Genomic DNA, 141,575 nt, shown 5'->3' with positions numbered 1-141,575 from the left:
TAGCAGTCAACTCTGTTCGGTCTGTCTCCCCGGAAGCTGCACCCCCCCCCCCCCCCGCAGCCGTCAGGTCCCCCTGTGCTGCGTGCATTCCTCAGGGTTTGCCCCGGCCGCCTCCGATGTCTTGCTCACACGGTCCCTTCTCCCCGCTGTGCCAGGAGTACACTCCTTTTTCTGGAACCCTCTAACGCTTCGTATTTCTTCCCCAGCATTTATCACTTTTTAAAAAAATATATATTTTATTGATTTTTTACAGAGAGGAAGGGAGAGAGAGAGTTAGAAACATCGATGAGAGAGAAACATCGATCAGCTGCCTCCTGCACATCTCCCACTGGGGATGTGCCCCTGACCGGAATCGAACCTGGGACCTTTCAGTCCGCAGGCCGACGCTCTATCCACTGAGCCAAACCGGTTTCGGCATTTATCACTTTTTAAAAATACATATTTTTATTGATCTCAGACAGGAAGGAGGAAACATCAATGAAGAGAGAGCATCACGGATCGGCCGCCTCCTGCACGCCCCCCACTGGGATGCAGCCCGCAGCCCGGGCACGTGCCAGGACCCGGATCCAACGGGACCTCCTGGTTCCTAAGCTGGCGAAGCTCAGCCGCCAGCCCCGCCAGCCGGGCACGGACCGCTTTCTGATTTGCTTCCCACCATGTGTTCATCTTCTCTGACCTCAGGCCCTGAGGTCAGGGTGTCGGTACCCTCTCCACCTGCTCGGCAACGGCCCCGTCACTCACCCCGGGGGACAACTGCTTGAATGAGTGATGCTCCATGCCCACCTCCCACCCTCCTGCCGTGCGAACGAGGACCATCATAAACACTCATCGAGCTCGTCTGGACAAGGAGGACGGAGATGGCACCGATTCCTCCTCCACCTCGAAAAGCAGCGTCCAGGGCTTCCCGGCTGTGAGATCCCGGCGCGGCTCCGAGCCACCCACCCTGTTCCCTCCTTTCCGCATTGGCTCCCACTGAGCGCACGGGAGCCGCACCCAAAGGGCCGGCTCCCAGCGGGGACGATGCCCTTCCTCCCGGGGGACGGCCGGGCGCCGCACTCCAGCTCCAGCCCCGGCCCTTCCCCCGGCGTGTGCCTGTGCACCGCGCCCGCACCTCCCCCCGAGCCGCCTGCAACCTCGGGGTCCGAAGCAGAGAGGAGGCGAGGCCACGAGCTGGGGGGGCAGCGGACGGGAGCCCGGGCCGAGCTGGATTCGTCCGGGCTCAGCCCTGACCCGGCCGGTTCCCTCACTCGCACCGGGGGCGCGGGCCCAGGCCTCCGCCCGCTCTCACTCCGCCGGATGCTGCGGGGCCCCGAGAGGCGCGGCCACGTGCAGCCCCAGGCGACCCCACGGCTTCCCGTGCGCCCCCAACGCCGCTCGGCCGGAAGTCCGGCCCCTCCTGCCCCGCCGCCCCCTATTGGGCCCGGCGCCAGGGTCTGGCCGCGGGTAGGCCGCTCTCCGGTCAGGCGACCCCTGCGAACCCCAAGACGGGGCCCGCTCCAGGGCCGCTGAGACCTATGGGCGGACTCGGGAGGCGGGGCCGGGGTGAGGGGCGGGGCGCGCCGGGGCGGCAGGCGGGACTTCCGCCTCGGGACCCGGAAGTTCCCGCGCTGCCGCTGGTGGGAGTTGTAGTCCGGCCGTGGTTAGGGGGGGCCCGCGGCTCATGCGCGGTGCATCGAGGCTTGTTTCACATCTGTAACAACAGGTGAATTGGGCTTTTTATTCTCCCCTTCGGTGCCCCCTGGAGGAGCTTACCGCGGCCGGGGATGATCGGCGCGAGGCGGGGTCCGAGTCCGACCGTCGGCTCGGCGGAGAGTGGGGCGGAGAGGCGGGCGGGCCCGGGGAGCAGGCCGGGCATCCTAGGCCTGCCCGGGAAGCCGGCTGGGCCGAGCCGTGGGCAGCCAGGCCTCGGCCTGCCGTTGCCATGGAGCCGGGGCGGGGGCGGGGGCCAGGCAGGTCCGCTGGGGCGGGCTTGGTAGCCAGGGGCTCTGCTGAGGCCGCGGGAGAGGCCGCTTCATTGGCGCATCGACGCCTCCGCCTCCGGGGATGCTCCGTTTCCCGAGGCCGGGCCTGGAGGGAGCCCCTGGAGTGCTCTGGGACCTTTGTTTGCCCCCCGCGCGGCCTGGGCCGCGCGCCCAAAGGGAGGCCTGGTGCAATCTGGCCCCTCCGGTTTGCCCCCTTTTGCACCCACCTTGTCACGGGGGGCGCCAAGGGGTGAGGTGTTCTTTGTTTGCTGGTGGTCATGCATTTGGGTTCTTTGTTTGCAGTGAGCTGGAGCCCAGGGGCCTCAGAGCCCCCACGCCAGGAGGATGGCGCTAGCACGCTGCCTCGCTAGTCTTCTTGTCGCAGCATCCGCCCCCTTCGTTGTGATTTTGCAAGGCAGGGGGGTCCCGCTTTGCACCCCCAGCCCACGGGGCTTGCGTGCCCTGTAGCAGGTGGACGCAGGTGGCCACTTGCAGACTCCCCACCGTTTTTGCTGGCGCCTTACTGGGCAGAATAAACGAGACACTGATGTTTCCTTTGGCAGTTTCTGTGGAAGAAGTAACCCACTGTCGTTGTGGGTGTTGACCACATGGTATAATTTACACTTACATCTCGGAGGTTTGGAGTTTCCAGGAGGCCGCTCCCCCCCCCCCCCCCCTAGTTCTTAGGGTTTAGGATGGTGCTATTTCTGTAGCTGTTTACGGTGCAGCAAATACATTCTTTGCTGCATTTTTTTTCAACCTGCACGGGGTATGCCTATATCTCCAAAAGGTATTCACTCTCCATGTGTTTTAACTTCCGTAGCTGTGGTTCAGAGTTTATCCCTGGACACTTCTGGCGCCTTTCAGCTTTTGAAGATGCTATTATCCAATGTTATTTCCAACACCCAGGGGCCAACGGGCGCAGCACGGAGGGGAATTAGTGTAGGATAAGCCGGGCCGGACGAGCGGAGCTCAGTCCCTAACTGCCTATTTGCATGCTGCCCGAGGCAGCTGCGGGGTCCTGGGCCAGTTGTGTAACCTCTGGGAGAGAATTCCTGCCTTGGTCAACGATGAAAATGGTGCTCAAGGCCTCCTTGTTGTTTCCCCAAACTCCACGAGCTGCTATACCTGCCTTGGGTGAGCCTTAGTCCTGATGGCAGCTGTGCTCTGGGCTTGGAGGAAGCCTTTCGGAACGCCCTGCCCCTCCGCCAGGAGGGCTCGCCCTTGGCCTCTTGGAGGTGATGACTTAGGGCAGCTCACGGTTTGGTGAGTCCCGAGTGGGTCGTGGCAGGTCCTGAAGCGAGGCCAGTGTCTCCATGTTTCATGCCGCTGACAAAACTTGTCCTTGTTGCCGGAGGTAGTAAGTGAATTTCAGCGGTGGAGCCACTCTCCTTCCCGGAGGGAGGGGCGCATCTCTCAGTGACGCTGCCTTGTACTTCCCAGGAGGAGGCCGAGCCTCGGGATGAGGAATAGCAAGGAGAGAGTTCAGCCGCAGTCCCGACGCCTGCAGAAGCTGAGGTCTTCGCTGCTCTCGTAAGGTGAGTTAGCCCCAGGCGCAAGGCAGTGGTGGGCCTCGGGCGCAGACGCTGTAAAGCAGCCGTTTGTGAATTACACTCGCCTGTGACTGTTGGGGACGAAGGGTGTCATTTAAAAATGTCTTTTATTGGTTTCAGAGAGGAAGGGAGAGGGAGAGAGAGAAACATCAACGATGAGAGAGAATCGTGGATCGGCTGCCTCCTGCACGCCCCCCACTGGGGATGGAGCCCGCAACCCTGGTATGTGCCTTGACCGGGAATCGAATCTGGGACCCTTCTGCCTGGAGGTCGACGCTCTATCCATTGAGCCAAAATGGCTAGGGCCAGGGTATCATTTTTAATTAGTCATTATGGAAGCTCTCTGTCCTTGAAGCATCCCATAGTGACTCTTCCTGGAGTTAAGTAGTGTTTCATTGTGCAAAACCTGGTATTCTATTATTTTACTTCTCTGTAAACTATTGAAGAGAAACTCTGAACCTTGAAGGTTTCCAACGAGGAAGGCAGCTTTCTTTCGATCTCTGTAAAATATCACCAATAAAAGATCTTTTTTTTTTTTTTCCCTTTAAGATCCTATCTTGGGTCCTGGCAGTTGGTTAGAGTGTCATCCCAATACGCGAAGGTTGCAGGTTCCATCCCTGGTCAGGGCACATACAAGAATCAACCAATGGCCCTGACCGGTTTGGCTCAGTGGATAGAGCGTCAGCCTGCAGACTGAAGGGTCCCAGGTTTGATTCGGCCAAGGGCATGTACCTGGGTTGCGGGCACATCCCCAGGAGGGGGTGTGCAAGAGGCAACTGATTGATGTTTCTCTCTCATCGATGTTTCTAACTCTCTATCCCTCTCCCTTCCTCTCTGTAAAAAATCAATTAAAAAAAAAAAGAATCAACCAATGAATACATAAATAAGTGGAACAACAAACTGATATTTCTCTCTTTCTCCCTTCCTCTTTATCCCTTTCCCCCTCTCTCTCTTTCTCTCTAAAATCAGTATTTTAAAAAGATCTTGACTATCATACTGTATTTTTTGATACAGGAAAAGATAGTGTTATATGAGTTAGTATTGGCATGGAGAGGATTGGGGACTTTTAAAAAGCAAAACCAGAAGTCTATTTACAAGCAAATTAACTTACAATTTTTTGGTGAGAAAGTATTGTTTCTTAAATAATCACTTAGATATTTTACATGTTATAATATTCAGGTTTTCTATGAAGTTAGAATCTCAAATTACACCTTTTTTTTTGTGGACAGAAGGAGTCTATGGAGTGTAATTTCTTAAAGTAAATTGAATCCTGTTGATATTGTATTGAAGTTTTCTCTCTGAGCTGCCATATCCTAGCGGCTGAAGTTCCCGGCATCTCTTGGGGGTGGGGGAGGGCACCAGGGCAGACCTGCCGTGGACCTGAGAGACTCGGCGGTCAGCCCTGCATCCCCACCACCCGTGACCCACAGGGAGAGGGAACAGTGGTCAGGGGCAGGCGCCCAGGCCCAGCAGACGCCTGGGAAGGCCGACCCTCTCCTGCTTTGCTGAGGCGTGTGTGATGTGTCCGACGAAGGCCACGAAATGTTACTGCACCAACCCCAGAAAACGCGTCATTGAAAACAGCGATCATCCTGAGTTTAACTGCGTTTTAAAACGAGATTGTTCAACCAGAGGTGTTACTTTCTTCTGAGTCGCTAGGTAGCTTCCTCAGTTCAGTGTACTAACCAGCAATAACTCCCCATCTGTTATCTCGGGCGGCTGTGCATTGGCGCACTGACCGCCCCGAGGGGCTGACCTGGCTTCTGCGAAAGCCCAGTCAACCGCTTGTCCGTAGGGCAGGCGGCAGCCCAGCCCCCGACGCGCAGGAGAGGGGTCCCGGGAAGGCGGGGCTCCTGGAGCGGGGCCTCCGGGTCCGCGAGGAAGCGATCGCCTCCGTGGCAAGGCCTCGGACTTCAGGATGGAGGAGAGCTCCCGGGGAGGAGGGAGCACAGCCTGCCGCCCTCCCCTCGGCCGCTCCCGGCCGGGCCCCTGGGCGCAGAGCCTCACTCCCTCGGGTCGGGTCCTCCCTGCTGCCGAGGTCTCCCCGGAGGGCGGACACTGACCCTGCCTCTGGCCGGCTTCTTTCTAGGGTTCCAGCGTCCCTCCTGCCAGAGATGTTCAGCCTGGACTCATTCAGAAAAGGTGAGAGCGGCCGGCGCTGTGGCCTGTGCCCGCCTCCCCGGGCCCAGCGGGGGACCCTGGGTGGAGGCCCCTCCTGGGCCTTGGGGGCTTCGTGCAGGGTCTGAAGGTGGCGTGGGACCCCACCGCGCTGTGTCCCTCCCGCTGGAGCTCATGTGCCTGGAAAGGGCCTGGTGTTGCCTTTGCCAGGATCTGGACAGGTTGCTTCTCTCGGCCGTGGTGCCGCCAGTCAGACCGCCAGGAGCGAGCTGGCCCTCTGCAGCAGCACAGGCGGGCGGGAGAGGGTGTGGTGGGGGCTGGGATTACAGCCGCTTTGCCCCGTGACTGGAAGTGCCTCTCGAGATCCTCAGGGTCCTCACACCCTTTCCTCTGTTAAACCCGCGGCCCTGGGCGTGAACGAGGGCCCTCTGGGAGCAGGAGCGGCGGGCTGAGTGGGCCCCGCGCGGGGATCGCCGAGGCACACCTGGCTCCTGGCGCTCTGCCCAGCACACGCCTGGCCGGAAGGGCCCGGGGACCCGGGCATCGTGGCAGCACAGCTAGCCATGCGCCTGGACCCGCGGCCGCAGCCCAGGACGAGCGTGGTCACGAGGACAGCGCTGGGGGGGGGGGGGCTGGGAGCCGGGGGAGGAGGCCCTGAGTGCAGATACGTGCTCTTTCCCCCCAGCATGTTGTTACGAAAATCTTCAAAAACACTGCACCGACCACCTTGATTCTCTAGGCCAGTGGTCGGCAAACTCTTTAGTCAACAGAGCCAAATAGCAACAGTACAACGACTGAAATTTCTTTTGGGAGCCAAGGTTTTTAAACTTAAAACTATATAGGTAGGTGCATTGTTATTAACTTAGTTAGGTTCCTCCTAAGGCTTAGGAAGAGCCACACTCAAGGGGCCAAAGAGCCGCATGTGGCTCGCGAGCTGCAGTTTGCCGACCACGGACCTAGGAAAACTCCCTTCTAATTTTGGGAAAACATGGCTGAAAGGGCTTTTGCTTTTCCTGCTCAAAATTATATTCTCCTCCTGCTCTCCCAGCTCTCATGCCTCAGAAACTGCACGGGAGCAAGGGCTCTTGCGTGTCGAGAAGTTACTTTACGTTGTAGAAACGGGCATCACTGCCCAGGCCACAGGCTCAGTGGGTGAGCATCAGCCTAGGAACCAGGAGGTCACGGTTTGATTCTGGTCAGGGCACAGGCCCGGGTTGCGGGCTCCATCCCCAGTGGGGGGCTGCAGGAGGCAGCCGGTCGATGACTTTCTCATTATTGATGTTTCTCTCTCTCCCCCTCTCCCTTCCTCTGAAATCAGTAAAAATAAATATATTTTAAAAAGAAGAGACGGGCATCGTTGTGCAGAGCAGGCTGTTCCCGGGGGCGGGGGAGGGGGTGGTGTCCCTGCTCCTCCCCAGGCCAGCACCGCTCCCCCTTGTCCCCATCCAGCGGGTCTTAGAGACCCCAACCCCCCTCCCCATGGAAGGCGGTGGGTCCTGACTAGCTCTCGTGTGGCACACGTTTGGGACTTCTTAGAATGTCCTGGAAAGGCTGCTGGAGAAGCAGGGTTTAGTCTCCGAGTGCAGACATTTGGGATGGCGACCCGCTAGCTTAGAGGGAGGGAGGGCTGCCAAGTGTGCGCCTGGCCCGGGCTCGCGGGGCGCCCAGCAGTCTGGGGCCCCTCTGCCCGTTCCCAGAGGAAAGAGCAGAGATCTGGTGCCCGCAGTGCCGTCCGGGAACCCACAGTGGCGCCGGGAGAACCTTCACGGGGAGACAGGCGGGGCCCGGCGGGCGACGTGGCCTTTTGGCTTTCAGCTGTTGTCCGGCTCGTCCGCACAGCTCAGCACGGGAGCCGTCCATGGCGGGCGTTGAACTCAGGGTGGCGAAGGCGCCGGGAGCAGAGAGGGCTCTGAGCGCCACGGGGGGTCCCTAGGAGGCGTCGGCCCTGCCCTGTGCAGCACGGGTGACACTTTCTCAGAACCCATGACCGGCTCCCGAGACCTCCCAGCAGCCCGGAGCCCCTCACGGATGCTCTGGGTGAGTCAGCTCGGGGTCGGTGCCACCCTGATGCCCTCTCTCTCTCCCCAGATCGGGCCCAGCACAGGCAACGTCAGTGCAAACTCCCCCCACCCCGCCTCCCACCCATGTGTGTCAACCCTGCCCCCGGAGGGACCACCTGTCGAGGTAAGGGAGGAGCCTGGCTCCAGCACCAGCTCCGGGCTCTGGGGCGGGGCTCTGGGGCCGGGCAGCCGGGCAGCCGGGGCCAGGGGCCTCTGGGAAGCGAGTGAGGAGAGCGGGGTTAGCAGAGCAGTCGGAGCCTGCGGTGAGGTCACGGGGAAGGCTTGGGTTGTCTCATGACCCTTGGCCACCTGGCTTAGACCCTCCGGTCTCTGGGCCTCCTGTGAGAGCCGGAGTGAAGCCCAGTCCAGTCCAGACGCTGGGCAGCAGCGTGGAGAACCCGGAGGCTCGCCTCTCCTGGCAGCCCTGGCTCAGGTGGCCCCCAAGTGCAGGGCGCTCGGGCGGGGCCGGAGCAGAGCATCCTGACTGGCCCAGTGCCCTCCCTCGAGGCGTGGGGGATCCCAGCGCATTGCTCCCGGCCCCTCCAAGCGCTTGACGGGCATGAACACCTGCCTCTCAGTCCCTTTTGGTGCAGGGGACTGTCAGAGCCCAGATAGGGGACGGCTCACCCCAGGCCCCGTGGTGCCAGGGCAGGCCCTGTGGGGGGGACCCTGGGAGCACCTCTGCCCGGAGCCTCAGGGCTCCCGGTGGCTGTCCCTGCTCTTAGCTGCCTGTCAGCCCTCCCAGGGGCCTCGGGAAGAACCTCTCAGTCCTGGGTCTGCCTCCTGGAGACAGCACGTCCCCCAGGCTCTGTCCGTCCCCAGGCTCTGTCCGTCCCCAGGCTCTGTCCGTCCCCAGGCTCTGTCCGTCCCCCAGGCTCTGTCCGTCCCCCAGGCTCTGTCCGTCCCCAGGCTCTCTCCGTCCCCCAGGCTCTGTCCGTCCCCAGGCTCTGTCCGTCCCCCAGGCTCTGTCCGTCCCCAGGCTCTGTCTGTCCCCCAGGCTCTGTCCGTCCCCCAGGCTCTGTCCGTCCCTCAGTGCTTTGAAGGCCAGGAGCGCAGACAGGGCGCAGGGAGCACCAGCAGGCACCCGTGTCCCAGCGGCTTCAGGCACTGCCCTCCGCCTGGGGCCCTGTGGACAGCGTCTAGATAAGCACTTCCGGCCCCTCTGACCATTGACTTGGGTTTTAGAGAAATGCCGCCCCTACCGTTGCCAAAGCAAGAGTTGATCGCCCTTTTTTTTTTCTTTCTTAAAATGCCCTGTAACTCGAAAAGGCTGAACGTTAACATTTCCAACATGGCAGGTGAGTGGCTCTGAGCGTCAGATGTGCTGTGGCCGCGCTCGCAGGTGGCTGTCTGGGGCTGAGCCCACCCAGAGGCCAAGGCCGCCGCCTGGGGGCCAGCAGGCCCCCCTTAGCCCCAGGGAGCACAGACCCCAGCCCAGGGTCTCCTCTCAGCACTCCCAGCTGGCGCCCATGGCTGAATGCGTCTTTGCCCGCCCCGCCCCCGCCAGGAAGGGCTCTTGTCTGGGTTCTTCATCAGAAGCAGGACCTCCTGGTCCCCCGTGCGGGCCTTTCTGCCCCCGCCCTCGAAGGAAGGGGCGGCCGGAGCAGCCTCGGCTCAGACAGCAGAGCCGCTCAGAATCGTGGTCACTTGGTCGGTCACGGTGCCCGGGATTGAAAACTCTCACCTTCTCCCCAGCCCGCCTCTGGCCAGGGCTGCGTCCCAGGTACCGGGATAAACCCACTCCCCTCTGAGCCGCCCTCCGCCTCCACCCACTGGCCTGGGAGGCAGCCTAGAAAGCCTCGGGGCTGGGCCTGGCCTCCCACCGTGTGCCTTCCACGGAGAGCAGGGAGGCCAGAGGACGGTGGGGTGTCAGGCGGCCGCCCCGCCCTGCCGGTCCCCTCACCTTCCTTGTTGCCGACCACGTGGCCATTTCTCGCCATTTTGACCATAAGGGTGGAGCTCGGGGGGTCAGACGGGAGACGCTGGCCGAGACCCTGTCCTCAGAAGCCCTGCGCCTGGGCCGTCGGCTCCCTCCTGGCCTTGTCCTGGGCCTCCCGCGGACGGGGCCCTCAGGACCCTCCGGTGCCCGCAGACCCTCCCCTGCTTCCTGCGCTGGCCGCTGGGCTTGATCCAGAGCGGCCGCCTCTCGGAGGCCCGTGCGGAGCGAGTGGCGAGGTCCCTGAGCCAGGACGTCCCTCCTCTCTCTCGGGCAGCGTGGGGCAGGGGACGCGGGGAGGGGAGGGGCCGGCCACAGCCTCTGGGTCCTTGGCCCCAAGTGGAGTCGGCAGTTTCTTTAAGGGTCAGAGTCGCTGTTCCAGGCTGCGTGGCCGTGGGGCCCTGACAGGTGGCGAGGCGAGGGGTGAGCTGGCTGTGCTGGGAGCTCGTGTCTGACAGCGGCCGGCACAGCCCAGGGCCCGGAGGGCAGCGGGTTTTAGGGAGATGTGTGCGCGGGTGAGAGAGGAGGGGCCGGCAGCTGCCCGGCCAGCCCGTGTGCTGGCATCCCGGCCGATGTCACGTCTGTTTGAAACGTGGTTCTGAAGGAGGGGCTGGTGTCAGGGCCCTCACACCGCTTCCCAGCGGACAACCAGCGGCTCCCGGCCAGGCCTCCCTGGAAGCAGAGCGGGCAGAGCAGGGCCGCGGGCGGAGGGGCTGCGCGTGCGGCCTTTCTGTCCAGGCCGGTTCCCTTCCGCCCTCAGACCCCGGTTTTCTGAACCTGGCGGCTCCGTGGAGGGAGCTGGGCAGCCCCAGGCCCTGGAAGCGCTGCTGGAGCCGGTGCCTCCGCTGGTGGCCAATCCAAGTGCCATGCGGAAGGTCCGGGGTGCAGAGGGTCAGGGGGTGCAGAGGGTCAGGGGGTGCAGAGGGTCCGGGTGCAGAGGGTCGGGGGGTGCAGAGGGTCCGGGTGCAGAGGGTCGGGGGGTGCAGAGGGTCCGGGTGCAGGGGGTTGGGGGGTGCAGAGGGTTGGGGGGTGCAGAGGGTCGGGGGGTGCAGAGGGTCGGGGTGCAGAGGGTCGGGGTGCAGAGGGTGGCGGCCCCTCTCGAGGCCAGGTCGTTGCTGCCAAGGCTGCCTGTCCTCCCGCCCCCCTTCCCCCGCCCTGCCCTGCTCCACGGGGTCGGCGTTGGGGCGGCGCTCTCGGGGCCACAGTGTCTGCGTCCGGACGAGAAGCCCCTCCCGCCGTCCCGTCCGCGGCTCGGGGTCCGCCCGCCCGGCGGGGGGCGCTGCCGCCCCGCCCGCTCCGCCGGGTCCTCAGCCGCTCGGGGCGCGGGGGCCGCCGGGAACGCGATGGCGGCCGCCGGGAGGCTCGTGGCCCTGGCCACCCGCGTCTCCCCGCGCCTGCGGCCCGCAGGTCCCCGCGCCCCGAGCGGCTGGAGGGCCGGGCGGCAGGGGCGCGCGCGCGGCTTCTCGTCGGGCCCCGACCCCGCGCAGGAGGCGGCCGAGGCCGAGGCAGGGGCGGCGCCCGGCGGGGACGGCATGGGCCACGGTGAGCGGCGCCCTTGGCGGGACGGACGGACGGACGGACGGACAGCCGGCTGCCCCCCGCCCCCCGGGGCCCTGCGCGCGTCCACACCGGGGCCGCCCCGCCGGTCCCTGCGCTGCGGGCGCGTGTCCGCGAGGCGGCGGGGCTCGTTGGGGGCCGGGTGCGCGAGGCCCCCGGATGCCCGGCCCCAGGGAGCCGCCGGGACCGCGGTCCCCCCTCGGCCTGGGGTCGGGGCGGGCGGTGCGCCCTGCGCGGTCCCTTCGGGGCGGGTCCGGGTCCGGGTCCGGGGCGGGCCGGAGGCGGGTGCAGGGCCTCCGTCTCCCCGATCGGACAGCGGCCTCGGGGCCCTCCCTCCTGGGCCGGCCGCTCCGCCCTCGGGGACCCCAGTAAGAAAGGGAGGCCCCCGAGTCTGATGCCCCAGTGAAGGGGGGTCCCCATAGCCCGACTCGGGGGTCCTGGCACCGCCTTGACCGCAGCGCGGGTTCTGCCCGGCGCTGTCCCTCAGGGGACGGGTCAGACCGGGAACGGGGGTGGGAAGGTGCCGGCGGCTCCCCTCGGTGTGCGGTCCCTGGCCCTTCTCCTCGGGGACGGGCCGTGCACGTGGCCGAGCCCCCCCTTCCTGCGCGGCTCCCGGGGGAGGGGTCAGCGCCAACATCCTCAGCCGCCAGCCCGGGCCCTGGCCGCACCCCGCGGGGCTCCGAGAACGAGAGCAGCGGTAACGCCGCCGCCTCCCCCTCCCGTAGCTTCCAGGGACCTGTTGAAAGAGTTCCCGCAGCCCAAGAACCTCCTCAACAGCGTGATCGGAAGAGCCCTGGGCATCTCCCACGCGAAAGACAAGCTCGTCTACGTGCACACGAACGGGCCCAAGAAAAAGGTGACTCACGAGCGGCTGCTCCGTCCCGGAGGCCGTTTCTGAATTGAAAACCGTCTGAGCAAAGGAGGCTGAGAAGGGCCTGGCCAGGGGCGCAGGGCCGTGGGCGAGGAGGCTCGTCTCCGAGGCCCTGGTCCCCGGCGGCCCACGGGGCTGCTGGGGGGGGGGGGGTCCTGGGCCCGGAGCGGGCGGGCGGACCTGCTGAAGGTTTTCGGCGTAAAGGTGGCCGCCTGCCCTCTGCCCCGAGCCATTCTCCCTGGGATCTGCCGCTCCGAGCACAACGGCCCTGACCCCCTCTTCCCTCCCCAGAAAGTCACCCTCCACATCAAGTGGCCCAAGAGCGTGGAGGTGGAAGGCTATGGCAGCAAGAAGATCGACGCCGAGCGGCAGGCTGCCGCCGCCGCCTGCCAGCTGTTCAAGGTGACCCCCGCCCCCGCCCGCCCGGCTCCCATGGCCCTTCAGGGAGAGGCTGGCTCCCTCCTGGCGCTTTAGCCTCAGGACAGAGAGGAGCCGGGGCCAGCACTCCCCGTGGGGTCTCCTTCCCACGAGTCCCTCACTCACAGTGGAGGCGTGGTGGCCGCTTCTCACTGCCCAGGGGTGGTTCCTGGTTCCCGTGGTGCTGAGCTTAGGAGTTAATTCTTCCTTCTGGGAGTTTGCAGGCACTTCGACCCCCACCGTGCCCTGCAAGTCCTGCCCACACTCCTCCCAGCGTTTCTCTGTCCCTGCCTGTGCTCACAGCCTGTCTGTGTGATTGATCTGGTGAAATGCAGTGTCAGTGTACAGGTTCGTGTGTCAGCACAGGCGCCTCCTGTGCAGCCACCCCCAGGGCTTCTCTGCAAAACTGAAACTGCCCCGGCCGCCGCCATCCTGCTTGTGTTTCTGGGCGTCTCCTTCCGTCACTGGCGCAGTGGGTCGCCCGGCCTTCGTCTTGTTGTGACGGGCCTCTCACTGAACGTAGCTTCCTCGCGGCGCGTCGCTGCTGGTGCGGGTCAGGGTTCCTTCCTCGGCCGCTGTGGTCGGACCACATTTGCTTCCCACCACCCGTCAGCGGCCATGGGGGTGCTTCCGCCTTTGGCGGTGAGTTCTGCTGGAGCACGACGCACACGTGTCTCTCTGAGACCTGGTTACCATCCCAGAATTGGAGTCCCTGGGTCACGTGGCAATTCTGTGCTTCAGTTCTTGAGACTCCGTGGGGGGTGTCCACCGTGGCTGCGCCGTTTCCCCTTCTCACCAGCCGCGCGCACTCCCGTCTCCCGCGTCCTTCCCGGCGGCTCTGCTTCTGCTCCTCAGTGTGAGCAGCCGCCCTGGGGGGCGCGTCCCTGTGAGCCTGAGCCTGCGCATCTCGGGGGCTTCCTGGCCGTTTGCTTTCTTCCTCAGAGAAGTGCCTGGTCTGTCTGTGCCCGTTGTTTAGTTGGGCTGTTGGGAGTTGGTTGCTGTTACAGTTCATGTGTCTGGACACCATGCCCTTTATTGCCTAGCATCTGTACCCCCAGTTCTTCGGGTCCCCCCCACCCACTCCCCCCGCAGCCAGGTGTGTTTAGTAAGCGGTGCCCTCGTGAGGGGGCTGGATTTGCTTTCTGTGGAACCCCGCACCCCCTGGGCGACTGTGGGTGCCCTGCTCCCTCCCTCTTGCTGAAGGCCCTGCTGTTCTGCATCCGTTCGTCTGCAAACTGTAGAAACAGCTCGTCAAGCCCAGAAGGTACCAGACTCTGTTTGGAATCTCGCCACTTTCATGGATTTAGGCTTCTGTGTTCTCGTATGTAAGAGCAGGCCATCCAGGAACACGTGTCTCCCTGTACGAGGCCCATTTGCCAAGTTTTGTGCTTAAAGTCTGGACCTTTCTTAAGTTCATCTTCGGTAGGTTCTGGCTTTTATTGCCGTGAATAGAACTTTAAGTTTACAGTTGGTTATTCCAGAAGCCTGAGGAGTTTAGGAAGGGGGGTGGCCCCTCGGCTTGTCCTGAGCCTCCCTGTGGCCGCCAGGGCCCTGGCATCAGACGCTGCTGGCCCCTTGGCCGCTCCCGACTTGATTTCCCGGAAGTAAGCTCTCGTCACAGGCTGCTCCTTGTTCTGGCTTCTCGCTCGCTTCTGTCCCTTACACCTGGTCGCCTGCATTTCTCTTCTGCCTCCTGGGTGCTGAGCTGCTTGGGGCCGGGACCAGGTCTCGCCTCCACCGATGCCCAGCGGCCAGCAGGCTCGCAGGCGTGTGCGGTGCTTTCTCTAGAAGCAGCGGCGCTCGAATACGTTACAAGAAATAACGGTTTCGTGTCCGTGGCTCGAGTAGTTCCCAGCACAGGCGGCTTGGCTGCTGCCCTGAGCGGGGACCGGAAGCCTGTTCCCACCGTCCATGACGCCGCCCGCACGTCCATCGCTCCCGGGGCCCCTGGTGGCAGGCGTGTGCGGCGGGGCTCGGAGTCCTCGTCGCCGTGCTCACGTGCCTGTTGCCCTGTGGGGTGGGGCCTGTTTGCTTTTGTCTTTGTCCACAGGCGTGAGGATTCCCCGGCCGCTCGTCTGTCGGAGCCAGGCGTTCCCGTGGCTCTGTGCTCGGACCTGAGGCGGGACGGGTGGGAAGGCGTGGCTCCCGCACGGAGGACGTGGGCAGGTCCCAGGCAGGCGAGGAGTGAAGGTGCCGCGGACCTCATGCTGCCCCTCCCCCCCCAGGGCTGGGGCCTGCTGGGCCCCCGGAACGAGCTGTTTGATGCCGCCAAGTACCGTGTGCTGGCCGACCGCTTCGGCTCCCCGGCCGACAGCTGGTGGCGCCCAGAGCCCGCCGTGCCGCCCACTTCCTGGCGGCAGCTGAATCCCGAGAGCATCCGGCCAGGGGGGCCTGGCGGCCTGTCCCGCTCCTTGGGCCGAGAGGAAGAGGAGGAGGAGGAGGAAGAGCTAGAAGAGGGGACCATCGACGTCACTGACTTTCTGTCCCTGACCCAGCAGGACACCCCACTCAGGTGCAGCTGGCGGCGGGCGCGGGGAGCTGGGGCCTTGCCTGGGAACGCGGGGCTCCGGGCCCTTTCTGAGCTGGAAGCCCCGCCTGGCCCGGGAGCCGTTGGTGTGCCTGCCCTGCGGGCTGGGCTTGTGCTGGGCTTTTGCGCCAGCAGCACGGCTCATCCTGCAGAGGCCCAGCAACCACCCTGCCCGCCCCCTCCCTCTGACGTGGGGGGGACTGAGGGAGCATCAGCCACGCCGAGCCGGGGGAGGGGGCATGGGGGGGGGGCTGGCCCTGGGAAGAGAGACTTATTCCCCTAAACTTTTGGTCCTCTCAGGGGGGGTTCCCTTGAAATGACAGACGATGACAGTGCTATCAGGGCTCTGACCCAGTTTCCGCTTCCCAAGAACCTTCTGGCCAAGGTGATCCAGATCGCGACCTCGTCCTCCACGGCTAAGGTGAGCTGGGTCTCCTAGGAGCGGGGAGGGGGAGCAGCAGGTGCGGAGTGGGAGTCGGGCTCGGAGTGGGCTGGGGACTGGGAGGGGGAGACCGTATCTGCTGGAGCGGGGCGGGTGGGGGGCGCGTGGGGGGCGCGTGAGGGGCGGGCGGCTGACTTGCCCAGGGCGGATCTTCTTGCTCCCGGGACGCACCTGGTGTAGCCACGACAGCTCAGCCCACAGCGCCGTCACACCTGCTGCCTGGAAGGTGCTCACTCTGCCTGTCCCCCCGTCTCCTTCCCCGTAGAACCTCATGCAGTTTCACACCGTGGGCACCAAGACCAAGCTGGCCACCCTCACGCTGCTCTGGCCCTGCCCCATGACCTTCGTGGCCAAAGGCCGCCGCAAGGCGGAGGCTGAGAACAAGGCGGCGGCCTTGGCCTGCAAGAAGCTGAAGGTGAGCCCGGCCGGTGCACACGAGCCGTCCTGGGCCCCTGCGGCCCGGCAGACGGTCCCCTTTTCCGGGAAGTGAGTCGGGCACAGCAGCCCTGGCCTGGGCCCCGCGGTCAGTCCCTGGTCCAGCCCTTGCTTGTCAGGCTGAGGCTGCTGCAGGGCTCCCCACGGTCCCTGGGAGCTCAGCCTGTCGCACTGAGGCCGGAACCGGGGAACGCCGGCAGGCGACAGCCCCTCGTTCCGAAGAGCATGGACCTGGAGACATGCTGCCTGTCGCTTGGCAGGCTTGGCGACCCTGGGCTTGTGGCCACAAGGAAGGACCAGACGGTCATCTGGGATGAGGACAGCAGGCACCCTCAGGGCACGGGCAGTTCCTCACGAGGCTTGGGGCCGGCAGGGCCCAGCAGTGGGGTGAGGTCGTGGTGCCTGGGAAGTTAGTGCTCTGAGCCCAGGGTTTGCAGAGCAAGACAGGGAGCGGGCCTGCTTTACGTGAAGGCCTGCTAAGCCTCGGAGCTGCACGCAGAGAGCCGGTGGGGTGCGGAGCGTGGAGACAGGAAGGGCACGGGGGGTACAGGGAACACGGGGGGAGGGAGGCGTGACCGGGCTCAGGAGCAGGACGCTCACTGAGGGAACGTGCAGGGTCTGAGCTCTGGCTCGACAGGCACCCCTGGTGACCAGAGGCCTCCAGCTGGTGGAGTCCTGTCCCGAGAAGAGCAGCTCCAGCCACCGCTGTGCTCATGGGGCAGAGGGCCGGCCCTGGGCAAGGGCGGGGGTGAGATGCAGCCCCGAGAGGACAGCCTCCTCCCGGGATGCTGTGGTGGCACCTCCCGTGGCCCAGGGACCAGGTCCCTGCCCGTGAGGTCTGCCCGGCGCCAGGAGGGGCTGGCCCCGAGGGATGAGCTTGGAGGGACTGTTGGGCCTGGGCTTTGGAGGGAGAGCAGAGTCTAGACATCACGGGGTGGGGACACGACCAGGGAGGGGACTGGCGTGCGCACTTGCCTGGGGTGAGGTGCGGGTCGTACCTGTCACTGGTCGGCTGGCGTGGGGCGTGTAGGGAGCGAGGGCCCAGTGTTTCCCCTCCAGTGGCTTGTTGTGTCAAGTCGCATAAATAGAAATCCCACGCTCCCTTGTAGGATGGGGCCCATGGAGCTGGTGCCGTGCGGGCGTGAGGTGGGTGGGCTTTGGCGAGGCCACAGAGGGAGCCTGGGCGGGTAGGGGCCGGGCGCATCTACTGGGTCGATGGTGGGTATTCGTGGAGGTGAGACTGGGCTCCAGCTGTTCAGGGGGTTCGCAGGTCTTGATTTTCTTGAGTTTTAACTAATTTGGGGGGTAATTTGCTTTCCCTGGTTCCTAACTTCTCCCTCCGGGATCACGTCAGCCGAGAAGCCAGGTCTCTCAGGAAAGGGTGGCTCTGCACAGCCCCCTGGAGCTCCTGAGTCCGCCTGGGCCAGCGCCAGGCGGGCGGGGCCTGACGAGGTGCCTGTCCCCTCTGCAGAGCCTGGGCCTGGTGGACCGGAACAACGAGCCCCTCACCCACGCCATGTACAACCTGGCCTCCTTGCGTGAGTTGGGCGAGACCCAGCGCCGGCCGTGTACCATCCAGGTGCCTGAGCCCATTCTCCGCAAGATCGAGGCCTTTCTGAACCAGGTGAGAGAACCTCGTCCCCCTGCCCCGCCACCTCGCCCTCCAGACGGCGCTTCCCCCTCCCACTGGGCGGGGCCTGGAGCACTCTGCCCCACGGGCGCCCAGGAAGCCCCTGGAGGGCTGGGTGCGGGCGAGGAGGAAGGCGTCGCTCACCGTTTGGCTCGCCTCCTGTCCCCAGTGCCCTGTGGACCACGCGTGGGTCTCCCCGGAGCTGCGGCTGCAGAGCGATGACATCCTGCCCTTGGGCAAGGACGCGGGGCCCCTGAGTGACCCCATCACCGGCAAGCCCTACCTGCCCCTGTCCGAGGCGGAGGAGGCGCGGCTGAGCCAGAGCCTGCTGGAGCTGTGGCGGCGGCGAGGGCCCGTCTGGCAGGAGGCCCCGCAGCTGCCCGTGGACCCGCATCGGGACACCATCCTCGGCGCCATCGAGCAGCACCCGGTGGTCGTCATCTCGGGGGACACGGGCTGCGGGAAGACCACGCGCATCCCCCAGCTGCTGCTGGAGCGCTACGTGACGGAGGGCCGCGGCGCCCGCTGCAACGTCATCGTCACCCAGCCGCGCCGCATCTCGGCCGTGTCGGTGGCGCAGCGCGTCGGCCACGAGCTGGGCCCCGCCCTGCGCCGGAGCGTGGGCTTCCAGGTGCGGCTGGAGAGCAAGCCGCCGGCGCGGGGCGGGGCCCTGCTCTTCTGCACCGTGGGCATCCTGCTGCGCAAGCTGCAGAGCAACCCCAGCCTGGAGGGCGTGAGCCACGTCATCGTGGACGAGGTGCACGAGCGAGACGTGAACACGGACTTCCTGCTGATCCTGCTCAAGGGCCTGCGGCGCCTCAACCCGGGGCTGCGGCTGGTGCTCATGAGCGCCACCGGCGACAACGAGCGCTTCTCCCGCTACTTCGGGGGCTGCCCCGTCGTCAAGGTGCCCGGCTTCATGTTCCCCGTCCAGGAGCACTACCTGGAGGACATCCTGGCCCGGCTGGGGAAGCAGCCGCCCCCGCACCGGCGGCACCACGAGGTGAGGCGCCGCCCCCTGCCCGCGGCCTGGGGGGGCGGGGCACGTTGCCTTCCAGGCCTTGGTCTCCTCTGCGGGGGCGGTGAGGGCGGCAGGTGCAGCGTCAGCCGCCTCAGCCCCACTGAGCCCTGGGCCCGGGCTGACTGCGGCCTCTCCTCCCCTCAGTCTGAGGATGAATGTGCGCTCGACTTGGACCTCGTGACCGACCTGGTTCTGCACATCGATGCCCGTGGGGAGCCAGGTGGGTGCTCCCGCTCTGCCCTGTGCCCCCGTGCGCGTGTGTGAGGAGCAGCAGCTCATGCCTGCAGGGCCCTTTACAGGTGGGATCCTCTGCTTCCTGCCGGGCTGGCAGGAGATCAAAGGGGTGCAGCAGCGCCTGCAGGAGGCCCTGGGCCTGCACGAGAGCAAGTACCTCATCCTGCCAGGTGAGAGCCACGCGCGGCACGGCCCGGGCGCCCCTCGCCCGTCCTGGGGGTGCCTGACCCAGCTGGGACTCGAGGGCCAGGGTCTCCGCAGACCGCACCCTTCCTGCTGGCTGTGCAGCCTCCCCTGAGCTCGCTGTGGGGAACGGGGGGTCCCGTGGAGCGGCGCCGTAAGCGGTGTGCTTGCTGCCCGCAGTGCACTCCAACATCCCCATGATGGACCAGAAGGCCATCTTCCAGCAGCCGCCCGCCGGGGTGCGCAAGATCGTCCTGGCCACCAACATCGCCGAGACCTCCATCACCATCAACGACATTGTGCACGTGGTGGACAGCGGTCTGCACAAGGAGGAGCGCTACGACCTGAAGACCAAGGTGCACCCATCTCCGGGCCCGGCCAGCCCGGGGGCTCCCAAGGCTGCGGTGGCCCTGCCCCTGAGCCCCGGGCCTGCTGTGCCTGAACAAGGCCACACTTTCTGGGTCTCGGTGTTTCTGTGGGGGAGGGGGGTTGTTGAGGGTTGGTGCAGTGACGGCCAGGCACGGGGGGCCCCTGAGGCAGTTCTGTGGCATCTGTGTTGCTGCTCACCTGCCCCCTCCCCCAGGTGTCCTGCCTGGAGACGGTGTGGGTGTCACGAGCCAATGTGATCCAGCGCCGGGGCCGGGCCGGCCGCTGCCAGTCCGGCTTCGCTTACCACCTGTTCCCGCGGAGCCGGCTGGAGAAGATGGTCCCGTTCCAAGTGCCGGAGATCCTGCGCACGCCCCTCGAGAACCTGGTGCTGCAGGCCAAGATCCACATGCCCGAGAAGACGGTGCGCCGGGCGCCGGGCGGGCGGGGTGGGGCACGCGCCGGGCGGGCGGGCCATCGGGTGTCAGCCGGGCGCAGGCTCACGGCTCTGCTGGCTCCTGCCACAGGCGGTGGAGTTCCTCTCCAAGGCCGTGGACAGCCCCAACATCAAGGCGGTGGACGAGGCTGTGATCTTGCTCCAGGAGATCGGTGAGTGGGCGGGGCCGCTGGGCTGCGGAGAGGCTGCCAGGGGCGGGTCTGACCGCGGAGCTCTCGCAGGGGTGCTGGACCAGCGGGAGTACCTGACCACCCTGGGGCAGCGCCTGGCCCACATCTCCACGGACCCCCGGCTGGCCAAGGCCATCGTGCTGGCCGCCATCTTCCGGTGCCTGCACCCGCTGCTCGTGGTGGTTTCCTGCCTCACCCGGGACCCCTTCAGCAGCAGCCTGCAGAACCGCGCCGAGGTGGACAAGGTCAGGCCAGCCCCTCCCCCGGCCTCTGGCTCTCCCTCGCGGCCCTCGCCTCCTCCTGCAGCCCCTCCCCTGTGCCCTGCCCCTCCCAGGTGAAGGCCCTGCTGAGCCACGACAGCGGCAGCGACCACCTGGCCTTCGTGCGGGCGGTGGCCGGCTGGGAGGAGGTGTTGCGCTGGCAGGACCGCAGCTCCCGCGAGAACTACCTGGAGGAGAACCTGCTCTACGCGCCCAGCCTGCGCTTCATCCACGGTCAGCGGCTGCCCGTAGCCCCCAGCTCCCCCCACCCCCGCGCTGGGCTTCTGTCCGGCCCCCGGAGGCTCGGGGCCCCAGTCACCCGGCGTTGCCTCCCCAGGACTCATCAAGCAGTTCTCCGAGAACATTTACGAGGCTTTCCTGGTGGGGAAACCCTCGGACTGCACCCTGGCCTCCGCCCAGTGCAACGAGTACAGCGAGGAGGAGGAGCTGGTGAAGGGCGTGCTGATGGCGGGCCTCTACCCCAACCTCATCCAGGTGCTGCCCTGGGGAGGCGCTGCCCACGCCCCGCCTCCATCCCGTCCCCGCTCCTGGCTTAGCCCGCCCTTTTCTGTCACCTGCAGGTGCGGCAGGGCAAGGTGACCCGGCAGGGCAAGTTCAAGCCCAACAGTGTCACGTACAGGACCAAATCCGGCAACATCTTGCTGCACAAGTCGACCATCAACAGGTGGGGCCGGGAAGGCTGGGGGGGGGGGGGCGCTCGGAGGGGCCAGGGGCGGGACTCACCAGCTCCTCCCTCCTCAGGGAGGCCACGCGGCTGCGGAGCCGATGGCTGACGTACTTCATGGCCGTCAAGTCCAACGGCAGCGTCTTTGTCCGGGACTCGTCCCAGGTGCACCCCCTCGCCGTGCTGCTCCTGACCGACGGGGACGTCCACATCCGCGGTGGGTGCCCGCGGGCCTCGCACCCCTCACTTGGGCGGGGCTGTTCTCGGGCCTGGCCTCACGTGACTCCCGGTCCCTTCCTCTCCAGATGACGGGCGCCGGGCCACCATCTCGCTCAGCGACAGCGACCTGCTGAGGCTGGAGGGCGACTCGCGCACGGTGCGGCTGCTGCGGGACCTGCGCCGGGCCCTGGGCCGCATGGTGGAGCGGAGCCTGCGCAGCGAGCTGGCCGCGCTGCCCCTCGAGGTGCAGCAGGAGCACGGGCAGCTGCTGGCCCTGCTGGTGGAGCTGCTGCGGGGGCCCTGCGGCAGCTTCGACGTGCGCAAGGCGGCCGACGACTGAGCCCCGCTGTGAGGGCTGTGTACAGAGTGCAGATGTTTATTTAAAATAAAGTTCTATTTATCCCTTGTGAGCATCGCTGTCCGCGGGGGCCCTCCTGTGGCCTCAGCCCCCGGGCGTGGGCACCGGCTGTGGCCCCAGGTCTTAGGAGGAAGGGGGCTGGAATCCACCCCAGAGCGTGGCTGCCCATTTAACCAGTTGGACCTCTGGGCCAGCTCAGCCTTTCGTCACAGCTGTCCCTGTCCTTGCAGGTGGGGCCAGCAGTCCTGGTCTCCCTCCCTGAGGCAGTGGTCCAGCCTGGCTGCCACCTCCAGGCCAGGCAGACGGGAAGCTCCGCGGGCAGCCGTGGCTCTGGGACCTGCATCCTCGGGGCCTCCGGTTGCGCGGCAGCCTGGCCACAGCTGGGCCTGCCCTGGGGCGTGGCCACAGCTCACGGAGGAGGCGCTCAGCCGTGAGACCACACAGTGCATGCCAGCCCTCGACGCAAGAGGACAAGCCGGGTGTCGTGATGCTGGAGGGGAGACACCAGGACACAGAAGACGGCTCAGATGGGACGTCATGAGCTTTATTTACTCTTGAGATGGTTACAGCAGTCACAGACACATCACGGCTGAGCCACCGCCGTTGGCGGTACAGGAACGCCCAGCCCCGGTGGCTGCAGCCAGTGCCCAGCGCAGCCCCCTCTGCCTCTGGCTCCTGGGACCCTTCAAGAGCTGTGGCCTGGCCACCAGCGGGCTCACCTCCCTGACCCACAACTAACGGAGTGGGAGGAGCCAGTCTTGTCAACCTGGCATCGTCCTGGCGGATCAACGGGCACAGGGACCCTCAGGCCCCATCACCCCTCCCATGTCTCCCGCCACCCCCCCCCCCCCCGGCTGACAATACATGTGCCCTGACCGCCGAGCGTCCAGACAGTCCGGCTCTTGCATTTTCTCTCCGAGACCTGCAGCTTGTAGGCGCTTGGAAGCTGGGGGCGTGGGGACAAACGCCCCACGGGAGATGCTGCCGCAGAAATGGGGAGACACCCTGCCCCCCTTCACATCAGAGCCCCCACCACCCCAGCTCTGGGACAGGGCCGAGGACAGGAGGCCATGTCACTACAAACACGCAGGTTTAATCCTTTATTAGAAACCATGCAAACTTTAATACAAAAAATACAAGTGCAGTCAGAATCTTCGTGTCAGTGATTCCCAGGGTTCTCCTCGGCAGCCTTCGCGGCCCGGCTGGGACCCTCGCAGGCTGGCCTCGCCTCACCTCGCTCCCTCCTCGTCAGGCCTCAGGGACGTGGGGTGGCCTCAGTCTCATGCCTTTATTTTAAAATTCCTGGACCTAATTCCCCAAACACCCACACGGTTTTGGATCCCTCGGGCTCCCTGGGGGCCGAGGCTCGCGTGTCCTAGGCCTGCAGGGCCCTTCCCAGCACTGACCTGTCTCCCACCAGATCCCAGGAATGAGACCGACGTGCCAATACCAGCCTCGGTTAGAGAAGCAAAGCAGCATCCGTGCCGAACGCCAGAGCCCCCCGTCCACTCGCGGCCCCTCGGCTCTCCCTGCTCACCCCACGCCCCTGCCCTGCCCACACCGCCTCCGCCCGACCTCCTGGCTGTGGGGTCTCGGGATCTATCTCCCCTCCGTTTCCTTTAAAAACACCTGCTGAAGACTTTCCTTTAGACGTGACTTCAACCTGCACAACTACTCCACCAGTTTTTAGGTTTTTAAAAAAGGGATAAAACAAGGAAAAAAAAAAGTATGACAGCAGCTAGAGAGGCCCGGGAGGCAGCGGGACAGGCAGCCTGGCCCTCACTGAGGAGGGGCGGCAAGAGGGGTCTGGCACCCCCTGCGATGGCATCAGTGGGGGCAAAGGGAGGGGCAGTGGCTTAGCGAGCTCCAGGGGACACTCGGGGTTGGGCGTCCATCATGTGGACACCCCCTCTTCCCTCCAGGTGGACCCAGCAAGGAGGGAGGGTGTGTCCGTTTTTCTTGGGTTTGGTCCAAAAAACCCAAATGAGGAGGTTGGAATCTGGTTCCTTCCTCAGATCCCATGTGAGCCTCCCCTACCCGCTTTTCCCAGCTTCCCCCTTGGAGCAGTGATGCGAGGATGAGCCAGGAGCAGAGCAAGGAGCTGGGCCTGAGGCAGGGGCTGGGGTGGGTCGGGGGGCACTGCTGCTGCCCTAGGCAAGCGGGAGGTGGGGGGGCGCCAAGAGGGCTGCCCTGCACCCAGGAGTCAGGTCTAGTGGGCAGCCCAGGGGAGGGAGCCAAAGGCCCGGGTGCCTGAGTTGGGGCCACCCAGGAAGTGGGGGGGGCGAGAGACAATGCTGGCCCCGTGGTCGGTGCGGGCCCTGGCGTTTGCCCGGAACGTCAGCCTGTAGGTCTCAATCTGCAGTGACACGGGAGGCGGGACGGGAGAGGGGAACGAGGGAGACAAGAGGGCAACAAAGGGGACGGAGACGAGACCAGAATGTCAGCGTTAGATGCCTGGAAAATAAAAGGTCGCGTCGTTAAAATTCGGGTCACACTCCAGCCGGCACACAGAGAGCCACTCAGCCAGCCCGGGGGCCGAGCCCGCCACTTACTTGTCTCCGGGATCTGGCCGTCCAAGGTCTGGGCCTCCCTTTGGTCACCACCCCCCGCCAGGGCGGTGAGGCCACTGGGGACACTGGCTGACGTGGGGGCGCCAGCCTCGGGCGCGGCCTCGGGGACAGCCAGCTCCTCCCCAGCGGGGGGGCCCGGGCTCGGAGGGGCCTCGCTGCCGCCGCCCTCAGTCTACAATGAAACAGTGGACAGTGCAGGGTAGGTCCAAGAGGGAGTGGGATGGAGTGATGGTGGGTTTCACACACAGCACCCCCCGCCCCCCCGCCCCTGACCCCCTGATTAAGGTGCAGTCATCTGGAGACCCTAGGCCGGTCCCCCGACCCTTCCCACCCCTGAGGGGCTCCTGGCGGGCGGCCTGGCCCAGGCAGGGAAACGGGCTCTGAGGGCGCAGCCGGCCCAGCAGGGCACAGGGGCCTCTGCAAGCACAGCCGGGAGCTCTGCTCCCCAAGCCCGAGCCGGACAACGGCAGCCATGACAGCAGGTGGCAGCGGGGCCCCAGGCCGGGCAGTGTGAGGAACGATCTCACCAACAGAGAAAGGGAAACGTGACAAAGACCAGACGCAGGACGTGCGGTCAGAAAGGCCAGAGTGAACCCCGAGGCCTCAGGCCTGAGACCGACTGGAGAGCTGCGGGCGGAAGGAGGCTGGTGGGTCTAGATCGCCGAGGAGGCGGGACACAGGGGTGTGTGTGTGTGTGTGTGTGTGTGTGTGTGTGTGTGTGTGTGTTTGGGGGGTGGTCACAGCAGCTGCTGGTCCCTCTCCTCCCTCCTTTCCCTGCCACCACCCTCAAGCGCAGAAGTTGGAGGCGACGCCCTCTACCCCGATGACATGATACGAAGGAGACAGCCGCTGGCACAGGAGGGTCTTACAGGACTGTGGAGGGAGGTGGGGCGGGAGGACAGAGGAGGGGCAGGGAGGAGAGGCCCAGCCAGACCAATGGGGACGCTCTGCAGGGAACGAGGGTCACCAGGCCTGCTGTGGGGCGGGAGCTGCGTGCAGCCTGGCGGGGCACACGGATCCACAGCCCTGAGAGGCAGCGGGGACTGTGCCGTGCAGACCACTCGCCTGTGTGGCCTGTGCCCAGCCCACGTCCCTCTGAACGTGACTGAAAGGAGTCCAACAGGCAGGCAGGCCCTGGCCTGGGCCAGTGATGGCGAACCTTCTGAGCTCGGCCTGTCGGCATTTTGAAAAACCCTAACTTCACTCTGGTGCCGTGTCACATACAGAAATTTTTTGCTATTTGCAACCAGAGTAACACAAAGATTTACATTTTTGATATTTATTTTATATATTTAAATGCTATTTAACAAAGAAAAATCAACCAAAAAAATGAGTTCGCGTGTCACCTCTGACACGCGTGTCCTAGGTCCGCCATCACTGGCTTAGGACAAGTCTGTCCCCGCTGGGGTCTCACCTCCCTGCCTCGCCCAGGACTGATGGTGGACGATGGGAACAGCACCGGGTGGGGGAGACATGACTCCTGAAGAGACTGAGGGGCGGCGACAGGCCCGCCTGCTGGGACCCAGACCCCCCCGCACCCCACTCCTCCCGGCCTCGGCCTCCGCGGACCCACTTGCTACCTTCACGGCCCCGCCCGCGGGCAGGTGGCCCACGTTCTCCAGGGACCCCACCTTGGCCTGGGCCTTCTCCTTGAAGTTCAGCTTCTGACTTTCGATCTTGACATCCCCGCCACCTGGAACCGAGAGGGCACCGGTCACTGAGGGCCCAGATGCCTGCGGGCCGGGCCGGGCCGGGAGCCGTGCCCCCAGGGGCTGAGGGTAGACAAGGGGGCACCGAGAACAGGCTGTCAGGACAGGGCTGCGCGTCTCAGCCAGGCTGGGCCCACCCACACCCACCCGCAGAGCAGTCCGTCCCCCGCGCACAGCTGCTGGCCGGGCCGGAGCGTAGGCACAGCCTGAGGCGCCTCTAAGGGCGCCAGGTGGCACCTCCCTGACAGTGTGCAGGGTGCACTGGCCTCCTGTCTGCCCATGACACCCACCCACCAGGGGCAGGGCCCTTGTTCCACAGCTGCTGGCACTGAGCTGGGAAGCGACTTGTCCAAAGTCACCACCAACCAGTGAGGGACAGAGCCAGCGTCTCACCCAATCACGCTGTAGCGGCAAGAAAGGGGCCACCGGCCTAGGGTGTGTGAGTTGAGAAAAGGCGGGGCCAGCACCAGGATCCCGAGCCCTTAAGCGGGGGAGGGGCCCCAGGGGGTCGCAGGGTCAAGGGTCAGCCCACCCCACGGCCTGGAAGCCTAGGAAGGTGGCTTTCCTCTCAGCTCACGCCACACACTGACCCGGTGCTTCCCACACGGCCAGGGTCCTCCGTGCCCAGCCCCCGCCTCCCGCAAAGCTGACCTCCAGCCGCAGGGCCCTGGGGGGTCTCCCCGGGGGTTCCAGATGGAGGAGGGGAAGGAGAGTTGGTTGGGGCTGAGCCATCTCCATCGTTGTAAATGGAATTATTCTACCACGGACGAGAGGGAAGGGAGCTCCTGGCCGTCACCTAAGCCGGCCACGTGACTGGCCCAAGGCCGCAGCCGCCAGCCGGTGTGCCCACCGCTGCAGCGGGACCTCCCAGAGCGGGGCTGGCGCTGCACCGCTGGGGCCCCACCCCGGAGCCCGGGACGCCCTCCCCGGTCCCGGTCAGCGGCACCTCGCACACAGAGCGTCCTCCAGACGAGGCCCCTGCAAACGCAGCCTCTACTCGGCCGCTCCTCCCGCTCCCCGAGGGCCAGGACCCCTGTGCCACGGCCGACAGGGTGACCCCCCTGGCCGCGCACGCAGGGCCGGAGGGACTCACCCGGCTTGTGCTTGATGTTGGCCTTGGACCCACACTTGGAGGAGACCTTGGAGATATCCACCTTCTTGCTCTGAATCTGAACCTGAGAAGAAAACGACAAACACAAACATTGCCTCAGGGAGGACATGCCAGGCCAAGGCCACTCCCTTCAAAATCCTTGCATCCAAGTTCAAGTGTCTTCTCTCCCTCCTGAGCTCCTAGCTTAGTCTGTTCAAGGTCAGGGTCCCTTCCAAAAGCGCTCCCTGCGTGCAGCCAGACCGAACGCGTTTCCACGCGCATCTCCGCCCTCTCCAGGCAACCGCCAGACAGCTTTCCTCCCCTTTTTCTGGATCCCGCTCTCTTGAACCACCCCCCCGCCCCGCCCTACCTCGAACCCGGCCCATCTACTCCTTGCCCAGAGGTTCTGGCCTGTTTCCTTCCAGTTCTTTTCCATGCATCTCCCCCTGCGGGCTGACAGCACAGATTCTACATCGACACACATATGAGGTGAGGCCAACAGACTCTCCTGGGACCGGCCGCGCAGGAGTGCAGAAGCACCAGGGCAAGAACCTCCATGGACAGAGCCCCCCACGGGACCCCAGCTGCCCGCTTCTGCGGAAGAGCCCGGCTCTCCACACACCCACCGCCTCTGCACGGGGCCTCAGAGCCGCCAGCCGCGGCCTCCCGCCTCCTGGCCTTGTCTTCCTCGTGTCAGGAACCAGGGTCTCCCAGGGGAAGGTCCCCGCCCACAGCCGGGCCTGGCACCCAGTAACTCCCACACCAGCAGCCTGAGCCCCCCCACTTCCATTCACAGACCCTTTCACACACTTCCCTTTAGCGGAGAGGAGCGGCCTTTTTAAGCCCCGAGAACCTGTAGTGACTGTCCTCCCACAGACTGGATTTGGAAGCATCGAGGCTGCCTGCCTGAGCCCGCCCTCGCTTCTAGAGCCCCCTGCTGCCCCGAGCCCCAAGCCCCGCCCCCAGAGGCTGCCCTCTCCACGTGGCCTCCGGGCGGCACCTCCCGCCATCGCCACCACCGCCCACACGGCTCCCGGGACGGGACCAGCAGGAAGTGGACGCTCAGCGGAGGTGAGGCAGCTGCTTCAGACAAGCCCATCGTGAGTCCCCAGGCACTCGCCCGCCGGGCGCTCACCCAAGCGTGGAGCCCACAGGTTCCTCGACGGGTCTGCCCTCGAACCCTCCACTTCTTCACCGTGTGCCTTCACTTGACAGCTATACCCCAGCCAGTAACTATGCACCCAGGGGTTTAGTGTTGGGCATCAGTCGCTGACGTCACGAGAGAAAAGACCAGAAAAACGAGACACAATATGCTTCCTGAACCCACACGACCTGTGGAACGGTTACCGCAGGCGGCAGAGCCCTGGCTGGTGGCTCCGTGGCTACAGTGCCCGCCTGCGCACCAAAGGGTTTGACTCCCGGTCAAGGGCACAGACCTGGGTTCGTTCAATCCCCAGCCCGTCAGGGCATGTGTGGGAGGCAACCAATCAATGTGTCTCTCTCACATCAATGTCTCTCTCTCTCTTCCCTCCCTCCTTGCCACCCACTCTCTCTAAAACTCAATGGAAACATATCCTTGGGTGAGGATGAACAGCAACAGTAACAAAATGTAAACCTGAATCGACATCAAGAAAATGGGAGCCTAAAGGAGCGTGTTAACGGGGCCCCATCAGCGGGACCTGGACTCCAGGACGGCCGCTGGTGCGCTCACGAGCAGCAGGAACGCGGAACCAAGCCTGCGACACGGCGTCCGGATCGTCACAGCGGCGGCTGACCGTCCGATGCAGACGCAGACCCGCTCACGGGGGGGGGGGTGTTCCCTACACGGCACCTGGCAGTCTGCTTCTCTTCCAGTTACACACGGGAGGTTCGCACACGGGCGCCTCACCGAAGCCCGGCCCCAGAATAATGGAGACCGGCCACAAAGGAAGCTGGCACAGGCACGGCCAGTCCGGTTCACTTCCTATTCGGTGACTTTTGTGTGTATTAGGAAACGTCTACAGGGAGAGGTTAAAGCTCCGCTGCCTCCGAGACGTGGAGGACCCGCCAGCCCCTCCCTCCTGGCTCCTCTCCTCCCTCCACGGCAGCTTCCGCGGCCCAGAGGTCACCGTGAGCCCGACAGCCGCGTTCTCACACGGGACCTGGCCGTAGCTGTGCTGTCACCCTGGGGGGACGCCCGGGCCCAGCGCAGATGTCAGTGCTGCTACTGAAGTGACCCTGCGGCAGGTCTAGAAACAGACATCCCCTCCTCGGAGGGTGAAATGGGATTGAAACGGCTGCAAAGTTTAAAGCTGGAATCACCCACAAAAGTAGCTGCTAAGTTCCCGCCCCACGCCCCCCTGGCTCTGCCCCAGGGGGTGTGTGTGTGTGTGTGTGTCTGTGGGGGGTGGTAGTGGAGCTAGCCCCGCCCCTAGCCCCGCCCCGCGGGAACTCCCGCACCTCTACAGGGGCCTGCCCTTGGGGAGCCACATGCTGACCTGCTGGCTTCCCCGAGGGCGGGAGGAGGGGCGAGAGCACCTCAGCCCGATGCTCACCCTCAGGGTCCCCATGGAAACAGCTCTCGGGCAGGATCTGGGGGCCCTGAGGCTGACAGACGCTCCCCACATGGAGGTGCTTCACACAAGGACACCCCGGAAAGGCTGCTGAGGCCAGTGTCGGAGCGTGAAGAGCACAGCAGGTGACAGGTAAACAGCAATGATTTCCAGAGCTCGTACACACACCGCACAACATACACAGTGCATTTGTGTGACACACACACACACACACACACACACACACACACCCCAGTTCCCTCTGAAACCCTGCTCGCCCTGTTTTCATCAGGCCCAAGGCTGAGAGGAAAAGTGAGGGCCAGACCTTTGAGTGTCGCCCACGGCCCTAGATGGTATGGCTCAGTGGACAGAGCCTCAGCCTGTGGACTGGAGGATCCCTGGATTGATCCCAGGCAAGGGCACATGCCCGGGTTACAGGCTCGATCCCCAGCTGGGGGTGTGCAGGAGGCAGCTGATCACGATTCTCATCATTGATGTTTCTACCTCTCCCTTCCCTTCTGAAATCAATAAAATATATTTAAAAAGGAAAAAAAAGTAGGTGTCGCTCACTTCAGCTGATCCCACACCAGGTTGGCTAAGGTCTGGCCAACTACCCCCACCCCCACCTGAAGCAAAGCCATGGCTCCTGCCCACACGGCCAGGCCCCACGGGGGGGAGGGCGTGGAAGGAGGTACCACATGGGGCTGTGGGGCCAGAAGGGGCACAGTCGGCTGCCCTCCTCCCAACAGAGCTGCCCGCGAGGGTGCCGGCAGGTCCCGGGCAGGAGGGCAGGGCCCCCGGGGCAGGGCACGGAGCCTGGAAAGCAAAAGGGAGCAGGCAGACTCAGTCCGGTGGGACAGTGAGGAGCCAAGGGACGAGGCTGGACGGCTCTCTTGGGGGCGGGACTGAAGCTGGTGGAGGAGCAGGAAGGGCAGGGCTGCCCATGACCTCCCCCCAGTGCCCCCCCAGCTCAGAGTCCCGCTGCCTGCGCTGTCGCAGGGACACAGGGCAAACACAGGCGCTCTTCACACATGACCGACAGGCACTGCTCCCCGACTCCCCAGCACAGGCCCGGCTGAGCAGCGCGACAGAACGGATGTCTGGATGGAACAGGGAAAGGGACAGAAAGAGGAGGAAAAGGGACTGAAAAAGGAAAGAACTAGGAAAGGAATAAGCGGGGGAAGGAGTTGAAAGGAGAGAGAGGAGGTCAGAAGAGGAGAAGGAGCAGGAGAGGGAGGGCGGGGGAGCTGGCGGGCGGACGCCCTGCCCTACAGCAGGGACGCGCTGGGCCTGGAGGACCGGCACCTCCTCTGGCTCCGGGCAGGGCAGGCAGGTGGGTCCCCAGGACCGGCCCCTGCCCAGCCAGGCCTCTGGTGCAGCTGGAGGAGCAGCAAGGCGCCCACCCAGGGCTGAGGAGAGGCTGAGGGCGTGGCGCCAGGGGGGTTGGCCCCCGAGCCCCACTTGCTAGCTGCTTCCTTGAGGCGGCACTGGCCAGGCTGGGTGCCCATGGCACAGGTGGGGGGGGGGGCTCCTCCCGGTGTGCCCCCCGGCGGCCGAGGCCCGAGTGTCCAGGCTGATACTTACATTACCGCCTCCAGGGACATGCTTAATATTGTCCTTGGAACCACACTTGGACTGAACATGGCTGTAGTTCAATTTTTTGGAGACTATCTGGACCTGGAGTGTTAGAGACAGAGAAACAACACAGGGAGAGGGCTGGTTACTGACACAGGGCGGCAGGGAGTCCACACGCAGTCACATGGCCAACAGAGAGTGGGTTACAACTCCGCCCCCACGGGCGGCAGAACAGCTGTGGAAGCAGAGCCTGGAGGAGCAGGAAAAGGGGGAGGACGGACAGTCGACACTAGGACAGAGCGATGTCTGGTGAAGTGCGACCTGGCGCTACCACTGCTCGTGGGGGCTGGGCTGTGGTTCCCTGCACACGGCCGCCCCTCCTGCTCCCTCCCTGAGGTCTGGGGGGCATGTCCTGGGGCTCATCTGGGCCAGTCCCTCCCCAGGGAGAAGCACTGGGCAGTGGGCTCCGGGGCACGGATCTGAGACACCAGGGGGCGCGCGGCCCGCAGCCCAGCGGCTGACCCTGGAATGCAGCCACCCGATCCTGCAGCCTTCTCAAGGAGCAGCTGCCAGCTCCCTCCCTTCCTCCCTCCCTCCTTGCTTCCTTTCCCTTCCCTTCCCTTCGGAGCCCTTTGCAAATGATGCAGCTGCCGATGGAGTAGAGAAATCACGCTGACAAACACTAACCCAAATACCTCGCCATTTCTTGCTTCTTTACAAACATTTCCCAATAAACCCTGGTCTGCACCCGGGGCCCCAGGAGCCACCCAGGAGCCGGGTGCAGCCTTCCTCTCGCCTGATGCGCAGAGCCCTTGGGCTGAGGCTGCCCTGGTTCCTAGAGGCTGGAGCCCTCGGCCAGAGGCCACCCGTCCACAGCAGGAGGGGGAGGAGGAGGCGGAGGAGGAGAGGGAAAGAACCTGCAGGGCCAGCTGGCCTCTGCCCTCCAGCTGGTGCGCCACCGTGCTGGGTGGGCTTCCACTGTAACGAGCACCCTAACTTTCTGCTAAGACGTGACTTGGGGAGCCAGGACAAACCAAGCCATCCCCACACCCAGCAGTGTTATGAGAGGGGCCTTCTAGTTCAGCTTAAAGCACAGGGTCTCGGGGATTCCAGGTGCCAGAAGATACCAGTGCCATGTCTCACTGCGGAAGAACCCGGTGCTGAGTATGTGCGCGCGGGTAACAGCTGGACGTCAGGCCAAGGTCAGTGTGAAGGAAGTGGTTGAAAGTTGTAGATCCAGCTGAATAAATAGTCCCCAAAGCACTAATGAGTCCCAAGTGTTAACTCTCAGGGTTGATAAAAACTGTTTCTGATGCGAAACACGAAGGAGGCACAGGGAGAGGACGGAGCTGGTGGAGGGACAGGAGAGGCAGCAGGAGGGCGTGGCTGCGCGCTGACCGGCAAGAGGCAGGTCCCGGGACACTCACTTTCCCCGCAGGTGCCCTCTGTGCACTCACACCCGGCCCAGCAGGCTTAGTGGCCGCGGGAGGGGCAGGTTTTCGAGCTGCAGCTGCTGCCTCTGTTCTTTCCTCTACTTTGGCCTAGACGGGGATAAAGGAAGGGCAATTTCAAAACAAGAGGACAAGAGCCCAAATGCCAAGAGGGAAAGAAGGCTGGGACTCGAATCCAGGCCAGGGAGAAGCAGGTCCCCTTGCTCCTGGGAAAAAACACCCATTTCCCAGGTAGACCAGCCAGAGGGAGGAGCTGCAGATTAAAGCTGGAGCCACGAGCAGAGCAGCCAGCATCACGGAGACCGGCAGGCGGAGGCTCGGTGAGCTGCTCTGCTCTGAGCGTGGCCGAGGCTATGGCTTTCCAACCACAATGTCCTCCCACCCAAACGTTCTCTGCCCCACGCACGCGCCTGTGGTCACAGCGAGCCACTACCGGAGACGTGCGCGTCACGCCCTGCAGGTGTGTGGGAGAGAAAAAACGAACCGCCTCAGCGCCCCCCACGACGCTGCGCGGAGAGCCTAAGGGTGTGCAGGACGGAGGCCTGGTGGGGCTGCCAGAGCCCGGCCGAGGCCCTCGCCCCAGGCCAATCCTCTGCGGGAGGCTCTTCCCGCGGCAGCAGGTTCTGCCTCACTTCGGACCCGCCTCAATTTTCTAACAGCTCGGGACTGAAGCCAGGTCAGTGTCCTGCCCTCAGTGGTGGTGGCGGAGAAGGGCTGGAGGTGATGGAGGTGACAAGGCCGCACTCAGGGACCGGGTAGTGGACTCCTGCCACCACCTTTTTCACACACCAAGTCGCCCTGGTTGCTAACAGTTAACAAGTAAGGCCAGGACGGACGCAAACGGAAAGGCCCGCGGGCCTGCTCCATCACTCCACTCCACAGCAGTTCCTTCGTGGGGCAGCCACGGCCACCAGGGCCCCCACCCTCCACAGACACTCCTGCTGCTCACAGGGCAGGTGAGACCCACGACAAACCAGTCGCGTCCCGTCTTTCCCCTGCAGTCCCAGAGTCTCCTCTGCTCATGTTGTAAAGTAGAACCTTTTGTCTCCAAACGAAACTCTAAGTCTAAACCCACACACAGAACAGGAGCCCCTGATTCCAATCAGGGCGCAGCACTCGGCCCACCCCTCCCAGCTCCAAGCCCAGGCCCTGCCGGCCGCTCCCTGGTGCCCGGGCTGCGGTGAGGACATGCGTGGGGACCGGCGCGGGATGTGGCGGGCCGGCAGCCGGGCCAGCCTGTGGAGGACCCGCGTCCCGGGACCCACCCGGCCTCCTCCAGGCTGGTGCCTGATGTTCTCCGTGGAGCCGACCTTGGCGCGGACGTTCTTCAGGTCAGGCGTGGAAGCGCCGGTCGCCGGGCGGCTCAGTCTGGGGGCCAAGGAGCTGGGCCTGGCCGACGTGGGCTTCTTGTCCACGGCAAGAGTCCCAGAGGCCCGGGGAGACACGGGGGTGGGCTTGACGCGACTGGGAGCCGCACCGGCTGGCGAGCCCGGCGCGGGGCCAGCGGCGGTCTTCCTCGCGGTACTGCTGGAGGTGCTCTTTGCGCGACTCAAGTCGGCTGTGAAGGTAGGAGGGAGACCAGGGTTCAGGGGAGCGCCCACAGGAGCCTTAGAGCCGCGGCAGACGTGGGGCTGAAGTTCGGGCCCCTGAGGGGCGGGGCCTTACCTGGTGCAGACTTCGTAACTGTCTTCTTGGCGTCTGCAGGCTTTCCCTCCGGCTTGGTGCCTGCACAGACACACACCTCTCAGTACAACTTTAATAAACGGGCCTACTGAATGGCTCGTCCAATCCTGAGGTTCAGTCAGTCATTCATTCAACAGTGACTGAACGTCTGCTGAGCCAGGGGCCGAGATGGCCTCTGGGGAGGGCCGTGTATAGGCAACCAGGTGAAGCCACGCCCGCTGCAGGGCACAAGGGCCGGCATCTGGTCTCCTTCTTTCCTGGTCTTGACAACGCCTTCCACGCGCCTTAGAAACAGGCGACAGCATGCGCCTAATGGAGCGGAATGGCCCAATTCTTGCCATGGAGGCTGCACTGTGCTGGCGCCATGGAGACTCCGGGAAGGAACAGTGAAGTCTCCCGATAGTCCAGGACAGTCCTCTCCACTCACGGCTTTCCCCAGGGTGCCTGCCTGCGACCCTCCCATGGAGACCAAGGCTGCCACTTGCCAACACACCCGTCAGGCCTGACAGACCTGCACAGCTCACGTGGCGCTGGCCGAGCTATGGCTGGGGCCCAGTCACATCCCCACTCTCCGCCCCACGGGTCTCGCAGGGAGAGGGGGACCATACTCACCAGCAGGCCTCCTGGGCAGGGGCGTGGGGGCGCTCCTGCTGCTCGGCCCAGTCGAGGCAACAGCGGCGGCCGCGGGGGCCTTCGGGGCGGCCTGGGTGCTCCTGGAGCCGGGCCTGGGGGCCGGGGCAGAGGCTGGCTTGGACGGCGTGGCCTTCTTCTCGGGAACCTTTGTCTCTGCAACAGGCTGACGGCGGGAAAGTGGGAGCAAGAGCTGCACGTCAGCAACAGCCCCAGCAAGTCCTGCCAAAGGGGGCTCCACAGGTGCACAACCAGCACACAGGGCCTGTGGGCCTGGCAGCTACTGACCGGAAACACGTCTGGTGCCAGGACCCCAGTCCTCCAGGGAACGGACACACTGGCCCTTAGGGTGCTGGGTGATGGGGTCAAGGAACAGTGAGCGCACGACCTCCAGACACCCTGACCTGCTGAGAGTGAATGGCCCTGAGAGTACCCCTCACACACGTGCCTCAGGCTCGACCGCATTAAGTGTTGATGTAGTGAGTGGATTAAATGCTTGGCCAACGATGAACAAATACATAAACAGAACAAACATTTTAAATGATGTCCAGTCCAAAAGGAGGGCCTATGTAATACTGCCAACAATAAACATGAAAAAAAAGATGTCCAGGCAAAGTCACATTCTTTTGGCTTAGATGTGCCTGGTGGGTGCTGAACAGGCCAGGGCTGCAGAGGGGAGAACACTGGCCCCGTCTGCCCCCAGCTCAGCGTGTTCTTGGGCAGATCCCCGAGCCCCTCTGGGCTCGGCTCCTGTCTGCACACAGGAGGCTGGGACAGAGGATCCCAGGGCAGCTCAGAGAAAGGGGAGGGCGGGACCAGCGGGCGGGCGTCTGGGCCCGAGGTGACCAGCGGGGGATGAGCAGCACAGGTGTCCCAGCTGGACTGAAGGCAGAGTGGTCTCAGTGCACAGGCGCCCGGTCGCTGTTCCCTGGAGCCTGGGCACGGTGTCACTAGCAAGGAAGTGAAGGAGCCAGTGCAGCCTGGCCCCCCAGGATCAGGGCGAGTGCGCTGTGCACCATGTCACCCAGGAGAGGAAGCCAAGCCACAGGCCGGTGGGCCCAGACCTGTAGCTCCGAGAGAAACTCCCTCTTTCCTCTAATTAGTAGGAATTGTTTTCTAAAAATCAAGAAAAGCAGTCAACTGGGTAAGTGAGGACCAGAGAGCTTCACTGCGGAAACCTTATCATCCCTCGTCTCTGAGAGGATTTCTTGGTTTCTTGGCCAGGATTCCAACCTGGATCACAATTCTGAGGTTCCACCAGTTTTCTTTACAAGATTAGACTCAGGCACTTAGACACCAGCATGGATGCTATTTCCCAGGATGACTCGAAAGGACATCAAGCTGATCTCCAGGCCCTTCTCACGTAACATGAGCTGTGGAGGCGGACAGACCCCCACCCCTCCTCCTAGAGCAGCGGTTCTCAACCTGGGGGTCGAACGACCTTTTCACAGGGGTCGCCTAAGACCATCAGAAAACACATATGTAATTACATATTGTTTTTGTGATTAATCACTAGGCTGTAATTATGTTCAATCTGTAACAATGAAAATACATCCTGCATATCAGATATTTACGTTATGATTCATAACAGCAGCAAAATTACAGTTATGAGGTAGCAACGGAAATAACTTTATGGTTGGGGGTCACCACAGCATGAGGAGCTGTATGAAAGGGTCAAGGCGAGAGGGAGGTTGAGAACCGCTGTCCGAGAGGAACTCTGTGAAGCGAATGCTGTTCCAAACTGACCGTTTTCTGGGTGACCGTGTGTGGGCGACCTGGGAAACGGAAAAGCCTCGCACGCAGCCCGGTGAGAGGTGGCCTAATGCCCGAAGCGAGACAGTCACCCCGGGCAGCGGGGCCTGCTAGGGCGAGTGGCAAGGACTTACCACAGGGAGAGGGTCAGTTGGCTTCCGCAGGGGGCGGAAAGGGAAGGACAAAGGGAACCGGCTGGGACTTTGACGCGGGAATTACAGCAAAAATGGAAATCTGACAGGAGGTGGGAAGGAGAGGGGAACCTGGTTACGAGTGTGTGAACAGGGAAGAGTCAGGGAAGCTGGGCGAGAGGAGGAGAAACCAAAGCCGATGGAACACGGCCTCCACAGGCAGGGAAAGGCACCGAGCACGAGGCCTTCAGGCGGGGGAGCTGCCGCAGGGCCCCGGTCCCACCGGCTGACCCCCCGTGGGGCGGCGGAAGCCTGCCCTGCGCAGAGCTCAGGCGACACTTACCTTGGGCCTGGCGTCCTTGGCAGGGGAGGCGGCTGGCCTGGCGGTGGTGGCCGCGGGGCGTTTGGGGGCGGCCGCGGGCCCGGAGCCCGAGGCGGGGCTCATGGGCTTTTTAGACGGCCCACCGCAGTTGGGGGGCGCTGGTTGCTTAGGGAGAGAAGTGGACTGTGTTTTGGCTTTCGATGCGGAAGTCTTTGCAGGATGAGTTGTGGCCAAAGGCTTTAAGTTGATTTGTTGGTGTTTTGTTTTTTTTTAAACAGGCCAACATCAAACACACAGACAAGAATAAAAACAAAATGTAAAAAAAAAGTATAAATTGCACAATTCAAAGCAAAATGATAAGCAATGAGGAGCTGCAACTGAAAATCAGCATTCCTTTTTTCTGAGTTCAGTAAAGAGCAGAAAGGCACCAGGACAGAGAAGACACTGGGCACTGTTTCTTAGTGACCTGCCACAAACTCCAGCAGCTGGACAGCTGCGATGTAAATTCCGTGGCAGCTTTCAACAATGAACTAACTCCTGCTGGCCGTGACAACTCTACGGAAAAGTACCAGCAGGGACTACGTTACCATTACCTGCACCTCGATGAGGCAACGTCAGCCTCCTGCTTAGGATCACACGAAAGTGTGCATTTTGAACTTTGCGATTGGTACCAATTAGTTTCTGAAGCTATGATTCACCTTAAAAATTTGTGTTCCCTTTCATGAATGCAGATTTTAGGATCTATTTCCTTTCTTTTTTTGGTTAAGCCTCACCCGAGGATATTTTTCCATTGATTTTTAGAGAGGGTGAAAGGGAGGTGAGAGAGAGAGAAATATCAACGTGAGAGAGACACATCAATTGGTTGCCTCCTGCACGCACCCTGACCAGGGCCGGGGTCGAGCCTGCAACCAAGGTATGCCCTTGACCGGAATCAAACCTGGGACCCTACAGCCTGTGGGCCGACTTTCTATCCTCTGAGGCAAACCGGCTGGGGCTGGACTATTTAAAAAGAGTTCTGCAATTCCTTTTGCTGTTGTTGAGAAGCAGAAACAGCCTCTACAAAACATTTCCACAGATACTCAGGACAATAGGGTCAAAGGCAGCGATATTCAGGTCTGGGTTAGGCCATTATGGTAGAATGGGAATATTACCATAATCTTACCATAATATAAGCATATCCAAATTTGAGAAAAGACTAACAACAACTCAGAAAAAAAGAAATTTCACTCACGATTCAAGCAATAATAGCTGAAGGTACCGTCAACAAAATGACAGCAGTCAAAGATAACCCACCATTCCGGCAACTACCTTGGCTTTCTTCTCGGGGCTTGGTGGGAGCTCCTTGTTTGGAGGGGCAGTGATGTCATTTCCGGTCACGCTGGCAGCAGCTGGCCCTTCTGGCTTGGCTGTTCCTGAGGGGAGGAAGTCATGTTGAACAAATGGTTCTCACACCCATTTCAAAAATACGAGCCTTCGCAGAGACAGACAACGAACTAGCCCTTCGCTCTGAAGAAAGCCCGCAGGGCTGTGCCGCTGAAATGTGGACAAGACTCCCACGTTCCCCCCCTGGTGACGGAGGAGCTCAGATTCCAGCGATCCGGCCAGCCTGTCCCTGTGGGGAGGCAACCTGAGTGGGATTCGCACAAATGATCAAGGGAAGGAAATGGCCCTCAAACTTGGCTCCCTTCCCTGGAGACAGAGAGGCACAGGGTTCTGTCGCCCAGCCACCAACTCCCAGAGCGCACAGGACAAGCCCTCGGCTCCTCGTGTATCTGCCGGAATAAAGGCTGCACAGACGGGCTGCGTGCCAGGAGATCACGCGTGTCCTCCTCTGACTTCCTCTCCCTGGGAAGCACTGTGCAGAGGATGTGAGCTGACCGCGATCTGATTCCGGCAGTGACCCAGATTCCCAACGAGGCAGGAGACCCGGGAAACCGGACCCGGCCAGAAACAGTCTCCGGCCCTGGGCTCTGCCCGCAGCCCCGCTGCACTGCGGCGGCTCCTCCAGACTTCAACAGGCCCCCCGAAAGCACCAGCAGGCCCCTGCATTTCGCCTGGGCACAGGGAACACCGTTCTAATTGACACAGAATTCAGAAGCCACAAAAGTAACTTCGACCACAGAAAATAAAAAACCTTCCATGAGGCCAAAATAACAAAAAGTCAAAAGGCAAGTGGTAAGTAGGGAAAAACACCATGTGAACTTCACCTCAAAGACCAAGAAATTATTGTCAACTCCTCCTATAAAGACCAACAACCCAGCAGAAAGATGGCCAAAGAATATGAACACAGTTTATAGAAATACAAATCACGTTTGAAAGTAAGAAACTATGTCCAGTCTTTAAGAAAAATGAAAATGAAAATTACCCAGATATGCTACTTTTACTAACACATTATCAAAAGTGCTGAGATGGGAAAGTGACTGTTGGGGACAGTTTGAGGACATGCCCGCTGGGACGTGTACGAGATGGAACTCATCTGCAGGGCATTCCCGCCGTATCTCTGAAAATGACAAGTGCAGACACATTCTAACCCAGAAATCTAACTTCTAAAAATGTGCATCTTAGCGATGCAGCCATACGCCTGCAAAATAGCAAACATCATGGTCTTTTGTTTGTTCATCCTCACCCAAGCATATTTTTCCATTGATTTTTAGAGAGAGAGGAAGGGAGGAGAGACCGAGGGAGAGAGAAACATTGATGTGAGAGAGACACATCGATTGATTACCTCCGACCAGGGCCAGGGGTAGAGCCAGCAACCGAGGTACATGCCCTGGACAGGAACTGAACCCAGAATCCTTCAGTCCACAGGCTAACGCTCTATCCACTGAGCCAAACCGGCCAGGGCCAACACTGTGGTCTTTTACCAGAGCACTGTTGTGAAAAGCAAAGGCCTGAAACAATCCAGACATACATTCATAAGAAACTGATTATATCAATGCAAACTCAGAATCTGAAAAAGCACCAAAAAACTCTTTTGTGACTGATATAGAACCATCTCTAAGTGAAAAAAAGGAAAGAAAGAAAAAAGCCAGGCACAGAACAGTATGCATAACATAAAACCATTCGTCTAGAGAAGAATGGGAGAAAATACATTTCTATTACAAATGCACTTGTATGTGATTTTTAAAATCTTTGGGCCCAGCCAGTGAGGCTCAGTGTCAACCTAGGAACCAGGTCACGGTTTGATTCCCGGTCAGGGCACATGCCTGGGTTGTGGGCTCGATCCCCGGTGTGGGGCCTGCAGGGAACAGCCAGTCAATGATTCTCTCTCATGGATGTTTCTCTCTCTCTCTCCCTCTCCCTTCCTCTCTGAAATCAATGACAATCTATCGAAGAAAGAACAACAGCGTCATGCCAGGTGGGCAGCAATGCCTTGCGCAGAGCTGGAGCCTTACCCCACGTGTCCCTTCTGCCCCAGCCCTGACCACTGAGCGTCCTCAGGGGCCCAGGATCGTCCGTGAACACACAGCCTCGCTGCCCGTGACATGAACGTGCAGCACCTCAACCTGCACAGTGAGCGTCACCCGACGCAAGACACGTGAGCCACGCACAGCACAAGGTGTCTCCCTCCCAGTCGGTGCTTCTTGCCACGACCCGCGTCCTTTGCAGCTGTTAGCGACCACTCGCTCTACATCCCCAGTAAAAAAAAGTGTGACACAGAATCATCAACTGCTCCACAGAACTGCTCCTCTGCTGGATCTTCCCATTACCGCCTGCTGATGAACCCAGGGTTCGTTCTCTCTCTCTCTCTCTCTCTCTCTCACACTCACACACACACACACACACACACACACACACACGTCTTATACATCACCCAGTGTTCCAGTCCAGGTGACCCCACCTCTGCTGCCTTTCCTGTCGTGATGCTGGTATTGCACCTGCTACTACTCTCTGAATTTAATGGTCATAACAGGATTTTTTTTTTTGCCTCCAGTCCATCTTCTGTCTTAATTTATTGCCACAGGCAATCACCAGTGTTTTAAACACAAGAGAACCCAGAGCATCCAAGGAGGCATTTGAAACCTGGGTTCCAAACCGCTTTCCAGATTCCCTCCCTCACGACTTCTGCCTGGGTGCTCAGCCCGCACCTTTCTCCAGGAGCCTCCAGGTGAAGTGACAGGTCTGAATGGCGAAGGCTGCTGAATAAGCCTGTGGCATCTGGCCAACAGCTATGTGGACCAGGCTGAGCCAATAAGATACATGTATGCGCTCTTTCTCTAAAAGAAAGAAAACTTCAATTAAGTAACCTTGGGTCCCTGAGACTTAAGGTAGCATAGAGCGGGACCCAGAACCCAACTAGGCCGACCCAATGTCCTGTACAGACCGAGTCACAAAGAAAGCAAGAAGTAAGAGATGGCAGTTTCTAGAAGTGAAAGGAATGGAGACATATGAGGGGAATCGCAGGTCCGGAGACACGTGGCTGCAGCTGGCTACTCTTCCAGTCGGACTCTCCCGGCCTGTCCTGAACGTTCCGTACACGCGAGCTCCTCTGAGTGTGCAGCATCCTTTGCCATCGAGTGGTTCTCAGGAGACTGCCCCACAGACACTCGCCCTTGCCCTTCTCGCTGAAGTGTGCTGTCTGGGCCGCACGCCTCGTCTGCCTGGAAGCTTTCCTCCCCATTGTCAGATCCTCGGGTCCAAGGCCACCTTTTCCAAACTGTCCACGATTTACAGCCCTCTCACCAGCACGCCCATTGACACTAGGCCACCAGCTGCTGGTGGGTAGGACACCACCAGCCCCTGGACAGTGCGGATGCTGGCACATGGCAGGCACGCTGACTGCATTTGTCTTCACACCGCACCTGGCAGGGGCAGCAAACATCTATCAGGTGAATGGATCCGTGGGGTGTGCCAGCCATTTAACATTTTCTATCAGCATGAACCTCAGTGAGCGTGAACTCGGATGAACTTGTTCTGAAACAAACAAAAACCTTCATGCATCACTACCGACAAGGCCTCTGGCACCAAACTGGGCACTTGGGGATCAGTGAAAAGAGACAGAACCCAGGCCACGAGAGATGTTTCTGCCACAAGCAGAAGCCAGCCCCGGGCAGGACACCTGCAGACTGGCCAGCCTGGAGTCAGACCCCATCGGGGACACAGGGCGCTCCTTGTCTGTCTCCGTTAGAAAGAAGCCACCTGTCAGTCTTAAAGGTCCCGCTCCAATAACCCCTCCCTAGAAAACAACACATCTGCTTTTAAGAGAAAAAGAGTAAAATCTTTCATTAAAAACGTCCTGAGATAAATATTAGAGAAAACAGTTCCTAGGAAAAGAGGCAATTTCTACGAACAAAACCCATTAAATCCCCACCAGCCAACACGCTTGTCAAGGCGCAAACTGGACTCGGGAAACAGCTTTCTCAGACCCCCAAGGAGACGGGGGTGGGGGGGCGGGGGGGGACGGCGCAGGAAGAAAGACACAGGAGGCAGCCCCGAGACAGCAGACTCAGCGCGTATTAAGCGAAGTCTCCTCTCTTTTCCCCCCACAATCCTCCCAACCCGCACACGGAAAGAGAGAACCAGAAGCAAGATGGTCAACCGTGAGGAATAGGAAAGGACATGAAACAGCAGCTTTAAAAGGCTCCTCTTCAGCTGGAACAGAAGTCAAACGGGAAGCAGCCCCCCCAGGCCGTGCTGCTTAGTGAGGAGGCCGCGCTGACAGCCCCGGGGCACCCCCGGCACAGGCAGGGCTCAGCCAGGAAGCCGGTCAGCGGTGACTGCGTGGCCGGACGGGGAGCTGAGCGGGGTGGGCGGCGAGGGGACAGGAGGCCGAGGAAGGCTCTATTGCTTATGCCCACCGCCCTCTAACCCCCCCCCCCCCCCCGCCCACCTCCTCAGCCCCCATGATCTGTGCTGCCAGCAGACACACAGGCTGGCCCAGCCCCATCACTGCTCACTCCTCGGACCTCCCCGTGGCAGGGAACTCGCTTCCCAGGCTGACAGGCTGCCTCACGCTCCTGCCGCCTGTCACTGGGTCCTTCCTCGCTGCCTGCTTGTTCCCACGGAGGAGGGTTTAGAAACATACCGTCACGTGGGGTCTCCTCACACAGGAGCGATGGGGCGCTCTGGGGAGCGGTGGCCTCGGTTTCCTCCTCTCCTGCCAGAGCCCCCCGTCCTGGCTGCTGCTCCCCTGCCTGGCAGACGTGGGGGCCTGAGTCCGTGCCGGCTCCACTAACACCTTCTGGCCCCCCGTCCCGGCTGCTCAGTTCAGGAATCCGCTCCAGCTCCCGCTGGACACACAGCCCCGCGGCGCCCAGCTCCTTCCTCCCCGCGCTGCGGCTCCAGTGGGTCAAGTGGGCCGACTCTTCCTCCCTCGTGGCCGCTGCTTCCGCGCAGAGAGGAGGCGGGGGCTCCTCGGTGGGCAGGCCGGGCAGCTCCCCAGAGTTCCGTCTGCAGCCAGCTGTCTGCTCCTCGGCCACCGTCATGGAGCGCCTGACGGCAGGAGCCCCCCGTGTCCTGGGCGGGGGAACGGGCTCTTCTCGGGCAGGGAGCTCGGGGTACCTGTCTGCGAGGCTGGCAGCTGGGGGCACGGCGAGGTGGGCGCACTCAGACAGGGCCCGGCTCACGGCCTTCTTCTGCTGGGCTCGGGGGAACAGAGCGCCCTCCTCAGGAGAACGCCGCCGCTCCAGCTCCTTGTCCTCACGGTCCCGGGCCTGAGCGCGGGCACTCGAGCATGCCTGGGGGGCCCCCACCAGAGTGCCGGGCGGCGGGACAGTGGGTGGGTGCTCGGCAGTGGGGGCTGGGTGGGCCATGGCCACCGGTACTGCGGACCCACGTTCCAGCTGCTCCGAGGTCTCACTGCCCCCGCCCGCCCCCCGACGGCCAGGAGCGATGCCATTCTCCTTTCCCAGAGCTGCTGCCCTGGAGCCCGGCCAGCCTGCTGCCGCTGGGTGAGCGCTGGGGTTCCAAACACTGCTTTCCGGCTCCCTGCCAGCGGGGTCCGCAGCCCCAGGGAGATCCAGGTCTGGCTGGCGCTTGGTCTCTGGCCCATCCTTCCCGGCCACCAGCTCCTGAACTGTGGAGGCTTTGTTTCTGTCCGGCCCCTCCCTGGGCTCCAGCTGGAACCCGGCTGCCTTCTGGTGACCCGGGCTCCCCTCCGAGGCACAGCAGGAGCCTGACACCACGTACCTGCGGCCACAGTGGCCCGAGCTCGCTGGATGCTCCCTGCCCTGCGCGTCAGTGCCCAGCTCTTTGTCTAGCTTCCCCTCAAAGAAGCAGAGCTGCGTCGGCTGCAGGAAGCTGGCATTGTTCACAAGCCCGTCTTGCAGCTGCCCATCCATGCTGACATGGAGCCCGATTTCATTCAGTTTGCCCTCTGTCCTCTGCCACTCAAACCCAGCTTGGCTGATTTCTTTGGAGGCGTCCATCCGGCCCCCTGCAGGCTGGCCCCCACCGAGCTGGCTGTCCGAGGCCCAGTGCAGCGCGGTCTCTCCCACAGCCTCCCCCGCTACTGGTGCTCTGACACCGCCTGATCGCACGATCCACGGAGCTGGCAGTGACATCACAGCAAGTCCCCAGCATTCGTGACAAAATCCACCTCCCCCCCTGCTCCTCTCAACTCAAGTGGCTGGGCGCTGAATCAACTTACAAATTTTAAAGGAAGGAGGAAGATGAATGAGAGAGAGAGAAAGGAAGAGATGTGCTACTTCTCATGTTCACATGCCAGGGTAAAATTAAAAATGTAATTTCCTGCAAACCAGCACTCCGTTTAGCTCTGCAATTGGGAGCATGGCGTGGAGCCAGCGTGGGTGCTGAGGGAGTCGTTACTCCGCTTTCACTGATACGGATCTGCGTGTACCACACACTCACTTATCTGACACTTCACCCACTCAGAAAACTGTTTTAAAAATAAGCCAGACTCAGTTGCCAATCCCCAGCCATTACCCTTAAAGAACAATGATTCCAGAAAATCGCTCAAAATTTCACTTAATCCCCCGAATGTCATATGAAAATTGGAGGCACTCATTTCTCAGAGGAAGAGGGGGTTTGTTGTTGTCATAGCAACCTACCAAGCTCACTTGAGAACAGATTGGAATGGAGTCCCCAGAGCCCATGAGAGCTTCCTGGAGCTCTGCAAGTGGCAGCTCAATCCAGGGTCCGCGGGAAGACCACAGCCATCTCAGAGCTTTGGGGACAGGTACCCGGTTACAAGACGCTCATGTGACAACAGACCCCTCACATGCTCACTCCTGCCCCTGCTCCCCTGGGCTTCTGGGACAGGTGGTCTCCATCCTCAGCACCAGCCTGTCCCTCCAGCCCACAGGCACTCCGTTGCCACGTGAACACAGTGGGGCAGCTCAGCCTCCTCGGACCTCCGAAGGTAGGAACCCTGGCCATCTGCGGCTTGGGGTTTGCCCGCCCATCAGAGCCCAGTGCCCTCTTTAATGCAGCATGGTCCTTTGCTGCCCTGGCCTTTGAGCTTATAAATTGTACATTCAGGATGGAGGGATCCACAAAAGACAATTCTCAGCGGGGAGGGGGTTACACTTAAAGAGAGGGCAGAGCATAATCTACCTTGAACAAAAGTGATCTTTGTTGCCTTGCCTATGAGTCACACCATCTTGTACTAAAATAGGAACTACGAAATATTCATCAAGAATACATTAGATGGCTCTAGCTGGTTTGGCTCAGTGGATAGAGCGTCGGCCTGCGGACTGGAGGGTCCCGGGTTTGATCCCAGTCAGGGCACATGCTTGGGTTGTGGGCTCAATCCCCAGTAGGGGGCATGCAGAAGGCAGCCGATCAATGGTTCTCTCTCATCATTGATGTTTCTATCTCTCTCTCCCTCTCCCTTCCTCTCTGAAATCAGTAATATATATATATGTGTGTGTGTGTGTGTATACATATATATATATATATATATATATATATATATATATATGAATACACTAGGTGTCTTTTCCCAAGATGAGAAAACGTTAGCTTGATTTTTAAAAAGCCATCTGCAATCAGCTGCAATGATTTCATGAAGTTTTTAGCAGCGCTTTCAGAAAAACAAGGCCGGGTTGGATTACTCCTCGTGGGTCTTGACGATCCCCAAGGCCACCTCAGAGCGGTTCCCTCCCTGGGGCCTCTGTCCGAGCACCTACCTTCTCTGCTGCTCAGGCCACTCGCCACTTTACTCACGTCCCCAACAGTGCAGGGCCCCACCCAGCACGCCCTTCACAACGTCAGCACCCAGCACAGGGCTGTGGTCAGAGCGGCAGTGCTGCGACCGAGGAAAACATGAAACCCCGTCGAACCTGAGCCCCTCCACCCTCTCCTTCCTCCTGACCTCAGCCGTTCAGCAGCGAGACCTGTCAGCACAATCCAGGCTCCGGTCGCCGCTCTACACAGCACGCTCGCTCAGGCACGGGAAGCGCGGGCACCAGGGGATGAAGGCGGTGCCAGCAGCTCGGAGGCTCGTCATAATGGGAGACGAGGAGACCGGGGTGCAGACAGCCTCGGGGAGGGAGTCAGCAAAGCCCGATGGGCTCTCTTCTCTTTGTAAAGATCTACTTCCAGCTGAACCAGATTATGGACAATAAACGAGGAAAGGGACGACAGCTGGTGAGGAGGGCGCTGCTGCAATGCCGCCCAGACAGGCCAGAGGCAAAGCTTAGGAAAATCCCTTAGAGAAATCAGGTGTGCGCCCGAAACCCACCCGTCCCACTGGTCACTCCCCCAACACACACGCACATGTGTGCGCACACTCACTCACTCACTCAATTTACTGACACTTCCTAGCTCTGGTTTGGGGGGATGATTTGGCCTGGGGCCAGAAGACCATGTTTTGAGATCTCTGTGCCACGTAACAGCTCTGACTCTGAGCAGGGCATACAACTGCTCCTGGTCTCAGCTTCTTCCCCCACGAAGTGAGGGCGTCTGTGAGGCGCCTCGCAGGCTCACACTTCGAACGGCCACATCTCCGTCAAAAGGCTGCACCACATTCACACCACAGGTGTGCTGCACTGGCCACCCCACAGTGTGATTTTAACGTGGGCTCCAGAGCCCAGCTCCCCAATAAGCCTGCCCTCCCCTGCAAGGTGCCACCTGCTGGCAGAGGCTGGCCTGCGGGCGGAGCAGCCTGTCTGAAGACAATGGTGATCCGAGTTGGCTGCCATATTCCGAAGGGGCAGAGAGGAGCCCAGGCGAAGAAAAAGCCAGACCCAAACCCTCCCCACCAGGACCGAACAAGAAAATGCCCAGGCAACGCTGGAACTGCAACCCCTGCTACCTGCAGCCTCACCATCCTGCAGATGCTCTCCCCACTGAGCTGAACCGTAGGGCTTGTTTGAACTGCAGAGAATGAGGAAGGAAGGGTGACTTATCCCTTAGCAGTTCTCTGCCACTCTTCCATTCTCAAAAGCATTGGCATGTGTGCGAAGTAATGCCTGCACAGGGCTGCCTCCGAGCTCCCTGCAGGCTGCCTGAGTAAGCAGGTCCTCCTGCTTCACCGAGGAAAGTGCGAATGCAGGGGGGGGGGGTGTGCACACACAATACAACAGACAGATAATGCAGTACAGAGCTGTCCCCCAGGCCTATCTAACTATTCACCAACGTCACCCCAATAAATTCAATCAAACCCGAAAAAGAAAAGCGTGGACCCAGAGGCTGGTACAGAGGGGAGAGGCAGAGTGACTTAAAGTCTGACTCGACTGTTACTTTGGCAACACACACCAAGGAGGCGGCGAGGCGGCGAGGAGGAGGAGGAGGAGGAGGAGGAGGAGGAGGAGGAGGAGGAGGACGACGACGACGACGACGACGACGACGACGACGACGGGGGTCAGCAGCTCCCGGGACTGTTTCCTGGCCGTTTTCTTTCTCCTGAACTCCAGGGACCTTGGTTTCGCCTGTGACTTGTTTCCTGAGCCCATTTCTCCTACGCTCACTCCTTCCATCTCTACCTCTATGACTCCTAATAAACTTTGTCTTTTTTTTTTTTAAGTAGCTATTTTATTTTATTTTTTTAAAATATATTTTATTGATTTTTTACAGAGAGGAAGGGAGAGAGATAGAGAGTTAGAAACATCGATGAGAGAGAAACATCGATCAGCTGCCTCCTGCACATCTCCCACTGGGGATATGCCCGCAGCCCAGGTACATGCCCTTGACCGGAATCGAACCTGGGACCTTTCAGTCCGCAGGCCGACGCTCTATCCACTGAGCCAAACCGGTTTCGGCTCAACTTTGTCTTAAAAAACAAAAAAGGATGAAGGGTCTGTTCCTCTCCAAATGCGGCGAAAGCTCCCTGATGGCCAGCACAGAGGACCCAGCAGTCCGATGGCTCTCCAGCGCTCTAGTCCAGCTCAGAGCTGCAGACGTCATCGCGGCCACAGAGCACGGTCACACCTCCCAGCACCCCATGTGTCAGGCAGTGGGTGAGAGCTGCCGGCAGAGTTGCAAGGTTGAGCGCACCCGGGGAAAAGAAACGTGCTTATAAACCAGAAGACAGATTCTAGGCTCAGCTCCCACCAGCATTCCGCGCCTCTGGGTTTTACTCCTGCTCACTCACAACTCCCTTCAACGCCACCTCCTCTGTGAAGTCTCCTAGACTCTGACAGAAACACATTCCGAGGTGTTCTAAATGACATCACAGGCGGAGCAGTGAGCCAGTTCGTGGCTGCGGCCCACAATCCTGATGCAGGTCGGAGCTTTGCGTCCGCCTCCAGGCATGAGGGAGCCTTGTGCACTGCATGCCGCACGTGCAAGAACTGTCAGGACGACGACCTGCAACCAATCGGAGCCAGTAACCACTTTCTCCTTGAAGACTGCGCGCTGCCCAAGAGCTCCGCCCGCTTCGCCTTGCCACCCTCTATCTGTGGCCCATGGGAGTGCTTTCAAAGCAACGTTTCCCCAAACACAATGTACGGAAGTGCCTGTCAACCCCAGGACTGCGGCATGCTGCCTGCCCTGCCCTGCCCTGCCCCGCCCCGCCCCGCCCGCCCGCTGCAGCTGGCTTCGGCTTCGTGCCCCAGGGCCTGGTCCTTTATGGCTCACTAAATCCTTTCTGCCCTGGATGCTGGCTCCTTCCTGCTTTGGCAACACTTCACTTGCCCTGCCCTTTCCCGGGATTTGGAAGCTACAGCGTAACTGTATCCATGAGCCTCTCCTGGGAGCTTCTAAAGGGCGGGTCACACCTGTCCACTCTGCATTCGGCGTCCAGCACAGCGCCTGGCACACACTAAGCAGGTTCTTGGGCAGACGGGTAAACCCCTCTGCACTGGTGCTGAAGCACGTGCCCTCACCGTCCCATCACTCCCCTCGCCTAGGCAGGCGCTGATCTGAAATGTGCCTGGGGCTGACGATGTTTAGGCTCCATTCTGCAAGTCTGAGGAAAGTGCATGAATCCCCCCCATGCATCTGGTCGAAGGTGGTCTCCACGCTCTTCGTCAGACCACAGGACAGACATGCCACGCCTCGTGGGAGCTGGCTCCGCCGCAGGCCCATCTCAGCGGACGCACTGGCGGATGGGTCTGGTTTTGCCTTGTGCCCTGAGCTAGTCCTCGACGGGTCCAGGCTTTGGTCCCGATTTGCTCCACAACTGGCTGCCCTGCATTTCTTATCCGTTCCTCATGCAACAAAGCTACTTTCTAGACTGACCAAATGCTCCCTGCTACTGTCTCCAGGGGACCGTTTCTATCCGTCATCATTACAATACAAGTCAGTAATTCTACTGGTGACAATGCCTGTGGCACTCATCAAAGCTGGAGGCTGTACAATTGCTATCTCTCTACTTACCTGCAGAAGCACTTTAAAACCACATTCAATTACATTTTAGAAACATTTCTTAATACAAGAGAACCAAGAGAATCACGATTCTCCCTGATTAACTTTCAAAAGATGGAATGCAAACAGACGAATGAAAACAACTGGAGCTCGTAATCTGACTTATGTGACCCTTGACCCAGGTCATCCACATTGGGACCCACAGAAACGGAGGCCACACCAGTGGCCCACCCACAGCACAAACCTAAACTAAGTGATTTATGGAAACACCCTGTCGAGGGAACCTACCATACAGCCATCAGTCCTCCAGGTCAGTGCCAGCCAGGCTCACCTGCCCCAGAAAACAGGACCGCTCCCCTTCTAAGCAAGTACCTATCTCGGCAACAGCCCACGTCAGAAGCTGTTGCTTGTCACTGGTTTCCTGAACCCTCCAATGCTACTTGTCAGCCAGAGGGTGACAGGGTAACAGTGGGGGAAGAGAGGCGAGGGGAAGAACCCTGAGAGTGGAACAGCTGACATGTGCTGCACTCCTTTCAGACTAGATGTTCTTTCTCATTGAAATACAGTGAGGAGAACTGTTTAAGGGCGAAAACCATGTGAGATAGTGCTGAGCACATAGTAAGTTTCTCTTTAGTTGTGTATGTATATAGAATTCTCCGTAAGTTTCATTAATATTCAGCCAGGAAGATGAAAAAGCCAAAGAATGAGCGAGTCAGTGGGAGGAAGCGACAGCAAAGGAACCTCGCGAACGGCGTCCTGCTAAGGAAAGGGTTACCCAGCGGCACTTCTCCGGTCGTGGAAGTGGAGCAAGTTCTAAACTTACCAACCGTTTCTTCAGAGGCTGCACGTATTTTATTTATGTACAGGGGCCTTGAAACTGTTAGGATTTGGGATTTATACAGTTTCACACCAAGAGAATTTCCCTCATAAACTGACATTCCCGGCTGATGGAAGTCAGCTGATGGGCTCAAGAAACTACAGAAAAAGGAAGCAGCTGAGAGAAAGGAGGCCGGGTGCTGCCCCCCAGAGGGAAGGGCTGTGCACAGGCGCCCCTAGCTGTCCCGCCTGAGCACCGCGTGCCAGGGGCCCTGCACCCACCGCTCTCCTGGCTCCAGGGGGACTTCTGTGGAGCAACAGCACCCACGGGTCCCTCACGATCGCCCGTCAACATCACAAAACACACTGTCCCACAGGCAGCCCTTTCCCGACAAGCTGTGCTCAGCCTGGACGGGGCGCCTGGCGGGAGGCAGGCTTGCATTTCACTGTGTCCCCCCTTTGTACCATGTGAATGTACTACCTATTCAAAAGCGAGTACAAAAAGGGTTTAACTATTAAAATGTATAGATTACATTCACATTAGGGAAAAGGTATCCTAGAATTCAGAGAAGAAACAATAAATTTTGTCCAAAATCCATCACCCTCTCTGCAGCCCCTCTGCGAGGCCACTCCGCACGCGGGCTCTGAGCCTGGCCTGGCCGAGGCAGGCCCACAGCTGTACAGCCTCTGCTTCCTTCCAAACCAGACAAACTCTCTTTCCACATCTCTCGGAAGATACTGAACAGAAAGAGATGGCGCAGTTTCAGGAACTGTCCGTGCCCTCTGCATCCCTGCTGAGACGAAAGCAGCGACCTATAAACTAAATTAAAGCCCTGGACAGAACACTGGAAACCTGAACAGAAGCGGGAAGCTCCTGCATTCCACTTCCTTTTCTGCACCGGCAACAGGAGAGCTAACAGAAGATAAACACAGAGAAGGTGAGCAGATCTTACGCGAAGAGCCACCGCCAGCATCCTGCGCGCACACAGTGCTCCCCACTGGGAACAAACGCATGCACAGCGCACGCTTCGCCCAAACAAGCCCACAGCGTGCCCCCCACGCCTGGCGCAGTCCCCTCAAGCCCAGCTGGCTGCCAAGGCCAAGTGGCGCCTTCATCTCTGGAGTGAGCAGCTGCAGCGTGCACGGTGGGAGACAGTGACTGAGAAACAGCACCTGTGGGCTGTGAAAACCTTCAAAGGCCAGGAACCAATTTTTGGAGGTTAGGCTCAGGGAAGTCAGGGTTAGATGTATACTTGTTGAGGGTGTGTGTGTATGGGGGGCGGGGGGGGGCAGATAACATTTCTAAATCTTTAAGGGATCATCTTCCTTAATCTCATGTGAATTACTTGATTGATTAGAGCCAAAAATGACAAAATTATGAGGAATCCCACATGGGCAAGTTTCATAGATCTGCCCGTGGCTGTAGACTGTTTGATGGACACAGTCTAAGCCCAAAGCTCTACCCCACAGGCAACTGCAGGCCAGCAGCTGTAAGCAGCGGACCGTGAATGACGGGCTGCCTCACGAGGTCCCCCCCTGGTCTCTCCTACAAGCACAAGCGACGGCTGCGCCAGCAGGCGGCCCGTTTCCCTGAGAGAGAGAGAGAGAGAGAGAGAGAGAGAGAGAGAGAGAGAGAGAGAGAGACACCCGGGGGCTGGGGGGGGTGGTACAAGCAGGTTCACAGTTGCTACCACACAATAACTAGACAGTAACAATAATTAGTAAGTAATAGTATAAGAATAAACGGATGTAAAATGCTTTCTCCTCTTTACACAAAATGATTAAATGTGGCTGGAACTTTTACACATACAAGGCACACTTTAAACAAAAAATTAAGGATAGTGGATAATGACAGCCTTCTGCTAAGCAATTCATTGTTTGAAATTCACCTCCACCTAAAACTCAAGGTTCCTTGCTGGGTAAAAAGGCATGCAACGAAGTCACCATCTCCTCAAGCTGGGCACAAGACATGCCTGGGCTGCAGAAAACACATAATTAGAAGTTACACGTTTTTCATGCCAACAAATCACTGATTATTAACAAGGAGAATTAAAGTCTGGATGGAACCAAAGCACAAGCTCTGTGCCTCTGATGCGGACTCAAAGCCACAAGCACACACACAGCGCCTGGCAGGCTCCTACCGCTGGGCGTGGCGTGCTTGGGTCTCTCGCGCTCCTGGACTGCAGCAGACTTTGGCGGAAGTGGAGCAAGTCCTCGGGACTTGGTGGGTCTCATGTAGCCTTTCATTGGCTCTGCCACTCTTTTTTCTTCCTTCTTCCCTTCGCCCAAAGCCTTCGGTTCAGATTTTCCTGTCATTTTCTCAGGTGCCTCCGAGACCTTATCTTTGGGTTCTGGGAGCTGAAGCCCCTGGCAGGCAGTCACTACTAACTTCTCTACCGCACTCGAGGGGGCAGCGCCAAGCTGGCCATCGAAGAAATCCGACTGGAGTTCTGGTGCTGGCAAGGGAGCATCTGCTGATTCTGTGATTTTAGGAGCCAGGCTACTTCCTTCCCATTTATCCTTTTCACTTTTTGGAGTCGAAAGAGTCATCTCCATCTCCTTATTCAAACTAGTGGGACCCCTGGACTCTCTGCCTTCAGCATGTTGGTCCTCATAGCAAAGGGGCTTTTGTGGTCTGTCTCCCGGGAAGTCGGCAGTATGACCGGAAGCAGAACCCTCCCCAGCCTCTCCCTCTCTGTTCACTGGAGATGCTGGGACAGGACTCCCACCGGCTCGCACCCCGGGGCCTCCGCGCTCAGGCGGTGGGCTCTGGTCTGCTGTGGGCACTGCAGGACGGGGGCCCTTGGCTGGTTCTGTGATTTCCTCTGCTGGACGCTTAGATGCCCCCCTGGGCACTGACTCAGATTCTCCCCCCGCATGCCCTCCGTCTACCCCTGCTTTGTTCTCCATGGGATCAGCAAGCTGCTCTTTATGCTCAGGACAGCAGTCCCCAGGGCGCTGCCCTGTTTCTGTGGCTGCTGGGAGGGTCAGGGCACCTCCTCCTGGGCTTGCACAGGGCCTGGCAGCAGAGGCGGCCGTGGCTCTTTCCTGCTCTGGGACGCCATCTTTGCTGCAATGACCCACCACTGACCATCCGGAGATCTGGGCCAGAGCTGTCCCTTGCCTACTTTCTGCCAAGGTGCCTGTAAAGGCTTCACCTCCCTTTACTAATTGAGGACTAGGAGTGGGCAGTTTTTCACAGGCTGCTGAATGCAGAGCCTCTGGAGGGGCTGGCGTACTCATGGCCTCAGATGGTGTTTGGGGGCAGGTAAATGTAATGTTTCTGTTTTCATCCACATAGCCCACTCCTTCAATTCTGTGGTCTCCTGTGGCTTCCATGGGAACATGTCTTTCTGTCGCATCTGTCTTATTCTCCAAAATGTGCTTCTCAGAAAAGCTATTTTTCACCTTCTTGCTTTTCCCGTCATTTCTCCTTTTGCTAGGGCTGTCCCTCGCTGCAGTGGGCCCCTGGGCTGCCTCTGCCTTTCGCTCTGCAGGCGGGGCTGAAGGGACAAGTCCCGCCCCCTGGCTTTGGTCTTGGCAGCTCGCAGCTGTCACCTGGGTAGCTACTTCAGTAACAGCAGCATCCTTGGCTGTACTTGTTTTGTTCCCACCCAGAGCCCCGCGCTCAAAAGAATTACCCTCAAGATTTCTAGCCTTTCCGTCAACCACCTCCACTGTGGGTGTGCTGGACGTCTGTGAGAACAAAGGCGCGTGGCTGATGGGGAAAGGGGGTCCTAAGTCTTCGTTTTGATGGGGAGTGCCAGCGCCTCCATCCGTCCCTATGGAAGGTGGGCTGAGGACTTCTTCCTTGCTCTCCACCCTAGCAAGCTGTGCAGAGTAATTATTTTTAAACTTTTTATTTTTGCCTTCACTGCTTCTTTTTTTAGGCTTTTCAGAAACCCTGGGAGCTGCCTCGCGATCCATCCACGGACACTTTCCTTCTTTGCTCTGGTTACTGGCACCCAGATCTATGGCCACAGCTCCTCTGTCTGCTGTGGTGCTGGGAGTCTGAGTCATACCTGACCTAGTTTCCAAAGGAGTCAACATCTGCAAGGTGCTGGCCACACTGGGGCCAGTCTCCTTAGGCCCCCCCGCGAGCCCTGCCTCAGGGAGAGCCCTGACCCCCGGCTGCTGGGAAGAATCCAGCCTCGGCTCCTCCCTCCCACCCCCAGCAAGCGCTCCTTCTGCTTCAGGGGCTGGCGCACTTGGCCCCCGGGCAGCTCTGCCCTCTCCCTGGCTGTCAGGAAGGACTGGCAGCTCAGCCCTTGCTTTTGCCTTCCCAGAACTCGCTCTCACTTTCCCAGAACTCCCCCTTCCCTTCCTGCTCTTGCCATCACCTGCTGTTCTCTTAGGTGGTTCATTCCCGGGCCCGGGAACCTGAATCTCGCCCTGTGGCAGCTGCTCTGAAGCTAAGATGCTCATCTCTCGTCCTTGCGTGGGAAACACTTCCTCGTGAAGTTCCTTAGCACCCTCAGCTGCTTCGGAGAACTCTTCCTGTTTGTCAGTCGGCAGCGCGGGCACTGTCCTCCCGTCACTCCCTTCTTCCCGGCTGCTTTCTAGTGGATTATTTGCTGTCAAAGTGCGTGTCGGATTAGGCAGCTCTTTTGCTGCTGTGGGTTTTACAACTGGCCCCGGAGCCTCTTGGTCCGAGACAGGAAAGCAACCCTCCTGGGCTCTGACCTCCCAGGGAGCTTCTATTTTGTGTGCAGAAACTGCCGGCAGGGACCCCTCTGGTCTGAGAGGGGTCGCCAGGTGGGGAGCAGTCTGTGGTTCGCACCCACCCTGCTGCAGAGATTTCCTGTCTTGGCTCTGTGGTTCTGACTTGTTACCTTTGACCTCTGCCTCTCTGCTCAGCTTGAGCTGAGAATTCACTGCGGCTTTAGGAGGTTCTTCCCAAGGACAGGAAGGAACCCTGGGGCTTTCCGAGACCAAGCTCTCGGCGGCCGGTTTGGCTGTCCCAGTGTCAACTCCACCATCCTCTTCCGGGCTTTCCCTGGAGGCCGGTCCATGCTGTCTGCCCACAGTGGCAGGCTGGCTGGGGCAGACACCTGGTTTCTGTGGGTCAGCTGCCATGGGACGGCCGTCAGCCTCCCGTGCACTGTCGTCACCCCAGGGCCCCCCGCCCCGGGGTGGGGAGCACCGCTTTTGCTTTGGTCTCTTCTTTTTCTTCTTCAGCATCGCTGTGCTCTCTGCCTCCCAGGCCTCCCTGCCAGGCTCCCTCTGTGTCTCAGGGAAGGCAGCAGGAGTGGTTTTCCTTTGGCTCCCCGGCTCACCACAGGGAAACGAGCCCGAGACCCAGCCCGGCTCCGGCACGGAGCAGCCCAGCCCGGGATCGAGAGTCTTCCGTGAAGAGCCTCCCAGCAGCTCAGGAGGGACCCTGGCGGGCCGGGGCCGGGCGGCCCTGCGGTCCCTGGGTCTGCATACTTGTTTGGCTGGTGTGGGAAGGGTACCTGCAATACACGAAGATGGCCAAGATTCCAAACAGAAAACTCCTTGTTATTGTTTCTTAAAAAGTCCACTTATTGGCTCATTTAAGTAGTCTATTTTCGCCAACCCACATCATAATTCATTTAGGAAAAGTTTTTTTCCTGAAATATTTCTCACCCTTAACTGGGATTAGCAAATATTTAACAAAGATCATCATCTTAAATGTTTTTTTCAAACGTATTTACAAAGTATTTAAAACTGGAGAAAAGAAATTCAGAGGTTTCCTAACCCCTATAATAAGCATTTACTGCCTATGACTCTCATCTGATACCGGTATACATTTGTCATTATTCTTGTTAGGCACGTAATTCCTAGTTCTGCAATAAAATGGTAAACTCCTGTTTCTTTTTGGTGGCATTTGAATTTATAATTCTAAGAGTCTGTCACCAATATTATACAAATCCATTATCAAACTAACCAGATAAATTCTGGGAAACAGACCAGACTTATACTACTAAAAAAAGAAGAAGAAAAGGAAAAGGAAAAGATACTGAATTCGTATTTGGGCCAGAGAAATAATCTCATCGTTCCAGAACCAGAACCTCCTATTTTAAAAGACAGATGTGTTAGATTTCAATTTCTGTTCCTAAATGTCCTTCCCCAAAGTCAGAGAACGATACATAACGCCAAGCAGGACGATGAATGAAAACGACTGGGAGAAACACCTTGGAAGTGTTCCAGGAGTCACTGCTCCAGCCGCCCGCCTCCACGTCACGGCTGCAAGGACCTGAGTCCCAGAAAGGCCCATGAAGAGCGGCTCTCGGGCAGCTCTTGTCAGGTCTGACCCGTGAAATGCCTCCAGAGACTATTCAAATACTCACCCACCCAATTCCTCCAAATCTTACCCTTTATTAAATACCTCAGATCAATAATTGCTTCTCTTAAAAAAATTGCTAGGCTTTCGTACCCTACAGCATTTATAACATTTAACTTGGAAATTAATCAGTAGCTACTAGTATTTGGTGCCATCTCTTAAACTAATTCAATTACATAGATCTTTGGTTTCAGTGTCCATGCCTGGGGACTTCTCTTCCCATCAGGCTGTAATAAAACGATGGAAGGGCAAGGGCCCCGACTTAGCTACCTCTATGCTTCAGCATGGTGTATTTTGTGGATATTAAGAACTTGATAAATCTTTATTGATATGCGAGTCACTAAAACGACATCTTAAAAAAAACCTAAACTTGCCCTAGCTGGTTTGGCTCAGTGGATAGAGCATCGGCCTGGGGACTAAAGGGTCCCAGGTTCGATTCCGGTCAAGGGCATGTACCTGGGTTGCGGGCACATCCCCAATAGGGGGTGTGCAGGAGGCGGCTGACCCATGTCTCTCTCTCATCGATGTTTCTAACTCTCTATCCCTCTCCCTTCCTCTCTGTAAAAAAATCAATAAAATATATTAAAAAACAAACAAACAAAAACCCTAAACTTAATTGTGGTACTTCTTGGTGCTGGCTCTTCAGTGTGCAAAGCACAGGACTGTAAAGGAAATAAATCATAGTTCCTGCCCTCCAGGTCACATTCTAACCATCATGGGAAAGCAAGCAGAGACTCAAGATGATAAACTAGGCACGTCTCTGGCTCACAATAGAAAGTAACGGACTTGAAGTCAGGAAGCCTCCGGGAGCAGGGCCTCGCACAGGTAAGGGCGTAAGAATTATCTGCAAACTCGGGAGGCTGAGGTGGAGCCGAGATCACGCGTTTCTGACGAGCTCCCGGGCGGTGCCCATGCGGCCGGGCTGTGGCACTGTCACCAGGGGTTCATGGAACTGAACCAGCATACTCCTCTCACAGCGGGGCAAGCTGAGGGCCGTTCAGAACCTGCCTGCGACCACACGGGGCAGAATGGGGAACAGCTGACCTGCATTAGGTGTTCTGGGTTGGCGTGGTGATCACTGAAAAGTAGATAACAAGCTGACTCTTTGCCCAAACAAGACAAAATCTAAGAGAACTGACCTCATCAACGGTCTGCTGATCACCCCCTGCGACCAGGGGCAAGGCCACGGCCGCACCCACCACTCCCAGGGCAGTGGTTCCTGACCCACCTGAGGGCGCTGCAGGCGGCTCCAGAGGCTGATGGCTGAGCGGCTGCCTTTGCTCTAGTTTCTCTGGCACAGATGCCTCGTCTGGTGGCAAGGCGGACGTTTGGCCCACGGCTGTGACTGGCTCTAAAGGTGACAGTAAAACCACACAGGTTTCCAAGAAGCACGACTCAGCTATTTCTCCACTTCCAGAGCTGGGGACGGAGGAGCGTTTGAGGACTGAGGGGCTGCAGTGAGGGCAGCAGGGAGGGGGTGGGGGGGAGATGGAATTGGAGGGGCTTGTTCGTTTTGTTTTTAAGATGGGACAATAACAAATGCTTGCATGCTGGTGGGCAGGGCCCACTGGAGGGAAAGCACTGCTGAGAGGAAGGGAGCGCGCCTGGCGGGGTGCTCGCTTGCCCGGAGCGCTGTCCTGGCACCAGAGGCTGGGGGCTCATCTCTGGTCGATCATCTGGATAATCCCCAGTCGGGCACACAGGGGAGGCAAACAACCAATTGATGTTTCTCTCACATCAATGTCTCTCTTATCTTTCTCTCTCCCCTCCTTCCTCTCTCACTAAAGACATCAATAGAAACATATCCTTTGGTGAGGATTAAAAGAGAAAGAGAGAGAGAGAGAGAGAATGAGAATACCAGAGCAATACACAAGAAGAGCAAGAAGAGATGGGATCTAGTACAAAACAGAGAGGTGGCCTTAAGCAGAGCAGGGATGCTTACTCCCAGGAACAGGGGGGCGGAGTCCCTGGACACAGACACAAGCAGCCAGGCGGGCAGATGAGGAGGGAGGCTGTGACCCCCCCGGCCGCTCGCTGACCTGTAAGGGGAACAAGCTCCGCAGAGGGCGGGGATGGAGACGGTGCTGGAGGAGGTGAGGTGAGAAGGGCTGTCTGGGAGAGCAGGGATGCGTAGGGATCTGCAAAGCACTATTTTCCCTGGCCCCAATGGAGACTGCCCCCTGGTGGACAGAAATACTGAGAGCACATGAGAGTCCGCACCTGGGGAAGCCATGGCAGCAGGCACAGCTGAAGGACCCTCGTTCTGGAGAGATGCAAACTGGGGGCCCTCACTTGGCTTTCCTGGTGTCCGTACAGTTCCCATGTCCTTCGCCGGAACTGGGGCCACCTCTGTTTCTGAAGGCGGTGCAACATCCTTAGCCAGGGATGGCTCTGGTTCTGGAAGCAGAGGCACATCCTTGCCCGGGGCCACCTCTGTTTCTGGGGGCGGAGCCATGTCCTTGACCGGGGCCACCTCTGTTTCCCGGGGCGGAGCCATGTCCTTGACTGGGGCCACCTCTGTTTCCGGGGGCGGAGCCATGTCCTTGACTGGGGCCACCTCTGTTTCTGGGGGCGGAGCCATGTCCTTGACCGGGGCCACCTCTGTTTCCGGGGGCGGAGCCATGTCCTTGACCAGGGCCACCTCTGTTTCTGGGGGCAGAGCCATGTCCTTGACCGGGGCCACCTCTGTTTCCGGGGGCGGAGCCATGTCCTTGACCAGGGCCACCTCTGTTTCTGGGGGCGGAGCCATGTCCTTGCCTGGGGCCACCTCTGTTCCCGAGGACAAGGCCAACTCCTTGGCTGTGGGTGATGCAATGTCCTTAGCCAATGCCATCTCCCTTTCTGCGAGTGACACCATGCCTTCAGCTGGAGCCGCGTCCATTTCCATGGGTGGTGCCCTCTCTGTGTCTCTGAAGAGCACTGCACCCTTGGCTGGGGTTTCCTTTGCTTCTATAGGCAGTACCACGTCCGTGACTGCAGACACGTCTGACTCAATGGGTGAGTCCATGTTCTTGGCAAATGACACATCTTCTTTGGTAGGTGATGCCACGTTTGTGGCCAGTGCCACCTCTATTTCTGTGACTGGCACCATGTCCTGAGCCAGGGCCATCTCTGTTTCTCTAGATGGTGCCATGTCGGCAGCCTTCAGTCCCAGCATCGTTTCCGGTGCTTTGGTCGGTGCCCTCTCTTCCGATGCCATTTCTCTCTCCCCGGCTGGCTCTAAGGGAAACACGTTGGACATGTAGGAGCCATCATAGTCTGCTAGAGTTTTGCATTCAAAACTCACTTTCTCAGAGCACAGGAATATCTGGCTTTTGTGACCCTAACACCCCAAACATAACTAAGAAGCTGGCCAGTTAATGCATTTGTGCCTACTCTGACAGTCCCAATACGTAAAAGAAGAGGCTATTGGGAGAAGAAATAATGGAGGAGAAAAGGCAAAGAAGAAAAACACCCAATGTTTAAAAAAACATACAGGTTTATAATTACTGTCAGAAAGGGAATGTGGGCCCTAGAATCTGAAATCTGCACCAAATTAAAAAGGGATTTTCTTTGCCCATTAACCCCAAGTCTTATATCTCAACTACACCTACATTTCTCTAGCTGTGAAATCAGTAATATAAGTTTAAAAATATTTGTGACAAATCTGACATTTTTGTCTACACTGTTATATGCTGCTAAAAAATACTGCACCCACACACCGACAAAGAGGGGTTCTCATCCTTACCTGCTGTGGGTTGCAGAGGTGGTGTGGCCTCTGGGGAAATGAAGACCCCCGCCTGGGGGCAGTTCGGGGCTTCCACAGGCCAGCCCTGAGGGACCACTGCTTCAGGAGTCAATGTGTCGCAAGGAAGGTGACCTAATAGTGAAACACAAACAAACCTGTCAACATGGGGGAGAAGCAAGCTTTCTGTACTGCCATGAGCACGCAGACCTGAGGGAACATGCCAATGAGAACAAAGCAGACAGTTCTGGGTAAACGCTGACAGTTCTGGCTAAACGCTGCTGACATTCTCTAGCTTTCTGGCCAATGAGCAGGCTGTGCAGTGTCACCAGACCCCTGGAGTGCTATGAGTCAACCTCCCAGCGTGTGTTTCAAAGATTCAACATCACAACTGATACAACATAATGTATAGTAAAGAATCGAGGGTCTTAATTTTCTCACCCACAAAAAGAGATTCACACCTCCTTTTTCAAAGTTAGAAACAATTTTGTGGAAATGCTTTGTAAATTATTAAGAACTAGATAATGTCAAAAGATTATTATTATGCTGTCCACTGCCAGACTTAATAGTGCATTTAAGCCCTAACCGGTTTGGCTCAGTGGATAGAGCGTCAGCCTGTGGACTCAAGGGTCCCAGGTTCAATTCCGGTCAAGGGCATGTACGTTGGTTGCGGGCACATCCCCAGTAGGGAGTGTGTAGGAAGCAGCTGATCGATGTTTCTCTCTCATAGATGTTTCTAACTCTCTATCCCTCTCCCATTCTCTCTGTAAAAAAATCAATAAAATATATATATATTTTAAAAATCGTGCATTTAATAATCCCTTGCCATCAACATTATTACAGTTTAGCTAGAGAGGCAAGACCTTTGACATAGATCAAATAATACAGAAGATACAGTTTGAACGAAGTGCTGTCAGAGTTTAAAATCAACCACAAGGACCAGAACAGCCACAGAAGGCTTCCGAGGAGAAGCAAGAGCAAGAAGAGGAGGGAGGAGTCAATGTCAAGGACAGAGAACAATGAGCAAAGAAGCAGTACGGAGAGGCCACCAGGACAAGGTGTGTCTGGGACTATGAGGTCAGTCTGATTCAATGCTGCACACCTTGCGTATCGGCCAGGGAAAGACGGTCAGAGCGAACAGGGGATCTGGAAAGCCAGAGAGAGTTAGGCCTGAGCAGGGAAAACAAACAAGGCACCTTGAGTCTTACTCATGAAAACGAGATGACAAACAGAACAGGACGCAGAGGGGCCAATCGTCCAGGTCTAATCAGGATGGATTTTAAAAGGCAGCAGGAGTTCAGTCAGGAGATGACTGAGGTGGCTGGGTGTGGAGTGATAGGGGTTACATTGGGGGAAAAGCGAGGATGCACAAAAGGAGAGAAGAAAGATGCTGTGAGGAAAGAAGTCAATGCATCTAAATGACTCACTAACTAGTGAACTAGGGAAAACAGGAGTCAAAGCCAAAATCCAAGTATCAGGAAACTAGATGGGTAACATCAAGGTCAACTCATTTAACATCCTTCTCCCAAGAGTCCAAAGAAAAACCTAATGAAACATATTGTTAGCCAGGATCTTTTTTTTCTTTTTTAAAATATATTTTATTGATTTTTTACAGAGAGGAAGGGAGAGGTATAGAGAGTTAGAAACATCGATGAGAGAGAAACATCGATCAGCTGCCTCCTGCACGCCCCCCACTGGGGATGTGCCCGCAACCCAGGTACATGCCCTCGACGGGAATCGAACCCGGGACCCCCCAGTCCGCAGGCCGACGCTCTATCCGCTGAGCCACACCGGCCAGGGCCATTAGCCACGATCTTTACAAAGAGAGAATCACAAGCAGTCTGACGTGGGACTCACTGATGCTGGGCAGTGAAGGGAACCAGAATCTGTCACCCCAGAATATGTCTTTTTGACTGAAAAATTAGTTTGAGTTGAAGGTAATTAAGCAGCAGCAAACCTAGAAAGCGCCCCCCCCCCCCCATTTCTGCCTGAGATTTTACTGAGATTAAACTCTTCCCAGCCCAGAGGGGGCCCAGAGCAAGCTGCAGGCAAACCATGAGTTCCCTCCGCACCCTGCCCCTCAGGCTGCCACCTTCAGTCTAAAATGGCCTCCTTTTCCCTGTCATTTCCCTACAAATTTAATGCTCTTACTGAAGATGCTACAGAAACAGAAATTCTAAGAAACCACCTTGCGTTGCTCTTCTCCTGCATGATGAATGCTACATGCATTAATAAGCTATTCTGCTCTTGTTCATCTGTCTTCTTGTTAAATAGGCCCGCTGAAACCCAAGGTGAGGAGAAGTAAAGTTCTGTGTAAAGTTATGCAGCATCATAAATGAGGATACTCCCAATTCATAACTAAGATCTGTTTCATGTTTACTATGTAATGAACAATATGCAAAATGCTTTTACATAATTTTATTTGATCTTAGCTCATCTTTAATGTAGGAATTACTGTTGGCCCCTTATTAGATAAAAGAAACTAAAGTTACAGATAAACAAAACTTGCCCAAGGCCATTGAATGAGGCACTAAAATGTGGAGGCAGAATCTGGCCGTAGGACATAGAATTCAAGATCCCATCACGTGAGGTGAGCAGCCCAGAAAGCCCAACTGAATTCTCTCCTGCGGTTGGTCTAGAAAGTGCCTGTCCCAGCCACAGCCCCTAAGCAGGGCTGTGCCTAGTGAACGTCAAAGGTGATGGGTAAAGACCAGGGTAACTGTCTGAAGGGAGCAGCCAGCCCAGCGGGAGGAGCCGTACCGTAGCTGTCTCTCAGAGGGTCCCTCTGCCGCGTCAGTGCGGAAGCGCTGTGAGCTCCGCCGGGAAAGAAGAGCAGGTCGTCCAGGCCGTCCCCGCAATGCATCTTGTAGGGATCTGGAGGGAAAGGGATTGAAAACTCAACCCCAGTGAACACGGCTACACAGACAGCATTCCCTACTACCCCACAGTGAGTGCTGATTAGTTACAGGTGTGTTGTCAAAAGTAAGTTCAAGAAATTGAGATAATGTAAGAAATCAATAGATATTCACTAATTTGAACCCAGCTCTGTGTCCCTTGTAAGTCCAAGAGCAAAAAAAGCCACATCTCAGTGGAGACAACGTGAGCGCTCAGCCAGGTCACTCGGCCTGGAGGCACTGAGGCTTCCACGTGGAGGCCCTCCTGCAATCTGCTCCTCACCGCTTCCCGCTCAGATAGGCCTTCTGACTCCAGATTACTATGAATTTTATAGAAAGTGGGTCTGAGTCTTGGTTTTTCTCTTCTGTCAAACGAGTATAATATATATTTGGCAGAGTTAGGTAAGAAACACATATAATACACACACACACACACACACACACACACACACAGGCTGTAGCACTATGCCTGGCACAAAATAGGCATCAACAAATGGTGCTATGAAATGGTGACTGATGGACGGAGACCTGACTTGGTGGTGAACACACAACAGTGTACAGCTGTGTGTGGACTGTGCACTTGAGACCTGTATAATTTTGTTAACCAGACTCACCCCAATAGATTCAATGAAAAGGAAAAAGTGTGCTATTATTACTGTAATACTTCCTTTTAGAAGAATTAAACTTCAATGAATATGAATTTCAGTTACTTTATTCAAAACAGGTTTTGCAGGGGAGAGAGCCAGAGGGCATGTGCCTAAGACGGAGAGAGGCCCCGAGAGGAGGGTCACCTCCATGTCCAGGGCTGCGGCTGCACTTTGCTTTACTTCCCGAGCTGTGCTGAGGCGAACTGTCTGACCTGAGGGGTGGTGGTGGTTTTCTCAGGCTGACGTCTAGTTTGCACTCAGCAGTCACAGGCAAGCCTGCACTTACCAGTCTGGATAGGATTCACCACTTGCTCGGGTTCAAAGTAAAAGTTTGTGTTTTCTGGCCAGTTCTGGTTGTTCTGATACCCCTGGAAGGCCATTTTCTCTTCAAGAAATGCAGTTGGAGACCCTGCAAATAGAAACATGGAACAAAAGTTACAACGTACCAGTTTCCCCACTGGAGTTGAGTTTCTGTAGGAAACCTAGTACAATATAAAACAATCATACCTGCTAGTGCCTTTGACAAAAACTTTTTAGAAAATGTATAAACCCTGGCTGGTGTGGCTCAGTAGGCAGAGCAACGGCCTGTGGACTGAAAGGTTCCGGGTTTGGTTCCGGTCAAGGGCATGTACCTCGATTGCAGGCTCCTCCCTGGCCCAGGCCCTGGTCAGGGCTCGTGCAGGAGGCAACCAATCCATGTATGTCTCTCACGTCGATGTTTCCCTCCGTCTTTCCCTCTGTCTTCCACTCTACACCAAACTTCTTGGAAAGGAATTTACATTTAGTGTGAAAAGCATTAGGAACCCCAAAGAATGCACACAATAGCCTATCGTTTCCAAAGTAAACTTTGAAAGACTAGTGATGGTGCTTACATATACATTTTTCTGCTGATATTTCTTACCCTTTGGCAAACCTCACGATTGTCCACCTCCTCCCCCACCCCGGAGAAGGATGTTGTCAGACGTGGGCGGCACCGTTACCCCCCACGGCAGGACCGCCGCCTCCCCCCACAGCGTCACTCGTGAGCATGTCTGACAGAGGCTCACCCCCGTCTTCATTCACTGCTACTGACCTAGATCCCCTCCTCAAAGCTCCCCAGCAAAAGCAGGCAAACTCCCTTGCAGGAGCAGCAGCCTTCAGAATAAATGTTTGTGTCTTTTTTTGTTTTGATCATAACTGCAGTCTACTCAGAGAGTCTATTTCAGTAAAAGAGTGAAAAATTAAATTCAAAACAAAAAGCAATGTACATAGTGCAATGGAAACAAGTCTAGATACCTTGGTTCTCCTATAAAAGTAAAATGGGAAAACATAGGGGCTGGTTTCTATTTTTTTAAAATATATTTTTATTGATTTCAGAGAAGAAGGGGGGAGGGAAGAAGGGAGGGGGGGGGGAGAGAGAGAGAGAGAGAGAGAGAGAGATATCAATGATGAGAGAAAATCATTGATTGGTTGCCTCCTGCAAGTCCCACACTGGGGGACTGAGTCCGCAACCTGAGCATGTGCCCTGACCAGGAATTGAACCGTGACCTCCTGGTTCATAGGTCAATGTTCAATCATTGAGCAACGCTGGCTGGGCCCAATTTCTATTTTTGAGAAATTGGGGCATTTAACAGAAAAGGCAAGTGACTAAATATTAAAAGTACCAATTAAGTAGTAATAGCCTATATAATAAAAGGCTAATGTGTGAATCAACTGGACAGCAGAATGACCGGTTGCTATGACACGCACTGACCATCAGGAGGCAGACACTCAACACAGGAGCTGCCCCCTGGTGGTCAATGTGCTCCCATAGGGGGAGCGCCGCTCAGCCAGAAGCCAGGCTCATGGCTGGCGAGTGCAGTGGCAGTGGCGGGAGCCTCTCCTGCCTCCAGGGCAGTCAGACATCCCCTGGGGGCTCCTGGACTGCCAGAGGGCGCAGGCCGGGCTGAGGGACACCCCCCAAGTGCACACATTTCGTGCACCAGGCCTCTAGTCTATACATAAAAGACAGACTAATTCTATCAGGCAAGATCCATTCCAAGTGCAAATAAACCCATGGCTTTTAAGATAACAGAATACAAAAAGTTCATTGTTTCAGATTCTACATTGCAAGAACCTTTAAGAGACAACCACTTGTCAAGATCTGATATCAAATCAAAGACGAATATCCATTATCTGAAAAACACTAGCAAAGGTTCCTCCTCTTAAGGGCATATAAATGTGAAGCGAAGTTTCTTCATATGCTTCAAACTCAAACAACATATTGTGACAGACTAAACACACAAAGCAGATGTCAAAGAGACGCAGAGAAATGGAAAACACACGCCTTACTTCTAAACTCTTTTTTTTGGTAACTATACCTATGAAAAATGTTAATATTAAGTTTAGTATTATTTTAAAACTAGAGGCCTGGTGCACGAATTCATACATGAGTGAGGTCCCTCAGCCTGGCCGGCGATCACGGCCTTCTCGCCCAGTCCTGATCAGGCCGGCCAGCAGGGGGAGGGACCATGGGAGGTTGGCTGTGAGAATGCACTAACCACACCCCTGGTGGTCAGTGCACATCATAGCTACTGGCCAGTCGTCTGGTCATAACAGTCACTTAGGCTTTTATATATATATAGATAATAATTTAAAAGTCCCTACATTTTAATATCTAGTTTGATAAATACTGATAGATACAACCCATAGAAACAAAAAAGCTCTTTGGGGTCCTTAATTTTATAAAGTTTTATTGCAGTACAATTGGCATACAATAAGCTGCACATATTTAAAGTGTACAATTTAATAAATTTCAACATGTGTATGCCATCACCACAAAAAGAGAGTCAACATACTCATCATCTTCAACGGTTTTAAGCATGAAAATTGTCTTGGTACTAAAAAGTTGCAGCACGGATGACTTCAGAGTATCTGCGGACATTCTCTCTGTAGAGAATGCCTATTCATTGGGAGAGTCAAGTAAAAGATAGTAAAGCAGAAAAAGAACATAGATTGGGACAGAGGACTCGGGTACTGAGTCCCAGCTCCTAGGCAAGACCTAAGTTAACTCATTGAATTCCTCTGAACTTTGATATTCTCATCTATATCCTGAAAGGACTGTCCTAGATTATGATTACAAAGATAAAACAAAACTGACCAGGGAATAGTATGTGTACATTCCTGCATGTTATAGAATGATAAAGCAATTGTAGCAAAATGTCATCAATTGGTAAGTCTGAAAAAAACATACAGAAGTTCTTTGTTTAAGTCTATTCTTTCAACTTTTTTGTACACTTGAAATTATTTTGAAATAAAATTTTAAGTGACAGAAGAAAGCTAACTCCTCAGATTTTCAGCCAACTCCACTTTTTACAATAAAATGTTCATATATAACCATATTAGGGTGTCTTTTTCCCTAAACAGGCAAAAACAGGCTACCAACCTTCCTGATTTGAAATCAATGGTTATCTGACACCCCTAAAATGGCGGGGAGACTTTTTTTTTTTTTAAGAGTGCCGAGTTCTAACAATATCTGAAAACACTGAGCATTCACTGCAGGTCTCCAGCAGGACAGAGATGACGCTCTGGGTTAGCAGTTTCTTTCTGGTTCACTATCAGATGAACAGCGTGCTTGCCTTGGAGACACCCTACCAGACCGCAGCATCCGTCAGAAACCTGCAGGCTGCATCCGAGTGCGCACAGGTAGGTGGACCGTGAGGCCAGAATCCAGCCTGAGCTGGATTAGCTGTAACACTAAGTTTTCAGAGGTTCCTTCCGCCTTCCAGACACACGATTTACTATCACTGAATGCCCGTAATAAAAGCACGTGTTTCTCCATAACCTCCTCTCTCGTTCTCCAAAGAGGGTTTTACACATCCTCTCCAGAATCCTCTAGTCCAACACATAAGCTCTTACTTTATAGAAAATAAAATTCTTTGACTGCCCTTTTCCTCTACTGCAAACTTAACTATGTGAGTTCATCACTTCTTTCTTTTTTTTAATCCTCACCTGAGGATATTCTTTCCATTGATTTTTTTAAGAGAGAGTGGAAGGGAGGGAGGGAGGGAAACATTGAGTGAGAGAGACACAGGGATGGTTGCCTCCCGCATGAGCCCTGCGGGGAGGGGGGTGGGGGGGGTGTCAAGCCTGCAGCCCAGTGCTCCAACCACTGAGCCCACCAGCCAGGGGCCATCCGACTTCTTTCCTTCATTTTTTTTCGTTTGAAGGGGAAGAAGCTAAACGAGAACCGGTGAGAAATGCACGCCCTTCTCCTCTCTAAGGACAGCAGAGCTGGGTAAGTGTGCCCTTGGTCACCTCCCTTGCAACCCAGCCTTCCAACCTCCTAGACTTGCTTTTTTGGGGGGGAGGGGGGGCTAAGTCAGATTGATGTGTTTTATTTATTTTTTCATAAACCTTTATTGTTGAAAGTATTACATATGTGCCGTTTCCCCCGCTGACCCCTCCCGCCCACCCCGGTCCCCCACCCCAAGCCTTCAGCTCCCTATTGTCCGTGTCCATGGGTGATGCGTATGTGCACACAGGTCTTTGGTTGATTACCTCCCCCCACCCTCCACCTTCCCGGCCTTCCCTCTGAGGGTCCGCACTCTGTCCCATGCTGCCATGTCTCTGGATCGACTCGGTTCATCAGTTTATTTTGTTACTTAGATCCCACATATGAGTGTGATCATTAGACCTGCTTTTCATCCCGTCTTTCCTCACGGCTCCTCCTCTGGTTATAAGCATAGCTAATCTTTAGCATCTTTAAAATACAGACAAAATCTAAATGGTACTAAAGAAAAAAGTTCCCCCATAAAGGAATTTATGAAGTAAAAGAAATTTAGATTCCAATTGTAACAACCCGGTTATTTAAAGAACAAATGCAACAACTGGGAGAAGTCCTGGTCCTTTACAACCCAGGTGCAGGGAGCAGGACACACTACAAAGGAGAACGGCCACGGAGCGCCCCCCCCCAACCCCCCCCACCCCCCGCGCAGACACGCCCCCACGATGCGCTTCTCGGGTGAAGGGGGGCGGTTCTGTGCCTCCGTGTGCACAGGTCACACATGGAAAACCCGACCTTTCTGTCTCCCTAAGCCTTTGAGTCGCCCCCTTGATATCTTGCCAGGGAAGCTTCGGCATCTCTGCCTCATTACATGCAGGTCACTGTTGAGTCCACATTTCAATAAACTGACTGAGCCGCTAGAGACACTGCTGGCTGTGTGAGCCAGTGCCCTAATGTGGACTCTAGTAACTGAGCCCGTGTTCATGAACTGGGCCCAACACAGAATTATGTTCTACCCTCCTCGGTCGAAGGTCCTTAGAATACACTTCTACGTGTTCCCCAGGTTTCTGCCAATGTATTATTATGAGAATATAGCAAATACTGTGAACATTTTAGGGTCTGCAGGCCAGGGAGTCCCTGTCACATACCCTGAGCAATACAGATCTGAATTTCACGGCTCCACTTAGATGCAGATTTTCTTTTCAATAAATACTGTAAAGTGTGTTCTCTGCCTCAAAATCTTCTTAGTGATGTTTTCTCTTTTCTAGCTTCCTTTATTGTAAAACAGTATGTAACACCGACAGCATATAAGAGACGTGTTCACAGACGACTCGTGTTACCAGCAAGGCTTCCAGCCAACAGGAGGCCATTAGTAGTGACGTTTGGGGGAGTCAGAAGTTACAGACAGATTTCCGCCCAGCTGGGAGTGCTTCCTCACCAAGACCAGTGGGTGTATCTTCACGAAGGGCGGCAGGGTGTCAGTAATTCCATGGTAGCTACTTGACCAGTGCTCCATAGGCAGCCTACTAAAACATGGACTGATCTATGGAACAGGGGGAACTTGCCGGGAGCCGGTCCATCCTTGCTGTTTCAAGGGACCTGGCATATATGGCATACGGTTCTTAATATGTTTGCTCACCTTCTTGGCGCTGTGTTTTAACCAAGGTCACCTCTCTGAGAAAGGTTGAATCCCCAGTTAGGGATTTTCCCCTGAAGTTAGGGAGGGAATAAAACCCCTCAACTAAGTGCCAGGCGGGTAATTAATCCCTTTAACTACGAACAATCATGCTTAAACTACATAATCTTTTCTCCCTGGAATGGAGATAAGAAACGCCCTAACCTTTGTAATAGAGATTGATAGGATTGAATCAACTGGTATAAATACAGTTGTAACAAGACAGAAACACACAGAACTCAGAACACAGAACCAGACAGAGACACAGAACTTCAGACACAGAACTTAGAACACAGGGCTTGGAAGACAGGACCAAGAGAGACAGAGCCTAGGCACAGAACCTACACAGAACGTTCTCTAGGGACAGAAGAACTTCGCTGGCGAGAGCATGCCGGAGGATCCTGGACAGGGACTGGCCTCGGAGCCTGGAGGCGGAGCCTGGCGAGAGAGCATGGCAGGGGATCCTGGACTGAACCTGACTGCGGAGATTGGCAGGAGAGCCTGACTGGACCTGCCTGGAGAACCTGGACAGAACCTCTCTGGAGATCCAGACCAGAACTTGGCTGGAGATCCAGGCTAGAGATCCTGGCTAGGCTGCTGATCAACTGATCGCTGTCTCCGTGTCATTCGTTCTTCGCCGACTCCGTCTACGCCTTTGGGAACCCCTGGACCTGCTGGGGTTGGACCCCGGCACTGGCGAATGGCTGTGACCTACCTAACTTAACCAGATGATCCCATCTGGCAGCCTGACACCACTGGGCCCGCCCTGCTAATGACCTGGCTAACGTCTTTTGTCTCTATCAATTGGCCAGGACCATCAGAAGCATTTTGCTTTTACATGCATATGAGACTTGCCTCAGGGCTACGTCAATTCTACCATCATCTGCTCAGAGACCTTGAACATTAGGACATTCCAAAATCTATCACACTAGCCCACTACACTGACACAACATTGGGTGTTAGCAGAGATTAAATGCCTGAACTGGGGCTGAGGGCAAATGAGTAGTAGAAGAAAGAAGTCCTAGGTATCAATCCTGGTCTTACGACCCCGTACAGAATTAGAGCTGGGATGGAGTTATGTTCTCTGTTCTGTTTACATTTACTAGTTGCCCTAACCATTTCCACTCTTCCTTCTTCCCAGGACTGTAGCTGTCTGAACGTCACTATCGGTCTCTTGATGACAGCAGCCAAAGGGCGACTGCCTCCCAGCTGCACACTCCGCTCCACTGCCCTGCTGGCCATAAGGGAGCTGGGCCCTGTAAACGTTTCTCCTTGTCGGCTGGCATGACGTTAGCTCAGTGGAGGGCGTTTAAAGCGTTTAAACCAGCGTTCACAAGTACCTTGAGATGGAGCATGTTCACCATAAGCTTCCCGAAGTATACGATCACTTTCAGCAGCACTTTACTTCAAAATAAAGTAATGAATTAAAACTTCCCGCAAATGCTCTTTTATTGGCACGAAATTCAACATTTTTTAAGTGTGAAAATATCTATGATGTTAACACCTTCAGCAAATTTGACATATGAAGTTTTGAAGCTTGCTGTCAATACAGCAAAATAGCATGCATATCAAATCGCATATATATCAACATATGTGTAACTCCATCTATTGAAAAAAATCTGCATTATTAACCAGTACACCTGGTCTTTTTTTTTTAACAGCCACCCTAATGGGTGTAAAGTGGTATCTCATTGGATTTTTATTTGTATTTTCCTAATGATTAGTGATGGTAAGCTTCTTTTCATGTGCTTCTTGGCTGTTTGTGTATCTTCTTTGGAGAAATGTCTGTTCAAGTCCCCCACTCATTTTTAATCAAGTTGTTTGTTTTAATGCTGTTGAGTTATAGAAGTGCTTCATATATTCTGGATATTAATCCCTTTTCAGATATATGTTTTGTAAACATTTTTTCCCACTCCGTGAATCGCCTTTTTGCTCTATTGATAGTGTCCTTTCATGCACAAAAGTTTTTAGTTTTGCCCTGACCGGTTTGGCTCAGTGGACAGAGCGTCGGCCTGCGAACTGAGGGGTCCCAGGTTCGATTCCGGTCAAGGGCATGTACCTTGGTTGCCGGCACATCCCCAGTGGGGGGTGTGCAGGAGGCAGGTGATCGATGTTTCTCTCTCATCGAAGTTTCTAACTCTCTATCCCTCTCCCCTCCTCTCTGTAAAAAATCAGTAAAATATCTATTTTTTAAAAAGATTTTAGTTTTCATGTAGTACAGTTTATCTTTTTTATTTTAATTGTCTGTGCTTTTGGTGTCATATCCAAGAAATCATAGCCAGATCCAATGTCATCAAGCTGATGCTCTGGATTCTTCTAAGAGTTTCATAGTTTTAGCTCTGATTTTTAGGTCTCTGATCCATTTTAAGTCAATATTTGTATAAGGTGTAAAGTAAGGGTCCAATTGGATATCCAGTTTTCCTAACACCATTTGTTGGAAAGATACCGTTTCCCCATTAAATGGTCTTGGTGCCCTGTTCTAATATCACTTGGACATATATGCAAGGGTTTGTTTCTGGCTCTATTCTATTCCTTGGTCTACCTGTCTTTATGCCAGGCTTACACTGATTACTGTAACGATATGGTAAGTGTCAAACCTCTAACTTTATTCTTTTTCAAGATTATTTTGAAATTCCACATGAATTTTAGGGTAGATTTTCCTATTTCTACAAAAATGGTGGTTGGGATTTTGAGGAAAAAAGAAAATCATCTTTTGAAAAAGCACCTTAAATCTCCCTACCCATAACGGACAGTGCACTCCATTTTGAAAGCTCCTGGAAGCTCACAGTTGCAGTAATCCTTTGTAAACATCCTCTAATCCACACCCCAGAACTTTTCACAAGAAATTAATCCTTGAATATAAAAAGCACATAAAAGTTAATTATATTATTCAAATTTCTCCTTTAAAACATTAGAATGAAAGCCCTAAAATATATGAAGCAAAAATAAACTAAACTGATGCCCCTGGTGGGGTGGCTGGAGTTGGTTGGAGTGTCATCCGTACACCAAAAGGTTGCGGGTTTGATTCTCGATCAGGGCACATTACCTAGGTTCCCGGTTCAGTCCTCCATTGGGGCATGTATGGGAGGCAACAGATCAGTGTTTCTCTCTCACATCAATGTCTCTCTCTCTATATATAGTATTCATATGTTACTTATGGAATTACAAATAGATTAAAATCGATTAAAAAGCAAACAAACATATCGTCTGGTGAGGATTATAAAAAGAAAAAACTTAACTGAGAAACAGATAATTCAACAATGATTGTTGGAGGCTTCAATACCCCACTTTCAATAATAAAGAGAACAACTAGACAAAGACCAACAAGGAAAAGAAGACATGAATAACACCATCAAAGACATTTTAAAGAAAACTCCACCCAACAGCAGAATATACATTTTTCTCAAGAATACATGGAACATTCTCCAGGACAGACCATATGTTAGGCCCTCAAACAATCCTTTAAAAGGATAGAAATCGTACAAAATTTGTTCTCCAACCGTGATGAAATAACATTAGAAAATGACAACAGAAAGTAGTTTGGAAAATTCACAAATATGTGGAAATTGACAGCAGACTCTTAAACTGCCAATAGGCAAAGAAGTCACAAAGAAATTTAGAAAATATTTTGAGATGAATGAAAATGAAAACATAACACACCAAAACTTACAAGATGCAGCTAACGTGGTGCTTAGAGGGAAATGTATAGCTGTAAACGCCTACATCAAAAGTGGGGGGAAATCACAAATCCAACACTTAACCTTCTACCTCAAGAAACCAGAAAGGGAAGAGCAAACCTAACCCTAAAGCAAGCAGAGGGAAGGAAGTAATGCAGATGAGAGTGAAAAAGAGAAAACGCAACAAAACTATAAGTTGGTTCTTTGAAAAGATCAACAAAACTGACAAAGGGCATCTAGACTGATTAAGAAAAAGAGATGACTTAAATTACTATATTCAGAAATAAAAGAGGAGGCATCAACACCAACCTTACAGAAATAAAATGGCTTGTAAGGGGATAGGAAGAAGATCCTCTGTGATATGACATGATGTGGTAGAAAAGGCACAAAGGCTTATTAGACTAGGTCCAACTTTGAGTTCCATTATTAACCTAACTTCAACTTCTTCAAATGAAAAATGGACATACTGAAAATTCGTGCACTCGGGGGGAAGGGGGTCCCTCAGCCCAGCCTGCACCCTCTCGCAGTCCAGGACCTCTCAGGGGATGTCCACCTGCTGGCTTAGGCCTGCTCCCTGGGGGGGATCAGGCCTAAGCTGGCAGTCAGACATCCCTCTGGCAGCCCGGGAGCCCTCGGGGGATGTCCGACTAACGGCTTAGGCCCACTCCCGGGGGGTGGGGGGGCGGGCCTAAGCCATTAGTCGGACATCCTTAGTGCTTCCACAGAGGCAGGAGAGGCTCCCACCACCACCGCTGTGCTGGCCAGCCATGAACCAGCTTCTGGCTGAACAGCGCTCCGGCTATGAAAATGCACTGACCACCAGGGGGCAGCTCCTGTGTTGAGTGTCTGCCCCCTGGTGGTCAGTGCATGTCATAGTGACTGGTCCTTCTGCCATTAGGGTCAATTTGCATATTACCCTTTTATTATATAGGATGACAATTGGTGGGTTAGGTGTAAATGCTGCTCAGACACTAACATTACAGATTTATTTTCTGTTAAAACTTCACATTTTTGGTGCCTTACATTTACTCTAATGCTAACTTGAATGCATTGTATCTTATGATACAAAAGAGTTTGAAACACCTAGAATATCTTCTGTTTCAGGACATTCTAACAAAGCAGTTTTAGTTTCACTGCTGATCTGACCTGAGGGACTGATATCCCGTCATACCCAGAACAGTCATCATAATAAGCCACCTGCTCTGCTCACAATGGAAACACCAGTAACCCTGCCGTTTGCGAGCAGAGCACTCAGTGTCTGCACAGCTGGCCCCAAATGGCAAATCACAGTAATCCGCCCCCATGGCAGCACAGACGTTTACTCCACAAATGGCTTGTGATTACGTGTTGTAAGCCTTCGCTGTAATGGAAGCAGCACCAACATACAATTGAGAATAACCCAGATTTATACATGCCTCAGAAATTAAAATAATGCTGTGTCTCACCAGCCCAAACCCTGTCTCACCTCCCAGCTCCACCATATTATCCAACTGTGGCCAGATTTCATCTCACTTTCAGCAAAATAAATGTACTAATAAGATGCAAGAGTTGTCTCCACCTTAACTCTTACAGATTCTGGAAAGAGGAGTTAACCTGAGAATCAAAAAAGGCAATGTAAGTGACTAGAAAGCCGTGCAATATGGGATTGTTAGGAGTGGGGTTAGTAGCTTTGTTAGACTGAGAACTCATGCCTCAAGCATCTTTATTTACCAAACTCACGTCTTAGTCACATTACACTTCAATAATTAGACCCCAACCAAAATCCAGTCTGTAAGATGTTAATGTAAGATGTTTATTAGTGTAATTTAATTAGCACAATGATTACATTAAAATGTTCCAATGTACAAACTGCTGAAGTCTAAAATCACAAGAAATATAAACTTAGGCGCATAAACATAAGTATAAAAATCTTTAAAAACAAAGGTCTACATCTTCAATATTGGGGGAGAGGGGAGGGGAGGGCAGGGGAGGGGAGGGGAGGGGAGGGGAGGGGAGGGGAGATTGAGTTTGATTACATATAAGAAACAACACATTTCAACAGAGCAATCCTAACCAGCCTGGTCATCTCAACAGTGAAATATTGGGCCACTCAGGTATAACCTTCATGGCAACACAGCATTTCATGGCAGGACTGGCTACTTCATATAAAGCTGTACGTAAAACAAAATTTATTTCTTTCAAAATGAAACATCCAAGTGCAATAGAGTGAGCTAACAATATATAAATTTTAGCAGGCTGTTAGTAGAAATTTTCAATTTCATAAATTAAAAAAACATTCTTAGATAAAAATAAACTTCAAACAAAACAAACACATAACAAGATGGAAATAAAAGTAGAATAAGGGCAACAATGGAGTGTGTGCGCCCTGACCACTGCCACAGCAGGGCTCACCAGGCTTCTCCACCCGCCTGCCATTCACATCAACTGCAGGGACTGGTTGGAAGTGACAGATGCCAAACATACTTTTAAAAAGTTAGCACTACCAGTTGTAAAAAGGTCTCTAACCAGAAATCTCCACCAGGAAACAAATGGCCACACATCGAAGGGAAAGAGCTGTGTTTTAGTTCATAGTGTGGTTCCCATGGTCACAGCTTCCCTGTGTGATCAAATCCTTACAAGTAAAAATAAGCTCTTCCCTTTAAACGTGCTTCCCTTATGTGTCTTCTCACCAGAACCCACGGAAGGAACTCTTGGCAGAGAAACCACCCAGGAGTCACTGTAGGGACTCAGTGTAAACTTTGAGAATATTCTGACTTTACCACCCCAAAGGCAGTTCTGTATAAGAAGATCTAAACTATGCACATCTCAAACTCTTCCTCAGAGCACAGTGACATTTATTTTAATCTGAAATAATCAGTAGCTTAGTGATTATAAAAACATGCACAGTAAGAGGATAAAAAAAATTTAAAAAGTGCCCTAGCCGGGTTTCTCAGTGGTTAGAGCATCCGCCTGCAGACCAAAGGGTCGCGGGTTCAATTCCTGGTCAAGGGCACATACTTCGCCAGTCCCAGTTAAGGGTGCGCACGGGATATAACCAATAGAAGTATCTATCTCACATCAACGTTTCTATTTCTCTCTCCATCCTCCCTCCCTCCCACTCTCTCTAGAAGACAATGAAAAAATATCATCGGGTAAGGATTAACAAAAAAATAATCTTAAAAGTATTTCGCATTCCAGATCTTAAACCAGAATTCCTCTAAGATTTCAAAACATGGCCCATGTTTTATATTCTATTTGTAAAGATCCAATCACAGCTTATCATTTGAAAGGTTCCATCGTACTTATCCCAAATGCTTCCAGAATTTTTAGCTATTAGTCTGGAAAAACGAGAAACAGGAATAAGAAAGTCCCATCAGACAATCCTCAGAATGTGTGAACATCGATGCTAACGTTCGTGAAGGACCTGACACCCGGGGCTTCACCTGACCCCAAGCCCTGGCACCTGCCGAGAGCAGAGGAGACTAATCCTGAACGGAGGCTGAGTCCAAGCAGACAGTCCCTTCACGAGACCTGATAACCTGCTGGCCTTCAGTGTGCCCCATTTAGTTTCATCCTGTGTTGTTCCAGGAGAAGTTATTTTCTTCCTGTATCAACAGCTCAGTATTCTAACAACACTGGATTCCATTTCTTTAACTTCTCACAGTTCATGATCATGTGAAGAAAGTAATTTTGCTTATAAAATTCCACACACAATAATAAGATTGTTAAATTTTCGGGAGAATCTAAACCTAGACAAATAGATCATTTCAAATAGAAACTATTTTGGCCCAACTTGCAACTAACAAAGGACGATTTAATTTGAGGAAATACTTTTCAAAGTTTCATCAGAGCTCCTCTAAGTTAGAAACCTCTACATGAAATAGCAGCATCACTCAGCTCTTAGTAAGGGAGAGAGAAACGCGGTGCCTAGGCGAACCCCTTCCCTAAGTCGGCTCACGGAGGGAGAGAGCAAGGGGAAGAGGGTCCCTGCCGTTCTCCTCCGTGTTACCACATCCTGATTTGGGGGGGAGATCTGAAAACCCAATGAAAACGCCAACTAAAAATGTTTAAAGAAAAGAAAAATGTGAGAGCGAATTAAATGATAAAATGAAATGAAAAAGAGAACCAGAAATGAGAAACATTAGGTGACCCTTATAAATAAAGACCAAAATGAGACTCCATTTGTACTTGGTGTTCACAGGGGAGGGGCTCCAGCGAGCCCTCAGAGGACAAGAGGAAGCAGGTGGCTGCTCAGCATCAGCAGAAAGAGGCCCCGAAGAACCACCCTCAGCTTCTTCTCTACGCGTCCAGGGAGGGGAAGCAAAGCTCTGCGAATGCTGAAGGTTAGGAGTGTGCGGTGCTAGGAAAGGCCACTGGTCGGGTGGTCCGCAGCCCCCGTGCTCAGAGACACTAGGCTTCTAGGAGGAGAAACAGAGAGGAGGGAGGAGGAGGAAGGAGAGGAAGGGGCAGAAAAGCACAGGTCATTAGTCAACAGCAAGTTCAACACGACAAGAGGCGCATAAACCCATCCTATGCTACCAGGGGGGCTGTGCTGCTCTGAGGCCGGGAGGTCACATTCTGAAGGAAACAGAAATGGGAATTTTCAAAGTGGCACCCGTTAGTGATGGCCAAACTAGAATGAAGTCACACATGCTCCAGAAACATGCACCTTCCTTCCCCCACTCCTTCCCACCCCAACGAAACTGCCAGAACCACATACAAGGTGGAACACAGAAGCATGGACACTCTCATGCAGTCCAGTGTCCAGTTCAGAGGCAAACCCCTTCCAGTGTGCGACTGTCCTCCCCGGGGGAAGGAGGACCTGCTCTCATCATCCCCCGGGGAGCGCACAGCCAGCGGGTTCTGGTTTGCAACCGGGGAAGGAAAAGTCTTGGGACCGTAAGGCCTAGGGCCGGCTGTATGGTTTCCCGTCCTTGTTTCCTGCCCTAGTGAGACTGGCCGTGGGAAGCGATTGCTACATAAAGTGCGATCAGACCTGACCTCCTGCTGGAGAAGAAACCCCCTCCAGCTGTGACAGCGGTTCCCTTCCTGGATGAGACGGCACCGCCCTTTCACAAGCTCATCAATCACTCCCCTCACACTGTCTCCTGGTTAAGGAACGTTACATCTACTCATGTTTAAAGTTCATGTTCAAGCTTCTTCTTTAATCACAAATGTTTTCTTAAAACCAAATGATACAGATGACTGTTTTCAAAGCCGGCACAGGAACTGCCAGAACCACATAAAACGACGATTATCAAAGAAATACAAAAATTTCATTTCACAAAACTACGGTGGCACTCCGGGTTGCTGCTTGCTTTTCACGTGGAGAGCTCTAATTCATGAGTTGCTAATAAGGATGCTAAGTCACTGGATAAAACTAACAATCACAACAAACAGAACCGAGGCATCAGTAAGTCTGAGGAACAGAGACAGATGCCACAGTTCGAAAGGCCACAGAGTAACGATTACGTCTGGAGGAGCCGCGGTGGCCGGCAAAGGCGCCTGGGAGCTCCAGCACTGAGAGCCCGGCAGTGCCGGAAGGGAAGGCTCTCGAGGCTGAGGTCTGAGCCCAAGAGGAGAACCAGGCCAGGCCAGGCCACGCCCGTGTCTGTCCACACGGACATGCGAACCCAACGTCCGCCTCGTCGCGAGGGCACACACTGTCGGTGACAGAGAAGACTGTCTGGGCCAACAGTGCCAGCCTGATCACAACTGCAAGCGAAGTGCGGTCAGCATCCCAATCCAGCACCACTTCCTACCAGCTCCCTAGGGAACAGACACGGCGTCCCTGCGGCGTGGGCCGCTGCTCTGAAAACTTCGCTCCCTGCAAATACACTGGGTGTGAGGCGGAGCCACAGGCACTCGGTGCCAGCTGGCAGACTATCAAAGCCCTTGCCACAGGCTAGGAGTTAGAGTCAGAGACAGACTTCAAAATGAACAGTTAAGAGGAAAATAAAGAAAAAACAGACTGAGGGCAAAAGAGAGAAGAAAAGAACTTTAATCCTCAGCTCACAGGTTCCCTATGCAGAGCCATGGGAGCACTCTGAGTGCAGTGTGTTCAGGGGAGAGACCTGCCTGCAGAGCTGGCGGGACCGGAGGCCTCATCTCCATGACGACTATTCTGCCTCTAACAGCATATTTTTAAGGTCCATCAGTTCTTGTTTGGTACAACTACACCAAATATTCAAAGAATATCAAAGGAAATTCACTCTTCCCTTTCCACTGCTGGAGATGCTAGGGGGCAAATGCCCTAGGTCAGTGGTTCTCAACCTTCTGGCCCTTTAAATACAGTTCCCCATGTTGTGACCCAGCCATAAAATTATTATCGTTGCTACTTCATAACTGTCATGTTGCTACTGTTATGAATCGTCATGTAAATATCTGAGATGCAGGATGGTCTTAGGCGACCCCTGTGAAAGGGTCGTTCGACCGCCAAAGGGGGTCGAAGCACCCACAGGTTGAGAACCGCTGCCCTAGGTTTAAACACCCCAACAAGAACAACAATACCCTTATCACAGAATGACCCATCTGCTTCCATTATCACCCTCCGCAAGGAGCTGACCCAGGTGTGCACTGCGACTGGGGAATCCGGACCCCTTACCTGCAGTGTCATTCCCTTGCGTCCCGTGGTCGCCGTTGGCCAGCACTGCTGCTCTAGGAGATGGAGCACCTGCAACCAGCACGAAGAAGATCACCATGTGACGGATAAAACATGAAAAACAAATCCAACCACTATCCAACCAGGAGTTTGTGTCACAGCATTAGCTCAGAGCAGGTAAAAATCAGTCCAAAATGTAAAGACCCAATGAAAGGAGATCCCGAACGGAAGAGAACTGTGACTCATGCCCACGGCCCCGCTCTTGTTGAGCACGCCCAGAGGAGGAGGGCTTCCTAACAGCAGCCGAAGCCTTTTCCGTTCTGTCAGCTGTCAGATCAGCATCAGATTCAATAAGCCATCAGGAAGCACCACTTGTCTACCCTCTGCAATTCAAACCAGACCTCCCGAGGGCCAGGGCCATTGACAACAACCCCATGAAAAGCCCCGGCACCACCACGGCTCCTGGCCCCGAGGGAGGCAGGGAGGCCAACAGCACCTGGGAGCTCAGGGCTTTTTCTTCCGCGTGAGCTGTTCTAATGGAGCAGAGCGGGTCTCATTCCCTAGTAAATAAAGATGCCAACTGTCTTTCCAGGTGTTTATTTGCCTCCCTGTTGTTTTCTCTGGTGAACTGAATGGTCATATTATCTACTAGAGGCCCAGTGCATGAATTCTGCACAGGTGGGGTCCCTCGGGGTGGCCTGTGGGGATCGGGCCAAAACCCGCAGTCCAACGCCGCCTGCAGCTCCTACCTGCAGCTCCCACTCATCCCAGCCCCACTGCACCTGCTGTGGGCTCATGACTACTAATCAGGCCCGACTGGGAGAGGCTAGCGCCACCATAGCGGTGCTCCCCAGCCATGAGCCCTGCATCTGGCACCCTCCTGAGGGGAGTGGCCTGCAGGATTGTGCCAAAACTGGCTCTCCGACATCCCCCGAGGGGTCCCGGATTGCAAGAAGGTGCAGGCCAGGCTGAGGGACCCCACTGGTGCATGATCGGGGCAGGGGAGGGACCACAGGAGGGCTCCAGGGCATGTCCAGCCCCATCTCGCCCAGTCACGATAGGCCGGACCTCAGCAGCAAGCTAACCTACCGGTGGTGGTCAGTGCACATCATAGCAAGCAGTTGAGCGGCCTTAGCATATCATTAGCATATTATGCTTTGATTGGTTGAACAGTCAACCGGTCATGGGATGACCAGACACTTAGCATATTAGGCTTTTATATATATACTAGAGGCCCAGTGCATGAAATTCATGCATGGGTAGGGTCCCTAGGCCTGGCTGGCAATCAGGGCCAATTGGGGCCTTCCGGCTGCTGGCTGGGACCTTCCTTTCCCCGTCTGCCAGCTGCTGGCCAGAGCCTTCCTTTGTTCTGTGCCACCCCCTGGTGATCAGCATACATCATAGCAAGGGGTTGAACTCCTGGTTTGGTCAAACTCCTGAGGGGACAATTTGCATATTAGCCTTTTATTATGTAGGATAGGATATATATATAAAAGTGCACCCTCAGGAGTTCAACCAACCGGGAGTTCAATCGCTCGCTATGACGTGCGCTGACCACCAGGGGGCGGCGCGGAGCAAAGGGAGGACCCAGCTGGCAGCAGGCAGCCAGGGAAGGGAGGCTCTGGCCGCAACTGGCAGCCGCTAGGGACCCTACCCATGCATGCATATCATGCTCTGGGCCCCTAATTTTACTATGTTTTAACTGAGTATTATGCTAAGTGAAATAAGCCAGTCAGAGAAAGAGAAGTATCACATGATCTCACTCATATGTGGAATCTAATGAACAAAATAGATCCAGAGACATAGAAGCATGGAACAGACTGTGGAATCTCAGAGGGAAGGCGGGGGAGGGTGGCTGGGTGGGAGGAGATCATCCAAAGAACTTGCATGCATTTATGCATCACCCATGGACACAGACAATAGGGTGGTGAGGGCCTGGGGTGGGGGGGGGGTTGGGGAGGGGACTGCTGCGATCCCTGCCATGCCAGCGTAAAGAGGTCTGCACCACTGCCAGAGTCAGAAACGTGCTTGTAAGAAACAAACGTTCTCCAGCCCAGGTGGAATCTGTGCCGAAGTAGAGCAGAAGCTTTTAGGTGAAGGAAAAGGGTGGGGAAGACATCGAAGATAGCTGGGTTAGGATGGTCGTTTACAGGTAGGTAGTTTATATCTTTGATATCTTTACCCTGTGCAACTCAGAATTTCTCAGCTGCAGAAAGAGCCTGACCAATTAACCTCTTTTTAAGAAATATTTGCGTTGCTTTTCTTTCTTTTTTTAATTGATTTTTAGAGAAAGACAGAGAAAGATGGAGGGACAGAAAAACATTGCCTTCAGTGAGAAACACTGATTGGTTGCCTCCTGCACATGCCCAGGGATTGAACCCGAAACTTGGGTATGTGTCCTGACTGGGAATCGATCCCACCACCTTTCGGTGTATGAGATGACACTCCAACCAACTGCGCCACACTGGCCAGGGCTCTGCTTTTCTTTTAGACTAGAGGACCATTATTATCAACTATAACTCTTGGTACTATTTCTTTTTCTTTTCCCAAAAGAAATTAGTTAAGAGATGTATTTTCAAATGAAAATTTTAAAGAAATTATTTTTACAAAAATATCATGCTGCCCAGCCGGTATGGCTCAGCAGTTGAGCGTCGACCCAGGAACCAAGAGGTCATGGGTTCGATTTCCCGGTCAGGGCACATGCCAGGGAGACACTTTATCCCCAGTAGTGGGCACGCAGGAAGCAGCTGAACGATGATGATTCCCTCTCATCTCATCGACGTTTCTCTCTCTATCCTTCTCCCTTCTTCTCTAAAAAAATCAATGAAAACATAATTTTTTAAAAAAATCATGCTGCTTTTTTAATGAAATTCCTTCCTCTCAGTTTCTCAGGCCCAAACCCTTGGAGTCATCCTTGACAATAAACAGGTCTTGTGCCCTAAGAGGAACAGTTCTGGTGGCACGGGATCAGTGCAAGTCAAATGGGAGTGGGTTCGAAAGAGAATGAGAGGAAAGGGATTGGGAGATCGCTTTTCCAGAGAAGATAAGTGAGTTGATGAGATGAACAGGGGGTTGAGACAGCATTTTTTCAATGAAGGAAAAGATTATGTTCTGTTTAATGCTGGTGAACGACCCAGTTAAAAGAGAGGCGCTGATGATGCAGAAGACAGAGGAGATCATTGCTGAGTCGTGCTCCTGAGTTAGAGTACGAGCCGTTCACCCACAGCAAGAGCAGCAGAGCAGAGTAAAAGGCCAAGATGAAGGCAGGCAGGAGAGGAGGGGGGCAGAGGTGTATGAAACTGTTCTTCTGGTTGAGACGACTGAGTCTCTTTTCTCAAGGTCAATCGAAAACATGAACAGGGGAGCAAGTACGGAAGTCCTGGAGGTTTGAACAGAGAGGAGACGATGTGGAGTTGAACAGAGAAGCGGAAGACTAAAAATGCATATGAATTCATAGCAGAGTCCTCACGTTCATGCTCTTTATGTAAATAAAATGAGATTCTTACCTTTCCTGGGCATAATATTTGTATGGCTAATAATAAGTGAATCTTTACCTATGAGACATTAAATCAAGCAGAAAGTATGCATGAAGATAGTAAGGTTTCACAGAAAGAATGTAAGTTTAAAATCAGAACATCTGGGCACAGGTTATGATTCTGTCGCTATTAACTAAATGATCAATTGCAAATCCCTCGTGCTTAATAGCCTCAACTGGAAAAAGGGACAACAGCTCCCTCCCATGGTTATCATGAGGACTGAGTGCAATGATATTGGAGGCAGTACTGTGCCAATTGTTAAGCAAATGTAAACAACTATTATTATTCTCATTGTTAATAACTGCAGATTGATTGACTATAGATTGGTTAAACTATAGCCCAACTATAGATAACTATAGATTCGATCACTAAATTATAAAGCAACCTTGTGAAAACCCTGAAATTTACTTTTGCCTTATATAAAAATCTAGCTTAAATGACATTACTAGACTAGGCCGTAATTGTGAGACTAATATACAAGCAACTTATCAGAATAAAATGAAATAACAGCAAAACAAAGGTTACAAGAAAATTGAAAATAAAAAAGAGACTGAGATTCTACCATACACACATCTAATGATCTAAAACTCTAAGCTCGGGGAGAGAAGAATAGAAACAACCCTGCAACATAAAAGCATTAGGTTTCAGTGGGAGAAAAAGGCTTGCACGCTTCCCTGCGGACGAGAATTGCTGGACTCATCACTGGGATGCTGCGCACTACTGGCAAGTCCGAATTCAAAGATGCTATCTTGCCTTTTTTCACGGATTTCCCCAGAGGGACTCCCATTTCATGAAATGAAAACTCTCTCAACAAAACACATACAGCACTGACAACACAAGTGTTGTTGTTTTTTTAACTTATCGCATGCTCTGAGATATAAGAATATTCTAATTTACTTGGTTTTTTAAATCTCTTTTTCCACGAGAGATTTCGGGGTGCCACAGCTGGCAAATCAGTTTGGCAGAGAAGAGCAGCAGCAACGTGCTGAGAGGTCGTGTGTGCTGCGAGGAAGAGAGCCATGCGTCTTTGGGCAGAATGGGAGAGGTTCAGCATGGTCCCAACACAAGGGCACCTTCTTGTGCCAGTGAGGCCTGTGCCAATCTCGCCCTCTGGTGGCCAACTAGAGTTGGTTGTGATGCTCTGCAATGGAAGGCTGAACAAGAAAACATTCTGCAGCATCCAGCTGTCATCCTCTCTACGACTGACGTGACGCGAACCCGTTCTCTTGGCTCAAGCTTCTCCGTCTGGGACGTGCATCCCAGTCACCAGCAGGAGTTTGTTAAGATGCAGACTGCGGAGCCCCATCCCGAGTCACATTCCCCGTGGGCCTAAGAATTGCAACCTGAACAAGCTCCCAAGTAATACTGACCTGCTGGTCAAAGGACCATACTTTGAGAACCACTATCTTAGATTAAAACATACAGAGCCCTGGCCAGTTTGGCTCAGTGGATAGAGTGTTGGCCTGCAGACTGAAGGGCCCCGGGTTCGATTCTGGTCAAGGACACATGCCTGGGTTGTGGGCTCCATCCCCAGTAGGGGGCCTGCAGGAGGCAGCCAATCAATAATTCTCTTTCATCGTTGATGTTTCTATTTCTCTTTCCCTCTCCCTTCCTCTCTGAAATCAATAAAAACATATATAGTTTTAAAAAGTAATCTACAGTATAATGAACACACAGTCTATTAAAGCGTATGGACCTAGCCCCTTGGTTTCAAGTAAAGTTTAGATTAAGGGAAAATTACTGGCCTATACTTAACAACTCAGTTCCGTTTCCTCAAGGTTTCCAAGGTTGTAATCCAAAGTGTAATTCCTAATCTACGTTCTGCACCTATATACCCAGTTTGGCTTAATTACTTACCTTCAACCTGGCTAGTATCTGGGCATGGCTTCTTCTTTGACTCCGAATTCCCAGTTTTCTCATCAACATCCAGGAGAGGAATGTAGTCTGTTTTTCCAACAGTTTCTCCCACGACATCATCATAGGCCTCTGCCTCCAGGGTGGCGATAAAGTCCCGTTTAATCTCTCCCTCGATTTCTGGAGGTGGTTCTGTTAATGCATCTGCAAGACTGAGGTCAGCCATTCTGCACCACTGCAACTGCCTGGTTAGGAGGGAAAATGTTCATATGATGAGCTCTGCAAAGGGGAAACATTCTTGTTGGTTTTTTAAACAACAAACAATATCCAAACCTTTGGATCCAAAAGGGACACTTCATTCTACAAATTAGAGAAATAAAGCTCAGGAACAGTCTTAGTCAAGGTAAACACTTTCTTCTCACTCTCTGGGAAATAAGCAGAGCAAGTGCCATTCTGACCTTTCATTAGTAAGAAACATGAAGTATATTTTAAAAAGTCACTCTACCCGAGGTTACACCCATTGAGAATCAAATCAGGTCTTCGGATTTCAAGTCTTATAACCCTTTCAAATATTCCACATATCCTAATTTCCAAATCAGATCCCAGAATAATTCTTTAAAAAGAATAAACAGAGAGGTCAGATGAGATTATTAGATTCCCATTTTAAAAAGGTTTACTGCCCTAGCCAGTTTGGCTCAGTGGATAGAGCATCATCTGCCTGCTGACTGAAGGGTCCCAGGTTCGATTCCAGTCAAGGTCATATGCCCGGGTTGTGAGCTCGATCCCCGGTAGCGGGCATGCAGAAGGCGGCCGGTTGAAGATTCTCTCTCATCATTGATATTTCTCTCTCTCTCCCCCTTTCCCTTCCTCTCTGAAATCAATAAAAATATATACCTGGTATATATATTTTTAAAAAGGTTACATTATATCAGGCAAATGAAGTCACCTTTCTTGACCAAATACTGTGAGTATGGGCCTCATCCTGGGGTAAGTGCTGCGTCTTCATGAATCACTTGTGGATAGCTATGTCCACACCAAGCTACACTTGGGTTGGGCTGACATGAAAAATATAGACGTGCCCCCTGACTTAGCTAAGAGTAGTTCTCTGTGGTCATATACATCACCATCTTTACAGAATATCAGGTTCTCAATTTTCAAACATAACCTGAAATTAAGAAGTGTAATCTATTATAGGTAAAACTGTGACTGAATAGCAGTCAAAAGAGCCAACAGGCCTATAATAAACTGAACTCCCAGTACATAAGGACAGAGAGACGGATGAGCTTGACCAGGTAAATGTGCGTCAAAGAGTGCAATGGCTACTGCTTCTGTCTGCCCAGACTGTGTTCCTCTCATCTCCCCTCATTCACACCGGTGCCCGGAGGCACAGGGCCGAGTTTGGCCAATCAGAAGCCAATGGTTCGAAAGGACCGTTTCATGACTACGTCCTCCAAGGCCCACGGGAGAGTCTTCTTTCTCAAGTCTACGTGAGCAACCTTCCGATCTCCCTTTTGCCTGATGTAGTCAATCTATTTCTGCTGATAAACAATCTCAATGAACACAGTCTTCCCCCAACCTAAATTTTTTAAAAGAAAAAATTTACTATGATTCAAGACACTCATGGTCAGGCTCTCCTTTCAAACTCTCCTCCACTGTCTACCTCTCTCCAGCGAATTTACTACGGAAAGGAAATACACACAGCAGGAAGTGTAGTCACTCTCTTTATCTTTGTCCCCAAACACTGTCCTCCCACTTTTCTATCCTGTGATACGAGTATGAAAGGCATCCTTTTTCCATCACTTCTTCTTCTTAGCTCTCTGTAAGGCCAAGCTGTGACACCACCTCGGTCATAAAGTACGCACAAAGCAAATACATTTGGAGCATTGGAACACCAGAAGCCAGCCCATCTCCAGTTCCCAAGTCCGCCGCCTAGAAGGCTTGGCTGTGTGTTTCAATGTTGCAGAAAGTGTAAGAGTGGTAGCATAGATTGTAAGCTCAGTTCTAGACACAAAACAAAGCACTGAGGGAATAAGCCCAAAGCAAGACTTACTTCTAGGCAAGTGTCCAGAAAAAACACACAAACATATCTATACATAAGGCCTCCTCCCAGTGAGAACACTCACTATATATTATTTATATTATATAACTAGAGGCCCAGTGCACGAAATTCATGCACAGGTAGGATCCCTAGGCCTAGCCAGCGATCAGGGCCAATCTGTGGGGCAACTGGCGGGGCCCCCGCTGGCACCAGCCTTGGCTGGCCTGGCGCTGCCCACTCGCCACCACCATCAGTCAGGGCCTGCGGGCTGGGGGCAGCTCCTGTGTTGAGCGTCTGCCCCCTGGGGGTCAGTGCACATCATAGCGACGGTCGTTCCACCGCTAGGTCAATTTGCATATTAAGCTTTTATTATATAAAATTGCAAGTTAAAATAAAATTCCAAGATTTGGGAATATTGAATTTGCATAGGCTTCTAAATAAAATCTTTTCAAAAAATGTAATGATAGCCCTGCTGGAATGGTTCTGTGGTTGAGTGTCAAACCATGAACTAGGAGGTCACTGTTTGATTCCCGGTCAGGTTACGGGCTCAATCCCCGGTGGGAGGTATGCAGGAGGCAGCCGGTCGATGATTCTCTCTCCTCATTGATGTTTCTTTAAATATATTTTTTATTTATTTCAGAGAGAAAGGGAGAGGGAGAGAGAGGTAGGGCAGTTTTATCTGATTTTAGAACAGTATTTCCCATCACAAAAGAGGGAAAGCAGGTCCTATGTAAACCTTACAATGCTTTTAATAAATAGATTAAATTACGTTGTTGTTTTTAGAAATAAACATATATACATATATTTTATATATTTTTAATTGTTGACACTATTACAGATGTCCCCCATTTTCTAATCCTTTATCCACTTCCGCCCAGCCCCCACCCCTCCTCCCTCTGGCCATCACCACACTGTTATCTGTGTCCATGGGCTATGCATATATGTATGTTCTTTGGCTAATCTCTTCTCCTTCTTTCAAGAATAAGCTTTTTAAATATCCTATAACAAATCTTATTTAAAAAGCCTATAAAAAAGCATAGTTTGGTCCTGGCGAGATGGCTCAGTTGGTTGGAGCATCATCCCATGCACTAAAAGGTTGCGGGTTCAGGTTCATTCCCAGCCATGGTACATACCTACCTAGATTGCAGGTTCGATCCCGTCAGCACCCATACAGGAGGCAACCAATCAATGTTTATCTCTCACATCAATGTTTCTCTCTCTCTCTCTCTCTCTCTCTCCCCTTAAAAATCAATAAATATATTAATATATGTATACATTTGGGGGGATACCATATATATAGATATAGATCTCCTCAGGTGAGGATAAAATAAAAATCACACTGGCCAGCTGTTAACTAAAGCCAAAAATAAATATATAAATAAATCAAAAGTAATGATGGAAAAATTAACAAAATAATTTTATTTAGCAATATCAGGTATTATTGTCACTCCAGATCTTGACAGGGAATATGCTAAAAAATGACTCATTGAAGACCTTTTTAAAAGCCTGACAAAGTCTAACGTTAAAGGTTTCCACAGAAAGTAACTGCTTTTTTGCCCTGGCCGGTATTGCTCAGTGTTAGAGCGTCAGCCCACACACAAAAGGTCCCGGGTTTGATTCCCGGCCAAGGGCATGTATCTGGGTTTCAGGTTCATCCCCGGCCTGGTTGGGGCACAAGCAGGAGGCAACCAATCGATGTGTCTCTCTCAACATCAATGTTTCTCTCTCTCTCTCTCTCTCCCCCCTCCCCATACCCTCCCTCTCTCCCTCCCACTTTCTCTAAAAATCAATGGAAAAAATATCCTCAGGTGAGGATGAACAACAACAGAAGTAATTGCTTTTTTCTTTCCTACCTATGATAACTATTATTATCAGTTAGGCTATGAAAACTGTTATGAACCAAAAACAATAAAGAATGTCTATAATTAGTTTCATAATCAAAGAGAATTTGAAAGGACACCTATACTGTCCTTAACAATATACAATAAGAGCCAAATAGATTTATCTGTGCCAGAAATATATAATTATGACACTTATTTCACGCAATCTACGCAAACTTTTTCTAATTTAGGACATGGGAAAATACAGGAAATCCAGCGACACATTTTAAACCTCATTTATCTGAGTGCAGATGCTCAAAGAGCAGATTTTTTTTAAAATTAAATCTTTATTGTTCAGATTATTACATTTGTTCCTCGTTTTTCCCCCCCATAACGCCCCTCCTTCCAGTTCCCACCCCACCCTCCGCCCTCACTCCCCACCCACTGTCCTCACCCACAGGTGCATGATTTTTGTCCAGTCTTCAAAGAGCAGCTTTTTATCCACTGTAACCTTTCCCCTCACCATTCCCCACCACCAGCACTGCCTAAACCACTTCCTGAGCTGGCATGCGGGTCATGGAATATGAACAAGAGTTTAAATTCAGCCTGACAAGGTGAAATTGATAGAAAATGAGTCGGAAAATGGGAAGGTCACTTGGCTCTGTGTGCATTTAGCCAACAAACCAGCATCCACAGCTCAGCAGTGCAGCCATTCTGTCCTGTCACCAAATGTAGAGAAATATTCCTTAAACACAGACACACACAATCTCTCCTATGGAAACCGACCCTGTAACAGCAGTGCTAGTGCTGTGTTGGAAGTGAAAGTGCTGGTTCTTTAAAGCCCCGGTTTTCAGTGCATTAAAGAGATCACCCAATTGTGCAGTTATTTCTCTCTAAAACATGTACAATAAATTCCCTTAAGTGCATACAGATTTGTTAAACTGGTTCTGCAAGTATTCCAGAATTGATTTTAATAAATTCATGAATAAATTTATTCTCATACAGACTCATTTGAGATCACTTAATATTCATTTATGCATTAAAATGTTTAGTCATGTAGTTTATGGACAAAAAGATATGACATAACACAGTGTTAGTCTCAAATCTGGATAGTCAGATCCAAAAATAAACCCTTGTGAATGAATAAGTATCTACTTTTTAAAAATATCTCTCGCTATTTGTACTATTCGTCTTTTATTCATATAACTAATAAAGAAAGTTAACTTTAAATGGATTTGTTCATCGGGGGCAAGAAGAGAAAGCTGGGTACAGAAGTCTCTCCGCTTCGCTGAAGCACTAGTTTACTCTGAGTGAGTCACCTTCTGGGGCTGAGTTCCCTCATCTGTAAAATGAGAAAGGTCTGTCACACGATTCCTGAGCTTGATTAGCCTATATAAGCTACTTATAATTCCATTTCATCACTTAAGTTAGAAATAAACAAACTTCATATAGATCCTCAATGTAAATGTGAATTCGCATCAAGTTAGTATTTTCTGTATCAGGTACTCTCAATTACAACTGGGTTTAGGTTTATTAAAAAGCTTTTCAGCAAAAGGAGGACTAAAAACTAACTCATCAGTGCACAGGCCGTGTGAGCAAATCTCACTAGAGGTTAAGAAACTCCGCCCAGTGCTGGCTGACATCAAAGAAGACCTGACACCGCTCGGCCAGAGAATAAGCCCCTATCATTCCACCGGCACCGAGAGAACCGCTTTCAACACAGCACTTCAGGCATCGGCGCTTTCATTCTGACGACATGTCTGAAGTGAACTATCTGCTGTTCTAGAGAGTTTTGAAAACAAGGCAACAGGAAGCGACATGACATGATGGTGAAGCACAGGAGAGAATTTCAGTCTCTTGACTACCCTCTTCCTATGAATAGCTCTGCACTCACACAGAGCACGTAAGAATATATGATGAGGGCACAGCACCTTCTCTGTGGTATGGTCCACTTTAGATCACAAACTCAGAAGTTAATACTGAACTGAAAACATTTTCTAGGTCTATAGAGATTAAATAGTGCTCCTATCTGATTTAGATACATGGAAGTGTGGACCATTTTTTGAACTCCTAGAAATCCTCTAGAAAATTTTAGGTCAGTCATCTATAGTCATTCACTTGGGATCTGTGCTCATTCTTTCTGATGAAAAATTAGCCATCAAGTTTGCAAATGGCCTGTTGTTGCCTCTGTCCTCCCCCACCTACCACCCCAGGTGTTAATGTGGAAGAAAACTGGTGAAAAGGAAGAACAGAGCCTTATTTCCATCAACATAAGCAGTCACTGTTCATAACACTATAATATTTTTATTTTACTGTTACATTAGCCAAACTTCTACCAAGATTCGTTTGATAGCCAGCATCCTCTTTTAAAAAGTATAGACTCCTATTTCATAATTTAAAAAGGAGAAGGGATGGCCTGGCAGGTGTGGCTCAGTGGTTGAGCATCAACCTATGAATCAGGAGGTCAGGGTTCAATTCCCAGTCAAGGCACACGCCCTGGTGGAGGGCTCGATTCCCAGTGGAGGGGTTCAGGAGGCAGCCGACCAAAGATTCTTTCATCATTGATGTTTCTCTCCCTCCCTCTTTGAAATCAATAAAAATATATTTAAAAAAATAAAACAAATAAATAAAAGGGAGATGGGTTAAATAAAAATACAACATTTCTTATCTAGTAGCTTCCCTCCTGATTCCAGAGATAAATTCCACAGAAAGTGTCTGAGTTTAGTATGAAAAGAGAAAACTAATTTAGCAATATGGAATATTTCAGCAACAAAGCCGATCTGGAAAAGACAGCAAAGTTGGGAGGAGAGGGCAAGAGGGCCCTAGGAGGGAGGGAGAGGGAGGTAATACCACGGCCAAGGACAAGTTTGACGTCTTTCAAAATACCACCTCCTGACAATTTTGGAAGGAAAAAAGAAACATTCTTCTCAATAACCTGGATGAGTTTAGAAATAAAATTTTCATTTATAGCATTTTTTATAGCATTGTTATCTAAGGGAAATTTTGTATTCTGAGTTTCAAATAACCAATCCTATATAATAAAAGGCTAATATGCAAATTGACCAAACGGTGGAACAACCAGTCGCTATGACACGCACTGACCACCAGGGGGCAGGCACTCAATGCAGAAGCTGCCCCCTGGTGATCAGTGCACTCCCACAGGGGGAGCGCCTCTCAGCCAGAAGCCGGGCTCACGGCTGACAAGTGCAGCAGCGGTGGCTGCAGCCTCTCCCACCTCCTCGGCAGTCGGACAATCCCCAAGGGCTCCAGGACTGTGAAGGGTGCAGGCCAGGCTGAGGGCCGCCCCCCCGCCCCGCTCCCTGTCCAGTGCACAAATTTTGTGCACCGGGCCTCTAGTTTAATAAATAAATGTTTAATAATAATTCTTAAAGGTAGGAGACTGCTCATAACTCTCATTTCAATGTTCTGTGATTATCTGTCCTGGTGGGTGTTTTTTTTTGGGGGGGGGGGTAGAAGGTTGAGTTATGGACAAGGCACAGAACTGGAAAGATATGTGGGCGAATATTTTCTTCTATGCTTTTGTTTTGCATGAAGCCACCAACCAAGCTGCTACCCAGGACATTCGTGAGAGTGCTGCGGCTGAAGGGCAGGGCTACCTCTCAGGCCTGGGAAAAGCAGCCAGTCCCCATGTGCTGGTCAGCCCACCGATCCGCTGGCGTGGTGAGGGCAGCCTGCATCAGACTCCACATGCGACCCGAGGCTTTTCTAGTTTGCCTAGCCAGCTTTCAGGCACTAAGTGGGGACTCTACTCCTCAGATCTGTGGTAATGAATCCTCCAGAGACCTAGGGCAGAGCAAGCTGACCCTTGTTTGTCTGGCAGCTGTGTTCTGTTTTTAATTCAATTAACTGGAAAACCTTGGTTTATACTTTCAATCAAAACTGTATTTTAGTCTAAGTAAAACCACATCTTTAGGAAAGACCTCTAGGGGACTCAGCTACCATCGCCTGCAGCTCGGAGGCACATATCCCCCAGGATACCTGAATTTCTCCTGCTCATCCCCAAACCGGACTGGCAATGGCGACAGACAGTTCACAACATCTTGACTGCCCTGAGCAATCAGCTCCCAACTCCAGGAGAACATACTAACTTGCCACCCCAGGTGCCTCCCTGTACACGTCAAGGACAACAGCTGTATCATTACAAACGGATGGGAGTTCCAGGCTCGCAGGCTTCCAGTTTGTCCCGTCCGCTTTAGCACCAGGAGAGGGCCCTTCGCCACCAGAAGAGCTGAGGCCACCACCCAGCTGATACATTTTATTTCCACGTAGTCCCCCAAACAAAGAGCTCCTTTCCCAACTGCTATTTTCGGGAGCCCTGTCCCCTACATATAAAAACACTGCATACACAGGCACACGCCCTGCCGTACAGACCACCTTGCAGCCCGAGACAGACGCCTAGCTTACCTACTCACGGCAACTATGCTGGCAGCTTGCATTCAGTCCTTTCAGAATGCATTGCAGATCTCTAAAGAGGCGCCTGCCTGCTACATTTCTGAGTGGATTTAAATCTATTTCTCCAAGAAGAGTAATCTGCACCAGACACCTCCCACTGTTAGCCACGTGATGCAGAGAGTCTGCTGCACTGATTCCGTGGGCCAAAACAGGAGACAATGACACAGCACTTACATTTCTGCAGTAGCCATCCTGAAGAGTGAATCTTCAATTTTATCTCAGTTAAAGAGAGAGAGAGGGCAAATTTTAAGAGGATTCTCAATGCCTAATGCCCCCAATTCGGAAAAAGAGAAAGTGGTTTTTTTTAACTTTACTATTCATCCCATGTATTCTTCCTCAGTCCAACACACACACACACACACACACACACACACGTTTGCTTACATCTATCCAAAAATTACTTTACCCACTTAATCTCTACAGGCGTGCTTAAAACCACAGCTCCCCCCCCCGTAACAGGGAAGGAAAGAGCCAGAGGAAACAAGTGTCATAGCCAGGAGCTGGGCCTGGGGAGGACCAGCCTGAGAGGGGACCGAGAGCAGCAGAAACAGAGGGTGTGACAAAACTGGCCAAGTCTTAGAATTTTATAGATCCTGCCTCTACATTTGCCCCATCTTTTCTTCTTAAAAGGATTAAGGCAGTTGGGAAGAGTCCTAACACCAAGAAAACATCCGTTGATTTAAAGAACCCTAATGCCTATTAAAAATAAAAGAAATCCAGACTCTTTCGTATGCTATCAAAGCCGCACAGCCCTAGAAGACGCAGTCCTGTCACCTGCCACAACTATCCATGCAGGTGCCATGGAGGGTCACCCTACACCTTAGTGGCATGAGACAACTGCCATTTTACAAGCAGGCCACGGACACTACCACTTCGTAGAGGTTCAGAACGAGCCACCCTCATGGGTGCCTCTGTGGTGTATGGGCTGCTTTGGGCTAAAGGCACCCCAAACCCTGAGAACTCAAAAGAAACGTCTGCTCCCTCCTTATCTAGAAGTTAAATTAGGAACCTGGCCCTGGGTAAGAGTTAAAATCAGAAATGACCTTCTACCTATCTCTGCGGCAGGAAAACTAATAATCACTGAACCTGTGCTCTCTCTACAGTGACCTGGCGCGTGACCTCATGCCCCGCTCAGGAGGTCTGGGGTACCCGTTCTCCCTGCCGGTCTCTGAACCCCCCCCTGCACGGGGCCTCTGACTCTCAGGACGCAGGGCTCCCCTACAAAGGCATGTACTAAATTTGGTTATTTTCTCTCGTTTACCTGTCGCAGCTCTCCTTGATGTCAGACGGGCCCAGACCTGGGGGCTGAGGAAGGCTTCCTCCCGCCCCATGCTGACACTGCTCGCACGGTGCGAGCCCGCTCCACTCCCTCCTGGTACGTCAGTCGCGAAATCCAGGTGCACACCCTCTCGGCCTCCTGTGATTATTTCCTAGGATCTGTCCTCCCGGTGCCACTCAAAACTCACACCTATCGCCTTCGACAGGTCAGTCTGGCCGCGCTGTAGGCTGTGTTGGCCGGCCCTCTAAACTCTAAATGGTTCTAAAATGGTGCAGCGGAAGTTACATTTTTTTAAAGGTCTACTTCAAAATGAATCAGAGGTGTCAAAATGACAAAAACTCTTCAGAACTGGAGAAAGAATAAATCGAGTCAGACTGAAGGATCATCACTAATTAAGAATATTCACCTTGCCGAAACCGGTTTGGCTCAGTGGATAGAGCGTCGGCCTGCGGACTGAAAGGTCCCAGGTTCGATTCCGGTCAAGGGCATGTACCTGGGTTGCGGGCACATCCCCAGTAGGAGGTGTGCAGGAGGCAGGTGATCGATGTTTCTCTCTCATTGATGTTTCTAACTCTCTATCTCTCTCCCTTCCTCTCTGTAAAAAATCAATAAAATATATTTTTTAAAAAAAAGAATATTCACCTCGTTTCTTCTACTTTCCAAACACATGCCAGAACCATCATGGACAGAAAGCCAACAGGCCGTCCCCACACCAGCCAGCCCTCCACGCTGGCCGTCTTGTCACTGTGAGGCAGAGCCATAAAAATAGCTCTCTGCTTGCAGAGAAGCACAACAACATGACGCAACGCGGCAGCAACAAACAGGCTTTCATACAAGAGATTAGCTGCCGCCATCGATGTTGGTTAGCACCACTGTGTCAATATTAAAACTTTTACATCATTCAAATGTAAGTCTCTACTCTGTCCAAGTATAAGAAATTACGTAATTTTAAGATGACTCGGTGCTGGAGAAACTGATAAAGGGAAGAGCATTCACACCTCACTAGCTGCTAGCTTTTAAAAACTGTCTTATTAAGAAAAGTCTCTCCATCAAGCAAAATGAGTCCCTCTGAAGATCAGAGCTGGAGTCACCATGTTCTATGTCCCTTCGTCAGGCAGTCATGGCTGAGGGGAGGGACAGAACTCCCCAAGCGTTTCTGGGGAGGCAGCTTCTACCTGCTGGGGCCCCAGGCAGCTGACCCTCATAGCAGGAGGGGGGTAGGGTGGGGCGTGTGCACTCCGTGGTAACGGGAATCTAGACAAGGCACCAGCATATCTACTACAAAAGTATCAACTGTGCAACAAAAAAGCATAGCAGATTGGAGTAGATATATAAAGTAACAAAAAGTTTAATTCACTAAGAAGAGTTATCAACATTAAATATGAAGCTTGTATAGCCCTAACACCACAGCTATTTTAACATGCATAAAACTGACAGTAATGAGGAGAAACGGATGAGTCCTCAGGAGGACTTCGGAGGGGGATATTGTAATACACCCCTCCCCGTAACTGACACAGCACGTAGACAAAAACCAGTAAGGATCTGCAAGCTTGAACTCAATACCTGAGTTACAGCTAATAACACTGTATCCTGGCACAACCGTCAAGAAAGAGGCCAATACAAGAGAACAGGTTCAAAACAGAACCACTACACATGCACAGTTCATTTATGACAAATGTGGCGCTGTAGAGCAGTGCAGAAAAAACTCTCTTTTTAATAAATGGTGCTGTGTCAACTGGAGATCCAATTATTGGGGGAAATGTCTTTTGAGTTCTACCTCACACTGTATAAAAAAAATCAATTCCAGGTGAATGGCAGTCCTAAACATCTATATATATAAAAGGCTAATATGCTAAGTGTCCCTCCAACCGTCCAACTGGTCACTATGACACACACTGACCACCAGGGAGCAGACGCTCAACACAGGAGCTGCCATGATACGCACTGGCCATTTACAGAGAAACGGCAGATTTGGCGCCCACAAAGCAACACTCGGCTCCCCCCAAGTGGGTCACAGGCCCCGCCACCACCCGGAGCGACAGCCACCAAACTGCAGCCAACGCTGCCGAGACCCCATAGCACAAAATGCAGCCACACCCCAGCCCAGCACGGAAACCTTCGCTGTGGGCACCGGGTAATGATGTCACGTAGCAACGCCCGGCTTCCTCTCCCTAGCGACTAGCCTCCTTGCAGTTTCTTCAGCCCAGGAACACCACTTGCTTCATAGCCAGGTGCAAACACTTTACACTTTAACCAAATGTCTGTGAAGCGTTTTCCCGTGCCTCATCTCACTTGATCCTCACAGAAGTCCTGGAGTAGGTAGATAGGAGACACAGTAGAATCCTATTTTCTTTTCATTAGCTGAATATGGAGATTTAGAAAGCTTAGAAACTTGACCCGACTGAAAAGAAGTAAGAAATGGTGGACCTTGAAAATGGCTTCAGGTTTTCTCACTGCACAGAATATAGTCAAACACGGCTGCAGTTAAATATTTACCCTTTGTTCTCCCTGCGTGATCTACAATAATAATCTGCTTCGTGTTGATATTTCCTGCTGTGTTGCTGACAATTACTTGAGAAGTTGGGGTGCTTCACTGGGCTGGAAAAAGTTTAGCTAAATCAGAAAGCAGGTCTAATTAAGCCAGTTTACTCTATATCTATAAAAGGCTAAGTTGACTCGCACATGCGTGATACATATAAAGCTCTCACTGGTGCCAATTGCACATGTGTGTTTCAGTCTGTCACTGTTGATCATAAATTTGGTTGACACTTCTATTACAGAGAAAGGGCGAATAGCGATATTAAAATATTTCTTCTAATTAATTTCCTTTCAATGTGCATGAATCCGTACACCAGGCCACTAGTAAAAGATAAAACAATAAAGCTATTAGAAGGTAATCTGCAGAATATCTTTATGATCATGGGCTAAGCAAGGATTTCCTAAATAGATCACACAAATCACTAACCATAAAAAGCTAAAAATGATAAATTGGACTACATTAAAAGGTAGAATTTAAGTCCATTCAAATATACCATTAAGAGAATGAAAATCAAGCCAAAGGTGTTAGAAAGGATGAATAGTAACGGTACTTCTCATGCACTGCTATAAATTGATAATCATTTTAGACAACAGTATGTCATTATTTATATGGCAGAATTTCTACATTTCCTTCCCAGGCTTTCTATTTCTAGATCTATATCTTAGATAAACTCTTGCATCCATGTACAAAAATGTCAGAGCAGCATTATTCATAACAAGAATCTAAAACAAGAATCTAACCCAAATGTATATCAATAGAAAATAGCTTAAATTTTATATTAATGTAATGAAATCAATACAGCATTGAAAATGAATTAACTACAGATATACCCCTCAACATGGTGTTACATGGTGTTAAAGGAGTCATGTATTTATTTATATTCAAACTATTAAACACAAGGAAGGGCACAAAATTCAGGATAGTGCTACACTCTGGGGGGAAATTTCAATAGGAAAGGGACAAACAGGAGCTTAGGAAAGTCCCATTTTGTAAACTGGGTTGTAAATTCATAAAAATTTATCTTTTTATTACTCTTTAAATTTCGCATATATATTTTGCATACAAAAAGGTATATATGATGCCTGGCCAGCATGGCTCAGTGGTTGAATGTTGACCCATGAACCAAGAGATCGCGGTTCGACTCCCAATCAAGGCACATGCCAAGTTGCAAGCTAGATCCCCGGTAGGAGGCGTGCAGCAGGCAGCTGATCAGTGATTCTCTCTCATCATTAATGTTATTGTATCTCTCTCCCTCTTTCTTCCTCTCTCTGAAATCAATAAAAACATTTTTTTAAAAAAACGTACATATGACATCACATCACTGCAAAAAGGAGGGGTGGAGCACACAGGACAGTGGAGTAGCAAAGGCACAGAGAGGAAGTGGGAAAAGAAAATACAAAAAGAAAATTCTCAGGTGACGCACCCCGGAACCAGAGAGGAGGGAGCTCTCGCACTCGGGGCTGGTTTCAGCGCCCTGCCGGAAGCACCCCGCTCACTCCGCAGGTGCCCTTCGAGCCGCGGTGCCATCCCAGGTGTGGCCGGCCAGGGAGGGACCACGGGAGGCTGGCTCCAGGGCGTATCTGGCCCATCTCACCCAGTCCTGCCCATTGGCCACCTTCTAAGTAATTTCCTTTCAATGTGCACAAATCTATGCACCGGGTCACTAGTTAATCTGTAAGAAAAATATAAAATTCCAGGATGATGGCAATGCATTGGGTCTAGAAACAACTGTCTAAATGTTGTTGTTTTTGTTATTCCTCACCCTAGAATATTTTTTTCCATTGACTTTTAAAAATTTTTTTTATTGATTTCAGAGAGGGAGAGAGAGAGAAACAATGATGAGAATCATTGATTGGCTGCCTCCTGCACACCCCCTACTTGGAATTGAGCCCACAACCCGGGCCTGTGCCCTGACCAGGAATTGAACTGTGACCTCTTGGTTCATAGGCTGATGCTCAACCCCTGAGCTACACCAGCCGGGTTCCATTAATTTTTAGAGAGAATGGAATGGAGAGGGAGAGACAGAGAGAGAGAAACATCTATATGAGAGAGACACACTCTACCCACTGAGAAACTGGCTGAGAATCAACTGTCCAAAATTAACCTTTCCACAAACAGTATAATTTTCAAAAGCTGAAAGACCTTACATATGTGTATAGATGCCATACATTTTTCTAGCAATAAGGGGAAAAAGACAAGTAAAAATTGGGGGGAGGGAGGTTACTGGAGGGGAACCCTGCAAGAACGTTTGATTCAAATACAATGTAACCTGTACTACGGCATTATTTTGTGCTCATTATATCTTTTAAAAGAAGAATGCATTTAATACTTAGAACATTCTCATCAGATTTACTAACACAAGATGGATTCATGAAGAAGTACACTTTGTACTTAGGTGTAAAAGGGTGTGTACATACTGTATCACAAAAAAAGGGAGGTGGGGGCTAATTCTAAAACAGCAGCTTTTGAAATCAAAGCTAAAAGGCTTTTGCTGACTCTTCAAGTTTCATGTGCAGTGGGCAGAGGCAGGGAGAGTGCTGCCTCCTCGCTGCAGTGTGCTTCTCTATCGGCTGCAAGGCTGCGTGTGCTGACCTTAAGAGAGCGCGAGGTCTGTCTGCTCTCCCTTCTGCTCGTGGGCTGACAGGCTTAACGGGGAGGCAACGACTTGGTGGCTCTGATATTGGCTTTGTTCAATATTCTACTGCATTTCCTCTACAAGCACTGGAAGATTTTTGGCATAAATGCATTTTTAATCCTTCAGAAATAAGCAAGGCATAATGAAATAAAACAGTTTAAACCACAAATGAAATTACAAAAGAAAATAACATAATATAACCACTGGGGGAGAGGGGGGAGGAAACTCCTAAATATAGCAGGCACCAAAGAGTTTACAAACTAAAATTACAAAGACTTCCAAACTAAATGTCTTCTAAGAAATTCTGAGGTAAATTCTAAGTAATCCGAGACACAACCATATCACGCATCAGGAGAATGGAGGAGCGAGCGCCCTGAACGGGAGTTGGCAGCGCCGTGCGCTCGGTGCCAGTCCTCAGAGGGCACGCCAAGCCCCCGCGACCTCCTGGCCACCCTCTCCGTGACAGGCTGCGCCCCGACAGGGCTTTGTCCGTGGAACGCAAGGTGAAGCACCTGGTTCACCACAACAGGAAAGAGACTCGTCTTGCTGGTGCTCTGTGCCCTCAGCCACGTGAACAGAAGGGTCCGTGGAAGACTCCAAGGCCCAGATGGAAGGGACCAGATCCCTCAATCACCACAGGAAGCAAGAAATAAACCTTTGCAACCAAGGCTGTGGGTCCAATCCCCCATCAGGGCGAATACAACACTCAGCCAATGAACTCATAAATAAGTGAAACAACAAACTGATGTCTGTCTGTCTCTCTCTCTCTCTCTCTCTCTCTCTCCTTTTCTCTACCTCTAAAATCAAAATTTTTTAAAAAGAAATAAGCCCTAATTGTGTGAAGCCATTAAACTGCTAGATAAGTTAAAGCAGACAGCAATAATTACCCAATTAATACGAGGATCTTACATATCTAACATCCTCATTTTACAAAAAAAAAAAAAAAAAAAAAAAACCCGAAACAAACCACTATTGATAAAGAGACTTTCCAAAAATTTCACTATTTAATAGAAGAACCAGGTTCGCCTTTTGTTATAAGACCACAAAAAGGCAGTAACATAGACAGTTTCCCATATAACATGAGGGACCTTAAATTTCTACAAAAATGCTTGTGAAAATCTTACAGACATCCATCCCAATTACTATGACAGACACTGGTTCTCTCATTTGGACATGCATCAGTAAAATGTGGCTGAAATTATTAGAAATTTCATATATTACAACAGACTAATACATTACATAAAACCTTATATAACCTGTTACTCTATTACCCTCATTTTCTAAGGAGTATATTGAAGGTATTATATACTATGTAAGTATATCATGTGAAAGTGGTATTTGTGATCACTTCTAAATACATAGCTTCTGATTATACCTTTATTTCCCAAAGAGAAGAAAAAGAAAATCCCAAGTTTTTAACAATAACTCAGATTTAAAATAATTCATCACTGGCCAACCATCTGGCTTCTATTTACCTCTGTCCTAGCTGGACATAAGACCCTGGATCTAAGGTCTTGGGCAAGTCACCTCACGTGATTTCCATAAAAAGAATTATCCACAGACTTTTTAGGCATATCACTTTATTTTTTTAAATATATTTTTATTGATTTCAGAGAGGAAGAGAGAGGGAGAGAGAGAAACATCAACGATGAGAGAACCATTGCTTCGCTGCCTCCTGCACGCCCCCTATGGGGATGGAGCCCGCAACCCAGGCATCTAACTCGGAATCGAACTCGGAATCTTCAGTCCGCAAGCTGATGCTCTATCCGCTCAGCCAAACCAGCCAGGGCTCAGCCTATCATTTTAACTATGATTTGACTGTTCAGGTCAACAAAACGTATTGAATACTGCATCATTAGGTGGAACCATAAATTGATTGATATGTGAATCTGTGGACCTATAAAAACTGCATTTTTGTAAGACTTGACTTAACACTAAGTGCCACCCACTCCGTTCTTGAAATCACTCATTTTATTAGGCATGTACACACTCGCACACCTTTTGGAAACACCAGTATGCTGACTTAGGAGCTCCTAAACTGATGTCATTAGAACGAGAGAGCAAATTCTACAATCTGAAGAGAAAAACCTTTTATATAACTTTTACATATTCTCTTCTCCTGAGCACTTATAACTATGTGCTATTTACAAAAAAACTACACATCATCAGCTGATACAGTGGATCATAATACCAAATTCAAATGTTTTGTCCACGATTCCTACAGTTAATGTGTAAAACATAAAACCTACCTGTCTAGTATTCCATCAGTTTAGACTCCTATTTAAAGATTTAGGATTAAGTTTGCTTTGCCGGACTCACAGAGGATTGAATTCCTTGTAAATAGTTAGTCATTCCCATAAAAGACTAAATTATGAAAGCTCGTATTACATCCCAGTAAATTCAAAGGTTTCTCTGAAAACGTTGTCAATCCACACAAAACAGGATTTAGACTGTTCCCAGGACAGAGTATGTTCCTGACCAAATCATTTTACATCAAGACACTTTATTCCAAACATAACACCAGAACCAAATAGACATATTTTTTTATTGTTTAAAGTATTACAAATAGTAGTGCATAGGTCTCCTTTCAAATGGACATATTTTTACAAGCATGTGACAGCTGACCTAAATATGTCAAGTACATATTCAGTAGCTTGTATTCTTAGAGTACATGAAAACGTACTTCCACTGACTTTAATCTTTTCTAAAAGAATTTTAATTTTCCTATGAAACCACCTTCTTGGTTAAAAAAACAAACAAACAAACAAAACAGTCTGAGTCAGAGAAGGTAACAGTCTTTTCTGATCTCTGTAGACTAACTTCCAAAATGTAGTTGTTCAGATTTCAGATTTGCAGTTAGAGTAATTCATAGACGTCATCCTGTGATCTTAGGATATTCAATGTAGCAACAAACACCAAATATCATTACTCCCATACACAACTGCCGCAAATGATTGGCCTAAACTAAGACGGAAACAAATCAAGCTATCAAAGCGATAATATGTTCTCCGTACCTAAGAAGATAATGTCCACCGTCAGCTTTACCATTTCCACTCATCACAACTACGCCCCAAACCCCGCCTATCAACACACCATCAATACAGCTTTCGTCGCATTAGAATCCATTTACCATTTACGTGAAGAAATAGAAACAGAAATGCATCATCAATGCACAAGGGCACGTCTGCCGAACGCTGACTGGAGCAGCCAGCAAGCCGGGAGCGGAGGAGAGCAAGAATCCTCTGCAGCCCACATGCTGCATCTGGAGAAGACAACGTGTCTCCCCTGGGACCACAGGCCTGAGACTGTAAGCTCCCTGTCGTCCTGAGTCACGACTGGTCACTGTTTCACAGCTCAAGTGAAAGACATGCATAGAAATGTCTAACCGAAGTAAGTCAGGCAGAAAAGGACAAGAATCAACATATTTCACGCATATCCTATCTAATAAAAGAGTAATATGCAAACTGACCATCACTCCAACACACAAGATGGCTGCCCCCATGTGGACACAAGATGGCTGGCAGGGGAGGGCAGTTGCGGGGAACCAGGCCTTCAGGGGAGGGCAGTTAGGGGCGACCAGGCCGGCAGGGGAGGGCAGTTGGGGGCAATCGGGCTGGCAGGGGAGCAGTTAGGCATTGATCAGGGTGGCAGGCAGGCGAGCAGTTGGGAGCCAGCAGTCCTGGATTGTGAGAGGGATCTCCGACTGCCCGTTTAGGCCCGATCCCACTGGGGTCCCAGATTGGAGAGGGTGCAGGCTGGGCTGAGGGAGAGCCCCCGCCCCCACCCCACCCCCGCACAAATTTCATGCACCGGGCCTCTAGTGTAGGATATAAATGAGAAAGCAACACACAAACAAACAACTCTCGGGGACAACAGTGTGGTGGTTATCAGAGGGGAGGGAGGGTGGGGGGAGGCAGAAGAGGGCCAAGGGCATCAAATACATGATGCGGAAGGAGACACCTGTGGTGAGCACACAGTGCAATATACAGAAGATGTAGTCATAGAACTGCACACTTAAAGCTTACATGATCTCATTAACCAATTCACCCCAATAAATTTAGTAAAATGAAAAAATACACGCATAAAAATTAAAATAATAAAGAGTAAGGGGCCCCTTAAATTATCTAGTTTCCTCTCATATTTTACGACTAGTAAAGTAAGATCCAAAGAATTTTCCCCTTGCCCAAAGGCACCCAGCTAATTAGTTGCAAAGCTAAAATCAGAACCAAGATCTTCCAACTGCCACCAACCCAAAGTTCCCTCCCCAGGCTAAGTACTGGCCCAACCTGCAAGAGAAGCACTTGCTCAGGTAAAAGCAGAAAGCCAGTATCAAACAGGGCCCTCAGTGCAGTGGTCCACAGAGTGTTTTGGAAAAACTGTGCCAACATCACAAAAATCATGTATTTTTGCATGAAAATACAGACTGACAGTTTCTTTCAAAAAAGATCAGACACCTAGCATGCATTCCCACTCAGCAGTAATACACTGGGGCTAAGTAACTGCCTTGTGTACACACCCACTCAGGGTACGTAGCATAATCTTATTCCCAGCCTGCTTCTCTCATTCACTTTAGCTGCAAGGATACTGTAGGAGTTTAATAAGAGATTCCTTCACTAGAGCGATTTAATCATAAATTCTAAACAGTTCTTATGGTAGTAGATTTTGGCTAGGATTTAGTGGCTGGGTTTAACTAAGCACAAAGTGGATATACAGGAAAGATGGGAGAAAGAGAAACAAATTTAAAAAGCCTCCTGCCGAAGCCGGTTTGGCTCAGTGGATAGAGCGTCGGCCTGCGGACTGAAAGGTCCCAGGTTCAATTCCGGTCAAGGGCATGTATGTACCTGGGTTGTGGGCACATCCCAGCTGGGAGATGTGCAAGAGGTGGCTGGTCGATGTTTCTCTCTCATCGATGTTTCTGACTCTCTATCTCTCTCCCTTCCTCTCTGTAAAAAATCAATAAAATATATTTTAAAAAATAAAAATAAAAAAAATAAAAAGCCTCCTATGCCCTAGCTGATTTGGCTCAGTGGATAGAGCGTCGGCCTACGGACTGAAGAGTCCCGGGTTCGATTCCAGTCAAGGGCACGTGCTGAGGTTGTGGGCTCAATCCCCAGTTGGGGACATGCAGGAGGCAGCGATCAATGATTCTCTCTCATCACTGATGTTTCTATCTCTCTCCCTCCCTCCCTTTCTGAAACCAATAAAAATAATTTTTTTAGCCGAAACCGGTTTGGCTCAGTGGATAGAGCGTCGGCCTGCGGACTGAAAGGTCCCAGGTTCGATTCCGGTCAAGGGCATGTACCTGGGTTGCGGGCACATCCCCAGTGGGGGATGTGCAGGAGGCGGCTGATCGATGTTTCTCTCCCATCGATGTTTCTAACTCTCTATCTCTCTCTCCCTTCCTCTCTGTAAAAAATCAATAAAATATATTTAAAAAAATAATAATAATAATAATTTTTTTAAATAAAAAGTAAAATAAAAAGCCACCTACCATTCAGTGGTAATTCCTTTAGAGCATAATCAGAACTTGGCTCTCATGAAGAGCTGTCCTGACCCCTCCGCTTTAAGGAAAAGGCAAGAATGCATGTTCATACTTCCTAAATTAGGAATCTCAATGGTTTAAAACCCTGTATGTTATAGCTACGGACCACGAGTGTGATGCCATTTTTAAGTATTTTTAAGACTTAGTACTACTATATTGCAATAGAACCATAGTAACAGTAGGCACAAAAAAGAAAAGACTGGGAGAAAAAAGTCTAAATTAGAAACAAACCTAATTTGTCCCATAAATATGGCATTTCCATTCCTTGCAGACAGATCAAGTTTAATTAAAATCTTTCGGGGACACCCCAGTAAGCGATGAGCACCCCAGCGCTCAGGCCTCAGTCTCTGATAAAGGAGCCAGGACTCCTTGGAGAAGGAGCTCATCCCAGGACGGGGGCAGCAAATACACAAGCAGAGCCTGGAGCACCTTGTGATGTAAGAAAGCTAGGAAATTCCTTTAAAGGGGAATGGGGGCATGCCCAAGGAAGACAGGAGTCAACGGAAAGAGCTCCGATGGCCAAAGCTGGGACGTAAGCAGCAAACTCTGGTATTGGCGTGTAACCAAAAATACACAATTAGCCCGGCCGGGTGGCTCCGTGGTTGAGCGTCAACCTATGAACCAGAAGATGCCAGTTCGATTCCCAGTCAGGGCACAGGCCTGGGTGGCGGGCTCAATCCCCAGTGTGGGGCGTGCAGGAGGCAGCTGATGGATGATTCTCTCTCATCATGGGTGTTTCTTTCTATCCCTCTCCCTTCCTCTCTCTCTAAAAATCAATAAGAACATTCATATACACACACACACAATTAACACGGATGAATCCGCACTGATATAATTAAATAAATCCATCTACATGAAGAAAACCTCCGGAGGAATATGGATGCCGCCCCCAGGAGGTGGGACATCACCGCTGACTCCGTCCGTCAGTGTGAGCAGCACACAGTGGCCTCCTTCCGAAGAGCACGACATGGGAAGGAAGGAAGAAGAGAAACCTGACAAACACTGCCTAAGCCAGGTGATCAAGACTGGCATGTAATCGAGGTCATGGTGACATATGTACCCTTGACATGATATGATGAAATGGCATTTTACCTCTGTAATCTTCCTCTCAAAAACCAGAACCACAGCCCTGGCGGGTGTGGCTCAGTTGGCTGGGCACTGTCCCGTGCACTGAAAGGTTGCCAGTTCGATTCCCAGTCAGTTGCAGGCTGGATCCTTGGTAGGGGGCATGTAGGAAGCAGCCAATCAATGCCTGGCTCACATTGGTGTTTCTCTCTCTTTCCCTCTCCCTTCCTCTCTCTTTAAAAATCTATTTAAAAATCTTAAATATGCCGAAACCGGTTTGGCTCAGTGGATAGAGCGTCAGCCTGCGGACTGAAAGGTCCCGGGTTCGATTCCGGTCAAGGGCATGTACCTGGGTTGCAGGCACTTCCCCAGTGGGGGATGTGCAGGAGGCAGCTGATCGATGTTTCTAACTCTCTATCTCTCTCCCTTCCTCTCTGTAAAAAACCAATAAAATATATTAAAAAAAAAAAATCTTAAATATATATACATATATACCAGAGGTCCGGTGCACAAAATTTGTGTAGGGGGAGAAGGGGGTCCAACTGTCTCTCACAATCTGGGACCGCTGGCTCCCAACTGCTTGCCTGCCTGATTGCCCCTAACTGCTCCCCTGCCAGCCTAATAGTCCCTAACTGCTCCCCTGCTGGCCTGATCGCCCCTAACGGCCTCTGCCTTGGCCCGCACCCGGGACCCAGGATTCCCTCCTCCAGCGGGATGCAGGCACAAGGGACTGGGGCTTCCCTCCCTCTGGCCGGCCTCAGACACCCGGGACCCGGGCCAACTTTGCCCGGGGCCAGCTGTAGCTGCAGGCTCCCCGGACGGGCAGCTTCGCCCAGGCCCAGCTTTGTCAGGAAAGACATCCAGATGGTTGTCCGGAAGACGTCTGGCCTAATTTGCGTATTACCCTTTTATTAGTGTTGATATCCCCAGTCTAAACATAAGAAAAAGATCAGCTAAATCCAACCTGAAGGACAGTCTATAAAATGTCAGAGCAGTAGTCCTCAAAGCTGCCAAAGTCATCAAAAATCAATTCTGGCCCTGGCCAGTGTGGCTCCGTTGGTTGGAGTATCGTCCCATAAACCAGAAGATGGCGGGTTCCATTCCTGGTCAGGGCACATACCTGGGTTGCGAGTTCAATCCCTGGTCTGGATGCATGCAGGAGGCAGCAGATCAATGTCTCTCTCTCTCTCTCTCCTTCCCTCCTTCCTTACCTCTCTCCCTCCAAAAAAATCCCTAAGAATAATAATAATGGTAATAATAATAATTCAAATCTGACCCTGACCGGGTAGCTCAGTTGGTTAGAGTATCATCCCAATAAGCCAAGGTTGTGGGTTCGATCCCTGGTCAGGGCACATACAAGAGTCAACCAATGAGTGAATCAACCAATGAATGCATAAATAAGTGGAACAACAAATTGATGCTATCGCTATCTCTCTCTCTCTCTCTCTCTCTCTCTCTCTCTCCCTCCCTCCCTCCCTCCCTCCCTCCCTCCCTCCCTCCCTTCCACTCTTGCCAAAAAAAAGAAAAAATCCTCTGCTGAGGATTTAAAAAAAAGTGTCTTCCAAGTCTCTAATCACTGAAAACTAACTGGCTCTCCGCTAAAGCTTCAAGTCTGAGGTCCTACCACTGGTGCTCTGGAAAACCAACTTAACTTTGTTGATTCACAGACCAACTCTAACAAGGACTTATTCATTTTTAGAGAAACAAAACAACTTAGCAATGTGTATCTAATATTTCCAACTGAATCACAAGACTTCAAAAAGGGCATCTGAATCCAATCTCCTTACTTTATAAGTGAGAAGAGGGCCAAGGGCATTGACAAAGATACTTGTTCAAGGTCATCGTTGAGTCTCAACTGGAACCAGGATTTCCTCAGTCTTACATTCCAAGGCAGGAAGCAAGGGAAAGATAAGGGTATTATAATTCTGACCATTTTCTATACTAGGTTAGAATGCTTTCATTTTCTCAGGGGTCAACAAGGTAAGTCCAGCTGTAGCCGCCTATCAGAAATAGCACCAAATAGCTATCCTTTTTCTAAATGTCATGCCTATATGATACGGATTTTTGTCTCCTATCTAACTCTCAATTCTTGCATTGTGGCACTAGTCAGTATCCCTGATGTGAAGGTGAAGCCTTGGTTAAAGTCCTAAGTGTACAATTTAATTTGGTACAGAAGTGAGTATATCCGTTTTTCTCCCAGGTGGCCTTAATACTTTTTTTAATTGAAGTAAAATGTACAGAGCCACCAACAATTTTAAAGTGTACAATTCCATGGCATCCATCTCTCTAGTTTCAAAATGTCTTTTTCATTTTTAATTAGAGAGGCACTAATCCCGATGCAGAAGAGTCACTATTTTCAATTAATTCATCGCATCTCAATGAAGGCCTGAGCCCAGGTTCCAACCCTAAGTGTATCCTGAACCCCTGTATCATCCTAATCTCTTTCTACACGTGGCCAGCCAAGCACCTTTCACCTTCTACATATCAGCGGTATTCTATCCCACAGAAAACCCACACTCCTGGCCTGAACAGCCACAGAGTCAGGGTATTGTGTGGTGAGCCTACCCAGCAGGCTTTTGTTTCAACAAATACTTTGACATTACAAACTACTTAGGAAGGAATGATCTCATCCTACTGAGCCAGCAGCAAACTTTATCAAAAAGCTTTTTGTTACAAGCTGTGATAACCTAGGAAACAAGATCTATTTTTACTATCTGGGCAACAAAAAGAAAAAAAGAAATCATAGGGGGAAAAACAGCTCATATAGTGGCCATTTCTAAAAATCACTTATTCTACAGAATTTTCCCCTTTCTTTGGTATCTCACTACAAGTGAACAAAAAATCTTTCAGAATAATTTAATGTCAGTAAAAAAAATAACTGTAACTATTGTTTTATTGTAAACTTTAAGCTTCTTATTCTATCCCAATATTGAACCTACATTGGGTGTGACCTGTAGGAAAAAACAAGGATTCCTCTCCAGCATCACTTCAACACTGACTGAGCGCTTATATTTTAGATACTTGGCACTTTACACATATTAATTCGATTAATATGCTGAACAAGTCCTAACCGGTTTGGCTCAGTGGATAGAGTGTCGGTCTGTGGACTGAAAGGTCCCAGGTTCGATTCCAGTCAAGGGCATGTACCTTGGTTGAGGGCACATCCCCAGTAGGGGGTGTGCAGGAGGCAGATGATCAATGTTTCTCTCTCATTGATGTTTCTGACTCTCTATCCCTCTCCCTTTATCTCTGTAAAAAATCAATAAAATATATATTTTAAAAAAATATGTTGAACAATTCTAGCATGTAGGTATATTATTTCCGTTTAAAATTAGGACACTAAGGCACTTAGTGGTTAAATAACTTGCAATTATTTTTACAGCAATAATTGCTGTATTGAAGCAGAGCTAAAATATCATCAAATACATTGAAAAGTCAGAAGCAATATAAACATTCTCTCCCACCACCTCCACCTACAATCCTTTAGCCCAACTCCCAGCCCCCAAAACATAAAAAGACATCAACAGCTGAGAGGTAAGGGGAGTGGGAAGAGGAAAATGAGCAGGCTAGCACACTGACAAATGCAAGGACTTATCTCACTCTATGACATTAGATGGTCCAGATGGGCAAGGGTTACCACACAAAAAGATGTATGGAAAAGGGAGTTTTTAGAAAAGCAAAATCTCAGTATTATTTCACTATTTTCTGAGGATCTGGGAAGCATAAGCATAATCTAGTCACTTAAAAAGTACTGGTATTCTCTGGCCCAGCTGGTGTGGCTCAGTGGTGAGTGTCAACCATGAACCAAGGGGTCACTGGTTCGATTCCCGGTCAGGGCACATGCCCGGGGTTATGGGCGCAATCTGCAGGTGGCAGCTGATTGATGATGTTTCTCATCAATGTTTCTATCTCTCAATACCTCTCTCTTCCTCTCTCTCTAAAAACCAATTAAAAAAACATATTTTTTAAAAAGTATTTATTCTCTGCTGGGGGAAGATATATTTTGTCTGGCTCTCCTAGAGTTTACATGAAATAGCCCCAAACTGTATTCCTTTGTTCTAAATCCATTCTCACCCATTATCCTTCCCATTTAGAATAAGCCAGGATGGGTTGGGGTGGGAGGAAGGAATGCAACAGGAAAAGGTGGCACTCTAGTCACTCAAAGTCTGTCTCATTTGAAAAGTCCGCACCTAAAGTTGAAGATTATAACCTAGACCTTAAGGCAGGTAACCAGTTAGCTCCCCTACCAAGACCACTAGTGACCTCACCCCCAAAAGCAATCTCTTTCAATGTCTAGTGAAGAAATAAAGCTGCCATCCATCAGCATTCATCGCCTACTGTTTTCATGTGACTCATCATATATGTCTAGGTATTCGGAGCCCATGGACGCGCCTTCTCTCTGCTTGTCTCCAGCAGGCACACTGCCAGGTACGAAGCCAGGCCATCCGCTCTGCAGAGGGCGTGCACCCCACACCCGCTCAGGAGGGGGTCAGTGAGCCCTCTCTGCTCTAAACCCTCAGGAAGCACACAGGAGATCTGGAGCAATGTTTAGAGGGAATCACCCTAGATGTGCATGTGTCAGAAGGCCTGTCAGAATCAACTGGCTGCAGGTGCCTGGTGTCAACTTTACACAAAGGATCCACAGCAAAGATAAGGAGCAAAGCTAACAATCACTTCTGGCTTCCGGACCAGCTCTCTGACATTCCGAAGGTGACTGTTGTCTTAAAAGTCCGAGAAAACAGAAAGATGGCTACAAAGACCACAGGGAGATAAAGACTCCAGTTAGGGCCCTGGCCTGGAGCCTAAACAGCTTCTGAAGACAGAAGTGGAGTTTGGCCTTCTGACATGCATCAAGCTTTCCCCAGATCTCAGCTGACCTCCCCACTCTGTGTCCTCATTCAGTGAGGACAGTGACACAATCACAAAATATAATCTGACAAGGAAACAAGTAAACGCTAGCACACAAAGCTCTAGGGAAGGAAGGCGTGTCCCAGGAAGAGGAAAGCTGTTACAAAAGCCCCAGCGCCTCCCTTCATCTCCGGACCACTGCAGTGACCCCCATGCCCTCAGGACTACATCAGAAAGAGTGGAACATGAATGGGAGGGGGGGGGCGGGTTGGAGGGATTGAGAAAAAGAACCTCAAAAAAGTGAATGAGTGGATAAGTACATCAATACCCTGAATCAGAAATAATCTGTCGTCTTCCTCTTCAATCCAAAACTGATTTTCTCGCTTAATAACTGAAATGCCATTTTTCTATTCCACCTTTTCAAGGCCCCCTCCGCGACCTCCATCTCTATGAAAGCTCACGACGTGCAGAGCTTCTAGCACACGACTGACAAGCTACTTTCACGAGCCTATTCCCCTCATCAACCGCCAGCTCAAGAGCAGGGTGCCAGGATCTTCGGGTGCCCTCCAGCACCCAGCCCAGTGCCAGGGACGTGGCAGGCACGAAACCATGTAAAGTAACGTGTGCTGCACATTTCTACTTGAGGGCTTCAACTTTTCCCTTTTGATCACAACCCACGGGGGAAATATTCACCTTATTCACACAAATTTACTTACACACACATTTACACATAAGTGAAATACAAGTTTGTATGTAAAAATGTATTGCCATCTTCTGTTCCTGCTTTTTTTTCCCTTAAGGATTGCCTGTGACCTACAATTTGAAATTTTCAATTCTAGAAAAAACCATCTCCTAAGAGAAGCAGGTACAAAATTAAAAGCTGTTTTCAAACTTTAGTGTGAAAGTCCCCTGGGAAGGTGGTTTAAAATACATTACAGCCCTGGCAGGCGGTTCAGTTGGTTGGAGTCGACCCATATACCAAAAAGGTTGTGGGTTCTATTACCAGTCAGGGAAGCAATGATCCATGTTTCTCTCTCACATGGATGTCTCCCTGTCCCTCTCTTTCTCGCTCCCTCCCTCCCTCCCTCTCTCTCTCTCTCAAATCAATAAAAATATATCCTTGGGTGAGGAATGAAATACATTACAAAGTTCTTTCCCCAAAATTTGGTTTGACAAATCCGGGTATAGGCCCAGGAATCTGCATTTCAAAGTAGTCCAACTGGTTCTGATCTAGATGATAAAACTATACTTCCCATAAAGATACCTACAGCAGATGACTTAAGATTTAGTCTCAACAGTCAGGGTTCCGACTCTTCTTCTAGGAAACTGCAGGTTAACCCAGTGTCTGCGGAGGTTCCTGCCTTGCTCACAGGTTGGCTTTCCACCTCAAAGTCGGCTCCACAACCCTTTTATGGGCTTCCTCTAATGCAATTTGGGAAACCTTGAAAATCTAACTGTTCCTCTTAACTGTGGCTCTTCTGGCTCTTCCCACCAACAAAACAAAAGAATGATATGAATGAAAGGCATTTTTGTTGCAAGTCCTTTGCTTTATAACTGAAAGGGCTTTTGAAAACCAGTCACACTGACCATACAAGTGGCATATGCAGTCACCAGTTTGGAACTCCTAAGCACAAGTGGCCTAAAAAGTGATCGCTAACAGCGCAAAGTCTGACCACAAACTGCTTGGAAAGCTGATGCTGAAATCAAGTTTCTGTAAGAGCACCCTACGATACAAGCCTCCATTTCTTGTAATTACACGCCAGTAAGAAAATCCTGGATTCTTGAAAGTTTTCAATTCAACAAAGTCAATATTAAAAGAGCACAAAACACCTGCAAATTAACCATCTAAAAATGAAATTAAGGCCCGGTCCCCGGTTTGATTCCTCAGTTTACATGACAAGCTTGTGGGCACGATCCCCAGTGGGGGCTGTGCAAGAGGCGCCTATCGATGATGTTCCTCTCTCTCTATCCTTCTCCCTTCCTCTCTCTCTAAAAATCCATTAAAGCCCTGGGCGGTTTGGCTCAGTGGATAGAGCGTCGGCCTGCGGACTGAAAGGTCCCAGGTTCAATTCCGGTCAGGGGCATGTACCTTGGTTGCGGGCACATCCCCAGTGGGGGGTGTGCAGGAGGCAGCTGATCGATGTTTCTCTCTCATCGATGTTTCTAACTCTCTATCCCTTTCCCTTTCTCTCTGTAAAAAAATCAATAAAATATATTTAAAAAATAAAAATCCATTAAAACTTATTTTTTTAAAATAAAAAAATAAAATTAAGAATGCAATCTCACTTACAAAAGAATACTTAGAAATAAATTTAACAAAAGAAGTGCAAAATTTACACCCTGAAAAAAATTTGATTCAGGATAAAGCACAGTGGGTAAGAAAACAACAAATTTAAAAGCAATGTGATATAATATACACCCACACAGGAAAAAGCCTTAGTGTGCATACATTCAATAAAACATTGAAAATTTAAATGCAAGCACAGAAAGTACAAAACTGAAAGTACAAAATTATAAATTTAAGGTATGTGACGTTTTTATTTAATGAGCTGTCTGCTCTTTATATTTTAGGAACTATAAAAAATAAGGGCACAGCTATTAGAATACCTAAAACAAAAAAGTGGCAGTATCAAATGCCAGTGAGCACGCACAGAAATTGGATCTCTATTATACAATGGTGGGACTGTAAATGGGCACAGCCAACTAGAAAAGAGTTTGACAGTTTCTTTAAAAAAATAAACATACATGCCCAGCCGATGTGGCTGAGTGGTTGAGCATCAACCTCTGAACCAGAAAGTTGAGGTTTGATTCCGGGTAGGGACACATCCACGAGTGGGGATCCTTGTGCATGAGCAGCCAATCAATGATTCTCTCTCATTGATGTTTCTATCTCCCTCTCATTCTCCCGTCCTCTCTGAAATCAATAAAAATATATTTTAAAAAATAAATGTACACTTACCATAAGTCCCAGTATTCATACTCTTAGGTATTTATCCCAAAGAAAAGAAAACTCAAAAATCTATACACAAATGCTCCTGGCACTTTATTGGCTTTCAACAATGTAAGACTACACACACAACACTCAGCCTTAGCTATAAAAAGGAACAAACTACGATATACAAAACAACTTGGATGAGCCACAAGGGCATTATCCTTAGGGAGGGGAAAAAGCTAATCTCAAAAGGTCACATATTGTATGATTCCAATTTTATGGCTCTGTCAGAATGACAAAACTCTAAAGACAGCCGAAACCGGTTTGGCTCAGTGGATGGAGCGTCGGCCTGCGGACTGAGGGGTCCCGGGTTTGATTCCGGTCAAGGGCATGTGCCTGGGTTGTGGGCACATCACCAGTGGGAGGTGTGCGGGAGGCAGCTGATCGATGTTTCTCTTTCATTGATGTTTCTGGCTCTCTATCTCTCTCCCTTCCTCTCTGTAAAAAAATCAATAAAATATATTAAAAAAAAAAAAAACCTCTGAAGACAGAGAACAAATTAGTGGCCGCCAAGACAAGGACAGATGAGAGAAGGGGTCTGCAAGAACCAAACACAAAGAGATGAATGCAGGTTAAAAATACAGTGAAAAAATGCCCTAGCTGGTTTTGCTCAGTGAGTAGAGCATCGGCCTGCAGACTGAAGGATCTTGGGTTCGATTCCAGCCATGGGCACATACCTGGGTTGCAGGCTCGATCCCCAGGAGGGGGCGTGCAGGAGGCAACCAATCAATGATTCTCTCGCATCACTGATGTTTCTATCTCTTTCTCCCTCTCCCTTCCTCTCTGAAATCAATAAAAATATATTTTAAAAAAGTAATAAAAATATAGTGAAAAATAAGTAAGGTCTGTAGTCCAGTTAACAGTTATGTACCAGTGTCCATTTCCTGGTTTTGATATACTACAGCAAGCATGTCAAACTCTTCTACGAGGCATGCGGCCCACTGGCCGTGAGTTTGACATGCTTGTCTACAGTATGTCACTATTTGTTTTTTTATGGGGACCGTCCGGCCCGAGGGCCATACAAGGCCTGCCGAGGCATTAGGGTGAGTTCATTAAGTGTCTGACCAAACAGAGCGGGCTCATTTTTAAGTTGATAATTCTGTATGGCCCCTGAATGATGGCCCCGGGCAGGAGAAAGGTCCCACCCCTGCAACAGAACATGACGTGCCCATGAAAAGGAATGAAGTGCTGATACCTGCTGTGACACACAGGAACCTTGAAAACATTATGCTCAGTGAAAGAAGTCAGTCACAAAAGACCACTTATTGTGATTCCAGAACAGGCCAATCTACAGAGACAGAAAGGAGATCAGTGCTTGCCCAGGGCTGGGAGGTGGGGGTGGGGAAGTGGGAGTGAGTGATAAAGGGATAAATAAGGGGGTGATGGCTGAGTGAGGGTTTTGGGGGGGTCTAATAAAAATGTTCTAAAGTTGATTGTAGTAATGAATGTATGACTCTGAAAACACTAAAAACCAGTGAAATATACACTTTAACTGTGTGAGCTGTACAGTATGTGAATTATATCTCAATAAAGCTGTTAAAAAATTCCAATTCTGGATTCCACTCAGATCTAATGAATTAGAAATCAAAGGCAGAAAGCCAAAACTATTTCACAAGGCCCTCCAGGTCACCTAATGAGGCTAGTCTGGGACATCTGGGCTCCACTGCCAGACAGTGAAAACATCCCAAACCACAAGCTACAGAGACTGGCAAAGAGGAAATAGAGCTTGCTGAGCACTTCTCAATGATCAACTGCTGGTAAAAGTACATGAAAACTGGTAAGCTGATAAATTTTTTCCAATTTTCCTAAACTTAATTTTTATAGCATTACTTATCACTTTTGCAGAAAAAAAAGTAAATATAATTATTAAGTTTTTAAAATGTGATCAATAACAATCTTACTTTCATGTTTAATTAATGACTCCATGTTAAGTTGAAGAATAGCTCCCTAAACAAATTAAGACATATGCATCTTCATGTTTCACGAAACAGAAACTGCCCAGCGGGCGTGGCTCAGTGGTTGAGGGTCAACCTATGAACCAGGAGGCCACAGTTCGCTTCCGGTCAGGGCACATGCCCAGGTTTCAGGTGGTCCCCATGCAGGGCGTGCAGGAGGCAGCCGATCAATTATTCTCTCTCATCATTGATGTTTCTATCTCTCTCTCCTTTTCCCTTCCTCTTTGAAATCAATAAAATTCTATTTTAAAAAAGCCCTAGCCAATTTGGCTCAGTGGATAAAGCACCAGCCTGCGGACTGAAGAGTCCCGGGTTCAATTCCAGTCAACAGCACATGCCTGGGTTGCAGGCTCGAACCCCAATCGGGGGTGTGCAGAAGGCAGCCAATCAATGATTCTTTCTCATCATTGATGTTTCTCTCTTCCTCTCTGAAATCAATAAAAATGTTTTTAAAGCCGAAACCGGTTTGGCTCAGTGGATAGAGCGTTGGCCTGCGGACTGAGGGGTCCCAGGTTCGATTCCGGTCAAGGGCATGTACCTGGGTTGCGGGCACATCCCCAGTGGGGAGTGTGCAGGAGGCAGCTGGTCGATGTTTCTCTCTCATCGATGTTTCTAGCTCTCTATCTTTCTCCCTTCCTCTCTGTAAAAAAATCAATAAAATATATTTTAAAAAAAAAATGTTTTTAAAAATAAATAAAAAAGAAACAGAAACTAAAACAACTCCAAATATTATATACTCTACAACTATGCTCATTTGCAAAGAGATTTTATAATTATAGTAGTTCCCCTTATCCATGAGGGATACGTTCCAAGACCCGCAGTGGATGCCTGAAACTGTGGATGGCACTGAATCGTGTGTGTGTGTGTGTGTGTGTGTGTGTACATATATATATATATATATACTGTTTTATCCAGTACATGCATGCAATAAAGTTTAATTTATAAATTAGGCACAGTAAGAAATTAACAATAATAAAATGGAACAATTATAACAATATTCTGTAATAAGTCATGTAAATGTGGTTGCTCTCAAAATATCTTGTACTGTATTCATCCTTCTTGTGATGATGTGAGATGCTACACTGCCTACGTGATGAGATAAAGAGGTGGAATTTTCCATTTACTATTTTCAAGCCACGGTGGACCTCAAGTGTCTGAAACCACGGAAAGCAAAACTACAGATGAGGGGGACTACGGTATCGGTTTTGATTTGACATACACAGCAGCTACTCACATCATACAAAGAAAAAGATTTCACAAAGTGGAGGGAAAATTTGAGTATTAATTTTTAACTAGACCTGTTACATGAATCTGGATCACTAATACTAAAAATCCCAATCTATGAAATCTAAACTTCCCAATAAATCTGAACATCTGGAAGTATATTACATAGCAATCAGAAAAAGTTGTACTATGGAAAAAGATTTGCCCAGCCAATGTGCTCAGTGGTTGAGCGCGGACCTCTGAACCAGGAGGTCACGGTTCGATTCCCTGAAGGGCACATACCCAGGTTGCGGGCTCCATCCCCAGTGTGGGGCATGCAGGAGGCAGCCAATCAATGATTATCTCTCATTACTGATGTTTCTATCTCTTTCTCCCTCTCCCTTCCTCTCTGAAATCAACAAAAAATATATTTTTTTAAAAAAAAAGAAAAAGGTTTAAGTCATCTTAGCTTATGTTTCACAAATTCCAGCAGAAAACTAATGGTAGGGTTCAGTGAAACACACGCTGCTAGTATCTCTATTTCCTCCAAGGAAAACAAGAAAGCCATCATTATCTCTGATTTTCTTCAGGAAAGTATAATGACCTCCTCTGGTATTATGAAAACATGAACAGAAACTTTAATCAACTAGAACTTATAAAGACATGTAGATACTTCTATTTTTAAATTTCAGAATCTAAATACCTACCCAAACACCCAGAATTTCTGAAACTAATGGCAAAATCTGAATTATTTCCAACTCCCTTTAATAGAAAGCAATCTCTAAACACTGAGATTCATGTGAAACAGAGCAGCCTTTATTTGTACAGGAAGTCTCTTTCAGGAACTTAAACTAGGGGAGGAACACATACCAATGATCTCCTGAACGCACACAGTACCTCTTAATGGATACCATACAAAAAATGGTATTATACATAAGTATTTATCGACAAGGAATCATGCTTATAATACAGTGAGATGGAAAGTTCATAAATAGTGTAAACAATTCTTAAACAGTAGAAAACTACATATTAAAATGTTATTCTATAACCTTTGGTATTTTCCAAATTTTCTACATTAAATCTACATTCTTATAAATGGAAAAATAAATGTCATTTAAAAAACAACTATGTAAAAACTCTTCTGCTCCTGGGAAGAAGATGAGCTACTTTTCCCTACTCCTCCCACTCGGTACAACTGAAAACCCTGGACATCTATATTATAAAAGGCCTGTGGCCATAGTACACCATAACGACCAAACGGCCGTCACCAGGAGGTGCACTGAGCCCCTCTCGGTCCCTCCCCGCTGGCCTGCAAACAGTGGCTCTTGCGGCGGGTGGGCGCAAGCTACTAGCGGCGGAGAGCTACCAGCAAGCGGCGTGTGCACTGGCCTCTGGTTAAATATAAAACAAACTCGAGACTCTGAAAGGCAGGAGGAAAAGGCTGAAACACTAGGCTCTGGGAACAGAGGAACAATGCAGTGACGAGTTCCCAGGGTTTTCTTTTTGCCTTATGTATCTGAAAATTCGAGGTGACAAGTCTGGCAACCCAAAAATGCCGAAGATTGCAGACAAAGGAAAAAACCCCATAGGCCCTGACAGGGTAGTCCGGTTAGGGTCTTGTCCCAATAGGCCATTGTTGTGGGTTCGCTCCCCGTCAGGGCATAAACAAGAGGCCATCAATAAATGCACAAACAAGTGGAATAACAAATCGATGTTTCTCTATTCTTCGCCCTCTCTAAAATCAGTAAGTAAAACATTTACGAAAAACTGGAGTCATCACATTCAGCTAAGGGGACATAAAATAGCGCGGCCCCTTTTGAAAAGTCCGGAAGTCCCTCAAAAAGCAGCAGCATTATTCATAACCAGGAGCCCGGTGCGTGAAATCGCGCAGCCCCGCCCACCAGAGCCGATCTTGGGCCGTGACGGCGTTAGGGCCACAGGCCTTTTATAATATAGACTAGAAGCCCATAGCACGAAGAGATTCGTGCAATAGGCCTTCCCTTCCCCTGGCTGCCGGCACCGGTTTTCCTCCGGCACCCGGGACCCAGGCCTTAGCTACAGCCGGAGCCTTCAGTCTTCGCTCCACCGCTTCGAGCCTATGTATGCAAATTAACCGCCATCTTTGTTGGGTTATTTTGCATACTCTCCTGATTGGCTGGTAAGCATAGTGGAGGGACAGTCAATTTACATGTTTGTCTATTATTAGGTAAGACTAGAAGCCCAGTGCATGAAATTCGTGCACAGGGAGGGTTCCCCTCAGCCCAGCCTGCACCCTCTTAAATCCAGGACCCCTCAGGGGATGTCTGACTGCCAGTTTAGGCCCAATCCCCGGAAGTTGGACATCCCTCTCACAATCCTGGACCACTGACTCCTAATCACTCACCTGCCTGCCTGCCTGCCTGGTCGCCCCTAACTGCCCCACCCCCCTGCCGGCCTGATCGCCCCTCACTGCCTCTGCGTGCCGGCCTGATCGCCCATAACTGCCCCCCCTGCCGACCTTCTCACCCCTAATTTGGTTGTCCCTCACTAACCTCCCTGCCGGCCTGGTCACAGGCAGCCATCTTGTGAGGGTATGCAGGTTAATTTGCATATTACTTCTTTATTATATAGGATAGCTAAAAAGTGGAAACAACCCACTGATGAAAGAACTTTTAAAATGTGGTGAACCCTACAATGGAGTATTATTCTACCATGAAAAGGAATGAAGTACTGATACATGCATGCTACACGTGGATGAACCTTGACTATTTCTAAGTGAAAAAACCCAGATTCAAAAGGCTATATATTGTATGATTTCATTTAAAGATGTGTTCAGAATAGGCAAATCCATAGACAAAAGAAGATCACTGGTTGTTGCCAGGAGCTGGGGGAGTCGGAAGGAATGAGAAGTGACTGCTAGTGGGTTTGGGATTTGTTTGGGGGATGATGACAATGTTCTGGAATTAGACAGTGATGACAGCTGCAAAATACTGCAAATATACCAAAAACCACAATGATTTATTTGCTTTAAAATGGCGAATTCTACCCTGGACGGCATGGCATAGTGGTTGAGCATCAACCTAAGAGCCATGAGGTCATGGTTCGATTCTAGGTCAGGGTACATGCTGGGGGTTACAGGCTCGATTCCCAGTGAGGGGTGTGCAGGAGGCAACCAATCAATTACTCTCTCTCATCACTGATGTTTCTCTCTCTCTCTCTCTCTCTCTCTCTCTCTCTCTCTCTCTCCCCCCCCCTCGCTCCCTCCCTCCCTCTCCTTTCCTCTCTGAAATCAATAAAAAATATATTTAAAATAAAATGGCAAATTCTATTGTACGTGAATTATCTTCATTTTTTAAAATATATTTATATTGATTTTAGAGAGGAAGGGAGAGGGGGAGAGAGAGAGAGAGAAGCATCAATGATAAGAGAGAGTCATTGACTGGCTGCCTTCTGCACATCCCCTACTAGGGATCGAGCCTGCAACCCGGACATGTGCCCTTGACTGGAATCGAACCCAGGACCTTTCAGTCCACAGGCTGACCCTCTATCCACTGAGCCAAACCCAGCTAGGGCTTATCTTCATTTTTTAAATATGTGAAATGACATCTACTCAAAGATACACACACACACACACACACACACACACACACACACACACACACACACACTGGTGAAAATACCAAAAAGTACTAGTTCACCCAGACTAGGGTAGAAAGTAGTCACACAGCCTTCCTAAATTTAGGTGACATCAGGGCTGATACTAAGGGAAATAAGTATGTAAGCCAGCCTTGGTCCTTGCTCCCTCCCTTCCCTTCCCCAGTTCTCTCTGAACTCAGAAATCACTTACCTGTCAAACAATTACTCCCCAATAAAAATTATTTCAATAAATTATACTCAATAAGCATGTTCTACCTATAAGAAAATGACTGAGCTCTCTTGAATCCTCCCAATGTCTTTCTATGCCTAAAAGAGAAAATGAATTAACTCAAATGAATATCTGATTGAGGATTTCAGACAGTTTAACAAAAATAAAAAGAGGAGTCTCTGTAGGAAGCAACTTTTTTCTGAAGAGTCTCTATTCTCCACTCCCACTTATCACCCATCCCCAATCTCCCCTAATTTTTTCCATTTTTCCTTCTTTAGAATGAAAAAGCTTTACATTTTTTCCACAGCAGTCTCAACATGTGGGGGTGGGGAGTAGTGAGACAAAAGCTATAGCTACTTTATGTGTGAATAATTTGTCAGAACCTATACATGGTCATGATAAAGAATCCTATAACCTAACTTCAACCAATAATCAATAACTACCATTAGAAAAAACTAGCTGTGCCTTCAGAGTTGTAAGATATAAAACATTTACTAGTAATTACAATTTGGCACACAAACTATAGCAGAAAGTCAGAACCAAGATCTCCTGGAAATACTAAAGTCGTACAAGTCAGAAGTAAGGAGAAAACAAGGCATGAAGTTCTGTCTCTCATTACACACTAAGATTTGATTTAGGAGCTCTCTAGGTGTTTCCTTAGCCTATTCGAGTAAAAACAGAGAAAGAACATATCAAGATTATAGACATGGGGAGGATAGCAACGGTACAGGTAATAGAACTAGAATTCCAAAAATATCCTTTGGAACACAAAGAGCAAGAAAATAAGAATATAAAAAAAATCAACCACACAGGTTCAGAAAGCAAATTAAAAAAAAAAAAAAAGAAGAAAAGCCAGCCAACTAAAAAACGAAGACGTGGGTTAACATCAGTTCTAGAGAAAAGGACCTAGTCCCAGGACAAGTATTAGCTAATGTGGAAAAGTGGGTAGAGAACGAAGAGACCCCAATTTCTTCTAAGCAGCCTGATAGAAAGTAAGTGGCAAACTCCCCTTTTGAATTCCTAATCACTTCACTTCCAGGGCCTAATACAGTACCTGAGTCAGACCCGGCCTGACAAACGTAGCATGTCTACAGCGCGATGCCCAACACGGTAAGAGGTTTAGAGAGAACACTGCATAAGAGGTGGCTGCCAGAAAGGCACTGTTTAGTCTGGGAAAGAAGAAACTGAAGTGGGGCAGAGTAACTGTCATTGAATAGCTGTCAAGTGGAGATCGGAGCTACAGGGAAACACTGTCGACAGCAAAATGAGAACCAGCGAAGGAAAACGGCAGGGAGGCAGGTGGGAGGTCATCATCAGGGAAGTCTTTCTGAAACGACATCTGCGCCCTGGCCAGTGTGGTTCAGTAGGTGGGGCGTTGTCCAATGCACTGAGAGTTTGCTGTAGGATTCTGGATTCCAGTGGGGGCACACGCCCAGGTTGCAGGCTCGATCCCCTGTTGGGGGCATGCAGGGGGTAGCAGATCGATTTTCACTCTCACATCAATGTTTCTCTTTCTCTCCCTCTACCTTCTTCTCTCTCTCTAAAAACCAATAAAAAAAATATTTTTAAATAAATAGACACATGTGCAAACTTGGCAATGACAGCCACCAGCTGTGAAGTCCCAATCTTGGGGAATACTTGAACAGAGGGCTGGAGGAACCACTTATACTGTGATTGCACTAGATAGCTCTACTATGTCTTCCAATTCCATGATTCTACAAGAAGGAAGAAGTCCAGGAAAGGAATTATTCTTGCACCAACACTGCCAAAGTTTTAAAAAAAAACACTGAAAACTAAAAACCAGTAGCTTCTTTATTAAAAGGAGCAATCCCACCAAGAAGGGACAAAGGTTGACTTGTTAGTCAAGACATTTGATATGAAGAGACTGCTTTGCTTGGGATCAAGCATAGCACTGGGAATAAGAACAGGTCAATTCTGGCTATAGTCATTTCCTGTTTGGCCAAGAGCAAAGGACTTCATCTCTCTACTTGAGCTGAAAAATAATAATAAATACCTAGTACAGGAGTAAAATTTAAATTAGTTCATAACTACAAAATACTTTGGAAATGTATGTGACAATTAAAACTGCATTATCCTACTTTACTCATGTACTAGGTAAATCCATTATAAATAATAAGAGTCACGTTCCTCACTATCAGAGAAAGAAGTTACAAACAAGTAAGGAGAGAATGCTAAAATGAACTCTGTGGTGCTAGGTTAGACACAGAGACCAGTATGAACTTATGTGTATATATATACATATACACATATACACATATACACATATACACACATACACACACATATATACTAGTATACTAGAGGCCCCGTGCACGAAATTCATGCACTGGGGGGGGGGGGGGGAGTGGGCCTAAGCCAGCAGTCGGACATCCTTAGCACTGCAGCGGAGGTGGGAGAGGCTCCTGCCACCATCGCTGCGCTCACCAGTCCTGAGCCCAGCTTCTGGTTGAGTGGCGCTCCCCGTGTGGGAGCACAGTGACCACCAGGGGGCAGCTCCTGCGTTGAGGTCTGCCCCCTGGTTATCGGTGCACATCATAGCAACAGGTCGTTCTGCCGTTCGTATGATATATGGAGAGAGAGAGAGAGAGAGAGAGAGAGAGAAGGAGAGAGAGGAGGAGGAGGAGGAGGAGAAAGAGGAGAAGGAGGAGGAGAAGGAGGAGAAGGAGGAGGAGGAGGAGGAGGAGGAAGAGCAGGAGAGACAGGCAGAAATAAACATATATGTATGTATACCTGGGTAAGTATACTAGTACATGCATGTATGTCCTAGCTCTGCTCCCTAAGTGGGCCTAGGAGCAGTGATATCCCAGTAGCAACAGGTACACCCAGTTCATTTAGAAACCAGATCTTGGTATCTAAATATTTTTCTCCAATAAAATAAACTGGAGCTCCTTGGAGAAATGGCTGATTCCAGGGCTGGAGTAGGAAAAATACACAATGAGACTGGAGCATCTTGCAACACCAAGAAGTAAAAGTGCTCCCCCAGCCTAGCCAGTTTGGCCCAGTGGGTAGAGCGTCAGCCTGTGGACCAGAGTCTCGGGTTGCATCTGGTCAAGGCCATGTACCTTGGTTGCAGCTCCTCCGCAGCCCGGGCTCTGGTCGGTGGTTGTGCAGGAGGCAACACATCGATGTTTCTCTCTGTCTTTCCCCCTCTCCTCCACTCTCTCTAAAAATCAATGAAAAAATACCCTCGGTTGAAGATTTTAAAAAAAAGAAAAAGTGCTCCCACCACCCAAAAACAGGGACATGTCAAGAGAACATAGATGCCAAATGGCCAAAGCTGAAAGAGTATCAGCAACAAATTATAGTACTGAATTACAAACCCCCCCAAAAAAATTCAGGAATCCATACTGAATGTAACAAATGGCGAACGAATAATGGGAGAGGGGCACAAACCCTCCTTACAGAAGAATCCCGAATGACAAATGTAGAAAGAACGAGGGAACTAGAAAACCACAACTAAGATAACGCAGCGATTGCTGCTGCAGCCAAGGCAGCGACGACACTTTAGGGAAAAATCAGACCTTTGTACAGCCTCACAGAACCGCCTCCAAAACAGCTCTAACCACTATGGGTGATCCCAACATCTGCTCACAAATGATCTGAGACTCGTCCCTTCAGCAAGTGGGGTTCATCCCCGTCCCCTGGAGTGTGGGCTTGACTTGGCGACTCGCTTCTAGCTTCTCCCAAAAAAATGAAGGAAACAAAAAAAGTCACTACAGTGAAACCAGGCAGACACTACCTTAAGCTAACAAAGTTAACTTTTAAAAAAAAATAACAGTAAACTGATATGGATTTCTTAATTTTGATAACTGTATCATGGCTATATAAGATGTTAACATTAAGGAAAGCTAGATGAAGACTATAGGGAAATTTTGTATTATCTTTCTAACTCTTCTGCAAATCTAAAATTATTTCAAAATAAAGTATTTTTTTAAAACTGCATTTTCCTGATAAAATCAGAAAGAACAAGGAAACTTGATAAATTTTAAAAGATATTTAAATATATGCAAACTAATAAGATGGGTTTTAAGGTAAGATTAACATTTTTAATCTATAAAGAATCACAGAAGGGGAGAGGCCGGCCCATGTTCCCACAGGAGGGAGTGGGGCGGGGAGCGGAAGAAAAATAAAATAAAATTTAAGAAAAGAGCCGAGACCGGTTTGGCTCAGTGGATAGAGCGTCGGCCTGCGGACTGAAAGGTCCCGGGTTCGATTCCGGTCAAGGGCATGTACCTGGGTTGCGGGCACATCCCCAGTAGGAGATGTGCAAGAGGCAGCTAATCGATGTTTCTCTCTCATCGATGTTTCTAACTATCTCTCTCTCCCTTCCTCTCTGTAAAAAATCAATAAAATATATTTTTAAAAAAAATTTAAGAAAAGAATAAAAAAAGAATCACATAAGTGGGTTGACTTTCAAGTTTAAAATTTTAATGACACACAAAATATTTCACCACAAGGTCTGTTAAAGATCAGCCTGGAAAAGCAGATTTTTGTGGATAACCTGCCGCTCTCGGCACTGCCAGCAGATTGAACACACACTCAGAATATGACGTTCAACAAAGGCGTAACCCAGAGAGCTCTAGGAAGGTGGTGAAGATGATTCCTCTCGTATACATCAGTCTGCGCCATCACCCCCTTTTTAAAATGTATTTTTACTGATTCCAGAGAGGAAGGGGGAGGGAGCGGGAGAGAGACATCAATGCTGAGAGAGTCACTGAGGGGCTGCCTCCTGCACGGCCCCGGGGATGGAGCCCACAGCCCGCATGTGCCGACCGGAACGGAAGGAGCGGCGCGGGCCTCTTGGTCACAGGAGGACGCTCGGCCGCTGAGTCCCACGGGCCGGGCCCCTTTCTTCACCCCCGCTGCTCTCCCCGCACTCGCTCCCGGCAAGAAGCCCACAGGAACTGCTCCTAAAGGTGTCATTCACAAGAGCAAAGGGAAACCACTGACATTTGCTCAGTTTCATTTTCAAATTGACAAAATCCGATGGAGCAACAAGATGACTTCCATTGGGTCAAAATGCTCCTTTCATAGCTTCTTGCTTCCTAAGGAAAGGAAAGCCTACATATCAAATACCCCTGCTGAATATTAAGAAGGAGGGTAGGAGACAGGGGAAAGCGAGGCCAAAGATGGGACGTGTCACCCTGGCCGGTGTGGCTCGGTGGATCGAGCGTGGGTCCCGGTTCGATTCCGGTTCGATTCCGGTCAAGGGCACAGGCCCGGTTTCGGCTCAATCCCCAGTGGGGGGCACCCGATCCATGACTCTCTCTCATCACTGATGTTTCTGCCTCTCTCCCCCTCTCCCTTCCTCTCTGAAATCCATAAAAACACATTTCACACAAAGCAAGGAGCGCGCGGACCATCCCAGGATAGACGCCCGCAGGAGGCGGCCCTCGCTTAGCAACTCCGCTGTTGTCCACCAAACACCGGCCGGTCAGCGGGAGCGCATGACAACTGCTCGCCCTAATCCACGGCCCCCGGCCTCGGGGCCGAGCGATAAAAATAGCTGCTCCCGGCACCCGCGGCGGAGGGCCGGCAGGGTCACCCCGCAGGCCCCGAGCAGCTGGAGCCCCTCGCCACACCCTGCCCCGGCCTCCGCGGCACCCGCCCCGGCGCCCCGCCCCCGGCAGCCAGCGACTCCCGCTCCCCGGCCGAGTGAGCGCATCGCGAGCACAAATATCCCTGATGCAATGCCGCAGCCATCCCGGGAGCGGGCCGGCGGAGCGCGGCCGCGGGGAGGGGCGGGAGACACACGCGCCCGCACACGCACACGCACACGCGCACACCCGCGCGCACCCGCCGCGAGAAGCCTGCACAGCCCTGCAGCCCGGAGAGGAGCCGAGCGGCCCTGGCGAGCGGCGCGGTACCCGGACCGGAGCGAGAGGCGGGCGGGGGTTTCCGGGAGAAAGCGGGACCCGAGTCCCCCGAGGGGCGCTGCCCCGGGCTGGGCCCGCGCGCGAGCCGCGGTGTCATCACTGCCGCCTCCCAACGCCCGCCGCGTGCCCGCCCCCCGCCCCCGAGCGCCCCCCGCGGGCCGATGTCAGCCCAGAAGCGCCGGCGGCAAACCTGCGCTCAGCCCCCGCCTCGGGCCCGGGCCCGCGGCCGCGGCCCCGCGGGTCCATCCCCAGCCTCCCGCCCAACGTGCCTGCGGCGGCCGACACAGGCTGAGTCCCCCCGACGGCCCGGGCCGCCGCGCGGGAGACGCCCCGGCCGGGCCCGCTTCCCAGCCCCGCGGGCCAGGCCCCCCAAGGCTCGCGAACCCCACCTCCGCCGGCCCCGTCCTCACAGGACGCCCTTCGCATCCTCCATCGCCCGAGCCCCTCAGGCCCCGCCGCCCCGGCCCCGCGAGCCGCCCTCTCAGCCCGTCCGCCCCGCCCCGCGGGCCCCCGCGGACCCCTACGGCCCGCCCGGAAGACTCGCAAGATCACGCCCGCGGGCCCCCCGCCGGCCGCCCCGCGTCCCGCAGGCGGGCGGCCACCGCCCTGCCCCGCCTCAGGGGGACCCCGCGGGGTCCCGGCGACCGCGGGGCGCGGCTCGGGCAGCCCCGGGCGGTAGGGAACCCGCCCCTCCCACGGGCCGCGCCGGCCGCTGCACCTACCCGCCGCCGCCGCGCCGGAGCTGGAGCCGGAGCCGGAGCCGAGGGAGCCGGGACAGGGCCGGGAGCAGCCGGGAGGCGCCGGGAGCCAGCGAGCGAGCCCGAGGGGCGGGGCGCGGGGAGGCGGCCGCTTCCTCCTCGCCTCTTGAGGGCCGGCGCGTAGGAGGGGCGCCGCCGCCGCCTATCCCGCGGGCGCCGCGGGCCCGGCCAATGAGCGCGGCGAGGGGGCGGGCGCGAGGCCGCGCGGACCAATGGGCGCCGGCCTCGCCGCCTCGACCTTGCGGGAGTAGCGGCGCGAGCGCAGGGCGGTTGGGGGCGAGGTGCGCCGGCGGGGGGGCCCGGCCTCTTTCCCCGGACCCGCCCGTTGGCGTGGAGGCCCGCGCGGGCCCGCCGCCCGGCGCCCGGGTGATGCCGTCGCTCCTCTGAGAACTTGGGCGCCGGGAGCAGGGAGAACGCGAGCGGCCGGGCGCACGCGGCCGGGGCTGGGTCTCCGGGCCGCCCGGGCCCAGGGCTCTGTGACGTCATCGGGGGCGGGGCCAGCCGGTTGCGGGGGGCGAGGGCGTGGCCGGGGGGCCTTTCCAGGCGGCTTTGCCCCCAGCGCCGGTGACGTGGCTGGTCCACGCCGGCGTGTGCTGTCAGTGTAGGAAGCCTCCCAGATTTGCGCCATTTAACGCCAAAAGTGTACAAAACATCGCACTCACAGTTTTTACATTGATTATAATTCGGGTAATTGATTGCAACATTAATTACAATGTTGGAGATATTTGATTAAATAAAATGTCTTTAGAGCAACCTCATGTTTCTTTTTGCTTTTTTTATATTAAGTTGATTGGGGTGACAGGCCAGCATGAACATACAGGTTTCATGTGTGTCTTTTTGCCTTTTAAGATGTGGCCCCTCGGAAACTTAAAATTACTATTGGGTTCACGTTATGTTTCTGCTGGGCAGCTGGTCCGGGCTGGAAGGTGACCGCTGACCCCTGCTGAGTGCTTCCTGCGTCCCAGGCCCCCTTGTAAGCGCGTGATGCCTAACAACTCGTCTAATGGTCACCACTGGCCTGCTGGTCGGCATCCGTGCTCTCATTCTGCCTTACGGATGGGGACACACAGGTTTAGTGACTTCGCTGAGGCCAGCCTGCCCGTGCTGGAGGTCTGACGCAGCGGCCAGGTGCCAGGGCCACTACTCAACCGCGAGAGCCGGCTGGGTAACCCCGAACTTGTTAAAGCCCTGGTTTCAGGTCTGGCTCTGCTACTTCCTTTCATATATATGTATTGATTGATTTCAGAGAGGAAGGGAGAGAGAGATAGAAACATCAGTGATGAGAGGGAATCATGGATCGGCTGCCCCGTGCACGCCCCACACTGGGGATCGAGTCTGTAACCCGGCATGTGTCCCCGACCAGCATCAAACCCGCAGGCCGCGGCTCTCTCCGCTGAGCCAAACCAGCTAGGGCTGGCTCAGCGACTCTCTAACCCTGTAACTTAGGGAAGTTAAGCTTCAGTTGCCTTATTTATAAAAATGAGATAATACAGTTACTAGCCCCTGTCATAGTCACTGTTCAGGTGACCTTGAGGTCGTACCCTGAGGTCATTAAACTTGGACTCCGGACCCAGGCTCCTGTGTGCAACCTGCACACTGATACTTAAGAGTTATGCGAGCGTGTAGAAGATAGTTAATCTCTCAGCTGTGAAACAGGTAATAATGGGCCTGCCTCATTAGGGTTTTATGTGGATCAAATGTGTTAATGCAGGCAGTAAGGTGCTTAGAATGGTGCCTCGCACCTCGCAAACACAGGGTACAGTTCAAGGGTTGTAATGAAGTGTTAACAGCATATACCAGTATGAAGGGATGAAGAATAAAAAATAAATGGAAAAGGTCTACAGAACTATGAACTTGGAGCCCTGGAAAGAATGTTAGGCTAATTACAGAGAACTGAAATGACTGATGTAGGTCACACGCCAATTAAGAAACCAGGTGCCTTGCCCTAGCTGGTTTGGCTCAGTGGATAGAGCGTCAGCCTGTGCACTGAAGGATCCTGGGTTCGATTCTGGTCAAGGGCACATGCCCGGGTTTCGGGCTTGATCCTCAGTAGGGGGTGTGCAGGAGGCAGAGGACCCATGATTCATCCTTGATGTTTCTATCTCTCTCTCTCCCTCTCCCTTCCTCTCTGTAATCAATATATTGATTACACTTACCCAGGCTCCCAGTAGGGGAACTGCCATTGCAAGCCTGAAGGCATTCATCCAACAGATTGAGTGCCTGCGTATCAGGAAGGCCCGATAGGAACATTGGTACAAAGATGAATGAAATAGTTTCCTGACCTGGTGAAATTAGCATTACTTCACACCAAAGCCCATGGGTTTTGTCTAAGCACGAACGTAACTCTTATAGGAAAACACATAGGTGGAAGCTAAAATAAAAAGTTCCATTGATCCCTTCTGCTACCTGGAGCAGCCAGCCCCAAGGGCTGTCCCTGGCTTCATGAATGGCATTGGCTTTGAGCTCCTCACAAGCCGATGGCTGGGGAAATTCAGAAGTATTGGAACCTGCCGTTCCTTCTTTAAGGTTACATGTTACCTGGATCCCAAGCTCGATGCCCAGGAGTCGTCCTCAATGACCCCTTCCTGCTGCCCGCTCAGGCCTACCAGGTGCTGCTGCCTCAGGAATGCCTCCAGCACACGGAGGCTGCTCTGACTCAGTCCCTTTTCCCTGGGACTGTCACAGCTGCCTCCACCCCTGCGTGGGTCCAAGTGTCACAACTTCTGCACCACCTCCTCCTGCCCCTTCTGTTACAGCACCCACCGCATACGCGGTAATTATTGATGTAAATGGGGCTCTGCCCTAGTAGATCGTTTCTCGATGTACAGGTTCCCTGTTTCCCCTCCCGTCGGGGAGAACACTCCCTCCAGTCCCAGGACGCCCAGGAGGAAAAGCATAGACCCCCCAGCAGCTCCGCGCTGGAAAGGTCTTACAAACATCCAGTCCCAGCTTTAAGGACATATTCCTGAGGCTCCACACGTTCACAAAACAACATCTCAGAGCTCTCCCATACATTTATCATGCGTGAAAAGCATGGTCTATATTTATTCATCCAAACGTTGACCACAATGTTGGGCAGGACACAGACATGAGCAAAGCCCCGTGGTCGAGCATCGGGGCGCTTCTCCTGTTTCAATGTAAACTTCTTCCGTGGCTTTCCATTGCATTAAAATCCTGGCCATGGCGTTTCAGACCCCGTGCTGTCTCTCTCTCTCATCTCACTTCCTCATCTGCCGTATGCTCACTGTGCCCAGCGCCGTCTGCCTCCTCTGTTTCTTTTTTTCTTTTTTTCTTTTTTTTAATCCTCACCTGAGGATAGTTTTCCATTGATTTTTAGAGAGAGTGGGAGGGGGAGAGACAGAGAGAGAGAAACATCGGTGTGAGAGAGACACACCGACTGGTTGCCTCTTGCACTCGCCCTGACCAGGGCCCAGGTCGGGGAGGAGCCCGCAACCCAGGTATGTGCCCTTGACCGGAATCAAACCCGGGACCCTTTGGTCCGAAGGCCGATGCTCTATCCACTGAGCCAAACCGGCCAGGGCTCTGTTTCTGTTTTTAGTTGAATTTATTGGGGTGACATTGGTTAATAAAATTCCATCGGCTTCAGGGGTACATTTATCACACACCATCTGTAGATTGCGTTGTGTGTTCGCCACCCCACACCCCTGCCTTCTTCATTTCTGGAGCTTCCCTCTCTCAGGACCCTCCTGCTGCTGATTCCTCTGTCCGTCCTAACTCGCAGGTAATAACATTTTCTGCACAGAAAACCTGGGGAGGTCTACAGCAAGCATGTCAAAGTCGCAGCTGGTGGGCCGCATGCCCCATTCAACACGAGTTTGACACGCTTGATCTACAAGCTGTTAGAATTAATAAGAATTCTGCAAGGTTACTACATACAGTGAACATGCAAAAAGGAATAGCATTTCTATATACCAACCATCAGTTACAAAATGTGATACAAAGAAAGATCCCCTTCACTACAGCGAAACAGTAAAACCATATGGAACTTAGGAATAAACCCAACAATCCTATGTTATATAATAAAAGCCTAATATGCTAATTGTTCACCCAGGAGTTTGACCGCTCACTATGACGTGCACTGACCACCAGGGGGTGGCGTGGACCATGGCAGGTGTCAGAGACGTGGTGCTGCCAGCCCCGGTGGGCCCCAATGAGAGCAGGACTGTGGTGGGATGGTGGAGCAGGTGTGAGCAGGGGCCCAGTTGCCCCACCGGCAGCCCTGCAGACGGCAACCAGCTGTGGCAGCAGCGGGGGATGGGACCACCACTCAGCTCCCAGGCACTGGGGGGCGGAGGGGAGCTGAGCCCCAATCGATCACCCCACAGGCGGGATGGTGGAGCAGGTGAGGGGGCAGTGCCAGGCCATGGCAGGGTGCCAGGTGGGGCTGTGAGGCTGGGGGCGTGAGCCAGGCACGATCCCCGCAGGCCACCTGAGGGACCCCACCTGTGCACGAATTCGTGCACTGGGCCTCTAGTGTGGTTATAAGACTCCTATAGAAAAACATTATAAAACTACAATTTAGAGAGAAAATATAGGGATTATCTTGATGCTTTCAAGGTAGGAATCTCTGGTTGAATTTTCTTAGTACCAATGCTTGTCAGATAAATTCACAATTTTTACATACCATTTTTTTTATCATAACTTATGATGTTTATGTTAGAATTCCATAGGGGGAGAGAAATATAATTACACTAGCGGCCCGGTGCACAAAAATCCGTGCAGGCGGAGGGGGGTCCCTCAGCCTGGCCTCACCCTCTCACAGTCCGGGAGCCCTCAGGGGATGTCCTACGGACAGCTTAGGCCTCCCTCTGTGGGAGGCGCCTGGGCAGGTAATCAGGGGATGGTGCTGGCACCCTCCCACCGCCCCTCCACTGCCTCTGGTCGCCGCTCTCCCGGCTCCCATCACCGTCCCCTCCCTCTGCCCGCTGGCATGCACCTTGGCTGGCCTGGTACCACCTGCTCGCCGGCCTGCACCCCACCAACTGGTCGTTCCACTGTTTGGTGGTCGACTTGCATATTACGCTTTTAGTATATAGGATGGATTAGAACTTGAATAGGCGAGGTCATTGAATCACGTCAAGAACCCAGAAAGAAGTGGCAGAGCCTAGCGGTGTGGCTCCGTGGTTGAGCATTGACCCATGCACCAAGAGAACGCCGGTTCTATTCTCGGTCAGGGCACAGGCCCGGGTTGTGAGCTCCATCCCCTGTGGGGGGCGTGCAGGAGGCAGCCGATCGATGTTCTCTCTCAGCGATGTTTCTATCTCCCTCTCTCTCTCTCTAAAATAATAATAATAATTTTTTTAAAGTAGCAGAATCCAGACTTGACCTCGTATTCTGAGTCTCAGGGGGGTGCCTCTTGAACCCACCCCATCTTTCATCTTTGAAACTGTGCAGTGCAGGCACGTGGCAGACATGGGCTGACGACTCAAAGCCCCTGAGCACCAACCACCCACCTGCCCGACGCCTTTGCAGCTGGGAGGGCGACGTGCCTCCCTGGATGGAGCTTTCAGGTACATCTTTCCTTTTTTGTTCTTTAATATTTTTTACTGATGTCAGAGAGGAAGGGAGAGGGAGGGAGAGATAGAAGCATCAGTAATGAGAATCATGGATCAGCTGCCTCCTGCACGCCCTGCCCTGGGGATGGAGCCCACAACCTGGGCCTGTGCCCTGACTGGGAATCGAACCGTGACCTCCTGGTTCATGGGTTGATGCTCAACCGCTGAGCCACGCCGGCCGGGCTCAGGTAAGCCTTTAAAAAAGACAAACTCAGCCCTAACCGGTTTGGCTCAGTGGTTAGAGCCTCGGCCTGCGGACTGAAGGGTCCCAGGTTCGATTCCGGTCAAGGGCATGTACCTTGGTTGTGGGCACATCCCCAGTGGGGGGTGTGCAAGAGGCAGCTGATCGATGTTTCTCTCTCATCGATGTTTCTAACTCTGTATCCCTCTCCTCTCCCTTCCTCTCTGTAAAAAATTAATAAAATATATTTAAATAAAAATAAAAAAGACAAACTCAGCTTCATTTCTTCCTCCCGCCTGGATAGGGGCACAGAGCCTACAGGTGTGTGAACAACCACCTGAAGACAATAAGGACAAGAGCCGTGAGCTGAGGGTGAGGAAGAGGTGGGGAAGGGGGGGAGACCAGGTCCCTAACACCCGTCAGCAGTACCCTGTCTTTCCCTGCGCAGGTCAGGACTTCCTGCGAAGAGAGAAAAGTAACCCGACCCCACACCATCCTTCGTCAACAAACCTCCTTTGTTATTTGCAGCAAAATGCCTCCCACCTGGCTCCTGGGTAAACCCCTAGGACTGCGGGCTGAGAAATGCCACCGCCGCCCCAGCTCTGCACCGTGTGGCCTGGCACGTGGGTTAGCCGTCTCCCATCTCTGGGCCCCGGGTCCCTCATCTCCGTCAGGGGAAGTCGAAGGAGACGGTCCCTTCGCCTCCGGCTCCTGTGGCCTCGCGGTGCAGGCGGCGCGCGTGCAGGCGGTGCGTGTGCAGGCGGTGCGTGTGCAGGCGGCGGGCGTGCAGGCTGTGCGTGTGCAGGCGGTGCGTGTGCAGGCGGCGGGCGTGCAGGCGGTGCGTGTGCAGGCGGGCGTGTGCAGGCGGCGGGCGTGCAGGCGGCGGGCGTGCAGGCGGTGCGTGTGCAGGCGGCGGGCGTGCAGGCGGTGCGTGTGCAGGCGGTGCGTGTGCAGGCGGGCGTGTGCAGGCGGGCGTGTGCAGGCGGCGGGCGTGCAGGCGGCGGGCGTGCAGGCGGTGCGTGTGCAGGCGGCGGTGCGTGTGCAGGCGGCGGGCGTGTGCAGGCGGTGCGCGTGCAGGCGGCGGGCGTGCAGGCGGCGGGCGTGTGCAGGCGGTGCATGTGCAGACGGCGGTGCGTGTGCAGGCGGCGGGCGTGTGCAGGCGGTGCGCTTGCAGGCGGTGCGCGTGCAGGCGGTGCGTGTGCAGGCGGTGCATGTGCAGGCGGCGGTGCGTGTGCAGGCGGCGGGCGTGTGCAGGCGGTGCGCGTGCAGGCGGTGCGCGTGCAGGCGGTGCGTGTGCAGGCGGTGCATGTGCAGACGGCGGTGCGTGTGCAGGCGGCGGGCGTGTGCAGGCGGTGCGCGTGCAGGCGGTGCGCGTGCAGGCGGTGCGTGTGCAGGCGGTGCATGTGCAGGCGGCGGTGCGTGTGCAGGCGGCGGGCGTGCAGAGCGGGGCTTCCTTCCCCTCGAAATGCGGCCGCGGCTCCCCGTGAGCAGGTGCCTCCCTGCTCCTGTGGCCTCGGGCTCAGGACGAGGCCTGTCCCTGCTGAGGGCCTGGGCAGCCCACCCTGGTGCTCCCCGCACACAGCCCAGCGGTCCTCATTCTCTCCTCCCGTCATGTCCCCAGGGGGAGGCCGTGGGTCTGCTCCTGCCTCAGCCCGCTGTGCGTGTCTCCCCCTGGGGCCTCAGGTCCGTCCTGGCTGCCGACCCTCTAGGCCGAGCCCGGGCCTGGGAGCTCGGTGACCCTGCGCCTCCTCTCGGTGAGGGAGTGCGTCCCCTCTGCTGGTGCTTTGCTCCTGGTCCCGGGGGCGGTGGGGCTGGTGGCATCGTCCGCATCCTGAGACGCGAAGCAGGTGCGGGGACACGGGGTGACGTGCCCGAGAGCACACAGGCCGCGAGGGGAGCGCTGGAGCTAGAAACCACACCCGTGGGTCCCGGGCCCAGGGCTCTTCCCACGACGCCTGCTGGTCCCCCCTTTCCCCTTCCTTCCCTGGACCCACTTCCTGGCTACAGTCACAACTGCTCTCAGCTGTGATCCCAACTGCTCACCCCACTGCCCTCCGCTCCGGGCACGTGGCAGGCTCAGCAGACACCTGGCGCCCCCCAGTTCTCCTTCCATCCTCCATTCTGAACCCTCAGTCCCCATCCAACCCCCTCGCTTCTTTCCAACCCTGACTCCAAGCGCCCGGTCCCGTCTGGAGCTCCCGGGCTCCGTCAACATCAGAACATGGGCCTTTGCAGGCCAACGGACGGAGACAACCCTCATCTCGGTTCTGTTATCACTTCTTCCAACCTCTTGTTCAGCATCCGAGGTCCCTAAAGAGATGAGACCTGGTCAGGGACGTGGCCAGTGACCGGGAGGGCCCGTCGAGACCTCCCAGCCCACAGGCCAAGCAGGGACTGTACACGTGGAAGCTGCTTAGTCAGAACATAACAGAGCGGAGCGGGCCCGTCCAGTGTGGCTCAGCTCATTGTGTGTCGGTGCCGGTTCACCTGGCCAGTGTGTCTCAGTGGTTGAGCTTCCACAGTTCTGGTCCCGGTCAGGGCACAGGCCCAGGTTGTGGGCTCGATCCCCAGTAGGGGGCGTGCGGGAGGCAGTCGAATCGATGTTTCTCTCTTCTCCCTCTCTCTCTAAAAATCAATAAACTATCCATGCTCAGCTGGCATGACTCAGTGGTTGAGCATCAGCCAGGAGGTCAGGACACAGGCCTGGGTTGTGGGCTCGATCCCCAGTGTGGGGCGTGTAAGAGGCAGCCGATCCATGATTCTCTCTCATCATTGATGTTTCTCCCTCTTCCTTTCCCTTGATCTCTGAAATCAATAAAAATATATTTTTAAAAATAAAATAAAAATAAACTATTCTTAAAAAAAAAAAAAAAAAGAGCGTGCGTGCAAGAAGGGGCGGGGGAGGACTGTGAGGAGCAGGAGGAGCAGGAGCAGCAGCAGAGCAGACACCGGCTCCAGCCAGTCGCGCCCGGTTGCGGGAATGTGGGCAGTGAGGTGGGAGGAGATGGGACGATGGGCCACCTTTTATGTGCAGCATCCTGGCTGCTGCGCGTCGGCAGCTAATGAAACATTTCAAAAACTACCGTGCAGGCCGAACACGCCTGTGGACTGGTGGCTCTCGGGGGGCTTTGATCCAAACCCTCCTTCCCACGGAGGAGGGACCCACATCCAGGAGCGGCTCGCAGGAGGGAGGGAGGCAAGACCCAAACCCGGACCTCGGGTCCCTCCGAAGCTGGAGCTTCGGCCTCGTCAACAGCCTCCCGTCTCGTGAGAGCTGCTCTCGGAAAGACATCGGAGAAAAGACAAAAAGGAAGGGAAGCCCCTTGCCGCTTCGGCTCCGTGGACAGAGCGCCGGCCTGCGGACCGAAGGGTCTGGGTTCGATTCTGGTCCAGGGCACGCATCTCGGTTGCAGGCTCCTCCCTGGCCGGGGCCCGGGCCAGGGCTCATGCAGGAGGCAATCAATCGATGCGTCTCTCTCACATCGATGTTTCTCTCTGGCTTCCCCTCTCTCTTCCACTCTCTCTAAAAATCAGTGGGAAAGTATCCTCGGCTGAGGATTTGAAAAGAGAAGGGAATCCTTTCAAAGATGCCCACCGTAGCTCCTTGCGCTCCTTCTCTTAGCGTGAAAGCAAACATCGGCAGCTTGGAGCAAACGAGCTTATATTTAGGGAAGAGCTGCGCGTGCTCGCGGAAACCCTGTGGGCATGGCCCACGCCGACCGAATTAGGATGCAGGGGATGCTGCAGGAGCGTTCTCTAAACTTTTCATTTGGAAATAACTTCAAACGAAATGAGAAGAAGCCAGGATAAAAACAGCACATAGAACTCTCCTAGACTCTTAGCAGGATTTACCTCTTTCAAACCTTGTGCCCGCGCGCCACCCACAAATATTTCTGGAGCCATTTGAGTGTGGTGTGGGTCCCCTACATTACGGCTTTTTACCCCGAAACACTTGAGTGTGTGTTCCCAATAAGAAGGATATTTCCAATAATCAATACAGATGTCAACCTCAGTACGTTTAGCATTGACTCGGGAGTTGTAGCGAACCTCCCGTCTGGGTCCGGTTTCGTCAATTGATCCAATAAGGTCCCTCAGAACAGGATCTAGTCCAGGATCAAAGGTCACCTTCAGTCGTCATGTCTCTCTAATTTCCGTTCGTGTGGAGCCTTTTCACAGCCTTTGTGTGTGTGTGTCTGTGTGTGTTTTTAGGACATTAATATTTCTGAAGACTAAAGCTCCCCCTTTTTTAAAAAATCCTCCCCCAAGAATATTTTTTTTTATTGACTTTAGCGAGAGAGGAAAAGAGAGAGCGAGAAACACGGATGTGGGAGAGAAACATCAATCGGTTGCCCCCTGTACTCGCCCTGACCGGCAAGCGAACCCCCAACCTTTTGGTGTATGGACGACGCTCTAACCAACTGAGCCACCCGGCCGGGACAAAGCTCCTCTTTTTTATTTATTTATGTGCTTATTCATTTTTAATATATTTTTTTATTGATTTCAGAGAGGAAAGAAAAGGGAGAGAGAGAGAGAAACATCAATGATGATGAGAGAGAATCATGGACCGGCTGCCTCCTGCACGCCCCACACTGGGGACCGAGCCCGCAACCCGGGCCTGTGCCCCGACCGGGAATGGAACTGTGACTCCCTGGTTCCGAGGCCGACACTCAAGCCCTAAGGCACGCGGCCGGGCCAAGGCTCCCCTTTTCATTACACTGGGTCCCACCTGGGTGTCTGGTGGGCCTCATGGTTAGACTCCGGACGTCCCGGTCTGCAGTGCAGCACGCGTGATGGCGTGTCCTCAGCACATCCTATCGGAGGCATGTGGCGCCCATCTGGCCCTCCCTGGGGAGATTCATTTTCATTCCCATCTGATTTCTCGCGGGTGCTGTTACTATTTTTTCCCTCTCAGCTCACAGGCAAGCTGTGGAGAGAAACTTGACACACGCTTATATGCGGCTTCCATCCAATCACCCCCTAAATATAGCCCCACGGCCTCCTGTGATGGCGGCGCAGCGAGGTTCTCCATCCCACCGCCCCTCCACATGTGCCTGTTGACACGAAGCATTTTGATGGAAACCATACCTCACCCCCCTTCTCGAGGGGTGCAGTTTTTTTAAAAATCTATTTTTATTGATTTCAGAGAGGACTGGAGAAGGAGAGAGAATCACTGATCGGCTGCCTCCTGCACGCACCACACTGGGGATCGATCCCACAACCCGGGCATGTGCCCTGCCCGGGAATCGAACCGTGACCTCCTGGTTCATAGGTTGACGCTCAACCACGGAACCACGCCGGCGTTGAGCCTCGACCTAGGATCCAGAAGGTCACGGTTCGATTCCAGGTCGAGGGCACATGTCTGAGTTGCGGACTCGATCCCCAGTGGGGGGCCTGCAGGAGCCAGCCAGCCGATCAATGATCCTCTCTCATCATTGATGTTTCTATCCCTCTCTCCCTATCTCTAACTCTCTGAAATCAATAAAAAATATTTTTTAAAAATCAGGCCCTATATTTCGAGTTCTAACAACAATTTGGAAAATTTGAAGACACATAAAGGACCACTGGGAAGGTTAAAAGAAGCAGTTCGCCTGTCTTGCTGGGCCCGTAGTGTGCGGAGAGGTGCAGGTCATGTAGAACGCGGGGGATTGTTATGGGTGAATCGGTTCACTTCAATGAGCATCTACTAAACACCTACCGTGGCCCACGGCCCTGTGCTCGGGGCTAGAGATGGAATGAATGAGCCTCCACAGAGCTCCCAGTCCAGGCCAGAGGAAGAAAAAGACCCTTAATTCCACCCCGAAGTCTTTACCCAAGGAAATGAAAACATACACCCAGCTGGTGTGGCTTGGTGGCTGAGCGTTGGCCCATGCACCAAGAGGTCGCTGGTTCGATTCCTGGTCAGTTCACAGGCCCGAGTTTTGGGCTCGATCCCCAGTGGGGGGTGCGCAGGAGGCAGCCGATGGATGTGTCTCTCTCATCGATGTTTCTATCTCTCTCTCCCTTCCTCTCAAAAAATCATATTTAAAAAATTTTTTTAAAAAATACATCCACACAAAGATGTGTTCAAGAAGGTTCATGACAACTTTATTCTTAATAGCCCCAAACTGGAAATGGCTCAGGTACCCACCCATCAATAGATGAAGGGATAAAAAACTGCAGTACACCCAGACAGAGGTTACGATTCAGCAATAAAGAGGAACTAGCTACTGATTTTATGTAGCATGTCTGAACCCCGAAAGCTAAGCGGGAGGAGCCCTGTGCACTGCGATGGCATGTACAGAGAGCTCAGAAACAGGCAGGACTGGGGAACCGTCGGACCAGGGGCTCGTGGGCTGGGGGCAGGGGAGGGGTCGCTGGAAAGGGCAGGAAGGAACGGAGTGGCGAGATAGCGTTGGTACGGTGCTCGGGTCAGAGGGCACGGGTCTATGTCCCTGTGCAGATGCAGCAAATGCACGTTTCAGATTTGTCTGTGTCATTGTCCATAAACTGCCCGGCAACAGAAAGGGATGGAACTCCACCGAATGGGGTACATCCCTGAGTATTTAGAGAGACGTGCGCTGATGTCCAGAATTCACTTTGAAATGTGTCAGAAACGAGACGGATCGATAGATGGGTAGCAGCCGGGGAAGAGGGAGAGAAATGCGATAAAACAAGCATCATACGTGTGAATGGTAGAGACGTAGGGGTTAACTAAAATTCTTCCAACTTCGCTGTATTTTTATTTTTAAATATATTTTATTGATGTCAGAGAGGAAGGGAGAGAGAGAGAAACATCAATGACGAGAGAGAATCGTGGATCAGCCGCCTCCTGCACGCCCCACACTTTGCTGCACTTTTAAAATGTTTCCTGACAAAACCGGTTTGGCTCAGTGGATAGAGCGTCGGCCTGCGGACTGAAGGGTCCCGGGTTCGATTCCGGTCGGGGGCATGTACCTGGGTTGCGGGCATACCCCCAGTGGGAGATGTGCAGGGGGCAGCTGATCGATGTTTCTCTCTCATCGATGTTTCTAACTCTCTATCTCTCTCCCTTTCTCTCAGTAAAAAATCAATAAAATATATTTTAAAAAATAAAATAAAATAAAATAAAATAAAATAAAATGTTTCCTGATAAAACTTCGGGGGAGAGACGATGCTTTTTAGTTCACGTTGGACTTTGGTGACCGGCGTGGTGCAGAGCCAGCTTTCTCTTCTGAGGGAGCACAAAGGAGCAGATCGTTTCTGCCGGGGGCGGAGGGAGCAGGGTCAAGGAGAGGCTCGGGGGCGGAGGGAGCAGGGTCAAGGAGAGGCTCGGAGCGGAGGCGTCCTGGCAGTGGGCCTGAAAGAGGAGATTTAACGGCAGAGGGGGTGGGGGAGGGCACCCCGGGAGGG

At 52.4% G+C, this 141,575-nt stretch overlaps 2 protein-coding genes across 51 annotated transcripts; one reads left to right on the top strand and one right to left on the bottom strand.

The window, feature by feature from the left end:
* The first annotated feature begins 1,584 nt into the window (after nucleotides 1–1,584).
* DHX30 (DExH-box helicase 30) lies at nucleotides 1,585–21,512 on the top strand. 3 transcript variants are annotated; one of them, XM_059664917.1, is made up of 22 exons: nucleotides 1,585–1,702; nucleotides 3,405–3,499; nucleotides 5,604–5,656; nucleotides 7,721–7,816; nucleotides 11,911–12,041; nucleotides 12,348–12,458; nucleotides 14,699–14,985; nucleotides 15,301–15,421; nucleotides 15,708–15,857; nucleotides 17,349–17,501; nucleotides 17,677–18,510; nucleotides 18,673–18,748; nucleotides 18,828–18,932; nucleotides 19,126–19,301; nucleotides 19,529–19,735; nucleotides 19,839–19,920; nucleotides 19,990–20,183; nucleotides 20,273–20,432; nucleotides 20,536–20,693; nucleotides 20,780–20,883; nucleotides 20,961–21,100; nucleotides 21,189–21,512. In XM_059664917.1, exons 3-22 carry the CDS (start codon nucleotides 5,629–5,631, stop codon nucleotides 21,440–21,442), a joined length of 3,567 nt encoding a protein of 1,188 aa, XP_059520900.1. In that variant the 5' UTR covers nucleotides 1,585–1,702; nucleotides 3,405–3,499; nucleotides 5,604–5,628; the 3' UTR covers nucleotides 21,443–21,512. The 3 variants fall into 3 exon arrangements, with proteins under 3 accessions (XP_059520900.1, XP_059520901.1, XP_059520899.1); XM_059664918.1 differs by lacking the exons at nucleotides 1,585–1,702; nucleotides 3,405–3,499 and adding an exon at nucleotides 8,962–8,990 and having other exon boundaries at nucleotides 5,620–5,656; XM_059664916.1 differs by lacking the exons at nucleotides 1,585–1,702; nucleotides 3,405–3,499; nucleotides 5,604–5,656; nucleotides 7,721–7,816 and adding an exon at nucleotides 10,947–11,170.
* Nucleotides 21,513–22,547: 1,035 nt separating this feature from the next.
* MAP4 (microtubule associated protein 4) lies at nucleotides 22,548–128,542 on the bottom strand. 48 transcript variants are annotated; one of them, XM_059664889.1, is made up of 22 exons: nucleotides 93,846–93,957; nucleotides 85,566–85,807; nucleotides 80,176–80,244; nucleotides 64,284–64,406; nucleotides 63,217–63,330; nucleotides 60,460–60,591; nucleotides 59,500–59,951; nucleotides 59,248–59,331; nucleotides 58,953–59,163; nucleotides 57,961–58,083; nucleotides 52,570–55,881; nucleotides 38,198–38,316; nucleotides 36,926–37,141; nucleotides 34,682–34,865; nucleotides 34,052–34,111; nucleotides 33,652–33,944; nucleotides 32,363–32,476; nucleotides 30,945–31,037; nucleotides 26,833–26,914; nucleotides 25,611–25,723; nucleotides 24,013–24,202; nucleotides 23,676–23,914 (listed from the first exon to the last, which is right to left on the bottom strand). In XM_059664889.1, the coding sequence occupies exons 1-22, from the start codon at nucleotides 93,875–93,877 to the stop codon at nucleotides 23,907–23,909; spliced, it is 6,366 nt and encodes a 2,121-aa protein (XP_059520872.1). In that variant the 5' UTR covers nucleotides 93,878–93,957; the 3' UTR covers nucleotides 23,676–23,906. The 48 variants fall into 48 exon arrangements, with proteins under 48 accessions (XP_059520858.1, XP_059520872.1, XP_059520864.1 ...); XM_059664881.1 differs by having other exon boundaries at nucleotides 59,248–59,283; nucleotides 59,371–59,951; nucleotides 93,846–93,956; XM_059664890.1 differs by having other exon boundaries at nucleotides 59,248–59,283; nucleotides 59,455–59,951; nucleotides 93,846–93,956.
* Between the last annotated feature and the right edge of the window lie 13,033 nt (nucleotides 128,543–141,575).

The sequence above is a fragment of the Myotis daubentonii genome, chromosome 14, assembly GCF_963259705.1.
Source record: "Myotis daubentonii chromosome 14, mMyoDau2.1, whole genome shotgun sequence".
NCBI lineage: Eukaryota > Metazoa > Chordata > Mammalia > Chiroptera > Vespertilionidae > Myotis > Myotis daubentonii.
Note: the sequence above shows the minus strand (reverse complement) of the source record. Positions and strands in the feature narration are given on the sequence as shown.

Coding starts and splice junctions, on each gene's coding strand:
- DHX30 (XM_059664916.1), top strand. CDS start 10,972: ATGGCGGCCGCCGGGAGGCTCGTGGCCCTGGCCACCCGCGTCTCCCCG. Junction 15,858..17,348: donor TGGCCTGCAAGAAGCTGAAG/GTGAGCCCGGCC, acceptor TCCCCTCTGCAG/AGCCTGGGCCTGGTGGACCG. Junction 18,749..18,827: donor CGATGCCCGTGGGGAGCCAG/GTGGGTGCTCCC, acceptor GGCCCTTTACAG/GTGGGATCCTCTGCTTCCTG.
- MAP4 (XM_059664864.1), bottom strand. CDS start 93,877: ATGCAAGCTGCCAGCATAGTTGCCGTGAGTAG. Junction 63,331..64,283: donor GGTGAATCCTATCCAGACTG/GTAAGTGCAGGC, acceptor CTTTCCCTCCAG/ATCCCTACAAGATGCATTGC. Junction 25,724..26,832: donor CAACATCAAGCACAAGCCGG/GTGAGTCCCTCC, acceptor TCTCGGTTCCAG/GTGGCGGGGATGTCAAGATC.